Consider the following 131,198-nt stretch of genomic DNA (forward strand, 5'->3'; position numbering starts at 1 on the left):
TGCCACACAGTGGCAATGAAAGACCTTGGGTCAAAAATACCTCAGTCAGGGTGCAAGAAGGCAATAGCCCAAGGGCATGCATATCAGAAGATCCTCTTGCTTTTCTCTGCTGTTTGCAGTGTGGAGTGCAGCTGGAGATAGCTGCAGAGGTGCAATCTGGCTTTAAGCAACGATGAAAATAGTTGATACTGGCCTTTGTTACTACCAACCTGACCCATATCTTTGCTTTCGTTGATACTAGCCTGAGAGGTCTGTACCACTGGACAGCCAGCTGCACACATTCCCCAGCCACAGAGATCTTGTCTGCCCAAGGAAGGTGTGGCTGAGCACAACAAAACTCACGAGCAGGACTTGGAAGACTAAAAGCACAACTAAGTGTTTCCTGTCCAGCTACTTTCATTACAGCCCTTGCACATGCTGGAAAGAGCACATCTTTGATGCAAGGACAGAGCTGGAGGCAGCACCTTCAGGTTGTATGTTTGTCACTGGAACATCCTTGGATGTCTCACACTCTGTGTGACTTACTTATGCCAGCTTCACCTTCCTCTTCAGCTATCCCCAGCCTCCTGCACTGTTTATTTACACTATCTAAATCATACAACAGAGATGGACAGGTATGGGTCTTCACTGGTGGCTAAGAAACAATGGAAGGAGGTCACAAACATCTGGACTCACCTCCTCAGCAGATGTTGTGCCACTGCACCCTGGCCTGCAGTGCTTTGGAACAGCATTTCCTCCTAGCCCTGTTTTCTAATTATGCCGAGATTTTTTTTTCCTTTTTTCAACAAGGAGAATGAGGCTTTCACAGGGCTTATTAGACAATAGGTATGAGGAAATGCAAGTTTCCTGGGACTGGTTTACAAAAAAAAGCAGACAGTGAGGGACTAGGCAGGAGTGAGAAGGGGAAGGAAAAGCAAGACAAAAAGACTATGACTCTCCATAGCAAAATGCTTCTCAGAAAACCATGAAGGATTCGGGTCCATCTTGCACAAAATAGTTATAACAACAGCAAAACGGCAATAGAGTTGGTCTTGGACACTCCCATCCCATCCACCACAGAAAAGGAGTATGAGAAGCAGTTGCTATTCAATCTGCCTCCCGCTTCGTCCATCCAGAATCACAGAGCGCCTCTGGGGCTGGTAAAAGCAGCTGGTAGAGGTCTCCAGTCTCTGGCCATTCTTGGGGATGGTCATTTTGTTCCGCAGCGTCACCCCCTCAGGCGTTGTCCGCGAAGTCTCAGACAGATCGCCACAAATGGGGCTCGAAGAGGTGGTCTGAGTGGGGCTCCTTATGGGTGATAACAACACCCTGGAGTCTGCTGAAGAGGAGGGGTGGTCCATAATGGGGAAAGGGGGACTGAAGAGAATCAGACTCTGGGGCCTCCCGGGCCTAGATCTATAGGAAGGCTTGGAGAACCCTGATGGCCTCTCCATCTTTGAGGACTGTGGGTTTTCTCCAGCTGTCTCCCCCTCAGAGGTGCGCTTTCGGCGCAGAACAGGGGCATCCAGAGCTGGGTAGTGACTGGACTGAGATGGCTCCAGTGGAGGGCCAAGATTGCTGTGCCAAGGACAGGCTGAGTCCTTTTGAGCTGGGTCACTATTTTCTTTCTCTGCTTTGGCTTTCTTCTCTGTTAGTGGACTCTTGGGGTCCTCCAGGTGGCTCCATGCCACCCGTTGAGTCTGCCTGACAGCCTGCTTGGCTTCTCCTTCCTTCTTCTCGGCTGGTGGAGCAGCATTCTGAGCCTGTAGAGGCTGGGGGATCTGGGTGTACTGAATTTTGGGTGGTATCACGGGCACCGCTCTGGCCTGGCACATCTTAATCATGAAGGAGGTCCTGACTGCCGACACACTGACAGGGGCAGAGTTACGACGACCAGTGGTGGCATGGGCCACTGCCAGGTAATCCAAGTCTAGATCCATGTGCGCATTGAAATAAGACCCCCAGGGAAGGCCTTTACTGGCAGCAGGGCAGGCAGTTGGCAGGGATGGGACAGAATCGCTGCTTTTTACTTCCTTCTGCCCACACAGTAGGTTCCCAGGGGCAGAGGGCATGGACAGGCTCTCAAATGTGAAGAAGTCTGAGGCTGGAAGGAGTGAATCCAAATTGAGGGATGATGGCCTAGTCTTCACTTTGCGGGGTGTTTCTTCGCCTTTATTACTCATCTGTGACTCAGTGACAGAGCACAATGCTTTGGTAACAGTCTTTCCTCCCAGGGCAGTGTCCTGAGGCACAGATAACTTCTCCTTTGCATTCTTCACCTGTGAAGAATTTCCCAGGCTATTTTGGTATGGTAAAGACAGCTCAAGCTTTGAGCTCCAAGGGTTTTCTGTGCTTACATCCGCTTTCTTTTCCTTTGGCTCTGAAAGAGAGATTCTGGAGGCTCCTTCTTTCTCAGCTGGTGCTTCCTCCGTGCTGAAGGGGTATGTCAGCTCCTCAGGTTTCAAAGGTTCTTCTGGAAGACTTGTGCCATTCTTATCTTGCTTAGCTTTGCCCGAACTAGAGGCGGAAACAGGTTGTGTTTTGGGCAGCTCACAAGTCACTGGCAGAATGTCAGTGCATAGTTGCTGCTGGTCAGTGGCATCTATGAAAGAAAATGGGATAGTCCACAGACTCATCACTGTGTCTTTACTGTCCAGGGAGAGGCTGCGACTGAATCGTGGTCTAAGAGAAAGGCTTGTCTCTGCTTTCTGGCTCTGTGGCTGAAATTCCTGTATCATCTTCTCCTGAATGTCTTTAAAGATGGGGGAATGGAGTGGGCTTGTAACCCACTGATGATCCTCCCATGGCTCCACAAGTTCTAAGCTCTGCACATTATCTGTCCAGGTATCCTCATCATCCTGGTCACCAGCATCATGGGTTCTGCTAACAGCATTGCTCTCCTTCAGCTCCTGGATTCCAGCTCCACTCAGTGCCGTGGAGGAGAATGTGTCCCTTTCATCAGCAGTTGTTATCTCAGGCTTCTCCCTCTGAGTCTGGGCTCTGGCAAGACCATCCTTTTCATTCTGCAGCTGGCAAGTGCTATCTTTTTCTCTCCCTGATGCTGAACATGCTCCTTTGGAACAAGAAAATTCATCACTTGGGGTAACCTCATTAAATTCTGATTGACTATGAAGCTTCCAGTCCAGGGGAGGAGTGAGACATTCACTCCTGCTGTCCACCGTTGGGTGGTGATTCTTTGGAGCAGCTGTGCCAGTTGAATGAGTACCCTGTTTGGGTAGAGCTGAAGCACAGCTCTGCTGTGCAATCACATCAGACTGGCAGTTGTGGAGGCTGTCTTGTCGTTCCGTGCTGGTGGCACCAAATAAAGGTGCTTGAGTTGTTGTCTGTGGTGTTCTACTTGCAGATTTCTGCTCAGACAGTGTTGGACTCTGCCCTGGGCCAGAAGAAGAACTGTCTGTTTGTACTGAGGAAAAGGATTCAGAAATTAGGCCCATCCTGGGGACAGCTGCTGGCAAGAGCAAGAGCTCCTCTTCAGGTTCGATAATTTTCAGTTCCTGCTGTATCTCTGGCCACAGCGGTTCTAGAAGGGCATTCGTAGAGTCCTCCTCAGTCTGAAAAACAGAAGAAATGCCATGACCTGGCAGCTCACAACTTTTATCAGTAAATACCCCTTCATTTTCCTCAAACAGTCCTCTTAGAATAGTCAGGCTACTGGATGAGCGCATTCATGGGTACAGAAACACAGACACACGTACTGCTACCAGTTCAAGGAAGGAAGTACATCTATAAACAAGTGTGTTTATGGAGGAGAAGATCTGAGATGCAGCCAAAATGAGGTCTGGACAGATGTACTGAAAGAGTGAGGTGAATGAGTTGCTGGAATGCCTCAGCCCATTTCTCAGCTCTTCCCATTCAGGCTCACTTGGCCTTGCCAGAGGATCTGCATTCCCAAATCACACACAGACTGGAATGAATAATCTATTCAAGGAACTACGCCAACAGATCTTTAAATAGCTGTCCAAAGACGAGTATTGCTGTAAGGATCTTGGTGAAAAAACTCTGCTAGAGATACAGAGGAGGCAAAATAAGTAAATAAAAATAAAAATAATTATGATGATGGTGATGATGGTGATGATGATGATGATGATGATGATGATGATAATAATAATAATAATAATAATAATAATAATAATAATAATGATGATGATGTGTAGGGAATGGAAGAAAAAAAGGACTGTTCAGGCTGTCCAGGACAACTAGGACAGCAAAAATAGAAGGGGAATTCAGAGACCATGGGTCAAAATACTCAGACATCCAGACAGTCTCACATCTGGAGAGTCTTGGAGCAGACAGATTGCACTGACTGCAATCATATGGTTAGAGGAAAAGAAGACCAAAAGGGGATAGCAGGTAGTTGTGAAAAGGTAAATCACCACATGGCAATTGGACAGAGGTGAAATCAGTACATGGTCAATACTTGACCCTGCTTAGCCTAGGTCATAGACTGAGTTTTCACGACTACAGACACACAGTGAAACTTTAAAAATGTCACAGTCACCACCATGGCATTGTTTCCCATCTTTTTTCTCATGTCTTCTTCCTTACCACATCTCTTAAACGTGACCCTTCTTCGGTCTTGATCTCCTGCTGGCCACAGCTACCCTCTGAGGTGACATCCTTCATCTTGAGCTGTCCTTGCTCTGCCTTGTCTGCAGGGAGTGGCCCTGTATGAACCTCTGAGGCTGGTGTTTGTTCTAAGGTGGGACTCTGCTCTGAGGACTGCTGGGGGCTCCTGGGGCTGCTTGTGCAGCTGCTTTGCCCACATAACAGCTCCTGATTTTCTGGTGCTTGCTCTGTAGCTTCTAAGGACTCAGGTTTCCTGGCTGCCACCAGCTCCTCAGCATGAGAGCCTGGATCAGAAACACAAATGAATGATGTAACTACTTGTGACTGAAAACACGTGCCCTGAGACAAAATGGTGCTGTTTCAACCCAATGCCAACTAACAAAGATAAAGAGCTCCCTCCAGGCACAACAGGACATTGCTGCAAGGCCACCCACTTCCACAGTCTCCTTACTGCAACAAGCACTAACCCAACCCGCTACCGTAAACACCTATCCTGCTACAGCTTGGTCTCTTTTCTGCCACAAAAGCAGGCTGGAGCAACCTCCACGACACCGAGCTGCAGAGCACCTCCAGTAGCCTGACATGGGGCTCCACATCCCCCTCCTTAAAACACTTTTACCTCTGCGTGATGCTGCTGGCAGGGTGGGCCCTGGCTGTTTCTCCTTCTGCTCCAGCACTTGCTCTGTCCTCGTGTGGGTCCCTGCTTCCAGGGCAGAGGGACTCGTGCTCTCAGCCACCAGGGAAGACAACTCCTCCAGGCTGGAGAGGGAAAGTTTCTCCTTGGTGGGCACGCGGCACGGGGTGCTGTTGGTGCTGATGACTGCGGATACCCGCAGGGGTACAGAGACGGCAAAAGGCTCTGAGATGTTCAGGGCTTTCCTCTGGTGACGAGGGGAGGCCTCCAAGGGAAAGAGGCTGCTTGGGAAGCCTGACTTGGCAGCTGTTTCAGAGGTGTAGAACATGCGGCCGCCTTTGGGGGAAGTCTGCTCGTTTTCAGCATCCTCTGCCACTCGGAAGACCTTCAGCTGCTCAGGGGGTGACTTTGCCTGTGGTGTCCGAGGAGGACCTTTCTCTCCACTCAGCTCTGAGCTTCCTTTGGCCCCCATGACAGATCCTTCCCTCTCCCACTCATTCTCCTTGCTGAGGTCATATGAGCTGCCTGTGCCTCCTGTCCGTATCTTCATCACCGGAACAAAAAACCCTCCAGTAGTCACTGTCCGTTTGAATCTGCTCTTTTCATCCTCACCTAGAGATGAGAAGATAGGAAGAAGTCAGTGGGAAGCAAAGCACCAGCAAACAATCTTCCTCTGTGAGAAGCCCTCCTCAGTCCCTCCAGAGATGAGTTCTGCGCTGGTGAACACCCACATTTCCCCAGACAGATGGGGACAGCAGGCACCAAAGGCCTTCCAGGGTCCAGCCCTGGGGCCTCCTTCAAACTAGGCAACAGGGCTGGATAGGATGCCCACCAGTGGCAATCACTCAGGACTTTTATCAGAGGCCCCTCTCAATCAGATGCAGCCAAGTCTCGAGCTAGCGTGCATTGTCCACAAAGATCACAGCTCCAGGCTTTGTGGTCTTATTGCAAGCACTTTTCACTTATAAATGTGAATTTTGTGCTCAGAATAATCAAGAGTGAAATTGAAGCAATCTCACTGCTAATAGACATGCAGCTGTGGTAACTCTCAGGTGCATAAGCCAACATAAAAGACACAGAAAAGGGTTAAAAATGCATGCACACCGAGGTGGGGTCACATGTCAGCAATGATGGCATAAGCACACAAAGGTACACAACACAGTGAGACAGGCAAAGAAACAAATGTCTGCATCTGTGCAAGCACGGGGGAAAGCTGAGAATGCAGAGGTGAAATCCTTTACCCTTACAGTATAGGCTATTGATGTCTCACCTTCCACTGGCAAGGAACACAGTGAATCCATGCTCTTCGCAGGCCGAATAGTTGCTTTTTCTGTGGAAAATGAGTTTTAGAAGCAGGCTTCAGATCCTGTGGTTTTGCAGGTTTCAGCCCATAAAGACCAAAGGCTACATTACATATAGACAGGCATGCCAGGCAGACTTCAAAGATATTTTTCATTTCCAAGCATTCCCCTCTGCATCCACACCACACGGCTTATTGCCCGCACTTGTCCACGCAGCTGGGGATCTGCTAGCACTAAAACAGCTTTGCACCTGCCAGACATGCAGAGAACTATACTTATCCCAGCCAGTACACACCATCTCCACTGTAAAGCAGTTAGGCGTCCCCAAAGCTGTTATGCACCACTGCCCTCTCCAATCAAGTCAGGCTGTTGGTTGTGGGGACTTTTTAACTACACTGACATAAATGCCTCTCACCCCTCATTCCTGGTAGCAAATATTAGGTTATTTTTACATTGCATTCCCAGTCTCTTTTGCTGGCATGAGCATATCCTGCCTCCAGCAAGCACTGTGGGAAATTTATGAGGGCAGTAAGCAACCTATTTTCCTGGTCGTTGTCACTGGACTTGCTTGTCTAGAAGCAAGCTGCCATTTGTCACCAGTCTAAAGGTCTGTTCCTGAGAGGTTTTGGAAGTGTGTGGCTGTTACTGCTCTGAAAAGGGGAGATGGGAGGAATGTAGCCAACAAGGAAGACAAGTTAGTCTCTGGCAGTTCAAAAACGGTCCATGGAGCTCTGGAAAACATCTGGGAGCAAAGTTTGCTGTTTACAATGTTGCACAAAGTAGGTAAGGCAGAAAGAGAGCAGGCTTGTTAGACTTCACTTGTTTATATAAATAAGGCTTCTGGGACTGACTTTCACACGAGCATAGGAGAAACTCCAGATACTTTTTGCATTTATATGGAGTCCCAGCTACATTTTACGTTCATATGGCATGATGTCTTGAACACCGGCTCCACTTTCTCAGAGGAACAGAACCGAAGCTGCGGAGCTCACATTTTATGTGACTTGCAGGCTTGGGTGCATGGACACAAACTGTGTTAAAGCATGTGCTGAGTTTCAACAGCCAGTTCATCTGTTTCCTCACATTAGGCTGCAAGCAGAGAGCCCATAAAAATACAGCATGGCAGTGCTAAAGCACTTCTTCTCAAAAGCACTACTTCAGTGCCTAAATCTCTGAGCATGGTTGTGCATTTGTGTGTCCTGCTGCTGAAAATGTGCAGCCTCCTGTCACTCAGTACCAGGCTTGGAACAAGGCTCGGCCCCCCACGATTGCTGGGCTCCAGTCATTCCTGGGCATCCTTGGGTTAGCACTATTTTGGGACAGAGTATTCCTTATCAAAGTGAGCAGGTGATCCCGTGATCAAAATAGGATGGAGAGCTATTTTGAGGCCTGCCATGGGCACCCTGTGTGGGGCCATCTGTACATGCAAAACATGGGGGAAGGCAGGGGTCCAAAAAGAGCTGGATCCAGCGTTTGGCTTCAAACACGCTTCCGATCCAAATACATCCTCTCTTGTGTGTGGTGGTAGGTGATGTTGCTGACATTAACTATTTTATTCTAAGTCTCGCAATTTGGTAGTGCTCTTCCAAGCACCAGCTCCTGAAGTCACAAGATTATCTAAAAAAAATTTCACCTTCATCTTCTTTTTAAAAAGTAAACTTCTTGGCTTGGAGATATTAAAAAAAAATCTGGGACATATAAAGCCAGAACATTTCTTTACAAACTCAGATAAGAAAGAGTATGCTTTCTTTTAAAAATGGTGATTGCTTTTAAGTCAACTTCATGATTTTTAGAACTTGAGTCATCGTTTCTGAACACTGGGAATTGGCACTGTCGTATGATTTTCTAGGAAGCAGAGTATTTAAGAGATTGCAGCTCACGGGGGGGCTAGAACTTGGGATCACAGCCAGCAGAAAAGACAACTTCTGCAAAAGTAATAGCTTCCCTTGACATGCTGAGAGCCAGGAGCCATAGAAACTCCTGGAGCCTTGTTTTTCACAAAGACACTGAACACAGTTGGTTCTTTAACTTCCTTTAGTGGAAGGACAGCCATTCACCCAGTACCATGTAAGGAACATTAGGAGTGAGAGGCTGGCTGGGCTGGAGGAGTGGACTAATCCAAACCTACATAGCATTTCCTAGTCCCCAAGCTTGACAGCTGGGCAACGGGAGCCTGTTTATTCACATATCAAAACGGAATGTTTGCTGTAGCTGTCTGGCATACCCTTCTGAAAGGGTGCTTCTCGCCATCATGTGAAAATTATTCAACTATCTCAAATCTAATGGTATTAGTTATCATGTGGATACAGGTTGCCTCGTGCTATCAATGTAGCAGGAGAAAGCTGCAGAGAGAAATACTTAGCTGAAAAGTGTGTTCTTACCAGAGAGCTTCTGTGCCCTTACAAAGACACTCCCATTTCGACTCAGTTTAGACTTTGATTCTGATCCAGAACGGCCCAAGTTAAATATCGACTTCCATTTCTTGGACTTAGTAGATAATTTCCTCCTGGAAGGAAAAAGGGCCCAAGAGATTACCAAACCCTAGAGACTTTTGTCTTTTTAATATCCCATAAAAGCCTCTGAGCCCTCTCCGCTCACCACTGTCCCTCTTTTCTTCTCAGACCTCTTTTAATTCCAAGGCGTGCAAGGCTTAACTACACAATCAACTCTCACCTTTCTGTAAGTGGTTGTCTGTATTGCTGATTTAACCGTGTCATGGATGGAAAGACACCTAAGCCAGCTCTTCAGAGACTTGGCTCTGGCATCATGCTACAGCAACTGTGATTGACTAAGTCTCCAAAAAGGAGAGGTTTCCGAGGCTAGAACTATCTTGCAATGCAGTAAAGAAAAATTGTGGTTTTAACAGGTTTTAATGACAGAATGCAAGATAAATTCCAGAGAATTGATGAAACTGGTGCTTTCACTCAGTGCAGAAAGCTACCCTTTTAAGTCCACATGTCTTATAGTTTTTATGAATTTGTGAAAATAAACAGAAACCTTAATAGAAACTAGCTATTAATGCTTCTCAGGCCAACGTTAATTTATTCATAGGTATTATATGATCATATGCAATTACAATGTACTAACCAAAAAGGAGGAGACTTGAGAGAATTAAATCAATTTCTCGTAACTGTCAGGAAAAGTCAGACACCAGTTCACTGTGTCTTTTTGGAAATGCCAGCTTTAAATAGAAAGAAGCTGCTACTCTTGAAGCCGGTTTTCTTCTATACATATTACTGCATGAAGCTCTGTTTCAGTTCCTTCATGTACCCATTCTGACTCCTCCTTCAATCTCCCCTCTTCCAGAGCAAGAACCCTCTTATCTCCCTGTCTTGCTCTCCATAATGGGCTTTCTACCCTCACAGTTCTGCTTTTCTTACAGAGCACAGATCAGTCCTACAAAGGGGAATAATATCTTGGGGATAGGACTTCTCTTCAAGTGAGAAAGGAAAAGGCACTCCAGAGGGGCAATACACCCTTTTGTCTCAAGCTGGTTATCCTCTTACCAGTATTCTGTTAGATTGCTCCTTTTTGCTTTAATATATCGGGTGCAAATAAATATCTTTGCTCCAGTGCTTTATGGCTCAGTAGAATAATAAGCCTCCTGCTGCAGAGGCTATAATCTCTCAGAACCAGGGAGTAGAGTTGCCATATATTAACAGATAGATAGACCAATAGATAAATACTTATGCTGGGCAGCAGTGCCAAAACTACAGCAACCTCAGGTGAAATCAGACTCCTCTCCTGGCATAGGCATAGGTGGAATAGATGTCACTATGTAAATATGTCTCCATGCTAGCAACGAAAATTTGCCTTACTGCTTGGCTATGAGTGCAGAGGAACCTGGAGAACGATGAAGCTGAGCAGGTCAATGCCACCAGGTGCACCATGGACCAGCCACCACCAGGTGGAACTCACAGGAGAGCTGTGTCCAGACCTGCTCCATGTTCAGCCCATATTTAGCCAAATCCTGAGCTGACACAAGGACACAAAGACAATTAATACCTCCTGCAGGAGGTCTGGGAGATTCTGCCCTGGTGGAAGGATGAGGACTAGTGGAGCTATGAACCCAGCAACTGCAATGCTTCTCAGGAGCTGCTGTGTCTCTTTTGAGAAGGGCAGTTTTCTCTCAACGGTGGCTGTAGAGTCATGCGTGCAGGTTTGGGGGTATCACGCTAACAAAAGTCTCGTTCCCAATCATGCTGGGGGACCTGCACTTTTGTGTTTGCACTTTACACTCCTCTTGGAACTTACTTGCTGTCAGGGAGGTCAACAACTGTGTGGAAGAGGGACCCAGCTACAGGGACAATTTCAGGCAAGCTGTTCTCTCTCCTCTCCTTCCGAGCAGGGTGGGAGGCAGACAGGCTCCGTGCCTGCGCTTCTTCCAGGCTCACCAGTTTCATTGGCAGGGAGGCCGAGGGGAGGGTCAGACTTTTCACAACTGATGCGCTCTCTGAAAAGCAAGAAAACACATTCCAGCCTGGGGTGAGGAGAGAGGAGAGCAAGAGCTTCATGTCTTTATTTGACTAGAACATCTCCTGCGGAGGGGGGAAAGGAGCAGCACATGCAGGGAAAGGCTTTTTGTCAGATAAATCTTCCATCTCCCCAGCAACCATATTCATCTGAGTGCATTCCCAGCAGGGGCCACGCTCACCAAAGGCTGTGTTGCACAGACTTGCTGCCTCTGCTGTAGATGCTTCAGTGTGAAAGAGACGTCTCTGAAAACCATGAGGATTCACACATTTTCCTTTCTCCTTCCTCCTTCCCTCCCTCCCCAGACTTTGGAGCAGTTCAGTCCCTGATTCAAACCTGGTGCCTAATTCTTTCTCTCTCTTCCAAATCTTTCTCCTTATCTTGTTCCAGGAAGGGGGACTGTTCTAAAAACCAGCATTACTTTACCTTCCTAATGCGTTTCAGGGCTATGGAAAGCAGCGTGACCAATAGCCCTGGGAACAGAAGGTCTCCATTTACACAGGCAGTGGCAAAGCCAGCTTCCCATATGCCACTGCAATAACAGCCCTGTCCTAAACAGGCCGCCTCAAGGTGCATGAAGGAAGCGCAGGATCTGGACCCCACTCGGTACTTAGACCCACTACTGAAGCAGGTTGCAAGCTGCTGCCTGTGCAGAGGGGCTGGGTGAAGGGGCACTTTCCCACTAAGAAATCAACTGGGACCATCAGCATGTTCCTCTCTCGACTCCATATGGTTGTGGAAGGCCAGTGGGGTTCAGCACTTACCAAACCTGGGCCAGTTTTGGGCCGGTAACCTGTAGTACAAGCAGAAGTCTTGGAGTTTACTAGCCAGTGTTTCACCACAATGCTTAAGGCAGTACAGGAGCAGTTCATCACTCCATGCCTTCTGCCAGGGCATAAACAAGGATGTAGGAATGGCATCTGCACCAGCAGAGCAGGGATGTTGCAGGTTGAGCAGGGTACCACACTGGAAACGTGCTCAGGGACACACTAGCAGAAAATGCCACATGTTAAGGGAAAGGTGGGTGGGACGAGCTAACACAAGGCTGGAAAGTAGAAAGGTGGTTACTTCCTCACTTCTGAAGGTATTACAAGTCTTCCTGGTGTGTAAAACAGAAAGATGCATATTTCTGAAATTATGTGAGGTCGCTGTCCATCCAAACCCTCTCAATTCCCAGACTTAAAGCATTGTGACAACAAACTTGTCACTACATAACAAAACCGGCATATCTGAAAACTGGTGGTGTCTCACACACACACAAAAAAAATCTCATTATAAAATGTCCTCAGGTACAAGACTTAAGTTCTTTAGAACACATTGTTTTATCCTGGCAGCCTGGCCTCTGACTTGGGTGGATATGGTGGCTGCAGGTCTGCTACTGTTGGTATGAGGAATTATAACTGGGGGAGCCTGAGAGAAGATAAGACTGTGGCTGACCGGCTTAGAGAGGAAGCTTAGACGATGACTGAGAAGCAATCAAGTGGTCTTTCTTTTTTGGAAAGCATTAAGCCAGGTGACATCATGAAAAAGATGAGCCACAGGGCGATTTGGGAGCACAATGAAGGAGGCTAGTATTCAAAAAGGAAATGTTGGAGATAGGCCTGAATAGGACAAAAGTAATGAGGGATTGGGCTCAAGGTGTCTGGAGGAGCCTGTGAGGATGGTAAGGGTTGATGTGCTTGAAATATTAATTGAAGGGAACACAGTTAGAGCCGGAGTACATGGCAAGTGACACATAGAGTGGTTCAGTGAGGTTGTTACCGATGGTGTCTGCAGAGCTGGCTTTTCTGTTGTTGCTGAAGATCTGATCCACATGATTCAGGATGAACTCAATCACCAACTGCTGCACTCTCACCTCCAGGAAAGCTGCATCCCCATTGCAGCCCACTGCCTCAATCTCCTTTGATCTGCCGAGGAAAGAGGTATACTAGTAGCCAGCATTGCCACACACAGCCCCTGGGAAGGAAAGACCAGCTTTCTTCCTGCAAGACTTGAAATAGGGATGTTTCCCCACTCTTGCTGCACCTCTTGCTCTCCTTCCCTCACAGACCCTCATCCTCTCATTGCCTTTTCACTCTTTCTAAAATTATTTTCTCTTTTTTCTCCTCCACCTCTGTTATTTTCTTTCCTGCTTGTGTTATTTTCCCTACTTAGCTTTCACATCCTTCTCCCTCTTTGCTCCTCCTTTAGCTATTTCAAAGTTGGACCTGGAAGACACCACAGGAGCCTTCAAACACTGCTTCCAGATCCCTACGCAATGCTTCCATCGTCTCTCAGTGAACCCTTAGAACCCTGCTCAGGTCTTCCCCATGCCATTTCTTTCAATCCTTTGCAGTGTGCCCTAGTAGTCACTTCTCTGCCCCCCTGCACTCCTACATTCTCACTCTTGCTCTCAGCAAAGAAACATTCCTTATCTTGACATGCCAAAGTGTTGCTGAAGAAATTATCTCTGGGCAATGGATCCTTTGTAAAGTTAATGACTGGTGTGTTAGATAATAGCTTGGGGCATTGCCAAGAGGATAACTCTGTAAGGAGACTGCAGTTGCATTGCTTGCTCCTTTGTTTTCCTCCCTGGGACTTGCACTTACGAAAGATTGCAAAAGGAAACAGCACGTTTTTTGACAAGGACAGATGCTAGAATGAAAATATCTCAGTAGTAAAGGTCCACTTTGTGGTATTTAATAGAGTCAACATTTGATTAATTTTCAGAAGCTGCCCTGCCTGTTTTGTGATTTAAAAGGGTGAGGTAACTCTTTAGAGAATGGTTTTCAGGCCTGTATCTCTCTAGCCAATGTCCCTCCCTCCTACCCTCTGCCAGCCCAGGGCTCCCTCCACCAGCTCTGCCATAGCCCCTCTCCTGCCCAGCTGCAGTCCTGGACTCTCCCTGCATAGTTCATTCCTCTCAATACATGGGTATGGGAGGGACAGGGAAGGGAATTTCAACAAGATACAAAATACTTCAACTTTTTTTTCCAGATACTATTTTTCTTGTTCTGCTTAGCTCTGCAGCGTATCAGCCAAACCTCTGCCTCTGCACAGCAAACTGCCAGACATAGCAAACATGACAAACTAGCTGGTGGTCTTGAGATCTAACACTAGCTGCCATCTTAAGCCCGCCAAGCTCATCTCACTTTTGCTGAAGCAGATCTGCCACAGGCCTGTAGTATTACTGCCCTGTTGCTCTCCCTTCCAAGCCTTGCTGTCCCTCACCACCCCACTGCAGAAGCACTGGCACTCTCAGAAATGTAATTTCTGTTCCACAGTGATGAGCTAACTCCTCATTTTTAAACTGATGTGCTCAACTTGCAAATAACAGCTTTTTTTTTATATAAGAAACACACAAAACCACAAGCTTCCTTGGATGCTGGCAGTAAAACCTCAGATTATTCAACCTGGAAGAATTTTTTCTCCTTTTAAAAGCTGTTTGCTCTGTTCTACTGTTTCTTTTAGTTGTTCTGCTTTTCCCTGGTTTTGCATTTCCCTCAGAGGATGGGTCTCCAGGCTCAGGTGCTGGCACCCAGTTTGGAGCTCAGCATGGTGCTTTGGATGAGAGGACTCTCTACTGTACCTGAGGAGATTGGGAGCCCACACCAAGGCCAGGTTTCTGGTGTGCATGTTGGTCATGTTGCTGAAGGAGGCCAGGTGAGTCAGGTGCTTGATCAGGTATTCCAACGTTCTGCAGCGATTTCACATGAAGAAATAAAAACACGTCAAGTGACTGATGACTGCCCACTGGGACAGCGAGGCTCAGATCCAGCCCTGGCCTCAGAGTTGTCCCCTCCTCAAGCAAGGCAGTGTCTGCAATGGCACAACAGGCCACATAGGACAGAAGATTTACAGCACAAGCATTTGCATGGGATGACAGTGAACACCTGAACAACTGTGCCCTGGGGCATGAACCAACAATCCTTAGCTTGATGGGTGCAAAGGAAAAGGCAGAGAGATGGGTGAAGGAGTGGGATGCTGCAAAGGCTGAGGGCTTAGCTCTTGCTCAAGTACCAGAAGCACAGCATCTTCTCCTCACCACACCCAGGACGCTGGCCAAGGGTGCCACAGGGGTCATACCAGGGAAGGAGGACGATAGACTGTGGCAGGGAGAGCTTGTTCGATCTCTAGCAATCTCTAACAATGGTTTGTTCGCCAACATTTAAATGCCAGATGAATTGTTGTCAGATTTGGAAATGGTGAGTCAGCTTTTGGGAACTGGCTTCTGGAAATTAACTCCAGTGCTGTTTTAGGCAATATTCCCTGATGACGAGGGTAACCACACTGCCCCTCAGCACCTCAGTGGACACGTTCTCACCTGTAATGCGATGGTGGGAGTTCCTGGATGACATTTTGAATTCGTGCCAACTGCTCGTCCTCGGGGAAGCGTGATACTGCTTCCTGCAGAGATACAAGGAAACAATCTGCCCTGGCAATGGACTCAGGGGAAAAGGAAGAGGGATAAGGAGGGTCACTCGAGACAGCCTGTCTCAGGGCGAATGTTCTCTTGTTACCTTACAGAGCTATTGGTAGAAGAAGTTGCTTCGTGTCCCCAGCACAGCAGAGATTTGCTGTGCTGTTATTTCATGTCTCGGTACATCCTTCCCACACGTTGGGACATGGTGGTAAACATTTTGGGGAGAGGGGCATTTAAGGACTGAAACGTTCAATTAGTGGTTATGTTTCTTTTCTGTTTATTTTGTTGTTCTTTTTGCCTTTTTTAACTTGGGCAGTGATGGGTGGATAGAAAGAGAAGGAAAGAGAGAAGTGAAAATAACGGGAAAATGAAAAATAGTGACCCCCCACCTTCCCTGAAACTGTGTTAAAAATAAAGCGGGTCTTTCAAACCCTGTGTTATGAAAACAGCTTGGTTATACATGATCCATATTCTTCAAAACATGCAATACTTTGGCTGTCATATGGAGATAGCTACAGGGATTGTTCATGTGTGTTTGCATCTTTTATGATGGAAGAAGTCTTAGCAAAATCACTGGCCAGGTATATATATATTCTTGTACTCAGGGTTAGACTAAGTCAAACGGAGACAGAATCAAGGTTATACATCTTGGTCTTGAGCAAGTCTCTATGGACCAAGAGCTTAGAGAGCCACGATAAGCTTTTGTCTGCATTCCTGGGAGTTTACTGCATTGGTGTTCATCTGTTCAGCTATTCCCTTTCAATATTTGTGCTGGGGGAGGACAAACCACCAGCAAGTTCAAACAATGTATGACTGTCTGGGAACCTCCTGCCTACACTACTGCCACTGGAGTTTGGAGCAAGTTCAAAGAAAGATGCTAGGACCCACGCTGCCAGCAGAAGCTTTGCCTACAGACAGACGTCAGCACTGCTAGGAAAGGAAAGGAAGGAAATAGCCCATCCCATACCACCCGTCGCTTAAACTTTATGAATCTGAAATGACCAGCCACAACTAGAGAAACATCTTCTTGTAGCAATCACTACAACATCCACACTGATGATGTTGCCATCTCTGTTCTGGTCACTGTCCTTTTCCCAGCAGACCACTTCTCGTGTACAACCACCAGCAAACCAAACATTGCCAGTTTCAAGGCCGGAGATTAATATGAATCATGTTTTGTTCCTTAACACTGGAAATTGAGAGCTTTGCCCTCTAGTTCTAACTTCTCACTGGTGTGATGGCAAATAAAACCAAGTGAGCTCACTATTTTGGTGTGCATGAGATGGGGATGCACTTGTTTTGCCCAAATTAAAGGTAGGTTAACTCCTAGTACTTTTTACCCATAACTACAGGTCCTTTTTTTTAAAAAAAGAAAAAACGTATTACCATCAGCCCAGAAATCCTAAGTATAAGAACTCTTGTGATCTTCATACAAAGTTTCCAGCTGAATGACCTTGTCCAAAGATGGTGACTAAGAGAAATATAAACTGGTGCATCTAAAACATTAGATTTTAACTAGATTGTACATGGTATTTTCTCCCCTAGTCCTGAGTTTCATTTCCCCGTTTAACTTCCAGGTCTCAAATACCTAATGCTTCGACAGCAAGTGAATACCAGCTTCTCTGAGGTCATGACCCATTCAGTCCTCTGAGCCCATATGTGTTATGCTTTTGAAATCTGAGGCCCCCTCCAAAACTCAGGATTACAGCAGCAGAACACAGAATTCAAGGAAGAATCAATAACTGCATTTGTTACATGTCTGTTAATCATGGTATGAATTTATGTCATTGTCCTGTTTTCAGCTGGGCTAGAGTTAATTTTCTTCCTAGTAGCTGGTACAGTGCTGTGTTTTGGATTTAGTGTGACAATGATGTTGATAACATGCTGATGTTTTAATTGTTGCTAAGTAGTGCTTATCCTCAGTTGAGGATTTTTCAGTTTCACATGCTCTGCCAGCAATCAGGTGCACAAGAAGCTGGGAGGGAGCATGGCCAGGGCAGCTGACCTGACCCAAAGGGATATTCCATGCCATAGGGCATCATGCTCAGTGTATAAACTGGGGGGAGTTGGCCAGGAGGGGCAGATCACTGCTCAGCCATCGGTCAGCGGGTGGTGAGCAATTGCATTGTGCATCACTTGTCTTTTCTTGGGTTTTATTTCTCTCTCTTTTTTTTTGTTATATTCCTTTTCATTCCTATTATTGTTATATTTTATTATTGTTGCTGTCATTATTATATTTTATTTTAGCTTAGTTATTAAACCGTTCTTATCTCAACCCATGAGTTTAACTTCTTTTTTTTTTGATTCTTCTCCCTATCCCACTGGGGCAGGGGGAGGAATGAGCAAGTGGCTCTGTGGTACTTAATTGGTGGCTGGGGTTAAACCATTACAGTCATTTAGGATTTTTTTTACTCCACTGGTGATTCTGGGAGTGCACAATTCATGAGTCCTGGTTAGCAAGTGGAAGAGAGTCTGGAGAGAGAATGTAGGCTTGGCCTATAACCGATTTGCTCTCAAGGACTGCTCGGTCCCTCTATGCCCAGGCTAGAACAAGCCAAGCAGAGTCAACATCTATCCTGTGAAACAAGCATCCATCACTAGAATACAAGGTGGAAAGCTGGAGAGCGTGAGAGGGCATCATTTTGCAAAAGCTGATAGACAGTGAGGACGTGACTGGGACGTTACATCCGTGAACATGACATAGTGACGACCAAAAGGCCAACCCCTCCCTAGTCATTAAGAATTTGACTTTCCTTAGCCACAAATGTCTGAATCACTCTGGTGACTCAAAATGGAGCCTATCCCCTCTCAGAGGCAGCTCTGACTGAGTCAGGCTGGGATTAGCATGCATCCTTTACTCCTACCATCACTCTTCTGCCGAGGCACAGCTGCCACCGTTCCCTGTTCAGACACCCCACGCATACACATGCTCCTAGTGGTTTTTCTGCTCCTTGGGGAACTGGTCTTTTTTTTTTCTTTCCTCCTGGTATCTGACTGTGCTTCCTGTCAGCTGGGTTACCCATTATAAATCCCTACTGAGCAGACTTACGTGAATAATGGATTTTGTGGCTAAGCGGACAAACTAAAAAGCCGGAGATTAAAAAAAAAATCCCTTTTAGGTCAATCCAAAGTGATAACATTTTGGGGAGCTGGCACAAGATTTTAAAGAACAATTGTTCGAGGCTGACCAAAGCATCACGCTCAACCACAAACGAATGAAATTATCATTTAAATTTGGGGCTGTTTAACCCTTTTCCGAAAGACTTTTTATTTAAGAATTAGATGTGTTGATTTAACGTTGAAACATTTCCTTCACAAAGTATTTGTAAAAGAAACATTTAGACTGTTACAGAAATGTTTTCCCTTTTGTTTTTGAATAAAACTATTTACCGAATGTATCTACCGAAAATCTGCAAGTCATCATCCCAAAACTGCACTTTTCAGCAAACATTCTTTTCTAAAAAAAGTTTCCATCTAAATCTTCATGTTTCCTTTAGAGCATTTTTCTTTCATAAATCAGTAGAGATAGCCAGAAAGACACCAGCCAAATAGCTTCAACAAGAATGAGACTCATCAGTTACTGTGAATGGTTGAATAATACCCTGTATTTTCAAGATCCTGTTCATCCTGACTGTTTCTAGTTTAGAGATCCTGTCCTATATTCTCAGGATCCCTATATCCTGAGGATACAGGTCAATTTTTCAAATCCACTCAGAATTTTGACTGAAGTTTTGGCTATACATCGCCTTGAAACACAGACCAATCTTACTTAAAATTTGGCATCGAAACAGCAAGACACCTAACACTATTGCATCCCTGTCAGTCAGCACAGCAAGCCAATTCCCACCCCATGTTCCCCAGCTCAGCTGTAGTCCCCAATAGCTACCTCACTTCTCAGGTTGCTACTTGGCTGGTCCCATCCAGCTTTTCCCTACCGCAAGCCACCTTGCACAGATGTGCCTGCCTCTTCCCATAGCAGGAAACAGGGAGTTTTTGGAGAATGTCTTCTTCTTGTGCGGACCCCATGGATCTCTCTCAGTGCCTCGTGTGCCACAGCAGTGCCACTTGGAGATGCTTGATTCAGGATAGAGGCAATGCAGACAGCAACACCTGAAGCTAAGTTTGCTTGCCACTTCCCGTTTTGTTCAGACATGATTATGCAAAACTTCTCTGCAACATCTGACATTTTTGGCGATGTCTGTCGCCTCCACCTCCCAGCAAATGGGAAAGAGTAGGATAACAGAAATTCGTAACAAAGGACGGATGTTTCTAACACTGAGAAAACAATCCTTCCCATCCCCCACCCCGGTTGTTTTAAGAAGCCGGTGCATTCTTTTAGCTGAAAATTCACGCCTCTGGGACGTAAGATTTCAGCCTGAATGACTGGATTTAAATTTCTTGGTGTCATAAACTACTGAAACTGGATTCAGAGCGGTAAGAAGCAGGTAACCTTAACAACAAGCATGCTTGCTGTGTTACCTTTTAATAAAATATTATCTGTCGTCAAAATTAGCCAACTCTCTTAAAAATTCAGTCTTTGTGGTCTTATTTTTCTGCTCCCCCGCAGTCTGCTCCTAGGCTTCAACTGTATCCATGTATAATCTATGGCTGTTTTGCAGAATTGAGTAACTACTCTTTGAATTATAATCTCTTTAAACAAGGTTAGAGATTTCTGCTTGGCCAGCTTCCACTTTTCTCTGCCATTTGTATTTATGACATGATCATGGTGGACCTGATATGCCATAGCTGGCATAACCTGTGTCATCATTTGCACTCTGACAAACTGTGTGAAAAATGCTACAGATGCAGAAAAGTTGGTGTTTTACCCATGGGCTGAGCAATCAGTTTGTGCAGGTGTCAGGGACTATCAGAGGAACAGGGAGGAGGAGACTGCACCCTTGTGATTATGATCACAAGCCCCAGGTGACCCAGAAGACTCTCAGTGATGGACAGTAATGAGGAAAAGTAAGACAATTAGTAATTCTGGGAGGAGATGCACAGTGGGGAGAAAGAGTAACAGCAGAGAAGCAATGTGGTGAAAAAATGAGCAAGATGAAGGGAAGGAAACAGCAGAGAAACAAGCATGAAATGGAGAAAAGAAAAGGTTGGGGAAAGAAAGCCAGCACAAAGACAATAAGGGAAGAGCACCGAGAGGTGTTCGTATAGATAGATGCACCAGAAGCCAGGACACTGAAGTGAATCCCAAACAGCCATCATGGAGGAACCTGTAGAAGAACATCCATACTGTTCGAGAGGAACGAGAACAGCAAAGGGTCTCACCGTGAATTTCTTGTAGAGCTCATAAGTGAGGAGAGGGTTGGGCAGTTCCCTGAAGTACAGCTTGCATAGCGATCCCACGCAGTGGATGTCCTGGAGGTAAACTTCCCTTGTCAGATCCGGGCATTGGTCAGAAACAAACTCTTGTCTGAAACAATATGGAAACATAAAAGCTGCAGCATCCCAGTACTCCACCCTAAGTACTCTTTTACAGCTGGAAGAAAAAAACAAACTGGAAAGCAGAGATTTCTCTGCAGCCTGGCTCAGATCATCTTCTGGGATCAGGCCCTGAGGTTTCAACTAGTCTCTGGTTTCCCTAACATAGTACCATGAGTGGACCCCAAACTGATATAAAGAGATTGCTTTGTCTTGAAGTAAGAGGACAAGAGCATTTGTGCTGAGACCCTCCAGGCTTTTACCATTAATAGATGCAGAGGGAGATTTTTTTTTTCTTTGTCATGGCCTAATCATTGATGCGTTTTATCTCCCTGTTACCAGCTTCAGACAGTTTACCTTCTGCACCAGTGCAGAGTTCTGTTGGCTCCAGTCTATGTCTGAGGGATTAACAGCAAAAAAGTACTGAGCAATGTGACCAAATTCCTCCAGCACTCAGCCAGGTTGTCCTTACCTCAGCTTTTGTATGTTGGATGTCACTCCTGAGAGGCGGTAGATCCCATCCACAATGCCATGAGTCTCAATGAACTCCGCACAGCTCTTCAGCACGTAGGGGACTAGGAGAGGAAAACAAGGCAAGATGTCCAGTGAATACACACCTAGAACTTCCACAAGTCCCCACAGAGGAGGCAGTTTCATGGAACAACAACAGAGGCTCTCCGCAGATGCAGGGAAGGGTACAGCAGGGGGAGAAATACAGAGCAAAACAAACAAAAAAAAACCCCACAAAGTAGCCGTGGCCAATTTGCAAAGTTAAGATATGCTATGGTTGTGCCATGCCACACTCATTGACATACGACAATGACTGACCCTGAAGTCACAGAAAAATTGTGGGAAGAAAGGTAGGGTTTCTTTCTCTCCCTTTTTCTTTTCTTTCCAGAAAAAGAAGCAATTTCATTCTAATTAAAAGCATGAGGTAAAGCATGAGGTCCTGGGAACCTTCCCCCTCCCCAGGATAGAGCTCCAGCCTCGCTGAATTGTGCCAAAAGGTCTGATTGGCTTGGATAAAAATCAGAGAAGCATTCACACTTCCATATAAGCCTACGTACCCGCAGTTTAGTGCTCATAAACTCCCACAGAGGGGGTATAAAGTTCAAATATTGACTAGATCTGCACACTGACAAAATCTGACATTGGCTTCAAAAGAACTCCATCAACATAACCAGCCAAAGACTTAACTGGCCTTAAAGCTGAGAGGAGCCCGAGGCACAACATTTACATCCAGACTTGGACCCAAAGCATATGTTTATTTTTTTCCCCATTATATAGGTATAGGAAACCCTCACCCTCTTGGTCAGACCAAGCCTCCCTGTCCCCAGTACTATAACAACCCTAGTTATAACAATAACAGTAAGAAAGCCCTTCCTTATTAGGTCCTAGAAACTACTGTGTGTTTGACGCAATGCTTCACACAGCCATAAGCACGAAAGTCAGTAAAGGCAGAAGTTGAAGTTCCCTGCTGTAATGCTGACTCTGCTGCACTGCACATTCAGAAAGCTGTATGGAAGAAAATAGACTAAGCCATATATTTGACTGGAAAGCCAGGGATAGCAATTACTGCTATCTTCTTGACACCACAGAGATAATGCCTCTGGCTGGACCTTCCCTGAGTTCTTCTGCTTGACGTTCAGGACCATAATGACATATTAACATGTGCTTCATCAGGCAGCATCCAAAGATAGCACTCAAAGGACAGCCCGAACAAAAAAAAGCTGGTACATACTGTGTTTCTCATGGGTGCCACCGAGGCCAGCTCATGGGTGGACTTGCCTCTACCAAGCAGCCCAGGGCACAGGCTCTGGTGAGGAGGGCTCCCAAGCTGGAGCCTCTCAGTGACACACTGTTACTGAGCCCAGTCAGTCAGGGAAGTACTACCGTTCTGCCTCCCAACTCTTACCAAGGGAAAGGTAAAGAGATTCTTCTTTTATGTCCCTTCTCTCCTCTTTTGGCCAACCCAAATGCAAGTATACACAAAGTGCCAGTGATTACTTGGAAACCTGAATGATCCAAACAATCTAATTCTCCTCAGTTAAAGAAGTCTCTCCAAAACAACAGGGAACATTTGACTTTATGGGTTTTTGAGAAGGGACTCATAATGCAGGTACATTAGTCATGCTGTGTCACACTCAAAGCCTTTGGGCTGTTTTTTAAGATGCTCAAGTTGTTGGGCTAAGGCTAACAGTGGAGCTTCTGACAGGGGCCCTAACCTACTACAACATCAATGTTCATAGGATATCATGAAATCACCAAGAGAACAGGTGAAGTCTACAGAGTCAAAGCTTTGAGCACAGCAGTTACAGAACTATAGGATTGTCTCTTCAATGACTTCTGAGAAGGCACGTCAAGTGCCTTCCAGAAGGAACATAGGGAGCCTTCCTTTTAGTGCCTACAGCACCTACTTCCTAGAAGGACTAGATGATGTGAAAAGAAACTGAGCAAAAGAAAAATATGAAACTTCCTTAAAATCCTGACAAGAAAAGCCCAAGTGATACATCAAGAAAGAGGACCTTCCTATCTCTGAGTAAGACCTGATTATCTGTAACTGCAGTAGGGAACCCAAATCATATGATGATGAGCTGGCTAGAAATAAAAAAAAAAAAACACAAGGAAAGGCAAATGACTTCAGGCCTCTTCTTCATTTCTGGCTGGTCAGGCTGTGCCATTTTCATGGCCAGAGACACATGCATACGTGGCATATGATTTCCTTCTCGGTAGGGATCTCTGGGAATAAATCTAATGTAAACAGCAAAACCAAAAGCTAGGCAGATCCATGTTCACTTCTGATCTATTTGAGTGCAAGAATGGGTGAACCACTCTACGCTACCCGGAAAAGGAAGAATTAATTGAACAGAAAATGGGGTCCATGCCCTCAGCACCCTTTATTAGACACTTTCAAAAGCTTCAGTGTTAGAAATGAGCACACCAACTAAATATGCATGTATTGATGTTTGTTGTGACTAATTTGACCTCTTGAAAGAAAGACCTATTAAATCACGCTATTTTTTTGCTGAGTTTTACGTTTCCTTGGGATAAATTAGGTCAAGAGGCCTCAGGCAGGTAAGCAAACCTCTTATATACAAGCCAGAGAAGGCTAGATACATCTGTTGAGGACTGGTAAGCATAAAAAGGGGCCTCAGGGGACTAATCTGTAGCAAAATTATAAAATTCAACCCATTTTTAAAAGTAGGTGAACACTCCACAGTAGAGATAAACTATGGACTACAGACAGACAATATGCATGGAGCTCTGCCAGTATCTTTTACTTCAGCCGTGTAGTCTTCTCTGCTTTTCCATCCCTGGGCTTCTCACATATTGCTGCCAGTGCTCTTCACTCATCATGTACATGATTTCCTGCCGTACCAGGTCTTTGGCTCTTACGAAGAGAAACAGCCAGTTATGCCAAAATGTGTGGTGGTTTTGTGACGTCAAAAAAATCCACACAGGACACATTTCACTTTCGACCAAAACTTACAGACATTGATCTCAGATCCCTAGAGGTGAAGGGACTGCATCAGCTTCCTGCAAAGCAAGGCCCTAAATGCAGCACTTGTATGAAAATGGGGCACAATAAATGTTTTCTTTGAGCAGAATCTGCATCTCTGGAATTCCTGAGCAGCTCTGATCTCCTGCGAAGCTTCATCTTTTGCATCTGGGGGAGGTGAGGTTAGAGCAGCAGTGAGCAGCTCCCTCTCATTTCCAGATGTTTCTGAGGTGGATTGATTATTTCAGATGTGGCTCCTGATGAACCAAAACAAAGGCTGTGATCAACCCTGAATGCAGGGAGGTACGTGTGCTTTACAATGGGACTCTATCAGCATTACAGGGGACACGTAAACCACAGAGCTGGTCTCTCCTGAAGGAAGATCATACGTGGATGGGGATTTGTAGCAGGGGCTGTGCATGTGCATGCAGGCACAGAAAGGGAGTGGGGGGTCGGGGGTGTCCAATCTTGACACTTCTATAATTAAATCTGTGCTGGAGGCTTAGAAGTTGGAAGAGGCAGCTGGTGTCACAAAGACCCCGCTTGTTCTGCCAGACAGTCAAACTGTCCTCGTTTAAAACTACAATAGAAACCAGATGGAGGAGGAGAAGAGAGCGTGGAGAAAGGCATCAGTCAGAAGGGAAATTGAGTTATAAACATACTGCACACAAAAGACAATACTTCTCTTCCCCTAGACAAAAATAAACCAGAAAGGCAGTCACGGTAACTCGTTCCACTCTCACTGGATGTCATCTCTGAGCTCAGTGTATGCATGCGTTCACCTTCATCAGGGTCTTTACCATGACCACATCTCGTGCCACCTCCTCTACATGTGTGTGCTACTTCTGCTAGGTCACGAATTTTGCCTCCCTCCCCTTCTGATCCCTCCGGCTTCCAGTGCCAGTCGTGGGCACTGAGCGCCTCATCTCCCAGCATTGCTGGGATGTGGGGGGAGCTCTCCCTTCTCCCATCCCTTCCCATCCATGGTGCCAGCACCCACCAAACCTCCCCACCAGTGAGCAAGGTGCTCACCCTTTGCCTGTCTGACAAAGGTTTCATCTGGCACAAGGCTGAGCATTTTGGATCAAAGCCCGGGAGACTTTTAAGCGTGTACTTAACTAAATCACCAAGCAGCCCAAGTAGGAGGGGACATTAGGAAAAGAGGGAGTCACCCCGTCTAACAACCAGCAGAAGGACGGCCTCCTGGCCTCCCACCAAATCCAGCAAAGAGAGAGAAAGACCCTGGTCTGGCAGCAGTTGCAACCAATGCCCTGTGGCCTTCAGTGCTGCCTTCTAGAAGAAACTCTTTGTCTCCATGGGCTACAGAAGGGGCCTAGGGAGGAGGCTGTTAAGTCAGTCACCCTAACCAGTCTGTGTGGATATCGTCCAGTAAGGCTGTGCTTAAAGTTAGCTAACCTGGACTGAGTCATGTGTTCAGGGTACCCTGTATTGAGCTGGACTGAATAGCAGCAGGCTTCATTTTTGTCTTTATCCTCCTGTTGTTGTCTCAGAGGGCTGCTTCTAAGGACAAAAATTAGTGATAGAGCTACTCACGTCCTCCTTAGTGGTTGCTTTATGCTACACGGATGAGGTTTCAAGTCCTCTTTAATTTTATTACAATTTTAGTTCAAGTAATGTGAGGAAAAATGCAGACCTTTCATTTCACCTGGAACAACAACTTTTTGATGTTTAACTTGCAGGAAATAGTTTGTTGGTTTTTTTTTTAATTTCTCCCAAAAATGAATCCTGTGCCATAAAAATGTTGTGGGCATTTTTATTTCACCATTTTGGTTTTGTTACATATTAGTATTTTTTCAAATTGTCTTCCACTGCCCTCAATAACAATGCATGGTTCTTATCATGCTATGTCAATAGCATGAAAATAAAGGTCAAAATAGTCTTTTGTTTCCATTGAAATGACTAAATTAGGAAATACTGCCTCCTAAAAATTAAGTGGTTCAGTCTGTACTAAGCAAGAGCTGTTATTTTATACAAATAAAAGTAACAACACAGTACACATTTTAGAATATACTAGTATATTAACTTGGCCTCCTAATCGTAGGAAAAGAACAGCATTGTATAAACGGCAACATACTTGAGAGTCAGTATCTCTGATGTGACATTTTTCTGCATTTCCTGATACTTCCTACTTTAAATCATGTGCTTTAATGCTGATTCACTAGATTTCTTTCCTTCTTTTTTTTTTTTTTTTTTTGCTGATCTTGTCTGATTTTTACTAGGCGTAAGGTTGGCTGAGAAACAGATTTCAGAAGAGATCAAACTGTGCTCTCCTCCCTGTAGCTCATCCTAGCCCTGGTCCAGCATGGCAGTCACTACTCCAGTTTGCCTCCCAATGCATAGTCCTAACCCTGCCTTGCCACCAGTTATCATCTCCTTTGCCTTCCACCGTCTCCTTTTCAGTGGTGGCCAGGGATGGAAGGGATCACAGCATCCAAAATTGCTGCAGAGGACCTCTCCTGCTCAGAGGTGAAGTTGGCAGAGCTGGGGAAGGAGATGGTTTGCCTGCCTGGACGTAACTGCTACAAGGACAAACAGAGAGCTTCAGTCTCCAGGACATCTATGCATACTTTTCACCAGCACTAAATTCATTTTACAGAAGAAAAAAAAAAAAATAAACTGTCTCACCATCGAACTCCAGTGTTTAGTTTGGCTGTTAATACTGAGCTACCACAACCCTCCCATGTACACACGCACCTGTGTTTGAATAGCATGAGAAAGCTAAACAACACCAAATAGGCTTAAAACCAAAACTTGTTACAGTCCTCCTCGCCTCTTCCCCCTTAGCTGCCATAAACACAGTCAAAAAATGACGAATAGCTGGCGCAAAAGTGATCCTGTCTGCATGGACAGCACAACTGAATCACCATGTAAGTCAGTCACACGCTTTGTATTTTTTTCCCCTCTACTTCTGTGGGAGATGTCTCTGCAATGTCACGAAGGTTAGCACAACAGTCCCACTCCCTGTGATGAAAGCACCGTCCTGAACGCAGTTGTGATTCTGGTGGGCAAAGATGTCGGAAAAAAGGATCTTGAATCTGTCAGATGCTGTGAGCCATCACCCTCCATGGCCTGCGTGGGAAGTGGAAACGCTGAGCTCTGTTCGGGATGTGGCATGCTGATTTTAAGCAAATGCATTTCAACACAGCCTGCAGGCCCAGTGTGAGTTTGAATGAAGTCAATTACACCACTATCAAGTTTTTTTTTTCCCATTGATACTATACCCAGCTTACATCTCATGTATCTAAATAAGACATGTAGAAACACCTGATTTTCCAGAGCAGATCTGACATCTATGATGTTCCATGAAGAAATGAAAAAGCCTACAGCAGACCTGGCCACCTCATTGACAACACACATCAAAGAAAGCCTGAGAGAAAGCCCTGCATAAGCAAGCATTGAATCCTGACTCTCAACCCCAGCAGTCACTGTGCCCCTCTGAAATGTGATTAGTACCTTGACATAGCTGGCAAATTCTGTCATGCAGGCACTTTTGAAAAGAGGTTGTACTAAATACTAGAATAGTTTTGTTAGGAAAACATCCTGCTGTGAATTTCCTGCAGAAAAAGACCAGATAACCAAACAGGATATCTCCACTGCTAACTTTTATGACTCTGTGATACAGCCACCTCAGAAAACAGTGGCTTAGATTCTGCAGGGCAGGTCAATGAGCTGTGTACGTCCTCAGCTAGCCATTTGAATCCTAACAACTCTGATTCACAGCAGATTAGAGTGGGTATTGTACAGCATTTTGTTCACCACAGCACAAGCAATTGGGGTAATTAATTCTGGAGGTAGGAGTAATGGGACAATTCATGCTGTCTCAGGAAAGGGACTCAGGTACAAGTATAGAAATGATTGGAATAGTTTTGAAGCTGCATATAATGAATTGACCTCCGTCTCGGTAAATGCCTAAATACTATGAGGATAAGCAGGCTGTGAGACGGGAATCCTGCCATTAACCTTGTTTCTGATGACACATACTAAAAACACTATCAAATCCAAAGGCTGCACCAGCGCTGATGGAGCGCAGAAGTGAGCAGGGCAATGCCGATGGTGCAGCTCAAGGGAGACGGGAGAGGCAACCTGCAAGGGAAAAGTGCAGGTAAGTGTTGAGCACCGGGATGGACAGCCAGTGATTTAGGTTCTATTTGAAGTCTCTTCAGTGCCCGTGGTCTTTCATCCAGATCAATAAACAAGCCTATGGACTGCAGGTGTCACACTGTATCATGTTTTCCTTCCTTTCTCCGCTCTATTCTTAAGCATGGACAGCAATGTAAGCCGTGCTAACATACTTAACTGGTGGCAACAAAGTGAGGAAAATATATGGACTTCATAAGTTCTTTTCCTTCTCTCAACAGATTTTGACCTATATGTTTTCATTTACAAGGGCTTTAGAAACAAGTCAGAAAATAAACAATGCACAGTCTCCATCTTTTGCCTGAGCCTGCTGGCTGATGCAGACTTGCTCCGTTTCCTACAGTTCCAAAATTACTCTAGAGGTGAGTTGTAAGCTATTACACCCATTTCTTGACTGTAAAAAGAGTGTAGAAACCAACATCTCCCTTGACACGTGTGAACCCTTACACAGGATTCTTATGATCCCAGAATCTGGAGAAAGGCAATGCAAGGGGATCAATGCATACTCTCTCTACCCAGCTGTCAGTGTCATCTTGTTCCTTATTCCTTTTCAACTCAGACTTTAGTGTGCCAGGCAATAGGGATTCCAGGTTTCTTTTTATAAGGAAGCCTTTTGGGGCTGTTAGAAAGAAATTCCGGAAGCTTAAATCTTGACATGCATCTGAAAAATACCAGCTACTAGTTAAATAATTTTGAAATCCTTTGTACTGTGCCTTTCATAAGCACCACTTCCATACACTGAAATCTATAGCAATCTCTGTAGGATAGAGAATTTGTCTGTAGTTTATGTGCAGTTCTGTCACGCTACTTCGCTGTTAGACAGATCCTTAGTCCACTTTTGTCGTGATGTCATGCTGGTGACAAAGCAACTAGTTCTCAAATAAATACTCTTGGGAGGCTTCAGGAAAAGTGGTGCTGTTGTTATCCTGCTTGTGAAGAGACAGGGTGAAGCTAGGAGCTGGGCAGTTGTCTCGTGAACTCTGGTGCTGCAGCGAAGTGGGCTGCTCTGCAGTTCTCTCTGCCGTTCTTTCCCAGGAAATTTCTGTTGTCACTTTGAACGTGCAAGGATAGGCTGGAGGTCCGTCAGCACTCATGGTTCTCTTTCCATGCCTGCTGCACAGCAAATCATTTACAAGCATATATGACAACCACTCCCAAGCTTTAAAGCGCACATCCAACTGTGCCAGCTAATGCAGAATGGCAGTGCCAACGAGCTCAGGTGTGTGAAAGGGAGAGCAGGGGCCAATCACCCCACTGAGAGCCCAGGTTAACATTTGGTAGCAAGGTACGAAGTAACTAGGAAGCTGTCCTGAACCAAGCTCTCATATGGATGAAAAATGGCATGGCTGAATCTCACATTACATATTTATATCTTTTCTCTTCTCTTTATTTTGCCCCCTGTCACACTGATGGACTGATGCAGACTGACACTAGATTATGCAGCAATGTTCTTTCACTCAGGCCTCTCACTGATCTTCCCTCTAGGGCTCTCCTAGTGAAGAGCGTATACAGCAATTTCCAGAGGTTATTCCAAATGGGCTGTTTTACGGATAGTCAACAACTTCGGGCAAAGAGCAGGGAAAATTGCTGAAGATCATTATGTATCACAGACATACAGACAAGGAGCCTAAATGCAAACCCATAAAGGCTGCAAATGAGAAGTGAAAGGCAAATGAAAACAGACTTTTGAGAAAAAGTAAATAAGGCTTTATGATGTCAATCTGATTGAAAACAAACATGCGAAGGCACTAGCAATAATCAGTCATTACAGTTTGAAGCCAAGCAGCACAAAATCCATTCCATCTTTGCTCAGTTGCTGAGCATATATTTAGACTGAGTGTTTTTGCTGCAAGGCTGTCTGGGCCTGACCCAAAGAACCGCGCTTATACAAAAGATCCCATTGAATTCAGCAGTATTTTCCACAAGAGAAAAAAGAAATCTGCTTGTTCTACTCTCTCTTACCTCTTACTGTGGTATGCAAATACTAGCAAACGAGGTGTAGGAATCATAGAAGCATTTTCACCAGCTTTACGGGAGCATAAAATGATGGTGGGAGGTTCAACACAGAGTGGAGAATTAAGGCTGCTGCTGGCAGTGGAAGGTCACCTAGAAATGCTCCTCCTGGCCCTGCTCAGAGGCGGCTGAAAACAGTTCAGTCTTTATTTGAGGGTGATTAAGCTGTGGGTGACTCAGATTGCTAATGTTTGTCTGGTGAAACAAGGTGCTGTTCTACCCATCCTAAGTAATACCCAGGGCACACAATCACCACAGCCTGTGGGCTCAGTTTCTGTGTCTAAGCAGCATGGAGAAAATTCTGCCAGAAGCAGCACCTGGTCAGACACACATACCTCTGTACATAAATAAATGTATATCTGTGTATATATCAGCTTATAATGTGTGTGCATACATATACATATATGCATGTAATTTTACATACACGACTATATTCATTTATGTATGCGTATATATGTGTGTGAGCAATCTCATGTGCATTACCAGGAAAATCTTCCTAGAGAAATCGCTTTTTTTTTTAATAAGGTGTCAATCAAAGCTTCATATCCAAAGGTGGTATTTACAGAGTCAAAAGCTGTAAAAGTCTTGCTAGACCGATGTCATAGGTCTGGGGGATACATCACTACATGCTGGTGCTCTTGCTTGTTGAAGCAGCCAGAGAATAAGCCATTGCCACAGATATTTTCCATGCTCTTCTGTCCCAGGCAAAATGCTAGTGCATTGCCCTGCGTGTTGCTACTGTGCTGAAGGCCCTTCTGGGTGAAGCACTCTCAGCCAAGGAAAGCTGTTGGTTTGGGAGTGGACTCCTGAAGCATGCATGGATTTCTACATCAGCAAATCCAGAACCCATCTCAGTGGATTGGTTTCACTCAGTAGCTTAGTTAAGATGCCCATGGGTATGGGTCATTTTGGCCAGACCTTTTCATCTCCAGAGGCTGCAGCCCTCTAAAGTTTTCCTTACAGCCTTGATCGCAGGGATCGTATTTTCCTTTCCGTACACTAGGGATAGTAAAGAGATCTAAAAGAAGCTGCCAAGCGGCCTGGCTCTACATCTGGATGTGGTGTTGCACCTTCAGGGCTTCTTTCAGAAACAGCAGGGAACACAGAACTGCTCCATCTGCCAGCCTTGTGGCAGATCAGCATTTCACATATGTTGCAAGAGGGCAACCCACACTCCAAAGCCTGTGAGAATCATCAAGGACAGCAGAGGAAGCAGAACAGTATTTGCAGATGGTGTCACACAGCCTCCCAGCCTTCTAGAGGCTGATGCTGGGCTGCGATTGTCTAGAAAATATTTCCTGCCATGCTGTTTGTGTCTACCTCCACCCGAGGAAGTCGACACACAACTACCGAGATGCACTCAGAGCATACAGCATGGTTTCTCCAGGGTTGACCTGCAGGGACTGTACCTCTGCGACTGCCTGCCAGAGGGGTAAGGGTATCAGAAACAGAAATGTTCTGTCAGAAGGTCAGTGATGAAAGGAGGCACAATACGGCTGTTACAGGCCCTAACAGAAGGGGAAAGGAAACAAAGCTGAAAAAAAATATTACAGCATGATGGTATCCTATTCCCCAAACAGGCTTCTACCCCCTCACCTCACAGGGAGAAGTCAGGAGAGACATCTATCTATGTGCTACTCTTCTTTGTATTCCTAAGGCCCTTCTGTTCCCAGTGGAAGAAGTTGTCCCCATGACTTTCCTGCCCCACAGAAAATACCCCCAGTTCCACATGGATACAAGCCTCTCCCTCCCTTCATCTCTCAATAAATATGCATGCCAGGGGTTATCAAGCTGAGGGTCATTCTCAGTGCTAACAATGGGGAAAAAAGCAATATCCAGCTGTTACTAAAACAGTAAATCTTGTCACTTCGCAACTGTGCTCCTCAGTTTCCAAGCCCCCCAACGGATTCTTGATATATTCCATATTTTGCTCTTTATTTTGTTTTCCATTTGGCAAGGGACAGGCTCCAAACCAGTGTGAAGAAAAACAACCTTTTTTTTCCCCTCTCCTTTTTTTTTTTTTTTTTCATTGCGCTATCTCTGCTCCAAGTCAGGCCAGGTAGTGCTTATCATTTCCTCTGCACAGCAAACAGCAGCGTGCGTGCGTTTCCTGCCAGTGGGTCCTAAACTGCAAGCTGACATTGTTTTCAAGGCCCCTCTCGCTTGGAGGCAGGGGCAGCTCTGCCGCACAGGGCTTCCTGTTGATGTCAGGCCCCTCTTCCTCCCAAAGCAAATGGGCTTCCTGCCCGCATCTGTGTCCTTTTCCATGAGGACTAGCAGGAGCCATTTTCCTACACGGCAGCCGGGAGACAAAAAAAAAAAAAAAAAAAAGAAAAAAAGAGGTACTTGAGACAGGGATATAATAGGGAGGAGCAGGGGTGGATGGGTTTTTTTGTAGTAATGTTGAAGAACATCTGGGGGCCCTCTCAATGAGGTGAGAGAAGAGATAAGAGGTCAGTCTCAGGGATGCTCGTATTTGCAAGTACCAGAGAAATCACTTATTAGCAGAGAACATCAGAGACTAATTACAGCTGCCGATTTCCCACTGCTAAGGAATGTAAGCTCTCAAAAGAAAAGCTACAGCCACGGCCCCCATGCTCCAGTGGCGCTGTCATAAGTTGTGGAAGATGCCAAGACCTTTACACCAGACCATTGACTTCATTTTTATTCTTTCGAATGGAGGAATCTCTACCACTGCCAGCACAGTTTCATCAGTGGAGAAACTGGACAACGATTGCAGAACATGGCTTGCACCAAGCTGAAGTGCTTCAGCTCCAGACTGCCCCAGCAGAGAAGGGAAAACCTAATCAGACACCATTTCGGACCTCCCCACAGTCCATGGCATTCAAGGTTTGCATTTTGTCCCATTGGAGAAGCTGGTGGGCTTGTTCTAGCTCCCACCAGGAGGTCATCAGTTTGCTGCACAGCGTAAGAAACAGCCTGGGAACATGATGTGGTTACAGGCTCCGTCATGGTGGGGACACACAACAGGGCAGAGCGCGAGGAGCACAGCCGTGGCAGTGCCGTTGCCTGCCCTCCACAGCGTTTCAGCCACGTGGCCCCCACAGCCTCCAGCACAGGGCAAGGAGCTGGCTTGCGTTAGGACACATTCTCCTGCAAGTCAAGATTTCCCCTACCTAGGGAATGAATGGGGGAAAAAAGTCCTCCAGCATTTTCTATACTATACCTAAAACTGTGGCCAAAATGAGTGGAATGGGAAGGGGGTTTACTACGGGATCCCTAGCAACAACCAAACAGGTTATTAGGTCCCTTAGCAATAACCAAAACAGGACGTGTCCCTTAGAGTCTCAACTACTGCTCCTAATGGTCCTCTGGGGATGAGTTTCATATATGTTTCAATATGGTTATAATGTGATTTTCTTCTTCTTTTCCTGTCTGTTGGCTGGTCACCTTCCTGCGTCACTGTAGGAACTAAGCAAAGGGTTACACTTCCAATTTCTGGACGTAAGTTGCCACAGAGGCTGACAAAATTCCTCCAGATTTATGCAACCGTAGCCAGCAGCAGAGGTGGCCCCAAGTCTGGCAGAGCTGGCGGAATTGCAAGAGAGTGAACTGGGGCTTAGTTTTCCACACAAGAAGAAATTCTTATTCGAGGTACAATTGCAAAATCTTGACAGCTGGTGTAAGGGTGTAAGATGCAAAGGAAAAAAGCCCGCTTATGTTCTCACAGCAGAAGTCAGCCAGGGCCACTGAAAGTCACAGTGCCGACATTTAGGTAAGCATTCCCGGCTGCAGAAGATGCACCCTGCATGGCTCAACTCAACTCTCAGCTGGAGCTGTGCCACTGCTCACACACGGAAGAGAGATGGGGGACCGGGGAAGGAGACCTCCCTGCGCTTTTTAGGGAGGTGCCACACGGTGCCAGTGGCTTTTCGGGAAGATGCCTGTCAGCCAGCAGCGCCAGCTAAAACCTGCGAGTGCTTTGCAGGATGAGACCCCATTTCCAAATGCTCTGGGAGCAAAACTGAACGTTGACGAAGGAGCATGCAAGAGAAACAGGCTCCACCGAGCTCACATTTTTTTGTTGCACTCTCCCTCTCTTTTGGTACGGCTTGCTGTTCGTGAATGAATTACCTCAATCACTCTTAAGCAATGTACGGACCAGGAAAAGGGTGTGGGGATTATTAATGGAAAAATCCTTGAATCTTTTAGCCCTGCAGCATGGCTACAGTTACAAAGAAAACAGGATACCATGCTGCATATGGGGAGGAGGAAGAGAAAAGGAGCAGAAAGTCTAATGATCTACAGGGTCTGACTTGCAAGGAAGAACAAAGTGACGGTGGTAAATAGGCACAGCTGGCCCAAATTACCAGGGGAGAAACGAACGCGCACAACAGTGGTCTGCAGCGGGTGCAAATACCACTGAGGGAAAGGGCTTGTTCTGAATGATCAAGTGGCTGTAACTAGGAGTGACTGAATGAAATTATGAGGGGAAATTTCAGTTGAATGGTAGGAAAAACCTCTTAAGAGCGAGACATAGTATCATGTAGAATTGCCTTCTCAAGGGAGGGGGTGGGAGCCACGCTGCCTGGATATTTAAAATTAGGCAGGAGATTACTCTGAAGGGAACGGCCCTGCACTGGCCGCTGTGACAAAGACAAAACGATCTTGCTGGCCTTCCCATGTCGTTATCAGGTAATGCCTTTTAAGCCACAGTGAGATCCCCTGGAAGACCTTGCTATGTTAATTGTAAAGGAAAGCACGCGGTGCCAGCACTCACTACAACAAGGGACAACCGCAACCAGCAGCTGGAGTTTAAATTGGATGCTAAAGCATGCGGGAAGAAAGACTACTTGAAAATCTTCCAGCAGAATGATTTTCCAGTGGGAAGGAGTGCATTTCACAGAATCAAAATGTTTCACCAGAACGCAGGGATTCAGTTTGATTTTTCAACTGAAGGAACACTCATTATTGTTTCTAGAAGATGAACTATGTTCATTTCCATATCATTATTTTCAACATATTATAATCTTTCGGAGATTTTTAGTAGGGGAAGTTTCTACTTTTTTATTCCAATACCGGATGAAAGGAAGTCTTGTGGTAAGGGAAGATGGAGCACAGTGCAAAACAGGAACCGGCTCTAATGGATATCAAGTGATATCATCAATGACTGGCTAGTGTTTGCTCCTCTCTGCACACTTCTGAGGACGGCAGCACCATTCCTTGCAAGCTGAAACCCAGAATATTGTGTGTGTTTCTCATCAATGAACCAGAGAAAAAGGAACCGAGTGTCCCTAGGATTTGCTTTTCAACCCTCAGGATACAAAAGCCCCTCATTTGAAATCTTGCTTGTATCTCACGTTCCCCATTGTGAGGATAAAACCCCAGCACAGTCTCCCAGAATGTTCTTCGCTTCCATCAGCAAAAACCTAACCCCTTGGCAAGGAGTCATGAATTAACAGAGGATAAGTATCGTTCTTATCCCATAGGTGCAAAAAATGAGAAACAGAAATGAGCTGGCAGCCTGAGGTCATGCAGTGAGTTAGTGGAAGGGCTAATGTTAGAGCCCACAGCTTTGATTCCCACTCTGTAACTAAACCACAGGGCCAGTTTTCTTGTATCTGAACTCCTGGTAAATAGAAACTTACCTTCAAAAGTTCAGAAGTTGGTAAAGCACACAGAGATTGCAACTGGCTTACCAGAATCACTGACTCAGAAAGTCGAGTTGAAAATCTCACATAGATACGTTTTTCTGGGAGAAGCTCAATTCTTTCCAAGCTTCTATCAAACCAGGAAGACCCTCCCTACTCAAACTTCTAGCCAAAATCTGGACACACGGACTAAAACCTCAGGAGATTTGCGTCAGAGATTGCTGATCAGATTCTTGCAAGCAACCTTTTGGGTTGGTTGTCCTAAAAGTTAGCCTTGTACCGAAAGACCAGACTGCAGCACCCCTGTGCCTGGGAATGTTTGGAACTGGATCCACGCTTTGTGGCTTGGTCTCACTTCTAATTCTTTCCTTTTTTTCCCTCTTGAATAGTTCTCTCATAACTAAATACCACAATAATGGCAAGAAGCTACCCAGAGGCCATCTGGGGAGAAGCTGCATTATTTCTGATCATTTCAGGGAAGGGAGGTTGGTGGGGGATGGGAGGGGAGGCCTGAATTCACTGGAAAAGTTGTCCTGTCTGTTCACAGATCAGCTATACCAAACTTCTTGCATTCCCTGTCTTCCGACTTCTTCCATCTCTTCAACTATCCATTGGTTTCCTTTCTTTACCTTTCATTTTCATTTCACAGAGTACTCAGTTTTCAGCACAATTTTGAGACCAAACTCAAGCCCCACCTTTGGGACCTGGACCAAGGTTTAAAAGTCCTCTCCAGCTAATAGGCACTTGGATCTGGCATTTACAATTCAGGCCCATATCTTTCAACTGTAGTTCTAAACTGGATCAAAGACTTTTGTTCCTAGCTTTTGTTCACAGCTTTTGTTCCCTTCTCTGTTCCCTTGAAATGTCAGCAAACATGATGGCTTTGTTGATGCTGTCAGGGTGGTCTGACCGCTTCCCACGCTGGGCATGCAGATTGGGTAGCCGTGGAGCAGTCAGCAATTCACTGGGTGTCTCCTCTAGGATGTTGTTGTTCCTCACACCATGGCAGTGGCCTGAAGCAGCAACACTGCCATGAAATCAACAAAAAACAAATCCACCTCCAGCTGCCCTGGCTCACAGAGAGACATACAGACTGTTTGTTCCAAACCAGCAGCTGCCAATGCTGCCAGGAGGACAACAATCATGCTGGGAACTCAGGGTTCTCCTCAGATATTGGGACGGATATCCATCCCTTCAGACATTCCCTGCTTTGTCTGGAGAAAGGCTCAAAATATATGCATTACTGCTGCCTCCTGAACCAGCAGACTGCAGGGCTGTCAGAGCTCACAGTCCTCATGGCTGTTCTAGCTCTCTGCCGACTTCAAAGTGGAAATGGTTTCTCTCAAGTCCAAGTGGGGGGACACAGGCATGTCCTACCCCAGGCACCTCCTGTCACCTCCCCAGATGCCTCTGGGGCTGCTCTGAGACCATCCGGGACCTTCCCGGCTATTGGATGTTCCTTAGTCAGCACTGGCTGCACTGCAGGGTGGGGACAGACAGGACTGCTGGCCACCCTGTTGTTCCCTGCGAGGTTACAGTAGAGCCTGTGCACAGCCCAGCAGGCTCTGCCTGAGCCACGGGAAGTACCTGCAAAACATGTCTGCCTGCTGTCACAGCATCACAAGGCGGTTCACAGGAGGGATGGAAAAAGATAGGCTGTGAGTCAACTACCAACCACAGGCCATATTGCCCTGCCCTACCACAGGAACCAATTTTAGCCTGCACTGCCCAGTAAGGGTTGTCTTAGCATCACTCCTCCACTCACCTGAAGTGTTTGTACCAAGGAGGATCCTCAGGGCTTCCGGGACATTTGTCTTACTCTCTCTGCTTTGCCTGCCAATATGTTGCAAAATGTTGGTCGTGGCTTCTCAGCTGTTCTGAAATAACATTTTTGGCTTCAGCCTGAAAAGCCCAAGTAGCGCTGCTCTGCTGCGCTTCCCTGGTAGCCACCATGTTAAGGATGCGGTCATATTTAGGAATGAGCTGAGGCTCTTCCTCCTCTCCGCTCCACACTTCTCAGGTTCAGTCGATCTTTTCCTACCACTGTGCTTTTCCCAACTGTTTATTATTAATTCATTTACTCCAATTACAACAGAAAAGGGCCCTGGCCAAAGAGGAATTTTGCAGCATGTCTCAAAAAAGAGATCATATTTGTCTGCAGCTTGGCTTCATTTAAGGAAGGTCATTCCGTGGTCAACCACTCTCAAAACAGACAATGCCTTGTCTCCAGGTTTCCAGAACCTGCCATCCAGGCACTGCCATCAGAGCTTTCAATTGAGTGCTCCTCTGGTATATGTCCAACCCCACCAATGCTTTCTCAGCAGTCTGTCCTTCAAGATATTTAGGCCAACACAATCTACTTCTCTTGGAGTTGATGCTACCACCATCTTCAATGCCAACTGCAGTAAATTACAACAGTGCAACCTGCTGTTGACAAATTCACCTAAAGTTTTGGGGTTTTTTTCACTCAACACCAGTTGTGTTCTGGTGCATTCCTTGGACTTCCCTGGAGCTAATTCATGGCTTACTCTGGTGGTAAAAGGGAAAGCATGGATGTTGCAGAAGCACTTTGTCACACGGGAGATTCACAAGTACCCATGTCACGTAGACGTTGCTTTTGTTCTGCTGTTTGACCAACCCGAATCATAAGCTCCTTTATGACTGGGAACACTTGCTGTATATGCAGATTTTAAGTACTTCCACACCAGTTGGCTGCATCATCCCAGATTTATACTAGTGTCACTGAGGTCAGAAGCTGGCCCAATGCCATGCAGCCTGTGCTTCTGGAGGAACTCAATGGTAAAAGGCAGTATGCTGAAATGGAGGCAAGGTGTCAGGATGCTGCAGGGTGCTGGAAAAACTTTTCAGAGCCACAGTAACAAAATGAAGACACCCTTTCTCTGTCAGCATGTGAACCCCTTATACTTCTTGTGTCCCACTGTGAGAGACCTTGTGTGTTGGAGCACTTGAAAGGACACATGGGGTGCCAAGAGCCACATGCGAGGGAAGGCCTGTGGTGAAACCTGCAGCCAAGGAGTATGTTCCTAACTGGTTCCTTTGGTTTGTACAGCCCTGCTCCATCCAACTTTGCCACACAGCCCTGCACGTTCCTTTCCACTCCATGGCTTCCTACACCAGAGGACAGCTGGGCAGGGGACATTCAGTGAGGCCTGCTGTGCCTCTGGCCCACCTGAGCACAGTAGGAAAGATCTGAAATCCTGGGCATAATGGCATGATTTAGCAGCATAGCCCCCCTGGTCTTGCAGTATGCAAGCAGACATTTGGATGGATGATGTCTTGTGGACTCATGCTGGAAGTGGAGATGGCAAAGTGGGTGGGAGTCACAGTCAGGTGTACATCAGCAAACTTGTCCTGCTCAAAAGAAACAAAGGAAACTTTGCAAAAGATAGCAGCATTCCCAGGGAATCCACTTTTGAATCTGACTTGCCTGGCCACGACCTGAGATTCCTTTATAAATCGCATCAAGAAGGCAGCATTGGCCAGCAGAACACAACAGCTAATCATAAAATCTGAAGAATATCCATTATGCGCTCAGCTAGTGACATTTTAAAGCCTGTAATTTTTTGCATCTGTAGTTTCCTGGCCTGTAGTATTTACTCTCCCTTCGCCTGGAGCCAAGCTAGAGACAGGCTCAGATAAAAACCCTGCAGCTCAACACCCCAGATTTCAGAGAAATTGAGCTCAGGCATATGTACTTCAAATTCAGCCGTGATCAGAGCAATCTGAGGAGAACCAATTCAAAATGAGTTGGGCTCCAGACAGGCATCTTCATCTCCCACTTTGGCCAGGCTCTTGAGATAAGAAAAACTCAGGAGCATCTCAAGTCAGCTTTGTAGACTTGTAGACAACAGACACAAGGTCTTTTTCTTCTGATTTCAGGTTTTGTTGGGGAAATTTCTTAACTTTGATTTGGTAGCGCTTGGATAACCTCAGTTCTCTTTTACACAACAGCCTTGGTGCTCCTGACAGGAACCTTCATAGAGGGTTTGAAAAACAGAATTGGAAAAACACGAATTCGGGAAACAGGAATGTTAAAAGCTTACTAGTGCAAAGGAAAAAGTCATTGAGCGCACACAAATTTAGAAGCAGCAACAGCAAAATCCTTTGAAGGAAAACAGCAGTGATTTTTATTATTGCCTTATATGAGTTCAGAATGTTGCAAAGTTAAACAAAGCAATTATAAATCTGGGTATTTAAAAATACTTAGTGTTTCACAGTCTCCTTTGAGATGAATCAGGTATCCAAACATCTGGGGACTGTAAAATCCATCAGGAAGCTCAGACAGATGAGACACATCAAGACAGGAAGGTTCAGGGCTGCCATTGGAGAGACAAGGAACAGCAGGAGATTCCCACAGTCTCTTTTGGGTAAGAAAAGTTAGTACTACATGGTTGTGTACACTAAACAAAAAAAGGAAGAAAAAAAGAGGGCTAAAAAAGGTTTTTGCAAGTCTCCTGCTGTTCTGTGTCTTTCTCACTTTGCTCTGATCTCTCTGTACATGTCACTGGCTGCCAGGATGACTGCTTCCTGATTCATGATTTCATATTTAATTCTTTCTATATAAAAGAAATTTAAAGGAAATTATTACAAATGTTTTGGCCACACTGCATCAAGTCATTGGAAACTATTTCGTTACCCCTGACGTTTTCTTTTTTTTCCCCTCCTTTTTTTTTCTCCTTTAAGAGAAAAATTAGATGCTTTCCTAAACACTTTCCAGACTTGAACTATTCAGAGATCGCATGTGGAAGGCAAACACAGCCCAGGCCTGGAAGAAAGAGGCTCTCATACTGGACACCCCAGTAGCTCGGGGCGTTGCAGGCGGTGTCCTCAGCAGAGTTTCCTTTCAGAGAGCTGTTGCTGCATGAAAATGCTTTGGGTGTAGCAATCCTGTGCTCATCCCACAGGCGCTTCATGAAAGAGGCAACTGTTCCATGTTGGGAATTCAGAGAAACCTCTGGCCAGCAGTGGCTGCTGGAGGCGCCCTGATTAAAGCCCCATTGTTTTGCCCACTCCAACAGTCCTGCTAAACTTCTCCCTCACGAAGCCTCTGTCTGTCCAGTGGTTTGAGAAGAGGCAAATAAGTAAATACAGTTGTTGCTGGGAATAACAAATAATGGGGGAAGCAAGGAAAAAGGAAGCAACAAAAAAAATCCTTTAATGCACAACGTTTCTTCAAAGGCAAACACCAAAGAATTGGGTTTCTGGGCTGTGTTTCTTTTGTCTTTTGGAGTCCTGGATCTTGCTGTACTAAGGGCTTTTAGACACTAACAAACACATTGCAAACACAAGAAGGGGTGTTGCAGGAAAAGGGCGTTGAGATCATACTTAATCAAACTTCCTTACATTTTGAAAGCTACAGTACTGCCGTGTAAGTCAATCATCTCTTTGCCTTTGCAGTTCTCTGCAGCCAACACAGTCGAACCACGCACTTCAGGTCAAGACCTGTATCATGATGTTAGTACGTGGCTGATGGGTTTCAGAGGAAAAAAATGCCAGGCTGAGTTCATCTCCTTGCACAGGACTATCTCAAAGGGGGACAAATGGCATGATCTAAAATCAGTAACTTATTTGAGACTGTAAAATCAGAGAAGTTTTGATTCAAAGCACAGGCTTCCAAAGCAAAGGAAGCTGAGGCACTGCAAGCCCTCAGCAGGCAATGAAGCAGAGCACATTTAAATGTTAAGTATTGAAAGCTTATCCAAGCAAGACAAAGCTGCTCTTGCTCACACCCATAGACTCTGGAACTGATCAGAGACTGAAGCTCATTTTAACATCAGTTAGGCACCAAAGGGGGAATGAAAAAACGTAGTTAGCTGATGAAAAAACGCATCACTCGCAACGCTGCAACTCAGTGGCATCTCCTTGCACTTTTCAAAACCAAGGTTGTTTCAAGGGCTGAAAGGAGCCAGAGGTAATTCCCCCACCTCTCACCCTGGCTCAGTTTTCGGCAATAGTCTGTAAGAGGAGTTTTGGATAACAAGAGTTGTTGGCACTGTGAGCATCTTCTTTTACTCTCCACTGTTGCTGATGAACACTATTCCTGTGTATCCTCTGGCTATCTGTACCCAGAAAAGCCTCTCTTCATGTGCTCTACCCCTACTACCAAAACTCACAGGATTATGAATTTTGCTCCGACTTAGAACCCTCTCTCTTCTACTATTCATTGTCAGTCTGCAGTCGTTCCAATATGGTCAGTTTTGCTCTCAGACTAGTTTTTCCAACCTCCCCCTCCTCTGTTTCAAGCATATTGGAATTTCCTCACATGCTTTCTCCACTCCACCTTTGCCCCTATTCCCTTTCCCCACTCATTCCCTCTGGTCTCCTTTTTCATTTCTCTGCCTCACTTCTTCCCTCACCAGCTGTTTCTTTGGATGCATTATCACTAGCTTCTATCAGTAACCTAAGGTTGGGTCTGATCCCAAAATCAGAATCAAATGAAATTGCTGCCAGTGACTTTTAAGGGGCAGTCCTTTCCATGAGCCAGTAATGAACCTTGTCCCATGGTGTGCAAAGAGAAAGCTGTGTTACTGCATATTCTCACTTCTAAATCAAAGACTATAAAATGAAGATTGCAGTCTTGCAGAAAGTCTTTGTAGGCACTTTTTTTTTTTCTTGGGGTTTTTTTTTTGCAAGAATAGCAGAACTAAAGACAGCATCCTGGCTAAATTCCAGTTTAGGGTAATCTCTTCTGCTACTTCAGATAGATCCTGCATTGTTTTTCCATTTCCTAGACCCAGAGGTTAGGTGGTAAATGGCTGTCACGTTCTCTTCAAAGCTAAAACATCACATATCAGGGAAGAGGCCTCACTAACCCAGAAGGAAGAGCTAGCAACGGTCCTCTCTAGGTATGTAATGCCACCCTGGTGTTCCTCACACCTCCCTCTGAGGCTCTTGGTGTGGTGCCTGCCTGAATCAGGCAAGCTGGGCGAGTGTCACCCTTTTCTGCCCTCACTGTCATCAGTGTGACACTCCCCACAGCCGCAAGAGCCTCCTTTTCAGTGCTGGGTGACCAAAACAGCTAACGCCCTCTGCATTTAATAATCATCATCATCCTCCTCAATAATACTGAGAACATTGTACCAAAAAGAAGATGATACCAGCATCATTTAACCACTGAAGGAAGTAGGATGCAGAAAAAGGAGTGGCCTAAGGTCTCTCTCACTGAGTCAAGCAGTGGCAGGAGCAGAGCTTGCCATAGCCTGTGTCACACCACTAGCGTGACTCGTACCACCTCCTTTGCTCTATGCAATTCAAACTCCAATCTGAGCAACTCATCCTTCATTTGTGTACAAACACCGAAATGAAAAGACAAAAGCAAAAGGTGTGCTTTTAAGCTGCTTACATATCTGCCAAGTCACCAAACTGGATGCAGGACAAAGGAAGCCAAGCTGAAGGTCTAAAATCTCATTTCACACACGAACGTCCACACTCCCTATTAGCCACCGGTACTGCCTCACCATGGGGTGTGGAGTGGACAGTGTTGCCCAGGGGGTGCGTGGACCTCTTCTGAATATTTCACACAACTGCGCTGCTGGTAGCTTGCAAAAGCATTCAGCCAAAACCGCTGACACGTGTCAAATCCCCCCAGCAGTGCTACTGGCCTAGTCAAGCAAGTTCGAGGAGCCATCTGGCCAGGGATGTGAGGCCCATGTGCCAGGGGCCAGCCTCTTGCTCCCCAGGCCAGGATAATTGGACATTGTTCGGCCACTGAATCACCGCTCTGTCAGGCTGCAGGCTTGTCTCGTAGGGACAAGCTAATTAACATGCAGACTGTCAAGGGAAAGAGAGGGTCAGAGATGGCCCTCACCCCTTCCTCTCCCCCATAATAAACAGGAGGTTTATGTGAAACCACAATGCCCCAATGCAGGGAGGGTAGAATGGGTGGGGAAGGGGAGGGGAAGGGAAGGGAGAAGCCCCTTGAGCACTTCCCATTCAAACCCTAATATGGGAGCCCTCATCAAACATGGGAGAGGATTTTCCTGCCATACCCAGGTTTTTGTTTGAGTGAACTTGCGAGCAGCTCCTGAAGCTACCCGGAGATCTCAGCAGCGTGCAGTGCCGTGCTTGCTGCCTTCTCGCCTTTGTCCTGCGTGGCCAAGGTCCCACTTTTCACCACCACAGCCCAACCAAAGACCTGAAAGCGCTGCAGAGAAAGGACTGCACTGCATGTCCCAACCTCCACTCTAGCATCACTGTGAGGTAAAGCAAGTAGCACTATTGTTATCAGCCTCTTTTCAAGGAGGCAGAAGTGGGGAAAGGAATAGAAATAAGGCAGTTTACAAGATAAAATATCTTTCCTTAAGCCCAAGGACAGATGTCAGATGCACCTGCACTGTCCCCTGAATCACAACTACACAAAATGTTTTCATATCCTGCAAACACTCTCTGTCAAGGGTCAGGAACATATTTTTCTGATTTTTCCTCTCCTCCCAAAGAAAACATGCATGTCTCTTTCCCTTTTTTTTACAAATGCTCAATTACATTTGCTTCACGGGTATATAAAGTTACAAAGAAAAGCTCTGCTGTCACCCTTTGTCCATCTGCTAAATCCTTCTACCATCCTGAAGTGAGTCCAAACCTGTAGTAAGAGATGCACAAAAAATCCAAAGTAGGGAACCATTATTCAGGCAGCAATAAGCCTCCAAAGCCCTTAGGATCCAGAGCTGCAGTTCACGTCTGTCTTTAATGCCCAAGAGCTAACATCAATAATTTAACAAGCGCCTTACATCCTGAAATATTTCACAAACTGCAAAAACAAGACTCACTCCACCCACCTCTAGGCTGGGAGGTGGCAGCTGTTGAGCTGGGCAGAGCAACGCTACGTGACAGTTTAGGACACTGAGTAAAAAAAACCCAAACAAATCATGGCTCCAGCTGAAATTGCTTCTGGAAAGGGAAAGATGCAGCACAGCATGTACATGTGTAAAAAAAGTCCCTATCCCCTAGAAACAAAAGATAAACCAGAGCTTTTTTTAAGGGATTGTGGCCCTTGTTCTGCCCTGTGCTTGAATGGCAACATTTCCCTAAATGATGCCACGGCAGCAACTTGACTGAACTGATGCTACACTTGCCATCTTCTGACTCACTCATCCCATTCATACAGAAGATTTTTTAGGGGAACTCCCATGCAAGCGCTGACCAGACGTAAACCTGCTTAGGGTGTAATTGCTGCAAGCATGGCTTAAGGCTGAACAGCAGCATACTTATTGAGCTGCCATGTTTAGGAGACTAAGTAGTATCGAGTTAATCTTCTCAAATCTCATTATTGCAGCAAAGTGACAGATGGGTGTTTTAGCAGGCTAGAAAAGAGGACTAATTAGGACTCCTAGCCCTGCTTCGTGTTTATTACATTGGTTCCTTCTCCGCCTCCGAAGCACGTTTGTGAGCAGTGCCTGGGGACTGCCTCCACCGCTGCGCTCTACCTGCCACCCCAAGGACAGTGAGTACTGGGTCTCCTTCACTTGGCTGATCTAGAGACAAGGCTGCAGGAGGATGTCACCCCTCATCCAGGTTCTGGAAAGTCTAGAGGGGGAACCCAGATTGAAGCTATTGAGATCCAGAACCGAATTTCCTGACTCAGACCCTGTTTGCGGCTTTATACAGCAAACCTTGGGCAGCAGTATGTGACTGGCGCTCGCTGTTGAGCCAGGAAGGAAGAATAATGGACTCAATAGATCAAAACCAGCTCTTCCCATTTACTGCTCCTAAGCCTGCCTTAAGCGCAGATGCTTGATGTATTGACCTTGGCAACATGTGCATACTGCTATCCTGGCAATAAAGTTATTGAAATGGAGGCAGGGGGGGAAACACAAAAAAACCCCAACTAAGTAAGAGGAACTGAAAACACTTGAGAGAAGGGAGAATCCCCCTCATGCCCTCTGTAACCCTGAGCCATCGCCTCAGGCCAAACCCCACGCTCCTTTTAGAGATTCCAAGACATTTGTTTTAACTTTTTTTTTGCTGCATTCCTCTACCTTGTTGCACTTCTGGTTTCCAGCCGGGACTGGAAGGGAGAGAACAGGATTATAGAAGAAGGCTGTTGCTCTACTTTTCTGGCTTGATTAGAAGCAGAAGATGCAATAAATCTCACAAGAGAGTTTGTTCTCATTTAGCCTCTCATGTATCTGAAACTACCTGACCAAAGCAAGGGTAAGGAAAATGCAGTACCAAGTGGAGAACACTGGGAAGATAAAAAGAGAAAGAGCAAAATGGCGAAGGTGTTCCCCTCTCTGATTTTACATAAAGAAAGCAAGAAATTCAGTCCCGCTGACAGCTTATTTATTTCACACAAGTCACAGTACAGACACAAGGGATCCAGAAGGAGGCTCACCCTGCCTGATCACACCCCTGAACCTCCTCAAGTGTGACTGCCATCGCTACCAGCAACACCATAATGAGAGATGAATAGATAAACAAGCACTAGTTGCACACAGAGCAAAGGGGTTTCCACATGCTGGCTGGCCATGTTGTGCTGCCAAGCTGCCTGTCTGCAACAGGACTGACAGTCACGTTCACTGCTGAGATGGCGAACACAATGCAAACAGTATCAAAAATGTCTCAACTGAAACATTCAGATCCAGATAAACAAACCCTCCCTTTTCTCCCAGTGTTCTGCATTTGCTAAATCAGCATTTTTTGATAAGCCAGTGAATATAGACAGTGAGATCAGACACAGATCTAGCCTGGATTCTCAGCCTTACATCCCACATGTAGAGAAAGCTTGCAAGCATGTCAACGCCTTTCAGACAAAAAAAGGCGATGCTGCTGTGTTTGGTGAAAACCAGCAGTGGCATCCTTTAAACAAAATTTGTACTGGAGAATCTGACCTGGTCTTCTGTCTAAGGGTCTTTAGGAAACAAGTTACACAACCTAGTTACAGCAGGAATGTCTCCTGATGCTTTGGATATTCAATCCCTATTTTAGAGATGCTGGTGTATCTCCTTTCACCATTTCATCATGTGACAGTATTTAATGACATTACAAAACCAAATGCACACATGTTCCCAGATGGTAGAGAGCAAAGAAAGGACATGAGATGTAAAGAGAGCTTTGCGTTTGGTTTGGAGTTTAGTTTCTGTTCTTTCTTTAACTGTTCTGTGCTTTACAGAACTAAACAAAGCCTTCTGTTCCAGATGATAAATCTTCAAGCTGCTCCTGGCCCCAGAGAGCACAGGAGATAATAGCATTTCCAAAGGCATTTAGTTAGCTGAGCCTTGAGCGTAGAAGAGGGCAGAGAGGAGCTTGAGATAAATGGCTATGAACTCAACTCAGCTGCTCAGAGCATATTCCTGAGAGCAGAAGCCACAATCCTGCATGGGGATGCACGTTTCGCCTCCCCTTGCCCAGTCTGCATGCTGGAGAAGGGCATGTGACGCAGCCACCAAGAAAGAAACAAGTCTGGCCACAAGCCCCGAGTTGGGTGCACAGTGCCTCTGGGAGGGCTGTGCAACCACCACCTGAGAAAAGTGTGCTGCTTCACAGCATTATTTGTAGGCTTTTTATTAAGCCGAGGCTCTGCACTGCTTTCATAAGATGCAGCACATCAGCACATTATATAAAGAATACATTAATTCATTTGAGCTGGCCAGCAGCAAGACTGCAGAAACCATCAAAGAACAGGAGCCCTTTATGAAAAGACAATTCATTTCCAGCATTAACCAGGGCAGAAAGGATCCTTTACACTGTCCCAATCACATGTTAGTTATTGACTGAAATTGCCAGCCTAGGCTGGAAGACCATGGCCAATTTCTGGCAGAAACTGTGAAAACTAGTAGGAGCCTCAGAAGAACTAGGAAGAGCATTGCCAGCAGGTTGAAGGAGGTGATCCTTCCCCTCTGCTTAGCACTTGTGAGGCCACACATGGAGTCCTGTGTCCAGCTCTGGGCTCCCCTGTACAAGACAGACTTACTGGAGGAAGCCTAGCTCAGGGCCACGAAGATGATTAAGGAACTGAAGCATCTCTCACACGGGAAGAGGCTGGGATTGTTCAGCCTGGATAAGAGAAGGATCAGGAGAGGGGGAAGGAATGAAGAAAAGGGAGCCAGGCTCTTCTCTGCCTACTGACAGGACAAGACACACAAAACCCATGAGATTCCATTTGAACACAATTCTTCTTTACTGTGACAGTAGTCAAAGGCTGTATCAGGTTGCTCACAGAGGTTGTGGAGTCTCCATCTGTGGAGAAAATCAAAACTCAGATGGATACAGTCCTGGGCAACTGTCTGAAGCTGACCCTGCTTGAGCAGAGGGTTTGGTCCATATAATCTCAAGAAGTCCCTGCTCATCTTAGTAATTCTGTGATTTTGTAACCTTTTCTACTGCTGTTAAGGTAACTCCTCCTATAGGGACATTAAATCGCCCAAGTCAAAGCAATTATCCAGCCAACCTGGCATCGCTTGGAACTGCGGCTGTCACACACAGCATCAGCTGCTGGCACCAGGATGGAGGTAGGATGGTTTGAGCCTAGGCCAGGCTGCTGCTGCTCCCAAATGGGAGGACAACAACTGAGGTAGAGGAACCAAAGGCAAGTGCAAAAAGTGTGGGTTTTGCTCTGTCTCTTTTGGTGCAGTGTTAAGATCAAAAGTGTCTCCACTGGGCTGAAAATAGGGGAATCTAACCCAGCTACAGGGTCATGTTCAAGGCAGGAGGGTGAGACAGAAGAGGACTGGGACTTCTCTGTCTACTTATGTGGTGTGTGCCAAAGGACTTGTAGCATTAGGGACTGAACTCCTCGCTCTCACACACAATGATAGCATTGATCTGGCACTTGAGTGAGGCTGAAGTTCAGTATTGGTGTCTATAACTCCATTATAGGCAACGGCCTAAACATTTGACAACGTGCTACATCTTAAGCCCATGGTAAGTACTTTCGTATCTGCAATGACACTGGTGCAGAAGACCAGAAATTCTGCTTGTGGTTTCAGATAAACATACAAAACAGAGGGTTACATTATTGAATTATGAAAGTTAATAATACAGTCAGCACATTATTTAATTTAACACTAAATTCAATTTATGTTACACTGTTCTCTGTCTGTGTCCATTGTAAACATGCTGCAGATTATTTTTTTTGTTGACAATGCAAAACACATTCATTGAAATCATCAGCAGAGGAGCTGAAGGCTCTGGCATACAAACAAAGGACAGCTGGGGCTTGAGGCTCTGGGAACGTATAGGAAGTAGACACTAGTAGGCAACTAGCAAAACTAGTTGCCCTTTAAACAATCAGCAGTGGCGATAATTAGCAGCCTTTGTATAGTAGTAAGTGTCTGTAGGTTTCCAAGTCAAAGCTCTAAGTGTGTCTGGCACCCTGTTGCTGATTCAGGACAGGAGGCGGATGCTGGTAGCTCTCCGTCCTTTGATCACCCTCCGTTTCTATTTCACACTTAGGAAGACTGCATCCAGTGTGGATCAGAGATCCAGTCCAAGCTGTCAGTCAGTCTGACTGGCACCCCACCCCAGGCCCTTCAGAGCAGGAGTGGGTATACCCTTACTGACAGGCTGTTTTCGTTTCCCCTGTTACTGTTAAAGGAGAAACACTGAGACATAAATCTTTGGCACAACCCTGACTGCCAGCAAATACTGCTGCTGTAGAACTGCATCATATGCGCAAAGCCCAAGTTGCAGATGCAAGTTTTCTAGTATTTTGTTTGTGTCATGAGCTCTCCAAACTAGAACCAGGCCTACACCAAAACTTCGGATCCAAGTTCTGCAGACAATTGGGGAACTCCCAGACTACAGACTACTTGTTCACCATGTCTGCATCCGCCTATGCTGTACATCTACCCTGTGCAGTGCCAGCACTTCATCCACTGCAGTTATTTCCTTGCACCTTTGAGAGCTGTGATACCACAAGCAGTGAAGTCCCTACTCCTTGGCTTCCCAAGTTCAGATGAAATCAGCTGTTACCAACAAAGAGAAAACATTTGCTAAATCAAAATACATTTTCTAATCTAGAATCTGCAGGCAAAACGTGATTCGTGCTGTTCGCAGGGGGTGGGGGAGAAGGCAGGATCAAAGTGGGGCTTAGTGCATGCAAATGACATGTGTGCCTCCTGCAGTGCTTGGTAAGGGAAATGTGAAGCAGGAGGCAGCATCGAAGAGCTCTCTGCTAATCACACAGCGCTAGAAATGGAAAGTCGATGCAGAACAAGGAGCTGGGCTCACAACATGAACGTTTAACTGCAGTAACACTGCGCCACAGAGACACAAAAATCCAGCTCCAAGGAACCAGAAACAGATTGAGGAAGTAACACAAACATAATCCAAAACAAGGAGGAACAGTGGTGTAACAGAAGCAGACAGATGGCTTCTGCTCCCGTTATTCCCAGTGTCTTTTTGCTCTCACTTTGTTGCCATAGAGGCTGTTATCTGGGACTCGTAATGTGATGCTCCACTTGTGAGAGCGGGTGGAGAAAAAGCAACCTTCATGTTAGTAACAATTTCCCCCACACTATCCATATTGGCAGCAGTTTCTCAATCTCCTGTCCACTGGACATGCCTTGGCAGATTCTGAAAGGTCAAGGAGCTGTTTTCCCCCCAACCCCAGCCCAGCTTCTCCACCTGCCAATTCACATACTCAGCCCTCAGGGCCCCTCTGCCACAGCTCTCCACCACTGTACGATAATAGTCCCCCTTTTTTGCCCCCAGACTTCAGAGCCCGACTGTCCCTTTTGCTCCTGTCACAAAGATGAGGGGATGCAGCCTTCAGTATCCGCACAGGCTGCATGACTACAGCCAAGGATAGACCCCAAAGAGCACAGGTCATGGGGCTTTTTGGTATATCAGCAGTGTGAAAATGCACAGCAGGCTGCAGCAGCATATCAGACAAAAAAAAAAAAAAAAAAAAGAGGACCAATGCATTTCAAGCCAGCCCAAGAGGCTGTTCTTGTCCTGTTCTTTTCCTAGTCCCTGATGCTTCCTTCCTTGCAAGGAGACAAGCGTTTGCATAGCCTCAGGGTGAGGTGGGTCAGGGAAGAGCTCAGGACTGAAAGTGATTTGGCTACAGAAAGAGAGAAAGGTTTCTTTTCAGCTCGATCAGTTCTTGAGACAGAAATCCCCAGTGCCAGTTTCTAATTTTGAGAGCGGGATGAATGCAGCTCTTCATTCTTCTGCAGCAGATTAAACGAGCATGTGGCATTTTTATTTTTCCAAGGGGACTTGGGAAAAAAAAAAAAAAAAACGGCCTTGTCTTTTTCCTCTACATTGCCATTAATGAACCTTCAGCAGTTTCCTCAGGACTTTCTGCATGCATCACTAACCAACAGCATCTAGCCAAAAGTATGGGCATACTTTCATTTCGAAACATCAACACAGGAAAAGCAGCTTAAAAAAAAAAAAAACTAAGTGGACATAAATGCATCTTTGTGTGGAACACACTTACATGCGCTGTGGACTTGCATGGACCCTCACGCCCAACCCTGCATGTTTTTGTCCCACAAACGCAGCTGCACATGCAAGTGTGAGGAAGGAAAGACACATGACCCAGAAAAGCTGCTTCACATCTGGGTAGCAGGTTTAACAATTGGCTCCGAAGGGAGTCTATTCTTGAAGCAAACTACTTTCTTCCTGAGTGACAGATTTCCTCATTCATCTGAGTATGGACAAGGCAGCTTCAAAACGAAACACATAGCATCAAAATAAGACAAAAGACGGCATGCTGAGGGGCTGTACCAAAACAGCCGAAGAGTATCCAAGACCACCTTTCCTTTGTACAAAGCATATTACTGATGAATTTTTGTCAGCGTTTTCCCTCAGAAACACTTGCCTATCCTACAGCAAAGTCTTGGCCTACTGGAGCTCTCAAAAGTGGTTAACATCCTGCTTGGGGAGGCAGTGCAAGCCAGAGCTACCATGTTTTTATGAGCCCACTAACACTAAATGCAAGCTTTCCTTACTTTTTCATTCAAATGCAGTTGTGACAAGGCAGAGGCAGTCATTACACAGCCACACCTCATGGAAGAATATCATATGGGCTACCCGTATTGTTGTCTGCTTCCCCATATTACAGTCCAGGCGCTTGTGGGGGTTTCCTCACCCACCTCCCTGTGCAATGTTTGCGGGCAACAGCTCCCTTTCCCTCCCTGGCCCAGCACTCAGGGAGTGCTGCTGGCCCACCCTGCTCTCTGCCGTGCAAGAAGGAGCCTCAAGTAGAGAGCACGAAGAAGCTGATGGCTTCAAAGGTCCTCAAACGAAGCAGCCCTATTTCTATGTCAAATAACAACAAAGCCAATAAACAGCATTAGACAAAGAGACAGAAAATGCTTTGGGTGCTAGAGGCTCAGGATGAGAGCCATTGAGGGAGCTGTGGGGAGTGTGGGAGGGGGTTAAGGGGAAAAGCTGAGCTCATTGCATCCCAACCAGACAACACTGGGCAGGAAACAGATGTGCAAGAAACCACAGAGGGGTACAGCAACAGCAGATTTAACTCTCCAGCAAATAGGGGAAGCTCGGACACATAGAGCTGACCTGCACCCTGAGAAGAAGACATCTAATCTGAGATTTGGCTTTTTGCGGTCCTGGTAGCACCTGCTATCCCGACACCTAGACATCATTGTTCTAAAAAAGAAGGAAAAGGTTCATCCTTTTTCCAAGTCCTACCTGGCTCTAAGCAAATGAAGCAAAGGTAGGTCTGAATCAGTAGCGGTTCCTGCGCAAAAGACTGGATTATCTTTTACCAGCACAATCCAATTTCTGTAGATGCTGTGTGCACTTCCATTTTAAAAAGTGGAAGCGGCACCTGGTTGTGCACCTGAAATCCTAGTCTGAATTTCCCACGGTTAGAAGTACTGGGAATATTAAACTCCATTTTGACTTAGTCCCTCTCACTTCAACAGCTTTGGCTCTTACAGCGCCCTCTTACAACTCTTCTGTGGTATGGCCAGAAGCAAGAGTACTCTTTGTTTTCTTAAGCAGTTCAGACTGTCCCGCTCCAACTAAGGTTTGCACCCAAACTTGCATCTTGTCTTCTTTGCTGGCCCATCTGACACTAGAAAATTATGCTGTTGTTATTCAGGAACTGGGGGTCTGAATGGCAGCTCCCACTGACTTCAGCAAAGGCCCTATGTGCTTTTCTCCTCTGGAAACCAGGCTGGTTATCAAGAGGCCAAAACATGGCTCTAATGTTAATCCATCAAGGCTAATATCTGTTAGCTCCATTGTGCCCTTGTAACACTTTAATAAAGTTTGACAGAGGAAAATGTTTTAGGAGAGGTCATTAACACTAACTTCCTCCTGCATGAGTGCCTATCCATGCCCAAATCCTGACACTGCTTTCTAGTGAAGATCTGACGCTCCAAAAGATCCCTTGCCTCCATGTGTGGATTCAATGCTGGCAGCAACAGAAGGCGGACTATGTGAAAACAGACAAATTTTACTCATTGGTATTGCCAGCCACCATTCTTTTATGTCTTATGTGAGCTTTTCCTCACATCCATTGCTATTCAAGTCATTGTTTCAGAATTTTAGTGGGAAGGAAGAAAAGCTCATTTTCCCCAAGTTTCTAGCCCTCTTGCCAAGAGAAAGACTTGAAAACGTAACTGAGATGCACACCGAAATTTCAGAAAACAGAATGAAGAAAAAGAACCCAGCACTGATTTTTATTTTATCTCATGATTTTTGTTGTCTGAGTCATGATTTTAAATGCTTGGGAGCACTGATAGCAGTCTGTCCCCATAAGGAGCATGACCAGTTTCTGTGTAGAGGCTGCCAGCAGGAAAAGGCCAAGCAGGGTCAAATGTGGCAGCGACAGGAACTGACTTGAAATACAGTAAATTCAACTCATCTGAGCTTTGAAACAGCCACCAGACAGCAACATCTGTCCAGCACTACTGACTTGGGTCAGACCTGAAGAATCAACTTAGGGCTAAAGGCTTTGTATCACATATTTAGTCTTCTGAGCTACCCCACTGTACCTGCTAAAGTTTTCCATATACACTGCTCTTAAATACTTTGTAGTTTTGCTGCAGCTTTTCTTCTATTATCATAAAGCTCTTTATAGCAGAGCCTTAGGTACAGCTGTCTGGTAAGGGAGAGAGTGGGATCTTTTACCCTGTTACTGAAATGTAGCCATCTCTGAAGCAGACCATAGCACATCACTAAGCAGCTAAATGACAGAAGAGGAAATGCTGATACCTTTAAGAAGAATATAATTCTCTCCACTGGAATTTGGCATCGACACAGGGACTAAGGTCCTTGTAGAAAGCACAAGCTGCTCTTCAACAACCTCAAGCATGTAAGAACTCAAGTTGTGCATCTCCTCCACCAGTAGTGCAGCACCCCCTAACTGTAACGGCCGTGCACTAATCCGGAGGGAAAAAAGGCAAACTGAATTGTCTACAATAGCCCTGCCCCCCTGCCCTGTGATCCCTTTGCCATCCCCAGCAGCAGCAAAGCAGGTCTCCACTTCTCTTCGCCTGTTCCAATATGCAGGATGAGTCACACAAAGCAGCACTACAGGGTGGCCAAACCTGAGCATGAAAGTATGACCAACCTGACTTGTGTCCTGCCTGTCCTACAGCCTCTTCTTTCCCAGTTAACCCTTCTGGGTGCATTTTAAAACCTGTTTTCACAAAGGTCCACAGCAAAATGTTTTGTGGACAGCAGCCAAAGTACTCTCCCCTTCCTCATCACTCCCAGATGCCATGAACAGTCTCACATCTTCATTGCTTCCAAGTAGGGAACAACCAGAGCCTGCATCCCATCAGTTGAACACATAGTACTGTCTAAATCAGAAAGAAAGTTACTGGTTTAGGTCTCTAGCAAAGCTCCTGCTTGCAGGAGCACTGGTTTGTCACTGGAAATAATACTTAGTAGGACAATTCAACTAACCTCACATCAACCATCTCTCATACCCCAAGTGCTCTTCTGATTTTGTTTCATAGTTACAAGTTTGTGATGTCCTGGTGACATCTGAACCTTCATTTCTTCCCAAGACGTCACTTTGGCATACTTTGTCACATTCTTATTTATCCTGAGAGCTCTAAGCAACGAAATCCTAACATCAATGAAATATCCTAATAGCAAATAAACGAGTATCTCTAATACCCTAATTTCTTCTCTCCCTGTCCTAACAAACTGAAATATGCCAATTTAACTTACACACTTCCCAATAAACCTATAACAATTGAGTCTTTCATTTCTGGATCCCACGGCACTGGGCAATGGGATGTGCTATTCAACAAATAGCAGTACTGCATAAAGGGAAAGGAACTTCATATTCTCCCCCACTGCTCCTCAGCATGGAGAGATAAGTAGGTTGGAACTGTGAACCATCCCACAAATGAGACTTGAGACAATGCCCTTCTTTCTTGTGCCCAGAAATATATTTTAAAAAAAAAAAAAAAAAAAAAAAAAAAAAAAAGGATGGGATTTCTGGTAATAAATTTTGCTGTTCTGGCCTAATTTCAACAGCAGTAACTACATTTCTTCGTTTAAAATCCTCCTTGCTGCTTCAACTGAAACACTGCCTGTGCCTGCATTCCCTGCGTTGTTTTTCAGGGTTCCTGTAAACAGCTGTAAATTGCTCCTCCACCGCGGCAGCTCATGTTAACACTGGATGGAATTTATCTATCTGTACCTTGCGCTGGCGAAGTGCTATCAGTTCATTAAGTCTGTTATTTTTGCTATTTCAATTCAACTGCTGTTAAGGGCTACATAAGTTAAAAGGTACAGTAATTGTTACAGATGACTCACAATTAAATTGAATTACTGGTTTTCCCCCATACCTAAGTAAATGCACATATATAACATTTTATCTTAGTGATATATGTACTGCCCTCTGCACTATGCGATGGAAAGGACTACTGTTATGTAGTCCATCCCTCTGCCAGTGCAGTTCCACACTGTGCTTCATCAGCCATGCTTATAAGCAAATGAAAGACCTGATTGTACAGCCCTCCCTGTACAAAGCTGATATTGCTGCTAAAAGCCTTTTTTTTTGCTCAGAGTAGCCTGACATTGGTAAAAGTTAGTTAATTCAAACTGGAAAATAATTCTAAACCTGGAACATAATGCTAACATCAGGGATGGTAACAGGCATATATTTACTCTTCCTCTTGCTAAACTGCAGGTCTTTCTGTATGCCAAACTCACAACTGCTTCTTTCGTCATCCAACCCTCTTTAAGAGCAATCATTCTGCTCCTTCCCTCATCCAGGACAGACCATTTCAAGCTCAGGACCCTCTGATCTTATTGGAGTTACCCCTTGTCTGAGCTATCGCATTCTGATCCAATACCTTGGGGCATGGAGGTCAGGGGGAGGAGAAGAGGAGAGAAAGATAACAGGCAGTGGAGTGAAAATATTAGCTCAGCTGCCCCCTACACCTCACACCCATCCCTACTCCACCCCCCGCACCCCCCCACCCCAGTCTCTGTCCTGTCTCCATCCAGCAGTGAAAGGACAGTATGAGAAAGGTACTGGAGTCCAGGAGGGGCAGATGGAATGTTCCCAGTTCCTCCCTACTGCCCTGCAACACTCTAGTCTCATGGACTTGGGGAGGATTTCAAAGTCTTGGAGGAGGCAATGCTAAGCGCAGTTCTGATTTCCAAACCTAGCTCCCTAAAAGCCTGCTACTCCCTTCCACGGCCAGGTGAATGGGAGAGGGCATCACAACATACATCTGTCCGCCTCTGTCCACACTTAGGCAGCCTGAGAGCCCCAGCCCTTTCCACACACAAAGCACTACGCATGCAAGGGTCATGCAGATGCATCACCAAAGCAATCCTCTGATTGTTCATTCATTGTGAATAACTGGGAAGTGACTCCACTTCCCAGGGACAAACCAGCTCCAGGTTGTCTAGCCCTCAGCCTTGGGAAAAGTCTGGTTTGCAGTCCTACCAGTAAAAAAGGGGGGCACAAGCTCTGCTCCTCCGCAACCAGAGTGAGAATAAAGAGGAATTTACCATCCTGCCCAGAGCTCTCCAGATACTCCGTCAGGTCACAGCCGAACGCGCTTGCGGCTCCCTTCCTCTTGAGTTTCTGTTTGGCTCCCTTGTTCTTCATGAGGTTAGTCCCAAAAGAGGTTCGCCCCCCTCCTGCCTTGCCCCCCTCCCCCCGGCCTCACGCTGGGCAACAAAAATCTTGCTCTTCTCCTCAGACCACCGCCCGTGTCCCGCTCCCAGGGAGCAACATCGGGGGTCCCGTACAGCGTCCAGCCAGAGAAGTAAACATTAATCCCCACCAGATGTTGGGCTGCTCCTGTAGCAGAGGAAGGTCAGGGCGAGAGGAGGCTCCCCAGCCGGCAGCAGCAGCGATCATAGCCCGAGCCCGGAAGGGTTCTCATCAGAGGGAAGTGGGTGGTGGACGGGTGCCCACATCGGAGCTGGCAAGTTGGGGGCAGGCGATCGTGGGGCAGACGTCTTTCCCTCAATGTGGTCCCAGGACCCTCCACAGCCACCTTCTGGGTTTTGTCAGCCACGCTGTCGCCCCTTCCAGCAGAAAGCGTCCCAGTCTGGTCACCCTTCTCTCGGCTTTTGGAGGAGACTTGAAGTTCAAACGGACTAATGAAAAGGGACTGGGGAAGAGTCTGCACAAGGCTCCTCTTTGGCTCCCCCCCTTCCCCTCCTCCTGCCTTCGGACAGTTAGAGGAATGAGAAACCAGCTTCCTGTCCTAACCCGCTCGCGCTCTCTTTTCCCCCGTTTTACAAATCCTAGGATTATCCAGCTCAAAAAAATGCTGAAAGGAAGTTAGCTGAGGAGGGGGGCGGAGGACGGTTTTTGGCAGTAAAGTGCGTGTGTGTGTGTGTGAGAGAGAAGCTGAGGGAAGGCGGGGAGAGGAGTTGGGGGACGGAGCGTGGGGGTTGGGGAGGGGGAAGAAGAGGGAAAGCCTGTCCTGACGGTCGGTCGACAGATAACGGACTGCCTGAGAGGAAATCACTGCGAGCAGAGCCACAGCCTGCGGTGCGATCAGATGCTTCCTGCGCTACCGACACTCAGCTCTGCAAAGGCCCGAGGAGGGGCCGGTGAGGAGGAGAGAGACCAGGAGCCACTCCAGTAAACCTCTGCCTCTGTTCATCGAGTCCTTCCTTGCAAAGCGCCTTCCTGCCCTCAAACGTGACTGTCACTTCAGGATTTGCCACCTTCTACAGAGGCGCAGGCTGGAGCTACCGAAGCACAAGAAGAGGCAGAAAGTTGGCAAACTAAAGAGAGGGGGGGAGGAGGGAAACTTTCAGCTCCCTCCTCCTCAGCAAGCAGAAACAGATGCCGTCCGGGCATCTAAGTTCATGTACTTTCGAGTGAGCACCCAAAAAAGGCTCCCCTTGACCAATGAAGAGATAAGGTTTAGAGATAAGAAACAGAAATCACCCAGTAGCAGCAAGAAGGGAAATGGGATGGGTCTACCCTTGGGCCTGAGTCTTCCTCCCCCCTCAATACCTTTCTAGTCTTTCAGTACGCGCATAACTCTGCTCGTAAGAGCAGTCACTTGAGCTTGCTCCACATTTTTTATCGCAGAAATTCAGACCTCTTTACAGGGCTGGGTATGTTGGTGGGCTACACGCTTCATCTAGGGAGGCAAACTTAACTCTGCTAAGGCTTCACTGCCCCCTCTTGCTCCATGCCAAATATAACTGTATGCGTCTGAGTGAAAAATAAACAAGCAAATGAAAAACAGGAAATTGCAGCTTTTCACCAAAAATCAGACCAAAGACAAGGAGAGCAGTTTCAGTTTGGAGGAAAACTGACCAGGAAAGGTGGCAAAGGACTCTCTTAACCCACCTCCCTCCTCTGCCCTGGGCTCCGCACCCTCACATGGCAGAGAAACCACATCTACTCCCACAGGCCTCTGCAAGTTCACCACCTGACCCCTTTATTTTGACAGAGTCATTTTTCAGAGAAATCAAGCCTCCGACTGTGATCTGACTGCTGCCAAAAGCAAATCAGGTTCTATCTGCAGGTATGGTGACTTCTTTTTTTTTTTTTTCCCTCAAAAGTGTTGGATGTTACCACTTCACATAGAAGAAAAAACACCAAGAGCCCTAGTGAAGGACCTTGAGCAATTGTAATTCCTATTGTGCAGTTTATCACCATAATTATCATCATTATCCCCATTTTGCATCTTGCTGGCTGACAAGTTGAGGGGAAAATGATTTGCAGAAGGGTGTCAGAGATGTCTGGCCTGTTGGCTCCTAGACTCCTGCTCGTGTTCCCAGGCTAAGGGGGGAAACTGAGCTCTCACCACCAGACCAATGGTTGTTCATAGGGACCCTGAGTGCTCATGAAACACATATAACTTCCTTGAATTTACTCTGCGCCTCTCGTAGCATCTTGATGTCAAGTCGGTGCACGGGATCCTTCCCTGTACCGGCGTGCTGCCAAACCCATCGCGTGCCGCAGCGCATCCTGCCTGCCTGCCAAGGGGCAGACTTCAAATGAGTCGGACAGACAACAGGACGCTCAGACCTGGATGTCTCACCAGGCCGTCCGCCCGCTGCCTGGGCAGCTGGCTGCCTTCTGTAGGAAGAGAAAGCCCTCTCCTTGCCCCCTTGGGGACGAGGCACATCCTCCTGCACACACCAGCCCTCTCCCGCAGTGCTGAGCCGCAGCACTGGACCAGTGGCGGGGAACAGCTTTGCCATGGCGAGTAACCGCACCGTCTTCTTCGAAGTCCTGAACTCCCCTCTGCAGACACCTCCCTACCTCCACGAACCAAACCGGACATTTAAACTCCCTGTGCCCATCTTCTCCATCGCCCTGCGTCAGACAGCCTCACTACCATCATCTGTGTCCACAGCCCTTACCTGTCTCCTCTGCCTGGTGACCCACTGTACCACACTCCTGCCCTCACCGCCATGCCATCCCTCATCTTAGATATGGTTTCCCCGCTCCTCACTTGCAAGCTTACCCATACAGGATGTCTTCAGAAGAGGATAGCTTCATTTAAAAACAAAAAACCTAGAAGTTCAATAGATAAAATCAGCCCCTGAATGTGTAGACCTTCCTCATGTCACCAGCGAGGGAGCTACGGCCCCAGGTGCAGCGGGGAGAACCCTGGCATGGCTGTTGTGCAGCATGGGCCCCCTCCCCTGCACAGCCCCGCTCCAAGGGCCCTTGACAGCCGACAGGCTGTCCTGGGTTACAGTGTAAAATGTGCCAAAAGAAAAAAAAAATATTCTATTACCATCTTCAGGAGCTGTTGAGACCAGGTGGGGCGGTGCTCCCTGCCTCCCCCCTCTGGACTATCTCCTGTTACTGGGCACAACAATGCCTTATCGCCTGACCCATCGATAACTCGCTCCTGGGCTATCTCCTGTTAATGGCCCATCAAGGAACTGCCTCACGACTCCCCATCCCATTGTGAGATGCTCCGCCCGGGGAGGGGGGGGGGGGGGGGGAAGGAGCCAAGCAGTCCATGCCAAATAAAAACGGAGATTTTGAACACCCTAGCAGCCTTTCTTCCACTGGATTCCCAGAGGAGCTTTTCCCCCCACTGGAGTTCCAGAGGACAAGAGCTACCTACCTACCACCGGACCTTCGGAGGAAGACCAGACTCTTTTACCTGATTGCTGCTTCCACAGAACTACATCCATCACTTCAGGAGGACTGCAGCCAGCATCTTATCGGACTGCTACTGCCACCCTAACAGGGTGTCAGGTTGTATTCCTGACTCTGTCAGTGTAAACCAGTGGGTTGTTTGTTTTTCCCTGCCTTGTGTTATATATATATATGTTAGTAAAGAACTGTTATTCCTATTCCCCATATCTTTGCCTGAAGGCCCGTTAATTTCAAAATTATAATAATTTGGAGGGAAGGGGGTTGCACTTTCCATTTCAAGGGAGGCTCCTGCCTTCCTCCACAGACACCTGTCTTTCAAACCAAGACACAGGCCCAGAGCACAGGCACTCAGCAGTGCTGCTGGGTCAGCCCGTCACCCACGCCCCTTGCTGTTTCTCACAGGCTGGTAGGCATTTTCAACTGAAAGCACCATTTCTTGGAGTCCGCTCTGTGGCAGTTCCCTGCAGCCGCTGAGGGAGGCGCCATCTTTGGGAGCCATCGTGACGCGTCCCACTGGCCGATGAATGCTGCAGAAATCGAGCGCTGCATCCAATTTTGGTTATCTGGGGGCTGTGCTGTGCTGCCCTGACCCCAGCCAGGCTATGGGTTGGTAATGCCTGTCCGGGGCTGGGCCACAGGACCACCTTCAGCCGTTGCCACCAGGGTGCTGTGGTGGGGGACAGGAAAAGACTGCCACCCCTGTACCAAGAAAAAGCAATATTTGAAGCACAAGTACAGGGAAGAGGAACTAGAAAAAAACAGGGAGGATTGTCACTTTATTCATAGAGGTTCTTTCAGGTATTGCAGTTTGCTGCCCTGCTGCCCCATGCCAAGTACCCTGCGGAGGGAAGAGGAAGCGGGAGAAAGGACATGGCATGGCAGGTGGGGTGAAAGAGGCCTGTGCCGCAGCAAGGAAAAGAAGGCACGAGGAGCTCCAGGAGAGCTCTTGCCAGGCAGGCTGGGTTATGGGGGTGGCTTTTCCCATGCCAGGACAAGGTTCAGTGAGAGGACAGAGGGGAGGTTGCTGCAGGATTGCCCAGGGAGCCCGGGCCCAGGAGGAAGAGGTCAGGCAAGGTGAGCAGGAACCAAACAAGGGAGGCTTTACAAACAAAGCACTTCGTATTGGAGCCTGAAATCAGTGCTGAGCCAAGGGATTTTTCCGAGGGAAAGCGGCAATGTTCTCCACATAGGAAAAAATAAGAAGTCTGTATTTGCACAGCCCAGGAGACAGGGCAGGTCTCTCCAATAGTTAGGGTGAGCAGCAGGGCTAAGGAATAAGTCAGTGCCCCTCCCGGAAAGGTTTTCACAGATGAGAACAGGCAAAGCCAGAGAGGAAAAGAGCTCAGGCCAGAAGTATAGAAAGCAAAAAGGAGTTCAAACCTGAAACAGCTGGAAAAGAAGTGGGGATTTCTCTCCCTACTAAAAAAGAAATAGAGAAAGAAAAAAGTGATTCTGCAGAACAAGAGCAATACTAAGCCAAGACAGAGCTCTCACAGAAGCAATCTCTCTGTAGAGATTACTTCCTAGTCCCTGCCATCATACAAACAGTGTGATGGCCAACTGCCCCACGGTACCACAGCCCAAATCAGGAAGTCATGGCCCACGACACTTTTTTAATTCCTTCCCTTTGAACCTGAAAAAATAGGTCAGGACTTGAAGTTAGTCACAAAGGTCTGCCTGTCAGACAGAGCCACAGGTTCGTTCGTGCAGGAAGGTGGGGCACCCTCCCATCCCACTTCACTGCTGATCTGTGATGCCTCGCCCTTCGGCTTGAAAGCGGATGTGGCAAGCCAGCGTTTGTGTGTGAATGAACGTGGGACAGATAATGACTTTACAGTTCTCTCCGTTCTCACAGACAAAGTATTGGTGACCCCAGAAGCAGCCAGAGAGCCTGGGGAACAACTCTGGACATTAGGCCTAAGTATTTCTTCTAAGAGCTCGGGGCCGCAGCAGGGGTGTCACACAGGCTATTTCTGGGCACCCATCTCTCCCCTCCCTGCTGCATTTCCTTTATTGTGTTTGAGCTCTTTCCTATCCCTGGCTTTAAAATCTCCACCAATCTGCCAGGCGCCACTCAGCACAAAAGAGCAGGGGCGGGCAGGGAGTGGAAGACTCAGGGAGGGGGGGATCTGAAACCCTAAAAATAGCTGTCGAGTACGACTGTTTTCCTGACACAGACAGTTCATTGTTAGACCCTGACACGCCAGTTCACCCTTGCTCTCCACCCCTCGACATACTCTCTTATTTGTCTCCTGCCCCTCTCCAGCCCAGTTTCCTGTCTACTCCCATCCCTATGGCCAAAGCCAGAGAGTATTGTGAAGCCTAGAGCTTGGCATGCAGGCTTTTGTTTCTCTGAGTACACGTCAGATGGCAGACTATGGGGCTACCCTTCAGCTTCCCTTGTCACAGGGCACCCACCACTCTTGGTTCCTAATTTCACCCATTCCCAGCCACAAGCCCTGTCTCCCCCAGCTCTCAACTTCCTTCCTTCCTTCCTCTTGCCTCACATCATGACACACTTTCTTCTGTGGGTCTGTCTGCACCATGCAACCTTTTTGTTAGCTACTTCACAGAACCCAGCACTTCGACTACAAATGAAGGGCGCACCTCACGCTCACACGCTACTGAGCTTTTTTACTGCTGACTGTATACCCACAACACAACAGTGTAATCAAGAGGTACAACAGACCTATGCCCACAAGGCTCTAGTTATGAGCCTGCATGATAGTGTGGTGTCAATCAGAAGAGTCAATTAGAATGGAACATGTCTTGTACCAGGAAGGTACTTTTCTCCCAGTTTACTGGTTAGAGCATAGGGCAAGGATCTATGGCTGAAGGACCAGGTGTAGTCACTGACATAATAGGAGAGTAGACATATACTCCTGCCTATTCCACCTCCTTGAGTATCATCCCAGATGCAGTGAAGTACATAAGTAGCCTAATATAGCATGATACTCAGTCATTGACTATACACACCAGAGCTACAAAACATGCAACTGCATTTTTAGCCAGACTCCTTTTTCCCACTGTTCACAGTCATTTCAGAAGTGTCTTGTGTGCAGAAAAACAGATGAGGAACATACCTTCCTTCCCTTTCTTAGAGCATAAACTTACCTGAACAGTGGTAGTTGCTTACTCCTGTGTTTGTACAGCATCTAGCACAGAGAAACTGTAATTCTTGACTGGGGACTCCAGCTGTTCTTTAAACAACATAAAGACAATTATAGGGAGCCTTTATGTCTCCCAGTGTAAAACTCCATCGATAGCTCAATAACATACGATATGTTATGAAACAAACATTTAGAGAAAAACTCTACCAGACAAGCTACACAGCTAGCAAAAGCTTCCTTCATCTCAGAGGCATGTTCTGAACCTTCTCCAACCATCTTACCAATGACATAACCCATTTGGTGAGGCAGGAAGGCCACAAACCTCACACCATGGAGCCATTCCAAACTCACACAGGCCTTTTCAAGAGCATCCTGCCAGCAGCTTTTTGGATAACGTGGAAGAGGCAGCTGGCAGCCCTTGTGCTAAGTACAAGCAAGTTAGCATGTCATAGAGAGGTGATTTCCTCAACACATTGCCTTACTGCAAATAGTAACAACAAGGATTCCCACCAAACCAGGAAATGATTTTGCCTCCTCTCCTCCCCCGATCAGGTAACCAAAGAGACCTACAGAGATTAAACTTGCTTAAATCTACATTGTGACTCTATGGCAAAGCAAAAAGCCAAATCAACAGCACCTATGGACTTGGGAAGTGCCTTAACCATAAGCCCATTCTTGTGTCTCACTAGCCTGTGAACACAAGCAATAACAAGATTCTCAAGCATGGATTCTCAAGGATCTCTAGGAGCTGAGAAAACTTAATTGGGGAAGAAAATCCTGAAAAGATCTATCACTTCAGACACCCATTGTTTAGTCACTTAGTCACTAGTCCAGTCACTTAGTTCAGCAGCTATACTACCACAGCCTAAAGGAGAGCAGAAGATGTTCAGTATCTGTTCCTCCACATTTGCACCCCACCGATTTTGTAGGAGTTTTCCCCCACTCCATAAATGCTGTTCTAGCAGAAATGAGAAACCTATTGGTCCAGAGGCCTATAACAGTAAAAGAGAAACTATTTAGTATCTTCTGCTTTCAATTCTGACAAACAACAGCTTTGCTAGTATACTATAAAGGACCTCAAGCGTATAATTTCTGATTAACCCAGCTCACCATCGCTCAGAGGACACTGACACCAACATCCACTTCACTGCCTGTATTTCCACCTTTGGATGTCTCTCTCTTATTATCCATTCTGCTAATCATGTTGCCATGGGAGAAGGAAGTTGTGGGTTAACCTGTCTGCATAAAAACAGCAGTCCATTGCACTTGCATTATTTTAATGGTAATGCAAGGCTAAGGACTGAGAAAGAATCTCTATTATAAGGACTAAGCTGGAAGAGAGGAAAGAAATGAGTTTAGGTGTTCTCTCAGGCAATAATCTATTTTGATCACTTTCTGTAGAAGATAAGAGCTGCTTTGTAATAATCTGATTTGTTGGAAAAAAATCCCAACAAATAGCTCAGGGGATGCCCACTATTTTAGGGATAAAATCTAGCCTGATATGTCCTATTTTTAGAAGTCATTTAAAACCTGACTTCTTTTATTCTGGGGTCTTCTCTTGATCACTTGTGAGAATCATCTTTTCTATGAGAGAGTTATGTCTTGTTTTAGCACAAGCTTTCAAGTAAGACTCCTTTTATTGTGTCTGAACATCTAGCATCACAAGGAAGAGTTCCTACGAAGAATTGCCAGCTATGATGACGGTCTCCAGCTAAGACAGGCTGCTACTTCACCCCATCTCTAGCAAGACAAAATATGATTTGGTAGCAGCAAGGGGGAAGAAAGGAAATAGAAGTTTGCAAAATCCACATCCCCCTTGCAAACACCACACGAGAGTGCTAGCAGCTGTGGCAAGCAAGGCCAGGTGTTCTTGCCAGTGGCGGGCTCCAGCACATTTGTTGTTTCTTATTTCTACTCACTGAGCTAAGTCCCTATAGGGAAAGCACTGGTGGGTCTGCACAAATGATCTACTATTGTCCTCTCTGTAAGGCTGACCGTATCCTCCCTCCCTTTTAGGCTTTCTCTTCCTGCCTTGCATCACATCCCTCTTCACGGTCAGGCGTGTGCCTAGGTTAAGTGGAAAAACAACTGCCTTTCTACTGTGCTCTCAAATGCTGAAGGTACTGAGCAGGGAAATCAGCTATGTGGGGAGATTCCTTCTGCCTGAGATTTGAGTCCCCACCCTCTCAGGATGTATAACATTAAAGCTCTCCGTACACTCCCTTAGGGAAAGCCACATTTCTCCTTTAGCATTTCCTTACCTGCACCCTGACTGTTCTAGCGGGAGGTGGGGATGTGCCAGGTTATGGAGGATTTTTTAAATTCTTTGCCACATTTGCTTTGTCTTTTCCTCTGCTTTCAGAAATGTCACCAGCCTTGCAGTGCTGTCAGCAACATTATTTAGTTTGAATCCTACTGAGTCTCAACACCTCCAGGCAAAGGTGGCATGAAATTATCTTCTTTCCATCACAGGCCGAAAGGGCTTGGCTTGCCTTCAGTCTGACACCTCATTGTCTAAATCTATAGTTCAGATTATTTCCTGACTCATGCTGAAGTTGTATTGGGTGTGAATTATATCAGAAAGCACTCAGAAGACTTCAGGCTGGAACCAATAATATTCTTTCTGTGCTTTGCAATTACTTACACAGCTTAACAGGCTGCTTTCAGCTTTTATGGCTAGTATACCATCATTGTAGCTGGCCAATGAGATTGGGACATCTAGGGAGCCCTCACCCATGTAACTGGGGTGCCTATAGCTGAACCGGTGTCTTTTCTGTAGACTAGCAGAGGGGTTTTGTTATCTTCAGCGTAAGCTTTGGCTAAGAAGCCTGTCTCCCTAATGCTGCCCTGCTATATTTAGACCCTCTTCTGGTGTGCCCACCCAGTGCTGTTCCCCTTGTTTGTTTCCTACCAAACAATGAGACCTGAAAGAATTGCTTGGAAAGGGGCCAATGCTCTTGTAAACGCAACTGTCAGGCGGCCAAGCTTTGCAACAGCCCTTTGTAACATACTGTACTGGGAAATGGGAAGCAATTGTCCCTCTTGCTTCAACCTCCAGCACGGGCTTTTTCCCCATGCTACGAGACCAGTGGTGTCGCCCTGCCCCAGGGGCTGTCTTTGAGGAGGTGTCAGAAGAGATGGGGGGAATGCCAAGGGGCAACAAATCAGGGTGGCAAGGAGCAATGTAAGATCTGCTCTCTGTTCTCCCTCACCTCTAATCCTGTATTCATTCCAGAGCGTGTTTTAGCAGCAGGTTGTTCCTGGAAAGCCGTTGCTATCTGCCCTGATTGTAGGAGAAGCTGATCATGTACATATAGGGTTACAGGTGCAGTCAGATGCCCTTCTCACTCACCTCGTGTTTCTTTTCTGTGCTCTTGTGGCACTTGGCTACTGTTTTCTGCAACCTCAATACTGCAGGGGGAGGAAAAAAAGCAGGCCCAGCCCTACTGTGGGCACAAGAAGAATGTCGTTAAGATTACTTTTGCTTGGAAAAGGAAAATAAGCCAGACAGGAAGAAGAGAGATTTCTTTAAGATAGAGGGGTCTGCCTGATCCACAGTGGCCTAAATGATGAGATCCTGGAAATCGCAGATTTGCATCCAAAATGGATTTTGTTCCATTACCTTAGGTTCCAACTTTGTTACTTCTTTTGGCCTTCTGAGCCAAACCCTCTCTAGCCAGAAAAGGGTATGTGTCTCCCTGAGGGAGAGTCCAGGAACATCCTTCAGTTGGGTCTGGTCTGGGTTTTCCTTTAGGCCCATAAAGAAGTCAGAGCTCTCCCCCCCCAAAAAAATGGATGCCAACATTTCCAGCAGGGGAAGAAAGGTGCTGAGTATCAGAATGATAGCAAAATTTAGGGCAAGAGAAAGGTCAGCTAAAAAGGTATTTGCCCAAACCATGCAAGCACCTGCTGGTCCTGCCTCAGAAGAGGGGTGTAAATCTCCTGTGAGGAACAGGGGGAATGTATGTGCCCCCAGTGCCAGAATGTCATACTCTCACTCCACTGATCACCACGTACACACTGTTCCCTGGCAAATTTAAGAGATGCTGGGACGAATCCAATGGTTTGAGTTAGAGTTACATAGCATCTTTTTTATAACAATACCAAGTATTTGCAACTTGAAAATGGAACCAGCTTTTAAGAACGGCTTAGGAGAATGCATGCTGGCAGGAAAAATGCAGCTGGGGGAGAAATAAGTAGATAATATTTTGACACCACGGGCACACAGCACGAACTGACAGGCATTGTAGGACAGCAGTCTTAGGCAAAAATTGTGTAGATGAGTGAAGAGTACAGGGAGCAGTTCCAGCATTACAGCAGGTAAATCAGGTAAAAGGGAGAAATTAATGCAGCAAGGCTGCATTTCAGACTGATCCCTAGCAGACGGTGTCCATAGGATACAGTAAGCATGACCCTGCTCTCCTGCACTTCAACATATCACAAAAGACAACTTGAATCAAATGTCACTAAAAAAACTTGGAGAGTCAGTTGGTGATGGCCCCTGTCATAGGAAATAAGGCAGTTTCATATGCATCGGGTTTTCTGGGTTATAATATTATTGTCATGCATAGCAACTGTCTTAAAGTCCCAGCTCCTGGAGTTAGGGGATTTCTTGTAAGAATCTCAGCTTTCAGTAGAAATCAATACCAAAAATGCTACATCCTTCATTAGTGTACAGGGAAATCTTAAAGATGCAAACCCTCAAAGCTCAGAAAATTTTGGATGGCAGCCTAAAAAACAAAGGCTTTTCTCTATACCAGCTCCTAATTTGCTGCGGACAGGCTGGACAAGAAATCCGGGATACTTTTGGTTCATGTTGCAGTAATAAAGGGGGTTATTTCATACTTGCTGTTTATTGCAGAACACAGATCCACTGTGCTCAGTGACTAAAGATCATTTGTGGAGCCTTAATAGTCAACAGGAAATTATATTCTTATTTTGCCAAATCACTTTATCACGATGCCATTATGAAAAGACTGTTCATCTATTTTAGTGGTTGCTTAGGAGACGCGAGAGGGATTGGCCTACAGCCACTTCTCTCTGCTGACTCTCCCCAAGATGGTGCTGCAGCCCCTTACCTATAAGAAAGCCACTGGGCAACTGATTGAATGACCAAGATTTTACACTTGGGCTCCTTTTGTGACCTATTGTGGCAGCAAGGCCAGTCAGAGGAAGCCCTGAACTCCAGCTGAACAGAAAAGCTTACCAGCAAGGAGGATCAGGGAAAGAAGGTGGATTAAGGACACTCCGAGAAGCTCAGGGATGGCAAGAAAATGTCTGCTGAAATGGTGCTAATTCTCTGAGGAATGAGTTGCAAAAACGTCCATTTGGTGGTTGCATGGTGGATCCTGTTCTGGTGAGGACCCTCTTGCAGAATGTTTTGTTTAGATATTAAATGGATTAGGAGGACTGCTGGGGGAGGAATCATAGTTGCCTTTTTTTAAGAATTATGTTTTTAGCCTATAAAGAAATAGATCTTCCTTTTAGAAAGTGAAGCTGTTTGAACAATGAATGTGAAATTTTGACGCAGTGTGTTAAAGGCCTAATCTCACACCAGCAAAGTGAGGCAAGTCACCAGTACAAAGTTTAAGAGAAGTTTGCTGAAGTCAAAGAGCTCCTTTCCCTACAATTTGTAGCCTTTTCTGGAAGTTCTAGGAGGTTTTCTGAAGTTTATTAATTTTTTTTTTTTTTTTTTTTTTGATTCAATAACTAATGCTCTGATCAGCACTAAGAAATTCACAGCAAGTTGGAAAACCAAGGAAGACTAGATTTTATTTTTTGGTCTCAGTATAAATGAGATTTGAAAGGTTGAGATCTATTAGCCCTAAAACCCTGTAAGAGATATTGACCAAAAAGAAACAATTCCATTCACTGCCTACAGATAATATATCCTTTCCTTGCTTAACAGTTTTGATCAACTTGTCTTGTATATCCTGCACAGCTACTATGCAGCTTCATTATCTAACAAAAAGTAGAATTAAAATGCTGGCTTTCTGCATCTTAATTGAATTCCCATTCTCATCCCAAAATAGCTTGACATAAATCAAAGTAAAAAAAAATAATTATCAAGCAAATAAGCAAAGCCATTCACTATTTTCTAACATAACTAAATGCAAATTATGGATCTGAATTAATGTGAGCTATTAGATTGTTCTATTTACATGTGCAGAGAGCCCAGGCTAGCAAAAAGTTACCAAATTTAGTGGAAGGGTTATATTTAGTTTCAAATCAGGATGCTTTAATTACCAGCTAACAGGAAGCAACCTTTTTAGTTTAGTTTAGTTTTGTTTTCTGGTAATTTTTATGAGGTTTTGGAAATAACTACAAATGCGAGGCATGATTAAAATAGATTGCTCCAATCATCCCTTTTTGCTTTCCGATATTTTTAAATCACACCATCTTGAGCAGACATTATCACGCACCAGTCTTGTGGAAACTTTACAAATGCTTCTCTAAGATACTGCAGTTCCTGCCAACTCACAGTTGTCTCCCTTTTAAACTATCTGGGCTACCCACAAAAGAGTTTGAGTTGGATCATCTCCTCTTTTCAAGTTAACTTTTACAAAAACTAACCAAGCTCCTCATGTGTTTGCTGGCTTCGCTGGCTCTATATGGCCAGAGCAGAAGTGGATAGCAGTGGAGACCCCCGACACTTAGCATGTGCTTAGCAGCCTCCAAACAAAAGAAAAAAAATTGCAAAACAACAGCTTTTCTGTTCAGTACAGTCTAACACTACCTACTGCTTATTACAGGCATGTGAAACCACAGCCACTCGATACCTGAGAGTTATAAAAATTTTATCTTCCTGCCTGAGCTCTGAAGTGCCACTGCATCTGAGTACAGCTCTTGAGTCAGGGGTAGTCAGGCGCCGCGTTTCCAGAAGACCTTGGAGTCTCTGTCACCCCTATCAGTCCTCTCACTCTGCCCTTTCCTGGTACAGTGCTTCCCGTACTTCAGCTTTTCATGCCGTCCTTGGGTTCCCAGTGCCTGTTTATAGGCTGCAGAACAATAGTAATTGCTGAAAACATGAAATGGGAGAAAAGAAAACATCTTGGTAAAACACTCACACACTGGGAGTAGGATATAAAAATAAGAAGTGACAGCTCAACTCTGGGGCCCCAGGATCTATGGGTTGTGAATATAAGCTGCTTCTACTTTTCTTCCAGAGTCTTACCTCTTGTTCTGCTTCTGAAATATGCCTATAAGGAGACAGATCCTCTTTGTCATCACTCCTAGGAAGTACATTCCTCCTGTGCCAATACCGTCATACCTTCTATTATCATAACATATTCTGGATCCTTCCCTCTCCTTTTATTTGACTCCTAGATCTCAGTGAATAATTTTGCAATGAATTGTTTATTCAGCAAATCTCACTTCTTTTTCCATTTTTGGAGTATCGCAGAGCAGATTGCAATTTCCTCAGGTTCTTTATTATCTTCTGTTATCTGGCAAGTTTTCTGCAGTTTCTTCCTTTCATCCATGGACTGACGGTGAACTTTGAGGGAGGTATTTGGCTAGTCCTGGTTTCAGGCATATGGGCCAGTTGTGACAAGTGAGACTGCCTAGCTTGAGAAAAATCAAGAGCATAGTCACATGCCAATGTTTGACTGCAGAAAGATCATCGTTATTACTTTAAGTTGCTATTAACTTTTACAGCTATATCTTTCACTTATGGCAAGTGAACATGAAAGAAGGATGCTGAAGGAAGAATTATTTAAAATAGGACTGCATGTTATCGAAGGGAATAACTTTTTAGTTATATTCAGAACAGGATATACTCTTAGATATAAAATTCAGAGAGAGAAATGACGACTGAAAAATCATATTCTTAAGCTGCCAACAGTCGCTTCATTTCATTGCTATCCTGGGGCACCCTAGTGTTTTCCACATCCCCATGCCAGCCCCTGCCAATTTGTTACTCAGTTGCAAGAGGTGACTGCAGGCGAGCAGAGCAGGTAGTCACACAGCAAAAAACCAAAACCATCCTTCCTCTGAACACTGTGTTGGTGGGGTTACCATGAAAGGGTGTCCCAACGTTGGTATAGTATGAGGGAGGGCCCTTGAAGGGAAGTGCTTGTCTTGGCTGACCTCCTGGGTTGTGTGCTGCCCCACCTTGCTGTAATGAGAGGGTTGGTGGAAAGCACAGGTTTGCTGCAGGCTCCCGTCATCCCTGAACTCCTTCATTTACCTTCCCAGTGAGGGAAGGAGAGGCAGGGAGTGGAGAGGAATAGCAATGGTTCCTTTGAACAGGCACTGTCTGAGAGCCTGAGTATGTCGGGGGAATAGAAGAAAACAAGGGAACTCCACCCTTTTACCACAGAAACGTCTCAACCACATCCCAAATCCTGGCTAGCTACAGAGTCCTTCCTCACATTGAGAAGCAGGCCGGAAAGAGAGCAAGGAGAAATGGGATGTACAGGGACCCAGAGATATTTTTAAACATGCTGGAGGTCTGGTTGCATAGTTTTGGCCTGGTTTTGTTGGCACAAGGCCCTTTCTTCCCTGGTTTTGATAGATCACTCTTGCTGAGGAGGCCCTCCTCGTGTGTCAACATGAAATTTTCTGGCTGATGAGACAGCTCTGGGGATGAGTAACCAAACCCAGCAGCTTTTCTAACCATGCTTGTTCTGCAGCCTGTTTAGTTAAGGACACCCTCCTCTCAGACCTGCTGCTCTGTGCACAAAAGCAGGACTGCCAAAGAGGACCTGCTGTGGGCCTCCAGATAATGTCACAGGTTTGACCAAAGGATTTCAGGCCAAGACAGCCTTTCCTTCCCACACAGCTTTTCAGCCAGAGCCTCTGTTCCCCATGCAGGAGGTAGACCACCTCCATGCCTTGTTTAACAGACCCTCTGTCCTTACAGAGCTGTGCCTCAGGGCCTCTTACTGGCTTGCTGTCACAGAAGAGAACCACAGGAGGTACTGAGGAGCACCAATCCAATAATGGACATGAGCTGTGACTAAATGTTGTTTGCACACTGAGCATATGTGGACGATGAACAGGGAAAGGATTGCGGCTGTATGCAGGGTGGGAGCTTGGGTCTCTAAATCATTGCTAAACAAGAAAGAAAAAAAAAAAAAAAGTGATTAAATCCTCCTGATTAGGCTGTGAAGGGAGCACACGCCTGTCCTGGCTCTGCACCCTGTGTACCTGGTCACCCTTGATCCACTGGGAGATGATGAGGTGGAACTGCGGGGAGGAGAGGCCCAGCCACTTCCTCACACAAGAGACGGCTGATCTCAGCCCATGTCATGCTGCAGTGATGTGGTATGTTGTGGTGATGTGGGACATCCTGTGACACAACTTGTGACAAAGCCAAGAAAGGTTAAAACTGCTAGAGAAGAAAAGCTTTGGTGTGTTTATTTTTGGTAGAAACGGGAAGGATGCTGGTGAGGCTAAAAAGAGCCCAAGCGGTGTCCTTTCAGAATCCTGCACCTAACAAACTATGTGTTTTCCTACCCATGGTAAAGGCAGGATCTCATCCTTTATGTAATAGCTTTCATGAAAGAATCATTTAGTTAGATGGGAATTTCTTCACCTCCTGCTGTGAAGAAGCCCCATCTGGGTGGGAACAGAGCTCTCATTTAACCATGAAGGTGATGAAAAGAAGCACACATCTGAGAAATCAAACACATGGAAGGCAGGGAGTTCAAACCTGGCCAGAGTAGCAGTGCCATAGACTTTCCTGAGGAAGGAAACACAGGACTTCTAATAAACATCCTTCATTAGGGGCTTCAGCGTTCAGCTCTTCTGAAAGGGAGCACCTCCACCACTTCCAAAGTAAGCCACTCAAATGAATCATCTGCTCTTGTGGGTTTCGTTGTGTGCAGGGGGATCCTTAATTCAAATGCTGATCATGAGCTTTGTGCTTCACATACGAGTGCTGCTAGAGCTGCAGTCCTAAGCTAAAGGCTCCTCAGCTTTTTCTTTTACTGATTTTGGTTTTAAAGCAACTCAAACTGGCCAAGAGGGAACAAAGAAATAATATAGCCTCTGTTGCTGATAAGTTAACGTCTTCTCTATGGGTCTGTGTTAATTGCTTCTTTCATTCATGGTGTGAGCAAGTAGATTTAATTTTTGAACAAAATCACAGTTAGTAGCTGTTAGTAACACCCGAGCCTGCCTCTCTGGGCAAAGCACCGCTTTAGAAAGCCACACTGTGTCTACCGCAGCTAACGCCCTTGAAACATGTCAATGGTTTTCCTCTGAGGAAAAACTAAAATCTACCCTGACACTGTTGCCGAGCTGGCTGCAGCAGGAGCAGCATGTAAGGACCTCCACACTTGACACTGGAGGCATTTGTGGGATTTGGGACACAGTTTGACATCTAGTGGTAACGTGTGGTATCATCCCAGAGCTCACGCTAGGAAGTGCAAGGGTCACAGTCCCCGATCAGGCAAGCTGAGGGAGGTTCCCTCCATCAGCCAAGTACACATTTGTTTGCTGCATGTGCAGCCACGCACCTTGGTATTATGCATCTTCTTATCCTGCAGTGACATTTGATTAAGGGAGAAAAACAGCTAAGAGGTAGGCCTAGGTCATATTCCATCCAGAAAAGCAACATCTTTTAAGATTTGTGTTTTGATCTCTTTGCTTATGATCTCTTAGATCATTATGCATGCTTTTACCACGCTAATGAAGCAATAGCAGGAGGGTCTTAACTCAAGTAAAGAGACAGAAGATGTCCAAATAGCTAATTCTGAAGTTTTCTGGGAGGCTGAGTTTAAATAAATTTGGGATATTTCAGATTCAGGTTTCATTGGTGTCATTTATGATTGCAACCAGGAGAGTCTTGTGGAGCAGATCTGCTAGAAACTGAATAATGAATGCACAGATAGAGCTGTCTTTATTAAAAGAAAATGCAGGGAAGAGCAAAATTATTCAAGTGATATGAGCAGCAGCCAACCTAATACTTGTGGAGGGTTACAAAGAGATTGAAATCTTCCTCATTTTTTTACTTCTCCACATTTCACACAATCAGAATGGGAAAGTATCATTATCCCTTCAGAAACATGATTTTAGCCCAGCCTACACTCAAAATCTCATAGGGAAATCATGTGTTCTTAAAAAGTTTGGCCAATTTCTACCTCTAAGAAACTCGGCTTGGACTGCAAGGGTGAGCAGCTCCTCTGAACTGGCAAGATCTTCTTCTTACCACTAAAATCAAACTGTGCAGATAGATAGTGTTCAGGCAGTTGCTCTCTCTGCCTGGAAACATTAGGTTAGATAGCATAATGGGTTTGCGTGGCAAGGTTTTGGTAGCAGGGGCGTTGCAGGGGTGGCTTCTGTGAGAAGCTGCTGGAAGTTTCCCCTATGTCCGACACAGCCAAGGCCAGCCAGCTCCAAGATGGACCTGCCGCTGGCCAAGGCTCAGCCCATCAGCGATGGTGGTAGCGCCTCTGTGATAACGTGTTTAAGAATGGAAAAAAAAAGTTATTGCGCAGCAGTAATTGCAGCGAGACAGGAGTGAGAATATGGGAGAGAGATATTTCTGCAGACACCAGGGTCAGTGAAGAAGGAAGGGGAGGAGATGCTCCAGGCGCTTGGAGCAGCGACTCCCCTGCAGCCTGTGGTGAAGACCATGGTGAGGCAGGCTGTCCCCCTGCAGCCCATGGGCGGTGGAGCAGATGACTGCCTACACCCCGTGGAGGACCCCACGCCAGAGTAGGTGGATGCCTGAAGGAAGCTGTGACCACATGGGAAGCCTGCACCGGAGCAGGCTCCTGGCAGGACCTGTGGAGAGAGAGAAGCCCACGCTGGAGCAGGTTTGCTGTTGTGACCCCCCGGAGGGGACCCATGCTGGAGCAGTTCATGAAGAACTGTGGCCCACAGGAAAGAGTCACACTGGAGAAGTCATGGAGGACTGTCTGCAGTTAGAGGGACCCCACACTGGTGCAGGGGCAGCATGTGAGTAGTCCTCCCCCTGAGGAGGAAGGAGCGGCAGAAACAACAGTGTGACGGACTGACCGCAACCCTCATTTCCTGGGCCCCCGTGCCGCTTGCGGGGAGGAGGGAGAGAAATCGAGAATAAAGCTAAGCCTGGGAAAGAAGGGAGGGGTGGGCGGAAGGTGTTTTAAGATTTGGGTTTATTTCTCATTACTCCTCTCTGAGCTAATTGATAATAAATCACATTTTTCCCAAATCGAGTCTGCTTTGCCCATGACCGTAAATGCTGAGAGATCTCCCCGTCCTTATCTCTACCCACAAGCCTGGTGTTACATTTTTCTCTGCCCTGTCCAGTTGAGGAGGGGAGTGATAGAGTGGCTTTGGTGGGTACTTGGTGTTCAGCCAGGGTCAAACCACCACAGGTAGGTATAGAGGGATTAGTAACACTTTACCAGGGATTAATTTGGCCCACTGTGTACAGCTGCAGAAAGGAAAAGAATAAATGTTAATTAGAAATTAAATTAAAAGTTTTGGAGCATTTAAGGCAATTATTTTCTTTCTTATTTTTAGAGAGGGAAAATTAAAAAAAATACTCAGATCATGATAGCAATCATGGGTTAGAGCTGATGAAATCACATACCCTGTTCTCCAGATATAGCAGCGTAGACACTCTGTTCGCCCTTTTTCTATGTGCATTAAGGCAAGGGGTAGTCTGTGCAGTATCATTACGTTGAACCCTATGTGCTACAGTACGAACCACATCTGAAGTCCTCTCTGGTGCAGTAAAATGTTGTTTGCTCCCTTGGGAACAATTTTTCAGCCTCTAGAGTATGTTGAAGTGTGCAGTTTTAACTCCCCCCAGGATGTAGCTGAGCTTGCCACCTGAAAATTGCGTTTTCCTGGCAGAAACAAACCCAAGATTTGTGAGTGTCCACAGATATATGTGAGGATGTTCAACTGAAAGGCCAAAAGCTTTGGCCTGCTTTATTGGCCTGTCTGCTTGGAAGTATTCCTCTGTTTAGTAAGTCAGGCAAAGGGCCTGGCTGGCTGAAGAGGCAGGGTGGGGTGGTTTCTCCCGGCAGGCGGATGGGAACCAGGCTTCTCCTCTGAGTAAGTCTCCAGGTTGCAGAAGTCTGCAGGTGCAAGAGGAGGACAGGAGTAAGAAGTGTCAGTGAGTGCTTGTTTGTGGTAAAGGAAATCTCCTGTTTGCCCTATTCTTGTTCTGTCCTGTGGCTCATTCACACACCATAGACAGCCACAAGGTCTGAGTGTATCTCAGTCAGGGCTTCAGACTGTTCACAGCCCTGTTATGCACTTCACAGCTGCTTGCTTCCTCAGGCACTCAAATGAGCTGGTGCAGTTTCCCTAGTGAGATCCTTAATTCTGAGGAGAGATACAGAGCACCCCCTCCCAGCTTGGAGCAAAGAAAGTCTGCACAAACAGTTCCCTAAAAGCCTTGCATTTCACTCTCTTCTCCCTATCATCTTGTTCGTATCTTGGTTTGGTTGGTTGGTTTTTTTAACCTAGCGGCAGTCTATTCATGCTCCTCAGGGCAGGAACTATGTCTGTCTATCTGCCAGGAGATCCAGGGCAAAAGCATCAGCATCCTGGCCAGCAGTTCTTGCATTTTCTAGCTGGTGGGGATCTTGAAAGAAAATTTTGTAGTAGATATGCGTATGCATGTGTTACGTGATAGAGGTTTAAAGGAAGAATATCAGACAAGAACAGTGAAAGGTTATTCGGAATCAAGTTGTGACTACTAGGATGAAAGTGTATAGGGTTCTTTTGGGGGTGGCGCAGGGGAACAGAAAAATGGCCAGTACTTTGTAAAAAAACTTGTAGCTTTCTCCTACATGTCCCATCTCTTTGCAATCAGCCACTGTTGCTGCATGTTCATCTCCAAGCGTGGGGACAGCCAGTGAAATCCCCACTGGGGACTACTGCACAGGAGCGCAAACACAGAACAACTCTAAAATGTTTAGAAAGTGTATAAATCTGTGGGAACTCATTATGAGTACTCCTAACAAGTTTGCATGGGTATATTTTTTTTAAGTAACACTTTAATATTTTGGAGAGTGGCAACTCAGGTGAACTCAAAAGACTGCGTAGGAGAAACTTGTAAAGGTTAGTCCTTTACAAGATAATAGCCATGTCTTCTGTCTTCCAGCATATAAAAACAAAATGTTCTTGTCTTGTTAGTATTGTCTTGATAATGATAACCAGCGCTGTTCTTGCTTTGTACAATATTGTTCCCTTAAACACCTCATGCATCGTGCTGCAACTGCACATTGCACTAAAATAAAATGACAAAGATTTTTAGGAAATTTATAAAAAAATTGGTGGGGCTGGATGCAGCTGTCCCCAAGTTAAGAACTGTCCTGGTCTCGGCTTTCATAACAGGAGGAAGAAACAGGATTTTCATCCCTGCTTATAGAAGTTCTCTCTTCCCCTTTCTCCTCCCATCATGTCTCCTTTAAAGCCACATCCTACAGTCCTCTCCAGCTGGGAAGGTGAAATCCTGAATAATCAGGTGAGTGCTGGCTTCCGCTGTCCAGAGAGGGTGTCCTGGTCCTGGTGCTTTACACAGCAAGTCTCTCAGCCTTAAGGGCACGCTGTATTGCCTCCACAACATCAGCTCTCTACGCTCTTGTTCCTCAGCTGACCTTTTGTGTCCTAAAAAGAACAATAAAACAAACACCAGTTTATTTGCTATGGAGAAATGGCTGAAAGAAGCCACGAATCACAGTGTATCAGCAGCTCTGGTGCCTTTTGCAAGAATAACAGAGCAGGGGCTATTGCAGTGCATTTCCGGATACTGTTCCTATTTGTCAGTAATGCCCCTTCAGCTTACAGCAGTGCTGGCTTCCTTTCACTGCCTCAGCCCCACAGCCGAGCCCCCACAGCCAGTGCAAAGCACGGAGCCGCGGTGGCAGGTACACAGCAGCTGGTGACCACTGCCCATTGTGCTTCCAACATCCCCCGCCGCGATCCCGGCAAGAGCCCCAGCATCACCGCAATTTAAACACGAACCGAACAGCCAGGTTAAACCTTCCCGTGTGTTTCTGAGCAACAGTTTCCTTCATAACCTGGACCTCGGAGTCTTATTCTCTGCAGCAGTGCAGCTCCCAGGCAGAGCCCGCGCTGAGGTACTGGAGGAGCAGAGCTCTCCGTGCCCTCTGGCGGGTGCTCTCCTTATGCAACGCCTTCACAGAGGAAGTGCCATTACTGCTGGCCAGGACCCGTGCCTGCCATGTGCCCACCGGACCTTCCCCTCAGGTCCCGTCTCGCCTCATCTTTAAAGAACTAAACCGCAGCAGCTCCAGGGCTGGAGCTTGAAACGTTTTTCCCAACAGAATTTCAAAAGAGCTGTCATGGGAGGATTCTTCTCCCCCAGCTGTGTGATGCCTACATCAGAGCTTGTAATGTACAGTATCTCTTTTCATGATCAACCAAAAGGAACAGGCACTTGAAGGGCATGGTTCATTTCTTTTTGCTGACTATAAAGTGAGTCCACGATGATGAGCCTAGCTGCAGACGTCTGCATTCAATCAAGCTGAGGGAGATGAATTCCATCCCGGTGCCCAAAATATTTGGAGGCTCTAAACATTTAACCCCATTGCTTAACATTCAGAAATTATTCCACATTTTTTAGGTTGGAAGCATTTCTCTTTTTTTCTGGCAAGCTCAGTCTCTCCCTTCTTGCATGCTTTAAAAAAAAACAAACAACTTCATCTTGGCATCATCTCAGACTAAAACGGTGGATGCAAGTTAATTGCCTAACAAAATTGATTGATTAATTTTTTATCTATCTATTTATAAAACTCTAAACACTATGAAGTGCTATAGAAATGCCATGTTGTTGTCAATAATTAATGAAGTAACATCTGGTGGGTGCAAAGATGGATCACTGTCCCACAAATTAAGGTACACTGTGTTAACTTGAACACTATTTTTAGGTGAGTGCAGCTCATTACAAGCCTTCACAGAACAGTTTTGCTGAAAGAACGATCCTTGCCTCTGACAGCTTTTATTGTTGTTCTTGCTGCGGCTAAAATAAAACAGTAGCCCAACACTTTGTTTTCATCAGGATTATAATAGATATTCTTTCCTCTCACTCCATTCTGTTCAGCTTCTGGAGCCACATCAGCAACTGGGATACCTGGTCTCCTGCCAGTGCTCCACCAAGCATCTGTCCTGTGTGCCTCTCCAGTATCCTCCCCAAGAGGTAACTTCTGTGAGCGGTGTGTGTGTGATGGTAATGAGAGGCATGTGGCTTCGTTTGATAAGTCCAGAGAAATGTGTTGTGCATTTGGGTTCCAACCGATCCCTCCTTTTCAAGGCTGCAGGAAGTAAATCAGTCATGTTTTAAACGATCCCACGCTCCAGCTGCTGCAGATTTGGAAATTGTTAATGAATGCTGCTCACAGCGTTATCTGCTTGGGGCCATACGGCTCTGTGGGGAGAGACTTCCATCCTGAAGTATTCTGCGCACCTTTCTGCTGTATTTGCAGCGCTGCTGGAAGGCAAACATCACCGGGCTGGAGGGTGACAAACAAATTGTGTTCAGTAGCCAGCGCACTGCAGCTGGGCACAAGGGATAATTTTATTTTTATTTTCGTTACACAGGCTACTGGGGCAAATTTTGTTTTCTGTGCCAGTGTAGAGCTGACTTTAAAGGCCTTGATACCTAATGATGTATGGACAGCATTCTGCTTGGCATACTAATGCATGAAATGAATCCTTTCTGATCTCATATTCTGACTTGGAAACTCTCTGATTCCCTTCTCAAGACTCAGTGACCTTCGGAATGAATGTCCATTCCTTCTCCCCATATTCCAGTGCCAAAATCTGATTCCCTGTGTGTGGCTAGTGTGAGGCTTTGTCATATTAATAATAAAAAACTATGGGTTAAAAGGGACCTCAAACATTAATTTTATCCATCTCATGCCCAGAAGAGACATCCTGACAGATATTGATCTAAGTTTACCATGACAGCGACTCACCCACCCCAGACAATCTAATTCAGTGCGCCTGTAGCCTTACCCATAAAACTTGAACGTCCAGCTTGAATTCCTCTTGCTGCAGTTCATTACGTGTTTTTTCCCCAGCACAGGTACGAAAAAAGGACTATTCCCATATGTTTTGCAATGGCCTTTTATGTGTTGAAGACTGTGCATCACATCCTCCTCCTCAACCAATGTCATTTTCTCTAGATGAAGCTAGCCCAGTACTTTCAATCTTTTCTCACAGATCTTGTTTTCTTGACCGTTGACATTTGTTGGCACACTCCTCGTAGACTCTGCCCCGTTGATCCACAAATGTTTTGAAGTGCGATGCCAGTTGTCAAGCTGAGTTCATACCAACACTAGCGCTGAAGGATTACTTCCCAAGTCTTAACAGGAGTCTAGCCATACTTCTTAGTATGGCCTTACACATTTTCACAACAGCGTGACATTGATGATTCACAGTCTTATTTTGATCTGGTGGAAACCCTTCCCACCCACCCTTTTCTCAAGTACCTCTATACAGGTCTGTTACATAGATGGCAACAAACAGTTGCTTTTCAGTATCTAAGGGACTTGCTTCTCTTTGAATATTACTGACTTTCCCCCTGGGAGAGATGAAAAATCCGCTGTGGCTCCCGGATATACCTTAGAAGAGAAATCTCCAGTATCCTTAAAATGATGATACCAATTTGCACAGCTGTTCAAAAATAGGCTTCTCCATGTGAAGTCCTTTTAACCCCTATATGAAGATTTCACCCTGTTTTGGCTGGCACAAGCTGGGTCTTGGCCCTCCCTGGCAGCAGAACGGAGCTCGCTCCAGCAATGGGCGGGTCAGCAAGGGCTTCACTTGAGCTGCGGCATCCTGTGAGTATGAAAGAGAGTGTTGTCACCTGTCCTGCTGGAAGGAAGTACTTGTCATAGTTTAGAGGGAGAACACTTATGAGAGCCCTTTGTTAGAAAACCAGTGGCACAGTTAGCGTATTATCTTCTCTCGTTGCTTCGTCGTGCAATGGAGAGCTGCAATGGTCCCTTTAACATTTCACTGCAGCTTCAAGGAAAGGCCCCTTTGAGCATTGTTCCAAGGGCTTCAGAGCAGGCCAACAAAAACAGGCAGGGATGATTAAGCTACAGACCAGCTGAGGTGAGCTTGACACAACCGCTGATGTTCGGGTCAGCCAGTGCTTGTCTTCTGTCCAAAGGATTTTCCCTTTGACAGAGAAGGGTCCTGCCTCCAGTCACACAGCTTGCTAGGCTGAAACAGGGAGACAGTGCTCGGAGCTGAACTCCTCAGCGGCCCAGGGGAGGCAGATAACTTCCAAAGGGGCTGCTCCACCATTTTCATGGCTGTTAGTATGTGTACGTGGCTGGAGGTGAGCACTCAAGGGAAGGTCCATAATAAATGCTGGCTCGACAGCTGTGTGAGGAGGACACGGAAACACTCTGCACAAAGCAATAGCTGAGTTACTCCTTATCTCCACAGTATCACGACACAACCAAGAGCTCCCTAGCTGCCTGTGGCCCCTTTTGCCTCCTCAGCCAAGTTCTTTGTCCTCTGCACTCCCTGCTCAGCTGAGAAGAAAATAGCCCTGTAGGAAGATCGAGGACAACACAGAATTGTCAGCCTCCACTGCTGGTGTCATGGTCAGGCCAGCTGTCAGATGAGGAATCATCTGAGCTCAACTCTGGCAAGCTAAATGAGTAGTGCTGGGATCGATCACACATGGAGGTATTCATCATGAGCTAGATGCACTGTTCCCAGATGACGCTGCTTCACATGAAGGGCATCCTTGTCTCAGCTTCTGTAAAAGAGCTGGAGTTGGGGAGAAGACCTGAACTGTATGGAGAGACTTTCAGGAAAGTTAACGCCCTAGTATGTTTCAAAAAAAAAAAAAAACAAATTTTTTTTCTCAACAGAAAATCTCTAACTCTTTTAAAATGAAGCTAGTTGCTGATCTAATTCCAAATGCTCTCTGCTTAACTTGAAAGTGATTTCAGCAAAGCTTTGATCTACACCCAAAAGCCACTGGGAATAGCACCAACTGCTCAAACCGGCCAAAGCCAGGAAAGAAACGGATCCCTACACTAAAAAAAAAAAATCATCCTGGTTCCTAGGCCTGCACCAGATCCACCCTGCACCCAGGCAAATTCACAGGCTCTTGAGAACGCTTTTGTTCAAAAACAATACCTTCTGGAAGGTCATGTGCTGCTGGGAATGTTTCCCTTCTCTTTCTAGATCACCCTACCCAGCCTTCTAATTACAGCTGGCTAGACTATTTTTACAAATAAATTATCCGACTAATTCAACCCTTTATCCAGCTCATGAATTATTAGCAAACAGACTTTGCTTTTTGTTGCTCTTGGTAATTATTTCATGAATAGTTCATGCAAATAAACTTCAGTCTGTGGGAGGTGTCTGCAGCTTGCTCCCCTCTCCTGTTCAGGCCTTGTAAGTGGCTCCCTTGCTGATGTGCTGTGCTTTACTGCTCTTGAACTGCATGCCAGAATGCTTTTAATTACAGGATTTCTCCTTCCTCATGCAGAAAATACCCCTGCCACAGCTGTGTCCCAAACGTTACATGCCAGGCAGAACCCCATTCACACCAGTCCTCATGAATAAGAAACAAAAGAGAGTGGGGGAGGAGTGGAGATGAGCAGCTGTGCAGAATCTGAATAAATATTCACTGATTCCCTTTTGTGCAGCATCTGCTGTCTAAGTCTCCTTCTCATGTGCAAATAACACATGAAGTGTGTGCAGGGAGTGCTAGGAGACAATGGTATGCCACATTTTTCTAGGGGCTGGCCCACAGAAGTTATCAAGTCCTAATAATTCTTCCAGACAGAAATAAAGATCCTTCTGATTATTATAATCCCTGTTGCTGCCTCATCTTCGCACCTTATTGTTTAGGCTCCACCAGCCCCATCTCCCTGGGGCATGCAGCTTGGCATATCCAAAGGAGCCAGAGAAATAGCAGGTTTCATGCTAGAGCAGCTCTGTTCATCATCTATCACAGTATCCTCTCCTGAAAAGTGATAGGATAGATGTGTTCTAATATGTAGTGAAATAGCTGATGATACATCTCATGTTTTCCTGTACACTTTGGAAAGAAATGCCTTCCTGACAGTGATCCACTTAGACCTTGACACATGACAATTGGCAGCCATGGTTGTTTTCACCTACTGCGTAGCCCTGCAAATTCTGCTTTTTTTAGCAGGTTACTCTTCCTCTCCCCCCCGCCTTAATTTCTCCCTAATATACCTTGCTGTTCTGTGTTGAATACGCAGCTGTTCTGCTGAGTGACACGCAGCCTTTGTGCCTGTGTGTTACTGCCTGTAGCCTAATGCAAAAAGGAAATGCTTTCTGCACTCTGAAAAACAAACACAAAACCCCCACAAATTAATCAATTCACACTTAGCCCTAAGGCAGTTGTTCACAAGACTCTATGATCCAGCTCCCTGTGATTCTGTGTTCACATTCGCTGTTTAATGGTGCTCCCCCTTATTTACAAATTTATCTGCCATGCCTTGAAGGCACTAACACACTTTAACTGCCCTGGCTGGGCTTACCTGGGGCCTCCATCCATGCACCCTCTGCCCATTAGCCCAGACCTGAGTTTAAATAAAGCTCCTGGGCTATGTTGCTGGTGTACCTGTCCTCAGCTCTGTCCTGGCTGAATTAATTGTTTTTCCAGAGACATACTGGATCCACCTTGTAGGAAGATTTGTCTTGTTCCTGGGAGGGACACCTTGCCTTGCCTGGGGCTGTCAGCAGACCCTGTCTCTACCATCACCCTGCCTGGTGCAGTGGGACTGTATCTGGTTGGTGAGCGTACCACCGGTACGGTGATCACCCTTGTCTACCCTCTTGACCGCCCTTATGTTATCCTCCTGGTTGCTTTATGCCATGAACAGCATACCCCAAGGCGTTGTCATTTGCTCTCGGTGTTGCACCAGGATTTCACAAAGCTGAAAAGATACAGAAACCCACATATACACCAAAATGTGTGAAGCCTCTCACTTCAAAATAATGTCACTACGTCAAATCTCTTCCACTCAAAAGTAACCATAAGTGGCTACCACCTAATAATGGCTATCCCTTGTGGATGATCCTGTCCTGCTGCTCTTGAGGAACTGTCCAGATCACAAAACTGTCACCACAATTGTCACCCTTATACTCAGTCTCATCAGAAGGAAGGAAAAGTTGCTGGAGCCTGTCCTACATTTGGAGTCATTCTTCTGTGGAAGATGGGGGTTTTCAGGCTCAGCAGTTGTGAGGCTGACATCTTTCAGCAACGATAAACTTGACAAAGAGAGTGAAGGGCACTATTACAGACAATTAACCTGTTTTCAGACTATATATAGCCCCTATATGCATTGCAGCCATTCACGGATTCCTGCCACAGCATAGGGAGTTTTATTGCACAGTAGTCCTAAGCCAGAGGTGGGAGAGTGTCTTGTGGAAGCAGTGTAGGAGCTTGCAGTGCCAAGTTCATCAGTCCATAAAATGCCATCACAGGCAGCTATCTGTTTTCAGAGGCTATTTGGCTCTTTTTGCTTCCAGAGGGTTTCATTTATTAGAGTGGTTAGAGTGAGCTGCTAATATGCTCATCAAAGGCTTGCTTTGCTTTTTTTTTTTTCTGGACAAAAACTGAGTTTTCAAAGAAATGGATGCTCATGAGAAATGTTTGTTCCCTTAGAGATTTTAATCCTTCAGAATAAAAAAAGCACTTGATTCTTCTCCAGTTTTTTGTTTGTTTATGCTGAGGAAGGGATATTAAAACAAACAAACATTTTTCTATTAGAACTGAAATAGGATGAAATTGTTTGATATGACTAAAGAAAGATGGTCCATGTGAAATGAAATTGTGATTCAGTGTGCATTCCTAAATGAAATAAAGTTGGGGGTGGGGAAACTTTGGAAAAAAATGAAAGCTGTATATACGGAGAGGGACATCGTCTGTGGAAAACAGCCACCATATTTCGCTACTCCTAATGAAAGGTAAAATGGTGGGAGTATATAGTTACTGTTCATCAATTTTAGCCTGACCTCTGGCTGTGAATTTCACAGCCACAGGCTCCCTGTTGATACTCTTTTTCTAGACCTTTGGCTTCATTGAATGCAGAATGCTTTCAAAATGTACATTGCAAGGAGTGAAACTCTAGCAAGATTGCAGTTAGCTAAGAGAGTATGCCAGAGTCTGAAGATGTTCTGGCATTAGAGCACTGATTTGGGACGCTGGCAAGAGGATCTGTCAGATAGGACTTACTGAGTTGTAGGCTCTTAGACAACGCAGATTATCCATGTTCAAAAAAAAAAAAAAAAAAAAGAAGGTTTATAAGGTAATTTAATTTAATTTGGGTTGAAAGGGACCTCAGGAGGTCATCTGGTCCAGTCCCCTGCTCAAACTCAAAGTAGGGTCAACTATGAGATCAGCCCAATTTGCTCAGGGCTTTGTCCAGTCTCATCTTGAAAACATCCAAGGATGGAGACTGCACTTGACCCATCAAACTAATGGTTAATGACATGAAACATATCATCCTGAACAATGTCATCCATTTTATGTATCTGTTTATCTACTCATCTTCCTATCACAGCAATATATCTGATCATAGCAGGAGAATGAGACACTAAAAGAGCTGTTCAGAGAGGAGCTGTCTCTAGCAGATAACTACCCTGCTGACTGACCACGACTTCCCTGCTGTCTCACTGCAGGATTTGCATGCATTCACTGTTAAATATTTAGATTCTTTGGTGATAAATATGAGCAAGAGCAAATAACACACTGAGCAGCTCTCCGTGTCACTAAAATGCACCATGTCTAGCAAACTCTCTAAGATGCTGTTTAATCCACAGGTATTTGCACGGAGTCCTAACTTCCTCAGACATTGCTTTTTTAGATCCATGTCTGTTAATCACCTGTGCTGCTTGCTGATAAGTAGGCTGACATCAAATATGTGCTGTGTAAAATTCAGACACAACTGTTCTTAATCCCAAAGATACACTCAATGTTAAAGATTCATTTTTCATACTTGTAAGTCCATTAAAATAGCACCCAGGGAAGATCTTTGTGTATAGGAGACCTGTCTAACACATGTGGTGTCACAAGTGAATGGTAAAGTTCTGCAGATTCCTAATGTTCATTTCTGTAGTCATGGCTAAAATAGAGGCTGGGCTTACTCTCCACAGGACTGGATTGGTTCTCCACCAATACTGATAACTTCAAGTGGCTTTCAATAGCCAAAAAAAAAATAGATTAGGTGTGTCATTATTAACACAGCTGCCCGTTTTTGTTAGGACTACCTACTGAACCAATTAGTGGACCATGCAGTATGGCTGTACACTAAGAAACTGTAGTATTGGACATTGGAGAGGACAATAGATGGGAAGGTAGATGGAAAGGTGGATGCAAAGTCATCTTACTGCCTGTTTCATTACACACTCTCTGAGACTGGTCTCGCAGTCAGTAAGGGTGATCCTTGTTGTCTAGAAGACACTTGGTGATAATGACAACAGTTATATTTTTCATTTCTTTCTTGTCAATTGGCTCTAGCAGACAGCTTCAGCACATAGCCATATACTCTTTTATCTACACTGGCATATGCCAAGATAGATAGAGTCTAAGTGCCTGTATGTCTAGAAACTTCATCCTTAAATCCTTACAGGAGCAGAAGAATCTCAGAGTCAGCAGGAAGGCTGCCAGCACTCAGTCCAAAGCTGCCTGTGAGGGTGTCTGCACTGCTGCTTTAGGGACACAAGAAGCCTGCTCCCCCTACTCTTGAGGTCCAACTGCACCTTTTAGGGTTTCAGGAGATGGTGGAGAAGAGCAGGCCAAGAGGTGGCCAGAAGGAATCAGTGACTCTTGACTTCCTAAAAGTTCTTGGGTTTTATTTTTCACAAGATACAGAAGAGGGTTTTCTTCCTCCCCTAAAATGATTTTTTTAGAGCATAATAAAATTTTAGTCTGCTAATGTGTTTTGTTCTAAGGCCTGGTGTATTCACAAGGGTGATCCTTACACAGACAGAAATTTCAAAACAGACCCTAAAGAAAGAGAAGTTTCTAACACTTAATCTGAGTGCCTCTGTACATATTCTGGGCCTGATTTCAGGAATTCAGTTTTGGTATACATTTTTACACAACTATATTTATGAGACAATATGTTATGCATGAACCATACATTTTATATGAAAAAATGAATCCTTTGTTAAAACTGTTCCAGATGCCTAATGCTAAAAAACACCTACAGAAATGGTTACTGGTAAAGAAAAGATCTTTAGCATCCCCTTCTTTAACACGTCTGAGCCCAATAAAAGATATTCTCATTTTCAGCTAACTGAATCCCACCTCTATAAATAACAGACAGGTACTTGGAAAATGTGCAGTAACACAATAAATGCCAACTTTCTTGAAAGTTGCACTGAAAGTCAAAAGTTCACCTCTCTGAAAAGCCAAGATGGATGTGCATTTTCTGCAGCACAGAGGGTGTCAGATGCGCTACTTTTCCAGGGGGAAGGAAGAGATTGTACTTGAGATTTTCCATTTTAGTGCATTTCAGAGACATTTTTTATCCATTTACTCTTCTAGCATCAGTAGCAAGAAAGTGTGCGTGAAAGAGATTACTGAAAATATGAAGCCATTCAACAAATCAATAGTGTGCTTTCACTTCGAATATTGTGTTCAGTCCTAGTCACCAGCCACCAAGCAGTTGCAGTAGAAATGGAGGAAGTTCAAAGATCGGTGACATGAATGATTATCTGCTTGGGAGGTTGCTGTTAAAGAAAGATTGAGAAGGATGCGATCCTTTAGTTTAAAGAAGAGACAAATAAGAATATTTAGGTTAGAGGAATAGAAAACAGCAAATGGAACAGGAAAAGTAGAGTTAGCATTTCTTGGGACTCCTTCCATTAAGAAAAACACTGTGAAAATTCCCAGCCTGGATCATTTTTGCAAGTGACTTATTCTGTATTGTTATAATAACTACTATTTAATACAGCAACATTTAAAACTGTGTGCTTTATAGACAGACTTTAAGACTAGAAGCACCCACCCAGCATTCAGACTCGCCATCCTGCAGGGCAGTTGTAACCACTCTCAGTCAGCACAAGCCACCACAGAATGAAAATTCTGCAATATCACAAACATAAATGTTTCTACCAATATGTATAGAAGCGCTGTACCCTTCTTCCTTCCTCTGTCTGTTTTTGACTAATACTGCAAGTTTTCAATAACCTGATCGTCAGGAACAGCTAATTTAGGTCCTGCAACGTTTAGGCCTCGGTGAGATGATTCCTTTGAATGCGTCACTGTTCAGCAGATGAACCTTCTCTGCCACTATGGCAGTTTTTTGCCTCTGTTTAGATGCTTCAAAGTCGTTGGTCTTATATTACGTGGGGTCCAAGGGAGAGAGGGGTCAAGCCACATAGCTACTTGGGACTTGATCAGTTTATAAGAAGCATTGTGGTACAGTTGCTTTTGTCAGCAGGGGCTAAATTAAGTCACCTTGGAGAACTCTTGCATTCATGTGTTCCTAAATACCTGCACATCTAGCTGCAGAATTTTCTAGCTGTCTAATCAGTGAAGTGTGTCCAATACGAAAGTGGGCAGCATTTTGCCCCATTGTAAGCTAAACTTCTGGTCATACTCCTGGTTCTTCCTGTTGCAGGCTGAACATCTGACCCATAGAACAGTTTACTCATCTTAGTTTCCTTAAGTGTTATCTGCTATTTCTTTTATTCACCATGAATAATCTTATTCCCTCAGCTTTCTTGCTGAAATAGAGAGCCACTAGTGAAGGAGCAAAGTACAGCTACATGCTGGGGGAAGTGGTGGAATTCGTGAGACCTAGTTGAAAATGCGAATTTGTCGTATTATCTCAGTCTGGTAGAATAAATCCTGACACTTCAGTCCTGAAGGCATGGAGCACATTTGCACAGGGAGGCTTGGGGTGTAAATCATGCTTTGCTCAGAGCTTTGGCAGTATGAACTGTGGTGCCCATGTCCTGAGGTGGCTCCCTGCAAGGGTGGGTGCTCTTTAAGCACCACCAAGGCATGTTGCAATGCAATGACATGGGGGTTTTTTGTCTTAGTCTTCACTGGGCCATCAGGACCCCACAACTCTAAGGGCCAGGAAAGGTAACAGCCATCTGACACCATATCCCCATCCAGAACCCCCTGCCACCACTGGAGAGCCTGAAGATTTTGTGACAAATATGTTTCTCTACAGGCACACTACTGTTAAACTTTTTTGCCTGTAGCACTGCTGACAATCCAGCCATGATTAACACTGTTCAGATGGAGCTGAGCTCTTCTTCCATTTTATCATGCAGGCAGCAGTATGAAAGGCTGAGGAAACAGCTGATGTGTCCTTTCCTCTGATATATTCTCTTTTAAATGCTTGACTCAGCTGAAAGATGACCAAGCGTCTCCGGAATGATTTGCATTGGAGCAGGCACCTGAGTTTTTCCTCAGCCCAGAGTGACACAAGTGCTGGTTCTTGGTGACTTGATGCTCACAATGCATTGAACGTAACGAGAGAAGAGATGCATCATAGGCAGGCAGAGAAAGCAGCTGCAATCTGGGGCAAAGGAATAAGGTACCTATCCTGACCCATGTTCAATGACAATGGAAACTATGGCTTGCAGCAAGCTGGACAACAATATCCCACATGTTTTTGCATAGAGACTGTGTTATGAACATACACTGGAATCAGATTTTAGACTAATTGCCATTTTACACACCACATTTCCCAGATAAACCTCTCATTGGCCTCTTGGGTGTTTACTGTCTGTTTATGCTGTACAAGAGCAAGCTGAGGCATATGAGCAAATAAGATCTCTGTCTGGTTTTGCGTTTAGTGATAAAAGTGTCAGAGATTGTGGCTGAGGGTGTAAACTGATGACAAGCATGGACCAAGAGCAAGTTTCTGATAAAGGTGTATATGGTGCTAGGGAGATTTGGATTTTTCTTGTTTTGGTTTGTTCCCTATTAGCCACTGCTGGAGGAACACCAAGCAGTGTAACCAGTGAGTCTTTCCCTTACACAGGAGGTGAGAACATTGGCTGGATAGAAGCCTGCCTTGCTCCAGGAAGAACCAACACTGGCTCTCTCCCCACAGCCTGCTCCAGAAGAACCCAACAAGCCTGCTATGGGTTGAGAAACTACTTGTCAATCAAGTCATCTCCTCTTTCCCAATGATCCCAAGGGTTTGAAACTGATTAGTGAGATTACAACATCTATGGAATGGCTCTTTATAAAACCAAGAAATTTTGCAAGGGATTATACTGTAATTTTAATCTATATTATCCTCATATCTATATGTGTATGATTATCAGTATTGCAAGATCTCATGTCTCCAATTTGTTATTCAATATTTGATGTCCTCTGCTGCAAAGATTTTCCTCCCATCTAACTGTCTGACCCCTGCTTAGCGAACAGTCCTTGTAACCCAGGCCGCAGGGTGGCTACAGGGGAGACATCCTGTTATGATGGACAGTTGCTCATCTGCCTCAGAAGCTCCTGCCTGCACAACTTAAAGCACTACCCTCTGAAAAGCCTTGGGAAGATGGAGAGATGTCACTGATTCCCAGTCTATTGCTAAACAACTAAGCATGTCACATGGCCAGCACCACTGGCCAATTTCAATGAACCCTGTGATATTTAACTGGAGGGAGAGCAACTCAGGCAAGACAGACATTTAGCTGAAGCATAGAGGGAAATGTTCTGACTTGCCTCGTGGCTACTAGCTAAGAGACTCCCCACCCTCCAGAGCAGTTGCACGTATTCGGCTGTGTCCTGGACTCTTTATCTCATCGTCTTTGGACCAAAGTACAAGAGGTACCTTTTCCACTAACTCCCCACAAAACTCCCTGCAGCTGTAAATATAAGAAGCAAAGACGTTTTTGCCTTACTGTATTTAGTATGCCTTGGCATTAGAAATTGTATCATGAGCTTACTAAAGACAGACAGACTTGACAGGTGCCAAGTTCCAATGCAGTAGTTTTCATGGTTCTTGTAGGCAAAAGAGCAAGCCATGTCCAAAGCTAGCCTCTAGCGCTGTTATAAAACAAGGATGCTGATACCACCCTGACACCAGATCACACACTCCACACCCTGAGAGTCAAGACACAGAGCGCAGGAGTGTAAAACTGACATTGAACTCAGCTCATCACAGATAAACTGCACTGATGTGGAAGCATATATGGCAAGAAATGTTTCAGCTGCTCATCTTGCAGTGCAAAGAAACGCTGTAACAAGCAAAAGAAATTAGAAATTCTCATTGATGTAACTGGCATTGCTGAAACCTGCTGGGACAGCTCACATGACTTGAATGTTAAAATCCATGGGTTTAATCAGTTTAGGAATAAGTAAGCAGATAAAAGAAGTGGAGGTGGCAGTCTGCATTAAAGACATCATTACTTGATTTAGAGTTATTGATAATCCAGAACCAAAGGATGTTGAATGCATATGGATTAATGTGTTACCTAATAAAATCCAGGAGGCATGCTGGTACAGGGGTGTTGCAGACTGCTAAATCAAACCAGAAAACAAGGTGAGTTATTCTTTAAGCACCTGTCTCTTCTTCATACATACTGCAGAAGGAAAAATTGCCAGCACTGTTTTAAGGAGCTTTGATTGTAAGGATATATGTTGGAGCTGATAGAGTTTAAAGGTTTCTAAAATTACAGATGATAATGACTGTGAGATGATTACATTAAATGTGGGCAAACAGAGAGCAGTTGTAAAGAGCTAATTTCTCAACAGTAGAAGAAAAATACAAGCAAATTTGATTGAGGGAAAATCAGGCATGAAAGATGAATGAAAATTGGCAGGTCTTATAGAAGGGTTTGTTAGAAAAAGAAGTATGGCTTTGCAATCAACAAAAGGCATGCTTTGGCTGAGAGCTCATCATCCTTATTCAGCTGCAAAGTCAAAGCAGCAATCAGAAACTGGAAAGACATGTATGGGTTATACTGTGTCAAGAAACAGATGACAGTCAATATAAATTAGAAGTTGCGAATACAGAAAATTGATAAAGGAAGCTAAAGACAAGTTGAAAACAAGTGGCTGGAAGATCTAAGGACAAAAAAGAGAAGTTTAATTGTGTTAGGAACTAAATAAATTCTATCAGTTTCATGGGCTCATGACTAATGGAGATCATATTTGATTATATACTGGAAAAAGGGAGACTGACTTAAGTACTGTTCTGGTCAGTATTAAAAAAAAAAAAAAAACAGCACATCGTAAGAGGATGAAGAAGTACTGTCCAGTCCAATAGCGTCTGAAGATATTAAACATCACCTGCTAAGGTTAGATATTTTAATGTTTCTGGATCTGAATGACCTCTATCCAAGAGTCCTAAAGGGTTTGCTGTGTTACCTACTGATTAGAGAAAGTAATCTACAGTAAACAAATCTTGGCATGGAGGGAAAATCTCAGAAGACTGGGAGAACGCTAATGCCACGTTAATGTAGCAAAAGATGCAAGCAGCTTGTTGCCAGTAATGGTAGGTCAGGTAGCCAGACGTCAGCTGTTGACAAAGTAATGAGCAGAAATATAATTAATGCCAATCGACATGTTCTTACTGAAAGAGAACATGTCAAACCTGTTGTGATTTTCTCGGATTCGCAAGTTTAGCTCATGAAGATAACCACACAGATTTCTCTTCACTCAGTAGTGCATGATATTCTGAATAAAAAATAAACCTGTGATGATTTTACAACATCCATAAAGCACATCCTAAATAGATTGAGAATAAACAGCTGTAAGACCTCTAAAAAGAGTTGTCAGGAAAAACAACTCTTCAAACAGGGATGGTGTCTCACATAGCTCCACAATCAGAACTGGGCCTGATGCCTAATGATCTGGAAGTAAATAAAAAATTGCAGCCAGTAAAGTTTATAGAGACATAAAGTTTGTCAGAGCAGTAAATACAAGAAAAAAGGCAGTCATGGATCCTGAATTGCATTCAATAGCAAGTAGGTACTTCCAGACAAAATGTATTTTGTCGTGGTTCAATGCAAAGCCAAGAAGAAAGAGTTCAAGCCATTCCTTACCAGAAGTGCCTCAGTACACATCGACTCTGAAGAGGATGTAGTGACTGTGCCAGACAAGCAATGATTGTTTTGTACCATCACGTGATAAATGGGGCTAATAAGAGCCTTCAATGCAGAAGGAAAAAAGTTTCTTACTTCTCTGGTCTAGAGAGGTTATTTTATGTTTGTATAACAGTATTAGCGAGAATAAGTCTAGAATAATATGCTCAGTTCTGGTGTCCATCCCTTAACATATGCTGAAAAATCAAAGAGAAAAGAAAATAGCCACTAAAATGTTTAGAGGGCTGGAGAAAGCGCCTTACAATGGGAATCTTAGTGTTTGGTTTGTTTGGCTTATCAAAAAGAAGACTGGGAAGCGACTTGGTTGCAATGTACAGGTACCTTCCTGGGGAGGAAATGCCAGCTACTAAAGGAGTCTGTAACGTAGCAGAAAAAAACAGAGCAGGAGTCACTGACTGGGAGATGAAGCTGGACACATTTGTGCTGGAGACAGAGCATGAATTTCAACAGGGAGGGCAGTTAACCAGGAAACAGGCATAAGATACAGACATCCCATCCCCTGCTGTCCTTAAATCAAGACTAAACACCCATCTGAAAAAAAGATGCTTTCATCAAACACATGTTCTTCTTGTCATTACAGTGGCAATGGAATAAGACTACGAAAGACCCGTGGTGCACAAAAGGTCAGACTGCTTGATCAAACTGTGATTCCTTTTAGCACGAAACTTGGCAGACCCAGGAATTGCATTTGCGTTCACTTGGTCAAATGAGCCATGCTGTAAAATCTGATCTCCAAGAAATAAAGAGAGGGTCTGTTCCTGACACCTGCAGAGGTGTTATTCCCCTTTACTGACCATCCACTGAGGAAGCAGATCGGGAGCTCGGAGAATCAAAACTAACACTGTGCTGCTCCTTCATCTGTCTTCCCTTTTGTTGCCTTTAGAGGTTTGGGTAGCAAGCCCTAAAAGTCAGAAAACACGAGCACAATATCATCTGTGGCGTAGCATTGTGAAGACTGTCAAACGCTTTTCTCTCAGCTGGAAGATTGTCTTTAACCAAAACCCTTTGGTATTACTGGTAATACTCTGTTGTGCTGTAGTGTAGCAGGGAAAGAATTTGTACAATGCTGGACCCGCTAAAGGCAGCCACAGAGCCATGAAAGAACTTTAATTCCCAGGACAAAACAGCACTTCAGTCCAAGATAATACTTCCAAAACGATTCCGGGCTGTTTTAGTCATCAAGTCAGACTGGCTGCATAGCACAGACCATAAGAAGGTAAGAACTGCCTAGATTTATGGGGGATCTCCACCACTGACAGACTATGTACTAGTGCCCACTAGCCAGAGGACACTGCACCTCACCTCGTTTTTTGAGGTATGAATGCTTATGTACTGTTTCTCTGCCTGCCAGCCCAGGGGCTGGCTCCTGCAGGTCGAATTGGCTAACTTCTCCCTGCAATCTGAGCAAAGGTAAAAGAATGGAAAAAGCCAAAGGGAAAAAACCCTCAACTCCATCTTGCAGCTAATTATTAATCACAGTTTCCTAGCATTTCCAGAGTAGATCCTTTGTCCCCTCAGGACTATGCCTTAGCCTTATGAATCAGAAACAAGGTCTTCTCTTTGTCTTTCGCCACACCTTTTTCCATTCTTTTACCTCTTTTCCCCTCTCCATCATCATACCCTCCATCTCCATCACCTTCATCCCTTTCTCTGATCCTTCTTTCCCTGGCTCCTACTTCCAGTTTCTGTTCCCTGTATCCCCTTCTCTTCCATCATCTCTTTTGCTCCATACTGTTTTCTCTCATATTCCCTCTCTCTCAGAGCTCTACAACAGCAGTGCCCTGACACAGAAAAAGTGATCTGTTCCTATAAGAATAATACAGCTGCAGCCCCGGCCTATTTAATGAAAGCCTTCAGTATATGGCAAGAACGGCTTGTGGGTCCCTGAGGTAGAGGTAATATTTTGTATTAATATTTGATATCTTATTTAGGATGCTAAATCAGATGCATCAAATCTCCCGGGAAGAATTGAAGGCAGAGTTCTGTTTAAATGATATAGTGCTAAGCCAGGATGCTGGGCCACCCCCTCTTGTCTTCCAGCCAGACTTCTCTGAGCTGCCCTGGTTTTAGGTGGAACACAACCTGCTGTCAATCTGAAAACCAGGGGAATAGTATTTATGAAGACCCTATATTGCTTGGGTTAAAATTCCTTGCAACTGTGTCATCCTCTAACTTTTGTCTCGAGTTATTTCTTTCTCTGGTGGAGTGCCTAACCGTAAATGCTGAGTCAGAGCCCTTCCCACATACCTTAGATCAAGCAAATAAGATGATTGTGCATTTTTTACTCTCTCTTTCTCTCACACATGCACACATGGAGAAGGACTTTGCCCCCTCTCTGCATCCACATATATGTGGCAGGGGAAATTAATAAACCCCGTATCACTCACTGTCTTAAAATGCATAAAGCCAAAGTGATTTGGCCTCTGTTGAAGATGAAGAGTTCCCAGCTTTCCCCTCAAAGCTCCATCTAATTAATGCTTGTACCTTCCCTTATGTTAGCCCAAAACATGTATGTGCAGCCTTGTCTTTCCTGCAGATGATTTGGAGACCCTCAGCTCCAGAGCAACCTCATTCTTCCAGATGTGTTCCTGCAGCTCCTGGCTGAGCTCTTCTCTGCCCTTTCTGAAACCCTGCATCCCAAGGTGGCATTAACAATAGCTTCTTTCACGTCCCAAGCCCAAAAGGGAGGTAGCTCTGGGCACATTTTGTTCTCATTGCATTGTTCTGCGCTTGGAGGGGTGGGAAGGAAGGTGGATGCATTCTCTATTTGTCTCTATTCTATCCCTCCCTTGAAAAATATCTCCTCTCCTGAGAGAAGACGATGGAATGGGATGGGAGAGAGTAAGGAGCAGGGGGCAGAGGCAGAACCTGCATCTCGCTGGAGCCTTCGTTGCCTTTTTCTATCCCAGGAGGCAGGTGAGATTGGGGAAGATCAGTCCTCCATGCCATAGGCATGTCTTGTGTTCAGACAGGCATCAGTGCTGCAGGACTTGTAATCAGACAGACTTGGGAAAAAGTTATTTCTCTGGCCTGGAGTTTTGGTTTCAAAAGGTCAGAAATATAAGAAGCTATGATCTTTATGTCCTGCTTCTTGAAGTTAACATTCCCATCTACTCTGCCCCAGAGAAGCCCTAGCACAACGGTTCCTCACTGTGTGTCTACTACCCTTCATCTAGGCACTTTCCAAAAACACCATACCTGACTGGGTTCCTTTCTTGAGGATGCCATGTCTCAGCATGAGAGCCATCTCAGCAAACGGGGCAGCAGGAGAAGGGAGGTTACCTGCCCCACAAACACCCAGAAGGGCAGTAACAGGAGTAGCAAGGAAAAAAAACATGGGTTTTTTTTTTCCTTCTGGGCTTGGGCAGACTGACAGGCACAATGAAATGTGTGGGTGTCACTTGGCAGGTGTGAATCGTTCAGGCAAGCTACAGTACACATATTTAGTTGTTTTAAACTGTCTTCATACATCAGACCTCGCCGCCCCTTATGCGGATTTATTGCTGCAATTTTTCATTGAAAGGATTAATGTCATCTGGACCTGGCTGCTTTGGACATTTGCATCAAGGCTGCCAGCCTGGTAGTCGACATTTCCTCCATGGCCATTTCTTTCCTGAGCCATTTAGAAGATCAATGCAGGGAAGGGGAAACTCTGGCATCCCTCAGGTGAAACAGTGTCCTGCCAGTAAAATGACTGCCTCTCTGTGGCCCCTCTTTGCTAACACACAGACAGTGCACTTCCTGGGCTGAGCAGAGAAATCCCACTCAGGGCCTGGGGGCAGGTTTGGGGAGGAGATACAGCCAGAGATCTGGGCACCATTCGGAAAGTCACACGTTCTCTTGTTAAACTCTGAGGCTGACTCACTGCGTGACCCTTGCAGGCAAACCACTTCCCTTTGCTAAGCTTGTTTTCCTGCGTGTGAGTCAGCGCTGATGGCAGTAACAGAGCTAGGTGCAAAATTGGGGGTCTAAACCTACTACTGCGAGAAAAACATCATTGTTAATGTTGAGCAATGATGTGTGTTTGTGCATAGTGTTTGGCAGAGTCCGATGTTAGATTTGGCTTCATATAATCAGAGGGTTCTTTTTTCCTAAGGAAGAGTGATGAGCTTTGTCTCAAGAATACATCAGAATAACTTTCTAGTTCTTCTAATTTCCTGATGGAAACAACACAAATATTTTCCCACCCCAGAGCTAGGACTTCCTTCTCTCTCTCATTCACGGCTGGCTACACAGGAGCCAGTGGGCAATTAGCTTTCTTTTATCAGGCTGTCTGCCAGCACAGTTAACCTACCAGCTCCTCAGCAGAACCATTATGATTTTGGGGAAGCAAAAAACCACTGCCACCACAGATAGTCAACCCTGCCTCCCTCACTCTGCACAGCGCACATGCACGGTTGCTCCCTGTATGCACAGATTATGTCCTCCCCATGAGTAACCATTTTTTCCATGGGTTCTTGTTTGTTTTTTTCACCTCAGGACTGTGAAACCGAGTGGCGCCTTGTTATATGCACATCCTTGTCTCTCTGTGTATTTAAGCAAGCTGGAGGATGCTGGCCTCTCACTACAAGCACAGACCTGAAGGCTCTGCAGAATTGTGTTACTGCCAGACAGCCTCTCTACAGTACTGTACCGCGGCTCCCAAGGGCACATTTTCTTCCTGATATAAAATACGCTGTTCGTCATGTCCTTCTCTTGGCTACTGCTCCCAGTCCTATTTTGGTCATATACATTTGTGCTATAAATGGTCTCCTAAAATCAGGGCTTATCAACATTGGCTCCAGGCTCAGGGCTTCTTTTATTGCATCAAAGGTGCATTGACATTCTTCCATCTCATTTACTTATCTTCTTTTTGGCTTTTTTTCCAGCAAATTGGTCAGAGGGACATGGTAATAAGCAAAAATTCAAAAATAGATCTTGGATAATAACCTTCTACCCCTAACATTCTCTTGCTAAAAAGCAAGCTTCAAAAGAAGCTAGGAATTCAGCACTTCCCCTACAACTCCAACTTTAGAAACTACTTGGTTTTGATTTTCCTAATGTCCATCAGATACTTAAATATTGGATCTCTGAACCAGCCACTTTATATTTAGCAGGGACGGTAAAGAAGAAGAAGGATGATAGTCATCCCCACTTTGGCTATTTTGTTTTTGAACTGATTTCACCAGGGTTGAACATGGCTTCAATCACTTCTGTAACAGATCATGGCCCCTAACTAGACTGACGTATCCTCCACTTGGAGCTTTAGAAATAAATCCATGAGATGCTGGAAGGCCGTCTGTGGCCCCCAGAGCCCAGAGAGCAGCATAGCCTTTTAGAGGTGGCAAAGCAGATTTGCATTTACAACCCTACCCCAGGGCAACCAGCCATACACACTGGCAAGGTCTAGTATGGTAATGCATCTGGCTCTATTTCGCAGATCGAGCAGATCATCTAGGTGAAGCAGAGGGTAACTGCTGCTTCAAAGCAGAAGTTGGGAAGCACCGGGTGCTATGAAGAGACAGCAAAGGCAGTGATTCTGTTAGCTGCGGACACCAACACTTGTGCTGCTTCCTTTCTTCACCCAATGTTTGGAGGACTGTGCTATTCAATATATTCACCAACGACCTAGATGAAAGGACAGAGTGTACCCTCAGCAAGTTTGCTAATGACAAAACTGGGAGGAGTGGCTGGCACACCAGAAGGCTGTGATGTCATTCAGCAAGACCTGGACAGGCTGGAGAGCTGGGCAGAGAGGAACCTAATGAGGTTTAACAGGGACAAGTGTAGGATCCTGCACCTGGGGTGGAATAACCCCATGCACCAGCACAGGTTGGGGGTCGATCTGCTGGAATACAGCTCTGCAGAGAAGGACCTGGTTGTTTCGGTGGATAATGGGATGACCATGAGCCAGCAATGTGCCCTTGTGGCCAAGAAGGCCAACGGTACCCTGGGGTGCATTAAGAAGAGTGTGGCCAGCAGGTTGAGGGAGGTCATCCTCCCCCTCTACTCTGCCCTGGTGAGGCCACACCTGGAGTACTGTGTTCAGTTTCTGGGCTCCCCAGTTCAAGAGGGACATGGAGCTACTGGAGAGAGTCCAGCAGAGGGCTACTAAGGTGATGAGGGGACTGGAGAATCTCTCCTATGAGGAAAGGCTGAGAGACCTGGGGTTCTTAAGCCTGGAGAACAGAAGACTGACAGGGGACCTTGTCAACACTTACAAATACCTAAAGGGCAGGTGTCAAGAGGATGGGGCCAGGCTCTTTTCAGTGGTGCCCAGTGACAGGACAAGGGGCAACAGGCACAAACTGGAGCACAGAAAGTTCTGCCTCAACATGAGGAGGAACTTCTTTACTCTGAGGGTGGCAGGACACTGGAACAGGCTGCCCAGGGAGGTTGTGGAGTCTCCTTCTCTGGAGATACTCAAAACCCATCTGGACACGTTCTGTGTGACCTGCTCTAGGCTAACCTGCTTTGGCGGGGGAATGGGACTAGATGATCTCTGGAGGTCCCTTCCAACTCCTACCTGTGATTCTGTGATTTGTGACTGTTCGTTGTAAGAAGCGTGTCCTTTTGATATCATGCATTGCCCTGAATTGGTCTGCCTTAGCCTATGTACGAACACTTTGACAAACTTGTTAAAGCTGTGTGTCTTCCCACTAGCTGTCCCTTTGGCTACATACCCCTGTTCCCCCAATGACTGTGTGTTTCCACCTACAAAAATTAAAAAAAGGAGGGTCTTTTTTTTTTTTTTTTTTTGCACCTTTGAAGTACAGTTCAGAGCTTCCTGGGATTTCATTCAGGCCAGAGTCACAGCAAATCAACTTCAAAGATTCTCCTTGGACTGCTCCATCCCATAATCTTCACATCCCCCTTCCCTGCTTAACCCAAACAGCTCTTGCCATTTTGCCAGTAGCTGATCTTCAGTTGCAGGTATTAACAACAAAGCTCTTCCTCATTGCCAGCCTGATTAATTTTATCAGCCAGCCTGCCTTGCTGCTTTTGTCTGAGATTTTTCACCTACAATCTTCTCCCTCTTATCTCTAACCTGTGGTGGAAGTGTTTGGGGTTTAGTTTTTGGACTGAAGTCCAGGAGGTTTTAGGCTGTCAGCCATTCAATACCTCAAATGTAGAAGATCCTGCTGAATTCTGCACAATGTCCCACTGGACAAACAAAGTGTAGGACAAAAATAACCTGAGCTCCATTCACCTGCTTCAGTTTCTTCTTAGGGCCTGATTCATCCTCTCTACTAGTTTGTCCATCCAGTGATGATCAAAAGACTTTCAAATGGATTTTCTTGGGTGAGGAAAGCCTGGAAGTAGCTCTCTACTCCATCAGAGTTTCTCAGCCTACTCAGAAATGCTTAACCAGGTCTTGCAGAGCTCTTTCTGCTGTAGTGCTGTGTAATGGAGGTCCTTCTGGCCATCAGGTCATATTATCACAGATAATCAGAGCATATCAGTTTCACACAAAGCTCAGCCAGACAAGCAAGACAAGACAGTCTCCAATGCACCATGAATCTCTCACTCACATCACATATCATTTTGCTTTTAGCAAGACCACCCTGTCACAGCATATAATGTATAGTACCCATCTTACAGGGCAGCAGTGAAAAACAGGTTATAGCTGTAAAATATTTTATTGCTAAGGCCTATTTATTCTTTTTATCCTTATTCTGAATCTGAATATATCAATATCTATGTTTTTATGTTTGTTTTAGGGTTTTTTCACCACCATGCCTGAGAAAATGCTTCCTTCTGCTCAGTAATGCCAGATAATAGAGATTTTCAGACTGCAGCAGGGAAGGAAACAGTGTGCCACAATACTGACGATCACAAGGTAAGGAAACATGGTCAGAAACCAACAGAGTGCAAGAGGTTTCTTGCCCAAAGGGAAGTCACATGGAGGAACACGGTGAACCTGCATCCAGCTTCCTCTCCATCTTTCAGACTGCAGCGAACAAGCATGGATCATGTGGGATCACAGAGACGTGGTGGGATGTTACTCACAACTGGAGCCATGGTCATGGATGAGTTACAGGTTGTTTAGGAAGCACAGGCGGGGAGAAGAGGATCGATTGGGAGTTCAGTCCTATATAAAGGGGCTCATTAACTGCACAGAACTGCAATGAAATGGTCAGTCTCTGAATCAAGGTGCAGAGAAAGAAGGAACACGAGGATGTTGTATTGGGGTTTCATCACAAACCACCTGACCAAGAGGAGGAAGTGAACGAAGCTTTCTAAAAGTAGATAACAGGAGTCTCCTTGCTGCAGGCCCTGATCCTCACAGGGGATATCAACCATCCAGACATCCGCTGGGAGGGCAACAGGAAACCCGGGAATTTCCTACAAAGCTCAAAATGCTACAGGGACAAAGCAATGCTCTTCTCCCTGCTCACAAACAGTGAAAAATGGTGGTGAATGTGGCCACAGAGCATAGTTTGGACCACAATAGCCACACAATAATTGAGTTTAAGGTCTAGAGTTTGGCTGGGAAGGTAAAAAGCAGTTAATACTCTGGACTTTCACAGAGCAAAATTTGCCTCTTTTAGAGACTTTCTAGGCAGAATCACTTGAGAAGCTGCCATGAGGGGTTAAGATACCCAGTGAGGGCTGACTGATTCTTAAAGGAAAATTATTGAGAGCTTAGGAACAAGCAATCTTATTGGGCAGGAAGACTGGGTATTTCAGCATAAGGCCCATTTGGATAAGCAAGGAACTTCTCAATGAATTAAAATGCAAAAGGAGAGCACAGAAGCAGTGGAGACAAGGATAGACATCAAAGGAGGAGTATAGAACCATTTCTTGGATCCTTGGGGATGAAATAATGAAGACCAAAGCAAACAAGGAGCAGAGCGAGAGAGATTGGAAACCTCAGCAAGAAATGTCCAGATGGGATTCATTTTAAAAAGTCAAGGCTAAAATATTGCTAGCACATACTCAGCAAATAGAAGATATGTGAAATGTTTCTGGTAACAGCATAGGTCCTAGGGAGAGGAAGCACCAACTAAACAGAAGGTTTTAATATAAAAATGTTCTGGAAATGGTCCTTGTTGCTTTAGGTGCCTAACAAAGATGGGGAAAAATCTGACTCTGGCAAGTTTACATCGGCTGTTTACTTGTAGCACTTCTGGCAATTTCTGGAACTGAAGATCAGAGAAAAATGATGAGACCAGTCAGAGGGCTAGAAGGTCAAATTTACAGCAAGTATTACAGAAGTTAAATCTATATCTGTGGGATAATAGATGACCAGAAGCAAACACAGCTATTCATCAATAGCTAAAGGGCAAGGCTGCTAAGGAGGCAGGGAGACAAGCTGGCAGAAGGAGCAAAAGAGGATATTTCCAACTTGGTGCCAGGAAAGTTAGGTGGCTGAAGTTGCACTGGGTCATGGAAAAGTTTCCTGTGGGCAGAGATGGAATCTCTCACTACTTTGTGTCTCTCGTATGGTGGCCTCTGTACCGGGTAACACAGAGTGATCTGTCCCAGCAGTGGGTGGGAGCTTTTGGAGTCAGGACATGAGAGGGGCAAGGAGAAAGTGGTGGCAGGTCCTAAGAAGGGAACAGTGCCACTACATTTGATTGCCCTGGGATTCTGCCTGCCATATGCTCTTCCACTTTCACCTGAGCCAAAACATCCACCAGGGATTGCTGCAAGAGATCAGGATTTGGCTCAGAACACAAACCTGATTTCTTGTAACCCATATTTTTGGGTCTCATTGTAACAGGTCTGACTTATCTCTACCTAGAATGACACAGCACACCAGGAGCTACAAGCATCTCCCATGGACCCATTTTCTTTCTCCAATCAAGAGTGTTAGTCAAGTCGCTCAGTTCCTTTGCAGTAAAGTCCCATTCAGTCAGATGAAAGGGACACAAACAGGATTTGCATTAAGAAGCAATTGGAAAGGAGTGGAGGAGGGGTGCTGGATGTCTGGGAGAAGTGAATCCTTCCTCACTGGGGACTATTGGGGATGAGAAATCGAAGTGGGGCCATATAGACATAGACCACGGAAGCAGAGACCTGCACATCTGGAGTAAACTGAGTGCTATGTAGGGTAGGGAGAGGCTGCATCCTGGTCCCCCAAACCTGCCCCCTCTCCCCACCCCACACACCTCCTTCCAAGGGGCTGCCTACTAACTTTTTGCATCCTGTCTCCTGGCTCTTCTACACTGGGCCATGCAGATTTAACTCTTAACAGACGCTTCAGAGAGAAGTGGCAGCTTTGGGTAGATGCAGCCTGGTCAACTGGAAAGCTGCCCTGTCTGTGCAGATGGCAAAAAGCAGGCGATGCCCCCATCTCCCCCAGCTGGCTCACACCTTGTGGTGCCCCGACCGAGCATCGAGCTGCCAAGAGAGGAATCCCTCACTCACCTCTGACAGCTGCTGAGCCGTTAGAGAGAAGAGCACTTGGTAATGATGCGTACGCTTTGCTCTGTCAACATGAAGATTTGTCCCCCTGCTACCCTCCCCAACCTCACCCTGTGGCTGGATTTCAGCCAGCGGAAGCCCTTTAGAAAATGGAAATGGATGCATCTTTCACAGTCATTAGTGTGGATTGTGCTAATGGGTTGTCATGATAAATACTGACAGTTAGCTGAGGGCAGCAGCGTTCACTGTGAGACTCCAAATGAGAGGGCAGCAGATGCTACAAGCAGCTCAAAGTGTGCCTGTGGAGGGGGAGGATGCAGTGGGAAGGCAAAGGCAAGCTGGCGGGCAGGCAGGCGGGCTGGTGACGAGATAACAGAGCTTGCTGCTTCAAGGTCACCAGCCTGAGAGCAGGCCTGGGTGCTGGCAATGCTGCAAACCAAGAGCAGGAGAGGTGAGGCCCTGGAATGGGTGGGGATTTTGCATATCAGAAAGGCGAGGTGCCGCCAAAACCTCAGGAGGACCCCACATTACCACAGATGTTAGCATATGTGTGGGGAGCCCAGGAAGGGCAGGGCAGCCGGTTGCAGGGCAGGAGGGGACAGGAGCAGGATCATGTAGGTGCTACTGAGCACCACTAGCAAGGGTAGTTTCAGGGAAGAGATGAGATGCTGTCGTTCAGGGGAGAGGATTACTTGACTTGCATTATCATTTGAGCTCACACGCACATGAAAAAACGAGCTTGGAGCTTTGGTACCTCAGGGAACTGACCAGCATAACTATAGTTAGATAATTATACCATTAAATCTATGCTAATACGACTAAGGCTGGTCATGAATTTTTTAACAAACCAGTGTTTCATTGGAAAATACCAACTGATTTTATCCAAGATGAAAGTTTTCTCAAGGTCAAGCATTCAACTAAAAAAAGAGACAATAGGAGTCAGAACACACACTTATTATAGTGAAGGACATTTCTCTCTAAGCAGGATTTCCAAGTAAATGTCCATCCATGAATCAGACAGCCAAGGGACCTGAAATAGTGGATACTCCATCCGTAGCAAACACTGATCAGTAGGCTGCTAAGGAGCTCTTCCTGACCTCTCTGATTTATTTTCCCTGAAAAATATCAGAAGAATCTGATTTTCATTCTGGTGTAGATCAGAAAACAATTTTTGCATCCTGAAGTTTGGTAAGGCAGGAAAAACTAGTTCATTCTCTGCTCTTTTAGTGTAATTCACCCTCAAGGAAATGCTGTTCTAGAATAAAAGCATTTTCTTACTTTGGAGTAATTACTCTTATTCCAGAACAGATTATGCACATGAGGGAGTTAAAATAACATAGCTAGAGCAATAATTGTTATTCTATTGCCACACTACTCAACTTCCCAGTATATTCAACTTTTAAAGGATACAAAAGTACACGTGTAGTCTTTTTCTTATTGTCCTTAGGTCAACATTGCATATAGATGCTCTATTGACAAAATTAGTCTTGCCTGACAAAATTAGAACTGCACAGACAGGTGAAGGATGAACCATGACTTGCTCAAGGGGTTAACATCCACTTTACCTCTTGAGCAGCACTGGGGTGCAGTTTGGTGTACACTCATGTCCACGTACGAACCCACGTGTGTGCACACATACATGGAGCCTTTGTACCTTCATGCTTATTTCACATTCCTGGCCCAATCCTTGGCTGATTCTGAGATGGGAAGTGGAGAAATAACAAGGGTGTCTTTCATCATAGATGAGACGTAAATAAGGAGGGGATAGATACAAGGGGGATACAAGGTGCATGTGGTGTCAGCACATTACGTTATATTCACCCGTCATTTTTCTCCCAGTATTTCTCACTGGAAGTAGCTCTGAAGATATCACAATAATGACTATTGGCAGGATTTGCGTGGGCGAGGTGCTGAGAGCCAAACAAGCCCAAAGTCTGAATTGCCGTTTGAGTCTCCCACACAGAGTGGCCTCTTCAGCACTGAGATGAGGTCAACAGATGGAGGAGGATGGAGAGGAAGGGAATTCCATATCAGTGCTCATGAGCTCATCCCATTTCTTTGCGCAGAGAGTATTGCCACCTGTTTCAAGTTGGATGGGACTGCCTCTTGTTCTTAAAGGCAGCCCATCGGCATGAGTATAACCTAGGGGTCTGAAGGCTCTCTGAGCCCTGTTATAGCATTGCCTCATGATATTGTCCCAGCATCACTTTGTGATGCTCTAGTTCAGGCTGGAAAGAGAGTTTCATGTTGCAAAAACTACTTAACTGGCCATGAATTACAAGTACTCAAAAGTGACAGCTTAAAGGTTGAGATGCCTTGAACAAAAAGCCCAGAACAGCGGCCCTTCCATTTGCTAGTATACCACAATACAGCAATCACAGAGAGTCCTTAGTTCTTCTACAGACCCTTACATTTGCAGCCTGTTGTCTTGTTTCAGGCCCTGATTCTGCCCATGGACACATGCTTCTTCACTGCTGATTGACATGGAAACAGCATGTCTTGGCACTTTTTTTTTTGCCATGCCCCTCAGCACAGCTGTAATCACCTTGGCCTGAACAGGGCTCGGAAGATTTCCAGAAAGCAAGTGAGGAATATTAAATGCACTGAATCAGTAATGTCCAAGCTATCTCCCAAGCAGAAACCTAAGCAGGACTACATTGGAGTGGTGGAGGCTGTCCATGTCGAGAGAGAGATTGCAGGCTTAGAGGAAACCACATTACGAAGAAAACTGCACCATGTACTTCTCTGCCTTGACAAATTCTGCTTTCTCATCAGCAGATTCAGGCCTCCCATGAGGGAAGGCTCTGGCCAGACTCATCTACCCAGCCTCACAAGGCTGCTGTCAGTAGCTGACATAGTCAGAGGGACCCACACACATAAGAAGACTGGATGAACAAACATCTAAGTGCATACCAGCAAAGACCAGCATGCACCTTTCCGTGTGTCCATAACCCACAGCAGGAGGCAGATTCTGTTCTAGCAAAAGGTGATCAAAATCTTCTGTCGCATTCATCTCTTCGCACGCTTGTGTTGGAGGATGTGTGTGGCTGACTCGGAGAATCCATAGGGATTCACGGCTGTCTCTCATTTAAAGACCAAAAATTGCAACTAGAGCCGTTACCCAGGTCAGAACACCACCACCACATCAAGAGAAATTTCCCATCTGACCTTCAAGCGTTGGTCTTTCATACAGAACTTTCAGCTGCAACTCCACCAAACTGCCTGCATGCTCAGATTCACATCCAAGCACTAAGCCAGCGGGGGATCAAGTGCAGCAAAGCCCTGCTCAGCCACCAGATGTTGCACAGATGCAGCACTGGATGATGCAGAGGGCAGCACTGCCCTGGCATTTGCCGCCTTCCCTGCCTGGATGTATGGGCTCTGCCCCCATGTGTCCAGTGCCAGGAGGGGAGCCAGCTTGGGGCACATACAACTGACAGGGATTGTGTGTCTCCAGGACAAGCCCATACTGTGTGAGGCAGGTTCCAGCCTGTGCAGGCAGTGCTATTTGACCCTTACATGGACCATTCATTCCCCTCGTACAAAAGAAAGTCTTGTTTAATTCGATGTCGATGAAAGACGTGGAGCAGAGAGAAGCTCGGAAACAGAAGCCACTTTCTCATATAGCTGAGGAGCTGGGTGACAACTGCCCTCTGTTCTCCACCCCCAGCCTCCCTCTGCCTCCCAAAGGGAACAGACAAAGGACGTGTCATGATCTGCTTTTGGAAAAAGGAGGACTTGACATTGCTGTCAGTAGAACGGTTGTGGAAAGCAGGGCCCTTCGCATCCTTCTGGATGTGAGATTAATAGTGGCTGTTAGGAATAGCAGTACGGAGAGATCTGCTGTGGTCGGCGTGTGTTGAGCGGCAGCGTCTCCTTGGTGAGACTGGGGTCTCTACAACAGTGCTTTCAAAAGCTACTCCTACCAATTCAATCTAATGGCATGGAGGATCAGGCCCGTGCTTTCAACAGATAGATCATTTAAGATGTAGTTTCTTATAAAAACAATTGCTTACCTTTATGGAAAAGCCTTATTGAATTTAATAGAGATGAGACTGACAGAATGGCATAGAAATGATTCTTAAAGCTGACATTTTAATAGAGAATGACTTTCTTTCTTTAAGCCATCCTATAGAGATCAACCCTCAGGATATAACTCTCTGCTCGATATTAAAGGATGGCTCACAAATCAATAGAAAGGTAAATAACTATTTACCCTCTGCAAAACTTTTCCAGAAGGGTGGGAAGCTGAAGTGCCATCCCCCGGGTGCGCATGGAGCCCCTGCCCAAAGAGCTCAATAGAATAGTTCAGGAAAACCAGAAGGGCTGGCTGCCTTCAGGTGATGGCTATGTATCTTCAAGTTTCACACCTGCTACTAGGGCTAGGGAAAATTCGATCTGAGTTTGGGTTTCTTCAAACTTCTCCATCAGTACAATTTTCCTTCTCACCTCCCCGATCCTGTTCTCCCCCCATCACGTGGGAATATTCCCTGCTGCTGGGGTGAGACTGAACCTTGAGACTTTCTTTTGTTCTGCATTTCTTTGGCTGGTGGGCAGGAGTGACTTAGTTTTGTAGGATCTGGGGAAAGGCAGTCACTCAGGCTCTCTCTAGCCTTTCACGGATAGACCCCATCCCCAGAGCGCAAGGTACAGGCAGAGACAGGCAATTGCTTAGCCCACCCAGAAGGTGCGTGAAGCCTCTGGCACGCACGCAGCAACCCTTACACGTGCTGCATAAGCCGATTCCCAGCAGTTTTTTTGCAAGCTCGGAGCCTCTCTGCAGTAACAGTGCCTCACGGATGGCTACAAAGGAGGCAGGCAGCCCTGGGAGCACCGAGCCGAAGCCTTGTCGGAGGCTGCAAGCCCAGACCTCACAGCAGCTCCTTGCCGCACCTTTGCAGTTGCGCTGCCAAAGGAGCCGCCTCCCAATTGAAGAATAACAGATGCGTTTACCACACATCAATCTGTCTCTGTCTGGGTCCCTACACGGCCCCCATCATCATCCTATTCAAGAGTCTGCAAAGTATTTAAAAATAGCATTAACACTAACAATCTCTCTTTCTTTCCTCCCCAGCTTGTAGCAGAAATAGCTTGATTAGTGTACAGTTCTGGTGCTTCAAGGGGGAGAGAAATGAAACTGCAGAGCTTGCAGAGTGGCTTTTCAGCTTTCTTCAGGCAGCAACTGCCGGCTGCTTCACTGAAGCACAGGCTCTTCAAAGGATGGCAGGTTTTAGATCAAGGACTGCTTGTTCTGTCACACATCTTCTGAGACAGATTTACAATGAGGAGAGAGGCACTGCCGCAGCTTTGGACCTTGGGAGAGATGCACCTGACACACACACACCCCCCACCTCCTGCCGACACTCCTTCACCATGTCCAGAAGGCTGGGCAGAAAAGGAATTGGGAAAGGGGATCTGTCCTGGGGGCAGAGGAGTGGCTAGGCAGAAGATGGTTCAGCAAGCTCTCTGAAAATACAATCAGGCTGTAGCCTGACCAGGGGCTTGGCAGGGAAGACCACCAGCATCATATCGCATCGCTCAGAAACAGATTTCAGGGGTGACTTTGAGGCAACCGCTTGTCTTCTCCAAGGCTCATCCTCACTCTCAGAAGAAAGGGGGTGCCACCTCCTCAGCTCACAGGGAAGGTTTCACTCACTTTAGCAAGTGTGGTGTTTTGAGATTTGTATTTACAGAGGCAGTGTGATGCCACTCCCTAGCAATTCTTTACAGGCCGTGTCAGCTGTGGGCATGACTCTTGACTGACCTTTTCCGTAGGTTTCCCTTCCACCTCCACACCCCCTCTCTTCCCTTCCTCCAGGGCTGCTGGTGGCCCTCGCTAACCTTTTGTTTGCGAAATACTTCACACCAGCCAGGAACCAGCAATGGCTCTGCTTGCTTATCCCCTGCCTTGAGTGCAATGAACAGCAAGTCCTCAGCACAGCATCACACATCCACCCGCAGCAGAGAACACCGTCAGGGTCCCTGCTGCCCTGTAGCCAAATCCCTTGGCAAAGGGGAGGGTGGGAAGCATGAACAACTCAGTCCCCCAGTCATATGAGGTACCTCAGACACTCACAGTGCCATGCATTGCTTGTAGGAGCAGCAGCAGGAGGGGTGAGCCAGGAGAGTGAGGAGCAGCTGCAGCCACTCAGCCCAGATGGAGTAAGACCTCGGGAGGCTCGCAGCACCGAGGCACAGCTTATTCCTTTGCAGTAAGAGCCAGAGAATGTTTTCCCCAGCATTTCCTCTCCTACGACTTACTGCTGCAAGACTCAGGGATGTGGTCTGCGGGTCTGCCTCAAGGCTGACACAGCATCAAGGCCCCTAGGGCATGGCAGTGAAAAAGCAAGAAAAGCAAATTGCAGGAATAAATTGCATACAGATTGCAACAGTAAGCTACCCTCTCCAGCAGCATCTCTTCCAGGATCTCAAAGCCCTTACTGCTTGGGAAGAAGCTTCATGGTGACCTCAGGATGGAGATTTCAAGGAGCTTTTCCCCTCATGTTGTACTTTCAGTGGAGGAAGTGTGGGCAGAGAGAGGGGCAGACGGCCTAGGAAAGCACAGCGTGCTGGCAGAGAGCTGCCACCTGGAGCACTGGAGTGTGGATTGCTGTATTTGTCTGGGCTGGACACAGCTTCCGTGGCAGTGGAAGGAGGAAAGTCTTATCAGTGCAACAACTCCACTGCGATGTGGCTGGGAACACAGACTGCCCCAGGCAGTGCTTTCAGGAGGGATAAGGAAGGTCTCACTGTCCACTCCAATAAATCTACTCTGGCTGCTCTAGCCAAGAGAAATGGCTCTGCACAGACCCACCTTCCCCAGATCTAAGTCTCAGTTCAGAAGTGTACAGCTTTTGCCAGGAGCCAGCTCTGACCTGGTGAGGTGAGCATATTCCTGAAGTGCTGACCCTCAGCCCCTCCAGTCCAACCATGGGATGCACTGACTAAATTGTGGTTCTGTGTGTAGCAGTGAAACAGTCATATCAAAGGTGCTGGACATAAAAAGGAAGAGCCTGGAGCATGAGTAAGCAGAGCCTGAGTGGTTCGGGCTTCCAGGATTGCCAGTAGCCTTGGATCTGATCTCTTTCTCCTGCCCTCACAATCAGGGGGGATCCCCAGGAGTCAAAATCCTTCTTAACCAACCTCTCCTAGAGAGGTCCCAGGGTTAGGGCATTCACCCAAGGATTGTCTCCAACTCACTGACCACACAAGATGCCTGTGGCTAATAATCAGTCAATTATCTCCTCCGCAAGTCCTTTCCCTAGCCACAAAATGAAGATAAAGTCCCTGTCCTGTCCCAGGGGATGCTGAGAGACCCAATGCCTTACAGGGGTAGGCAATCAATTTCTTTGCTGCAGATTTGCCTAAAATCAAGGTGCTGCAGAGCTGGAGCACCCCAGCTAGCTAATTCTTGGAACAGGGTAATGCTTCTGTCAGTAGCGCAGGAGTAATTCAGACTTCTGCTGAGCCATCTGCAGGGAAGCGTCTCGCCATTTCCTCACACCCACACGCTGGCTTTCAGCCCTGTGCGCACAGGACTCTTCTGGGCCAACCGTACAACCTGGGGACTTTATGCCTCCAACACTGAGGACGGATGGGTGGGTGGATGGATAGATGGGTGGGTGGATGGATGGATGGATGGATAGCTTCCTCCCAGTGAGGGCAGCCTGGGATGCCAGGGCAGGATAGCGTCAGCCCTCAACACACTTTGAGAAGGAAAGCAGAGATTCATGCCCCGCTCTGGCCAAGGGAGAGGTACACAAGGACAAGCCAGGGGGTCTGCACAGCCATGAGCACGGCAGCAGCGAGCGTGGCAGTAGGTCCTGCCAGGTCCTGAACATGTCCAGCTCACAGCACCCCTTTGGCAAGGGGATAAGCAGGGGAGCAAAGGCACTGGCAAGCACATGCCTGCTGCTTTGCCTATGTTGGGTTCACTTCTGTCTTGCACTTTGTAAATGTCATTTGGGCTGTAAAACGTCACTTGATGTCTTTCTTTCCAAGGTGTTTTCAGCAACATCTGCTCCAGAAATGTGCCCGAGACCTGCCAGCTAACCCGAGAAGACAGACTTCTCTTGTTCTTCTCCAAGAGCACTTTCCAGCCAAGGATCTCAAAACATTTTGCCCTGCTTAGTGCATCCCACTGCAGGAGCTTTGTTACCTGAACCCAAACTTGATCAACAAGCCTGGAATTGTGTTGCCTTCTTTGCCTCATGGTTTGATGAAAGCTGTGGCAATCCCTCCAGGAGAAACTCCTGGGATGTGCCAGTCACAACCCTCAGCAGAGTAAGCAGGGGACAGATGTGTGCTGCCCAGCTCTATGTGAGGAGAAGGCTGGAAAGAAGTCCCTAAGAGGAGGGCTGAGGTGTGACAACCCTCACTTCTTCTTCTGCCCTCTGTGCATCAGCCCCAATTGAGAGCTGAGGAGTTGCTTCACACACACACAGCCCTTCAAGCAGCATGGTGGCTTTATGGCCGGGAGACACAGCTCGTGAGGGAGGCAGGCAGGCAGGGGAAAACAGAAGCGGGCCTGTCTTCTTGCTCCCACACAACCTGCTCCTGGGCAGAGGCTGCCGGACAAAGCAGTGGCGGTGGCTGCTCATACGGCCAAAGCAAGCAATCCCGCTGTAGTGGCAAGTGGTTGCACTGGCTCAGGGCTGGAAGGGAAACTGAGGCACCCAGCAAGCGACGTGAGCCCCCAAGCAGCGAGCAGGGAGACCAAAGCCCAGAAGCATTGTGGCCCTCGGCTTCGGGCTGTGCCCCCCTAGGTTGTCTTATCGTTAGCGAGCCCTCACGGTCAGTGGCGATGGCAGGTGGCTCCTCCTTGAAGCAGCCGGAGCCTTGGTGGCGAGCGAGAAATCGAACCGGCACCCGCTTAGCAACAAAACGAGACCCCCGGGACGGACAAAAAAATAAATCCCACCCCCTCGCCTTCAGCGGGAAAAGCACCGGCCGGGCCCGGGGAAGGGAAACCTCCCCCTTCGAGGGAAGGGGCCTCGCTCCCGGCCCCTGCCCGGCCGCCGACCCCGGCCCCGCGCTGGGCGGCGCGGCGCTCCGGGCGGCAGCGCTGCGGCGGCGGCAGCGGCGCCGGCCCCGCTGGCCTCCCCCCGCCCCCCCGCCGCCCCTTCCCCGGCTCGGGTCGCCTTCTCGCCGCTCCTTCCCCCCTCGCCGGCTCCGCTCTCGCCCCTTCCCCGCTTAAGGTGGCCCCGCGGGATGCGCGGCGCGCAGGAGCCGGCTGCGGGCGGCCCTCGGCGCTCCCCCCACCCCCGGCACAGGGTGGCCTTAAATCGGCTCCGCGCCGCGCGTAGCCGCATCGCCGGCGCCGTCTGAAGGCGGTCGCCGCCATCCACCGGCAGTGCCGACGGGCCGGTCCCGGCGCCGGTCCCGCGGCGGCGGGAGGACACAGCTCCGCCCGGCGGCGGGCGATGCTCCCCCGGCAGCCCCCGGCGCGGTGCCGCCCCGCGCTCGGCGCCCCGGCATCTCCGCCGTGACCGGCGCATCTCGCCAGGTAAGCGGGAGCACCCCTACGCTCGGGCATCGGGGTTTTAGGGGTGGCGGGGAGCGCCGAGGATGCAGGGGTGACCTTGCGGTCCCCCGGGTGCCCAGCGCTTGGTGCTGGGAGGGGTAACCCTGCCCCGCCACCAGCAGTCGGGTCCCCAAACTTCATCCGTGCTCAGCGCCCGAACCGGCTCCGCGCTTCACAGGGAGCCCCTGTCCTCGCACACACACACACACAGAGACCCGGCCCGGGCACCTTCCAGAGGAGCAACATCCCAGCCCCAGACTGGAATTTTCCAGCTGTGCGGAGATGCCCCCAGTCCTGGTACCTGTCCACCCCGTGGCTGCAGCAGCCGCCGAGTCAGCGCCGCCGGGATCTCCCACCACGTCCCCCAGACGTGGGTCCCGGGTACGCCGCTGCCCCCCGAGACGTTTTATTGCACCTCTTTGTGACAGCTACCGGGGAAGCCGAAGCACGGAGGGGCGAAGGGGTTTGTGTGCAGGCACACGCAGCCCCGGTGGGAACCGACCCCCGGGCACCCGCGGGAGGAGCTCCGGAGAGGTGGACTGGGAGAGGGCAAGAACAGGAGGGCTGGGGAAGGTCTGTGCCCATCTCGCCCCTGCCTGGCACACGGGTGTCTGCCGAGGGATGCACTTGCTGGTTTCCTGAAGCAGAGTTCGGGATGGATGTTCCTAGGTGAGTTGGAAAGTACTTTTTTTTTTTTTTTTTTACCACTCTGCTCCTGCCACTCGCCCTTCCAGCCCGAAGCCAGGGGAGAGGGAGGCGTAGGCTCCGCAGCTAGTGCGTGAGAGGGAGAAACTCCCCAGGTGCTGCAAATCTGGAGAGAGGCGGCTGGTTCCTCAGTAACTCCTTAGTAACTCCTTGCCAAGGGGTAATTTCTGCTCATACTTGGGAGAAGGGGTGCTCGGATCAGCGGGGCAGCACCAAGCACTTCTGTAGCAGAGCAGCAATTATGACAAGCAGTAAATACCCATTCGGCAACTTAAAGCCCGCACAGCTTAGCGAGGGAGTCGGGGAGCATGAACGATGCAGCCCCTGCAGGTGCTTTCAACTCCTTTCCTGGACCCAGAGGAGGCCTCCCTGTGCAAAGCACGTAGGCAGAGAGCACAGCAGGGTACAGTGGCTTCACGCACGAGCCTCTGCTCGGGCTCAAATTCTCATCTGGTCCAAAAAGGGAAAAATGGGTGATGAGGTTCATGCCCTGTACCCTTGGAACACTAAACAGCCATCTGTCCCTGCAGGAGAGCCTCAGACAGGACTAGGAATGGGGGTCATGTAGCAAGTTGGGAGACGAGTGCGCAGAGGCAGCAGGACAGGATCCTCACATAAGGCAGACCGTCATTACTCCAAAATGAGATACCTTGGTAGGAGATTATGGGGTCGTCAGTCTCAGGAACAGAGAGGGTTACAGGGCACGACGGGGCCACTGGCAGAGCTGCATGTGACAGCCTGTGTCACATCTGTTTGCAGCCGCTCGTGCTGCCAATCCCCTTCTCTCTGTGCCTTGAAGCAGGATGCAGGGGCCAGGATTGCTTTCGGTCAGTGCCTGCTCTATGGTTTCCTGGAAGCTACCTTGTTAGCGGGCACAGACCATACATGAGCACCGGCGGGTGAACACACACTGTTCTGGCCTGGCACGAGGCCAGGAGCCCTGTGGCTGTGATTTCTCCCTTCCTTCCCTCCCGGGAACAACTTCAGTCTTGCTTGCAGGGCACTTCAGTTATCGCTTTCAGGGCACTTCAGTCTGCACTGAATGAAGGCTCCGCAGGGCAATTAATGTACAGAGGTAGATGTGCTGAGCAGCTAACGCGTAGCATTGGGTATTTCAGGAATCAGATGAGGTCAAATCAAAGCTCTTGGTTTCTTTGACATTTTCAGTAGTAATAATAATTACAATAATTGATAAACCATTTAGGCAACCTTGCAGTCCCAAAGCAATTCAACCAGCTGACACAGAGCACAGCTGAGATGCAGCCACCTTTACAGCGAAGGGCCTCTCAGCCTGACTCACAAGACACTTAGCAGCCACAGGATAGAAAGTAAAGCAGTTGGGCTGAGGACGCTTGCTTCTGTGGCAAGGATTTTCAATGAGCGAGGCTCCCGCACCTTTGGGCTTTGTTACAGTGTCGTTTGGGAAGACTGTTGCCTAGGGAGCTGTACAGAGCTATAGAGCAGCTAAACGTATGCAAGAGAGAATATACTTCCACAATGCACAGCCCTTAAATTCACATTCTTTCCATGGTTTGGGAACATCTTTGTACTTGTGCTTGTGTCCTATAATGGCATCTTCCCTGCAGAGTGTCCGAAGTGGTAGTGGACAGCTCAAGGCTGCATCTCCTGAGTACCCAGCATCCTTTCTTCTTGCCTGCGAAGCATCGGTGGAGGTCCTTTCTGGCAGAGAACTTCCCTCTGCTTCACTGGCAGGCTAGGAGATGCCTAGCAGTGGCTGAGAGCAAAGTCGTACCTAGCAGGCAGCTTGCTGGCAGGAGCCTGGAGTGGTTTCACTCCATGACCCTGGATGGCTTTCCTCCCCTCTTCACCACAGTAATCACCTGCCAACGGCTCTGTCCTGCACACCCCCCTGTTTCTCAGTGCCTTTGTAGCTCTAGCCCTTGCTGCCCCTCTCCCTTGGGGTGCTGGTGTTGCAGGCACAGTCACCTCCAGCTTTCCTCCAATGCCTCCCGGGGCAATGTTGCTGTCCCAGCTGTAAGGAGCCACTCCACAACACTATCCACCTCCCATACCTTCTTCCAAGGCCTCTTCTTCCTCCTCTTCAGCACTCTCAGTTGTCTTTCCTGTTCCCAATATTTGGGAGCAATAAAGATATCTCCTGACATATGCTGCAAGCCCTCATATGTATGCCTACAAGGGATGAGATATTTGATAGCCTTCAAAGATGCCCTTTACCGAGCATGCAAAATTGCTCTGAGAAAGCTCTGCAATTATTCTGCAGGATGTACACAGAAAAGATGATATCTGTCCCCTTCCTCCTTGTATTTAATTGTTCCTAATAAAAGAAGAAGCCTAAAAAGGTGGTAATAAGCCAGACTGGAAGCTGGGTCCTAAATACCTGCAGGGCCCTGGAGAAGTCTAGAATTATTCTGCCCTTTTTGCTCCTGGCCTTTCTGTCTAATAATAAAGCATTATGCTCTTCTGTACCGCTTCCCATCCCAAGATCTCAAAGTACTCCGCATACGTGATTAAGAGCACTCCCTGCCCACATACAGAGCTGTTTGTCAGTATGACTACCCCTACTTTACAAGGGAGACACTGCAGCTGATAGCGTCAGAGCTGAGACAGCCCCAGATCGACTGTCTCCCAGGCAAGGCCCCTGCATTTCTGAGAAGCACTTGCTGGGAAGCAGCTCAGCCTAACAGGACTGCGATTTAAAGCCTGTCAGTACCATAAAAGACCAATAAATGCAGTGCACAGACGAGACCTGTGGCTATCGGCACCCTCCCCTCGGGTGCAGGCACAACTGCCTGAAGCCTGCTCTTTGAAAGGGACACTGGTCAGACCCCACAGCATCCTCCAGGTTGGGGTGTGTCTCCAAACTGCACCCCGACCTGTGGTCAGCACACTTATAAAAACTTGGTCCTTTAGCCTTTCATGCTGTTTTAAGCTGTGCAGGCTCATAATTAAGAGCTTGGAGTTTCTTCTGGCTCACTCTCATGTGACATTAGTGCTCCCAAAGGTCTTTCCTTAAGAGCTCGAATTTATCTACTTTGCCAATGTTCCCAAGTGTTCAATCAACTGCCTTGTTGGCTTCCTCCGCTGCGCAGTGCGGGCGGGTGCCTGAGATCCTCTCCCCGAGATAAAAAGATTGCACTCCGCAAATTCCTCAAATTTATAAAATGTGAGGTAAGTTTCCTCAGGAGACATGGCTTCCCAGGGCTGTGACACAGAACTGGGATCCACAGCTCTGGCACAGGGACCTTTAGATTTTGTTTGCCATTCACCCCTCTTCTGAGGAGGTAATCCCACTAATGCCTGATGCATAGAGATGCTCGTTAAGATGGGGCTAGTTATCTCAGGGAGACCAACGAGGAGGGACATCGGGGTGAAAAAGCAATCAGCAGTGTGGAAGAGGGAGAATGAATGCTGTTCTACATCGTTTTTCTTAGTAAAGGAACTGAATTGCATTCAGGAAAATGTGAAAGGTAGCAACCTGATGATAAAACTAAGTATTTTCCCATGCCGCGCATAGTGGCATATGGAACTCACTGCTACAAGATGCTGCTGATGCTGAGTGTAGGATTCAGGAAAAGAGGAGACATTTTGATGGATAGTAGATCATTCATCACTGGACAGCACAGTCCATTTGAAATAGATCTAAATCTTGAGGCTTCAACCTCTCACAATTGTCTAGCACAGGATTTCTTGTACCTTCCGAAACCCACAACATTGATCAATGTAAGAGACAAAGGACAAAAAGGAGATGGACGTATTGGGGTGAAGATCACTGGGGCATATTTTCATTTCCATGCAGAAGCAAAAAGGATGTGTTTTGCAGCCTGTGTGCTGACACTCAGCTCTTGTAGGTTTGGTTTTTTGTCAGCTGGAGCGGATTCAGGTTAAGTTCTGATGAGATTTGAGCTGGTCCAGCGGTGCTTATGCTGCCACTTCCCCTGCCTGTGCTGTTGATTTCAATAGACTGCCAGCATCCTGGCAACCTTGTGTGGTGCTGGTTTATGAAAAATGCTGCTTTACATAAGAAAATGGTATTGTCCTATTCTTTGGATGTTACCCCTCGGCAATGAGAGCAAGGGCATTTATTCCCAGTACAGCCAAACTCTAGCCAAGCAAAGTGCTGGGATTACTTGAAGGTGAACAGGGTTAGCAGTTAGACAATCTCAGCTCTGCATAAAAGATTTTAGAGCAGCAGTGTTGTCTCGTTCTGTAAGTTCACGGTGGGTTTGTGTGTGGGAGTATGGGGCACATGGGAACTGCGTTTTGCTAGCAAAGCAGGATCGCTCCTCGGCAGTCCTTGTGTGGGAGAACTTGGAGGAAAAGCCAAGGACCAAGCAGGCAGCAGTAGCTTGCAGACTCTGAGGTGACGCCTCCTATGCAGTGCTGCAGGGCAGCCTGGCTCCTAAAGGCACTGTTTCTAAGGACAGGGGTAGAGATGTGGTTTTAGCAAGGTCCTCTGTGTCAGACAAAAATCTCCTGGTAGCTCTTGCTAGAAGCAGCATAGTTGATCCTTGCCTGGCAGGAGTAGAGGTTGCTGGCTCCTCTCCCTCTTCATGCCCCAGTCGTTACAGTAGGATAGTTAATACTCATCTCACCCTGACCCTCCCTCATTCAGGGAAACAGCTGTAAGGGGCTATTTCTCCTATGACTGGCACATTTAATTTATTATTATGGTTATGTCCATAGCTATGGGTCAGGAAACAGTGCTGGGCTCCATGAAAGCCCTGGCAGTGACTGCAGCAATAGGAATGCCGTTCATCCAGGCAAAACTGCGCATAGTGCCACCTTGGAGATGAGGGCTGGGCGGGCCTGGGTGGCAGCAAGGGGTCGTGCCCTCTCACGTACCCAGTGCTGGGGTGCCTTCCTCACTGGAGGTGGTCCAGCCTAGTGCGTTTGTTGGGTCCTCCCCTCCACTTTCTCCAGCACAGGTCGCCAGGGTGATCTTAGCTTTCTCCCTCCTGATACCCCATCCCTTGGATCCTTCCCTCCCGTGGCCCTTCCCCCAGCCAAGATCCACACAAAGGTGAAAAGGAAGGAGGTGCCGATGGCTTTCCTGTATCTGCCAGCTTTCCTCTCCACCTCTGACGTGAATGAGGCCCTTCATGTGCTCCTTTGAGCAAACACAGATGCTTTTGTTTTATGGGCTGGTGGGACGGGATGGAATTAATAAATCAGAGCGCCAATGCTGTGCTGCCACATTCCTGCAATTTTAAGGCAAGATCACACATAAAAAAAAGGCAGAAGCAAAATAGGCAATCTCTTCAGAGAGAGCTCAAATGCTTTGACTGTGCCTCCTGCTTGCTGTCCCACTTGGTTTCCTGCTCCCTCACCCTTGTTCATTCCTCCTTCTCCTTTCTCCTGCTCTGTCATTCCCATTAACCTCATCTCTTCTCCTGTTCCCTCTCCTTCCCTCAGGAAACACTTTCAGTCACACCTTAGTACCTCACCTACACCGATTTTAATTCCCTCACCTTCCTTTAATCTACTGTTCCCTTACCCCCACCCCACAGTAAGGTCCATCCAAGGCTTCTGCATTCAAGTATGAAGTTCAACATCCTGCATGAAAGCCCAAGAGCCAGGAACGCCTAGCTTTTATACCATGGACCAAAATGTCTCCTTTTATACCTGCTTCCTCCACCCCACTTCATTTTCTGCTCATAAGGAGAATGGTGCTTCCTGAGAGATTCAATGAATGACTCTGGGAATAAAACAAAGTATTACTGTTCCCCTCTCAGACGCGGCATTTAACAGTGTTCCTGTAAGCAAAATTAGATCCTGTCCCAGAACTTGCAGGCCCTCTTTCTTCTTGAAGTGTAACCAGCAACATCTTACCAGGTTTTGCCTAAAATTAATTCTTTGGAGCCAGATAACAAGATTTTAACATCTCTATTTGGCTACCATCAGGTGGTAAAGGGCTAGGAGAAGATCTTTTTTCTCCTCCATAATTAGCTAACTGTATGTCATTGAATCATAGAATGGTTTGAGTTGGAAGGGACCTTAAAGATCACCTAGTTCCAACCCCCCTGCCATGGGCAGGGACACCTTCCACTAGACCAGGCTGCTCAAAGCCCCATCCAACCTGGCCTTGGACACTGCCAGGGAGGGGGCACCCACAGCTTCTCTGAGCGACCTGTTCCAGTGTCTCATCACCCTCACAGGAAAGAACTTCTTCCTAAGATCTAACCTAAATCTCCCCTCTTTCAGTTTGAAACTGTTACCCGTCCTCCTATCACCACACTCCCTGATCAAGAGTCCCTCCCCACATTTTCTGTAGGCCCCCTTTAAGCACTGGAAGGCCGCTGTAAGGTCTCCCTCAGAGTCTTCTTTTCTCCAGGCTGAACAACCCCAACTCTCTCAGGTGGTTGTCCTCACAGGGGAGGTGCTCCAGCCCCCTCCTCATCTTTGTCACCCTCCTCTGGACCCACTCAAGCAGGTTCGTGTCTTTCTTATGTCAGGCTTCAGGAGGGTGATGCAAACCATGTGGTTAGTATCAGCTACTGTCAAGGGGCTGAGACACTTTTTATTCACTGCAAGGGTTGTTTTCTCTCTAATGAGCTTAGGCACTTGAAAGTCATTTCCCCAGAGTGCTTATACATTGTTGTGCTTATCTTACCTGTGGGGGAACTGAGGCACTGAAGCAGGTGAAACGATTTGCCCAGATCCACATACTTATGCATAGTTAAAGCCAGAAAAAGAACCAAGAAATCTTGTTTCACAGTTGAGAGCTTTATCCTCTGGCTTTGGAGGAGGCCAGCAAAGACCTTTATCTTGTTTAGATGAGTGGTTAGTTGTTCCAAGAGGACGCTGGGCAAGGTATCTTTCTGAACTAATATGTGTCTTAATGAGTCCTCTTGCTAAGTGGCTTCAACGATAGACGATGCATCTTCTTCACTAAGCATTGAAATAATTTTTTAATTATTAAAGCTAATATAGAATCCTCAGAAACATCCAAATCTCACAGCAGGGGCACAAATTAGCAGGCAAACAGAAACCAAATCCTGATTATCCCTGTGCACCTCTACAAAGCCCACAGGCTGCATACGCTGAAGTCAAACATGAGCCCGGCTGAGCTGTATCTCAGGGCTGGGCTGGGCAGTCAGAGGCAAGCTGGCAAATCCTACTGCTCCAAGGTCCACAGCAAATTTCTTTCCTCCCTCAGACACGCATACCATCTCCTCACCTCTGTGAGGCAATAGGAAAGGAGGTAGGGGCATTAAGCACTGACTCTAGGTAGCTGAGGGGTCTCCTGGCAGATCTTTTGAAAGGAGAAATTATTTGCATTTTGGCAAGTGCTATCAAGTGGCAGATCTCAGCCTGGCCAGCATGTCTCCCCACCCCGTTCCTCCCTCTACACACACCCCTTGGAACCACCTCCTCCATCCTACTCCCATCAACCTCTTGAAGCCTCTGTTTTGTCGACAACTAGATATTTCAGGTGTCCTCTCCAATCCAGACCCCTGCTCTGCCTTCACTCACACATCTCCCCTCCATCATGGGATACCAGCCCCTCTTGCACTGTAGCAGCCCATAGGCTTCTCCATAACTCCTCCAGTAATCCCAGTGTGTTTCCCATTCTGGTTAGCAACTCTCGTGCTGTTCCCTGTTTTCCTCAAACCTACTGTGCTCGGCAGCTTGTTATCAAAGGATAACAGGAGCTTTCTTTACAGAAGAAGTGATGTTTCTAACTTCCATGTTAGAACAGGACTCTTGGAGCATTAAGGAAAACACCACAAATCTCTTATTACTCAATATGCATCAGCAGCTCCATTACAAGGGAAGGCACGGGACACTGCTAAGCACTTTGCTAAGATCCAGTCATCACTGCTGACCTCTATGCCAAGAAGACTTTTGTGGGTGAATATAGTTTACCCCAAAGGATTCTTTGGGAGACGATAATTAAAAATTTCTCTTACTACCTCCAAGCGCCTTCGTGCCTTGCACAGCCTCTCTTGTTGCTCTCTTGAGAACAAACCCAGTACTGTTCGTGTATCATGACCAGTCTCCCCACTCACACTCCCAATCACATTAATCTGCTAGACAAACTCCGCACACTTCATCCCACCTAGTAGCCTCTTCTGGAGGTGTTGCAGAGGACCCTTGTGGCTCTCCTGTCAACACCTCCTGCCATTCAGTGGTAGGTAAGCTGCCATCAGCAAGTCTCGTTCACAGTCCAGCAAGCCAAGCCAGACTTGGATTGTAGCTCCCTAGAAGTCAAACCAAGTCCCGTAGCTCTTAAACACTGGTGCAATACAGTCACCAGGCACGGTTTCTGCTCTTTCATACTGCTTTCTGCATCGCACTTACCAGACAGATAAAATCTGATACTAGGTATTTCTTTCCTAACCCCAGCATGGATCCTGCCCTGACAAACACAAACAGCCTAGAAATCAGTTACAGCAGCAGAACCAGGAAGCCAGTTTCTTCCTTCTTCCTCCCCAAGAGGTTTTGGGATGTTTCCCCTGCCTAGGAACTGTTGCTGGCCCTTCAGGGATGCTTTTTGCAGAGCTTGTAAGGGACGGAAGTAGTTCAGATGTGCATGTGGGAAGCTGGGAATGCCTGACCTGGCTTGTTGACCTCCACAAACATCCTCACAGAGAGGCTTTTGGCCTTGACCTGTTGTTGCTCAGAAACACCACGGTGTCTGTCATGCTGAGAACACACTTCCAAGACAACCGTTGACAGAAGACGGGTATGCCAGGCACCAGCCAGAGATGCAGGGTGTGTGCATGCTTGTGGGAGTTTGGGGAGGAAGTGGGTGGGAGCAACCTTAGTAACATCATCCTAAGGTTAGCCCAATTTGGGTAACACCCAGCATCCCTCTGCTGGGAGAGAGATAGTAAGCTGAAGAAGGAGACTTTACTGCAGAAAGAAAGAAAAGACTATTCAGCAGTCACACAATGTACAGAATCTGGTTAAGGACAAAGACTGTGAAAAGCAACCAGAAGTGTGCCCTGGGGCCAGGAGTTCATTGTCCAGCAAGAACAAATCAGGCCCCTGTTAAAACAGGCATTCCTGAGTTTCTAGAGCTGCCACTTTTACCAGCATTGCTGTGGGCAGACTTCGAACTGACCAATTCTCAGAAAGCTTTTCGATAACTTCCTCCCCGCAACACAAGGAGAGAGACAGATTCACCCCTGGAAGCAGGAGAGATTCAGATCCACCTCCAAGATTTACAGCAGCAGCTCTTTTTTTTTTTTTCAACGAGAGACTGCTCTTTGTCTGCCCTGATATTTCAGGCCAACCTGATCTGCCTTTGAAGTGAGCTCAAAGGGCTCTCAAAGTGCAAAGAAGGGTTAAAAAAAAGCTTAGTTCTTCTTTCCCCTCCAACCAGAAGTATCTGTTCCTCAGTTATGCTGTCCAAGGCCAACTGGCAGCCTGTGCATGTGGAAGGGAGGTAGGAAGGACAGCACTCACCAGCAGCCCTGAGTGCAGAGATGTAGGACCTGGGGAGAGGCATCTCCCAGCATTTTCTTGTTGGTATTTGTGCAAAGATCACACTCCAAGCTCAATGAACAGAGCAAGCAGACAACTTACCAGCTTGGAGCATAGCATCAACCCCTTATTGTATCCAGATCTTGAGCAGATGAGCCCTCGTGTACAATTCAGCATAGGCTGAATTCACAGAGAAGCCCACAAATATTGAAGCCCCAAAATTCATCATAGGCTGACCTCCCTCCCAGGAGAAGGTTTATAGACACTTTCAAGGTGCAAGGACCATTTTCAGCCCAGGCTACTTTCATGTGTGGTTGAGGAGCACAGCAGAGAGCAATCCTTATACAAGCAAAGCCCTGTGTACTCTGAGAGAGCAGTTTGTGCCTCATGCTGTGAGCTCGCCTGCCCTCAGTTCTCTCACAGCCTTCCTTGCCTTCCCAACAGACAAGCCTCTTCCATTTTAACAGTGCAAGACACGGAAAAACAGAAACCAAAACAGACACCTTTCCTTTCTGGTAGGACTGGACTGTTGTCAGAAAGGGGCATTTGGCTTTTGCTACTCCTCAGCTCCATCTGTTCACCCAAACGGATCCACTATGTACGTTTTCTACAAAGAAAAACTTATTTCTATCATGATGCAGTGTTACCTTCTGCAGCTGCTGCCAGTACCTAAGTTAGATATTTCAACTATTGCACTGACTGTTCTCCTGGCATTCTCAGAAGGTGGGAATCGCATCTCTTGATCTCAGATGTCCTGGCACCTAATTTGGATGTGGCCTGCCTGTGGTCCAGAGTCAACAGCTTCCCTGTTAGGACAGGGAAGGACAGCAGGACAGCCTCAGCAGAACACAGGCCATCGCCTTCCTGCCCCTTCTTTCCTTCGCTCCCTTCCTCCCTTTTCATTTCACATGCAGAGGGCAGGAGAATAAACACTGTCGTCTTCTGACTCTCTAATTTTCATTCTGGTGTTTCTTTTAATCGAGCCCAAGCTATACAGATCAGCTGTGGCATTTAAAGTACAAATCAAGTAGTGGACCATAATGTGTACCTATTGCAAAAGACAATTCTCTAGGTACCACTTTATTTCTCCATTCTGTGTTTATTTGTAAAAGTGTCTGCACAACACTTGGGTGCCACACAGCAAGTGGCAAATCTAAGGAGTGTTGATGATTTATTTCGAGGAAGAAATCAGAATTAGCATTTTGGACCATCTCAGCTAGTTATGGAGCGAGCGTATTTCACACAGTTCAGAGAGCTGCAACAGCAAAATTGTCCATCAAGGAGACCAAAGTGGTGTTTCTTCTCTTTCTGCTTCCTACTTAACCGAGGCCTGCACAATGTGGTGGCAGCTCATCAGTGCTGGCCAGCGTCCGCTCTGTGTTAATCTACGGAGCAGCCACCCACGAAAACATTCTGCCCAAATTTGCTGTTTTCATGATGCTTTTATTGATCACATAATTCAGCCAGCATTCCCAAATAAAAACTCCGTGGGATTGTTGCCCATACACCACACGCATCCTCTGCCTACAGTTGCTTCCGTGCGATAAGGGGTCTGGACTCTGATTCTTCAGCGTGCCAGCACACACACGTAGCCATTAAAATGTCAGTCTTTCCACAGGTTTTGGGAAGACAGTAGGCATCTTTAGCTACGTCTGTGTTTTAAATGGCATAACTGCTGTTACACGCATTTGCGGTGTGATTTCAGTCAGAACAGCTTCTCCTTTGGTTTCTTTTGCCCTCCCTAGGAGTAACCGGGAAGTCCAGCAGGGAAGAGCATTTCGACATTGCCTTTGAAAGTAGGAGGAAAACAAGCTGTCTAAATCAATCAAGAGTGGTGCATTAGTGATAGTATGTTCCTCTGGAGGTCTGCATTTGATGTCATATTGACACGTAGCTAAGATCAAAGTCTGTCTCTGCATCCTGGCTCCTACCAGAGGAAAAGCATTGGCCTTTGGCCCCTGTATCTTTACAAGGAGCTTGTGATCAACGTGATTTGTTTTTTTTCCCCAAACAAGTACCTGTGAAATATAATTATCCATCAAATAACGCCTAATGCCTTTTTCTCTGAAAAAGTAATTCCTCTCCATCTTTGAAAATGTTCTGGAAGCAAATACTATGGGTTTTTCCTTTCTGCTTTTGAAAGAAACCTGTAAAATGACAGCTCCCACTCCTGCTGAACAGGCATCAGCTGTTAACTCAGTAGGGAAAGCTCTGGATGAAATGTACAGATACTTTGGAACAATCCGGTATTGGTTTTGCTTCCTTAGAATTATTTTGCCTCCTTGGAAAAAGGAAAGCTTTTTTTTTTTTTTTTTTTTTGGATAATGCAGATATTGGGCTGATTCACGCTGATATGTTTGGAATGATTATTCTGTAATAGTCACCAGCATCTAAAAAGGACCTCAGTCAGTTCTGCCAGAGCTCGGCAGCAGGGGAGAGAAGCTGACGTTTGAATAAACCCCCAGCTTCCCTTTCAAGAGAGGATAACTCCAAGCAGAGAGGTCTCTCAGGAGACATCTGGCACCTCCTGCTTCTGTTTGGGCCTAAGCTGCCAATCCTTCTCCGGGTATTTCCGGACCTCTGGATTATGGCTCTGCAGCACAGGGAAGCTGGGACAGGGCAGAGGGCTGTGTCCCTCTGAATCACTGCCCACCCTCACCAAAGCTCAGGGGGATGGAAGGCGGTGACAGGTCGCCTGGGTCAATCGTGAAGGACGTTTGGGTCCAGGCTGATTAAAAATAGCCTGGTTTAGACCTCCTTTTGCAGGCTCCGGAAGGCTCCCTGCATAGCTGGGCTTTGCAGCCAAGTTCAAGGTCTAGTCTATATCCAAACTGGGTTATCTCCGTTCCTGCTGATAGCCCAGATAGTGCCTGGATACCCTTGATCTAACTGGAGATAGCAGGCTGAGCCACGCGCTGTCTCAAAAGTATTGGCTCCCGCAGGATCTAGCCAGCAGATTTAATTATCTTCGTCAACATTTCTTTTTTGTTTTCTGTTGGGGTTTTTTTACCTTTTTTTTTTTGGCTTGGGAACAAAGCCCTGTATAAAGCATGACCCTCCCCCACTCCATGCTGCTCAGACATGAGCCACACGACTGGGACAGGGATGCTCTCGGGAAAGACGCCATGCCAAGCTGTTTACGGACCAAGGTTGGAGGAAGACGCTTGACTTGGGTTCACACGGGCAGTGGAGGGATAGGGGGGTGCACAGCACATTCTCCGAGGATCAGCCTGGTTTCTGGGCTGAAGTAACTGCAGTCCCATATGGCAAAGGGATCAGAGCTGGCAGGGAGAGGATGAAGCCTTTCTTTACACCCGAGGAAGAAGCGCGGGGGCTTGGGAAGGACTGATGTTTCACTGGGAGTGACTCACTTCCTGGGGAAGTTTTCCCCGCAGGAGCCTGCACACCGAGTGACAGAGCGTAGATGGGGCTGAGCCTTGAAACCCCACAGCTGCTGGTAGCTCCGCTCTTCCTGCCCTGGGGAAGGACATGGCCATCCTTCCCCGTATTGTTTTATTATTGGTAGTTCTCTGGTTTTCATCTCTCCAGGGGGCTCAGTTAATTTTGCCTTGTCCTTTGTCCCCATGAGTGAGCGGTAGGGAAGTGCTCACCTCATTCAGATGGCAGGCGTTGCTTGCCTGGAGCCATTCATGAGGTGTGCAGCAGAGGAACAATTAAAACCAGCAGCAGAAGAGCACCCTTCCACCTTCAGACAGGACCGCAGTGTCCTGCATTGCCTGTGCTACTGGGAGGTCAAGTTGTAGGTTTCAGAAAGAGCCTTCCCCTTCCATGATCCATCATTAAAATTTCCCTTCCTAGAAAAAAAACACTCTTCCTTCTTTTTTTCTCCTTCGCTTTTCAGCCGTCTTAGTTCCAGCAGAGTTTAGGGGAGAAATTGCTACTTATTGAGCAGAAAACCAAATCTCCCTTTTCCCCTTCTGTTTCCCACCCCCACAAGAAATACAGCTGGATGTGAACTCTCAAGCGATGTCCTTTAGAACTAGCCTGTCCTTTCTGTCCTACATCGATGCCATTCCTGCAGACCTGTCTTGGGGTCAGAGGAGTCCCGCTGCTGAGAAATGTCCTGTGGTGGCTGTGTTTGCACAGTAATCACCTCTGCTTATCCCAGAGCAATAACCCATCCCACCCACTTCTGTCGTTCCTTGAATCCATCCTCCCACTTTATTGTGCACATCTCGAACAGACTGCCCGGTGAGGGGAAGCGCTGCAGCATCTTGGCGTGTCTCAACTTTAAACAGTATTGAAGTTTCGGATGAAGGCTCTGATGGGCCCGAGGGAATGGGGGGAGAAGGGACAGCAGTTTCCTGTGGATTTCAGCAAAGCAGAGTCAGAGCCGTTGCTGATCACCACAAATACCGGCACTGCCATGAATTATGCATTCCTTGTTTAAAGAGAGGTCGCTCTCATCAATAATTGAAAGCTCCCTGCTCTGCCTTCAGCATCACATCTCCCACACCGGGAGTTAGGGAACTCATGAAATCTTCATGGACTTCCTCAAGGTGGCTAGGGGCTGATGAAGGGAGGCAGCAAAACGGAGGCAAAACAAACCAAAAACCCTGCTGACTGTTCTGGTGTGTGAAATTAAGAGTCATCTGCACCCGCCGGCAGCTCTGCTCCAGTTCTGCCCTTCACACCCCTCTCTCCTCCCCTCTCCATGCCTCTCTCCTCCCAGGGTACGCACAGAACGGTAGTCTTGCAAACATGGTGCAAACAGAGATTAGGGGGTGTTTCTTGAAGCTTTTGGCTCCGTTAGCTGAGACTAGATTCCTTTGGGTGCTTACCTAGAAAATCTCTACACTGGATGGCGGGATGTTCCCAGGGGACAGTTTGAACTGTGAAATTTGTCCCTCTGGGAAGATAATGATCTTTAGAGTCTGTGTCTCAGACTACAGACATAGAGTCCTGCATGGACTATATGGCCTGTTGGTCCAACATTCAGTGTCTTGTAAGCCTGGCCCAGGCAGGCTGGCTGCCCTGAAGCAGAGGCTGCAAAATCATCTTTCTTGCAGAGCAAACTTTTTGGAAGCTGTGGTTCTTATGCTGAATCAGGCAGGTGGAGAGCAGAATTGAAACCTCAGAACAGGGATACCAAAGCCTGTGTGATCCTAACCGTTTCTGAGTTACCAAAGAGGATGTGAATCGAGCAGCTTTTCAACAGGGCACCTGAAACCACTTCAGCCGTGTAATCCCCAGTCAGCTGGGCCTCTCCCTAACTTTGACCTTTCTCTACCATTCACCCAACGTGTCCTTTCAAACTACTCTGCAGCTCACGGAGAAAGTCACATATGTGACCTCTTAAAGTTGTACCTGAATGGTGAGACTGCCTGGGTTGTTCTCCAGCCTCGGAATCCTTATCCCTCTCCCAACATCTGAGCTGTCCTGCCTGTAACAAATTGTACCCTGTTGGCAATTAGTCAGCAGCAGATGAAGCAATCGGTCACCTGTGATGCTCTGAGCCTCAGCCAGATCATGCTTGTCTTCAGCACCAGTCTGGGGCATCCAAGCTGGGGTTGGGCTTTTCCCTGCTATGTGCTTCTCTTGTTCTCGTCTCCTGAGTCTTTTCAGATTAATGCCCCCTGCATCAGCACATGAGCTTAAATGGAGACTGGATGGTGCTGTGTCCTGGGAATTGAGAAGTCTGACAAAGCAGCGTGAAGCAAAAGTAGTACGAGAAACATTTTGTCCCCATCATACTCAGCTTTGTGCTCTGTGTGTGTGTGTTTGTTTATTTTTTAATGGAGAACAGAAGATTGATGGATGAAATTAAGAAGAGGGATGTATAATTGGAAAACAGCTCAAGAAGGCTACAGGCAGCATATTGAAGGCATCCATCAAGCACACAGCTAATGCTGTTAAGGGTGTGTAACACAAACAAGGGCTGCAGGAGACACTACAAAAAAAGAAAAGGGAAGAAAAAAAGGAACAGGCGGGACAGGGGAAATAGCAAGGGAGGAGAAGAGCCAGCAAGAGGATACAATCAATAATATTTGTATTGCAATCGCATCCAAAGGCTCCTGTTGAGATCAGTGCAGGACTGTACAAGCACATTAAGAGACAGTCCCTGCCCTCTACAGCTTAAACCCAGGAATTACGGGACGATCACTGGAAAACGGTGTAGATGATCACAAATTTTCTTCTGATCTTGAATCTCATTTAATAGGATCTACTCTGAATGGGTTTAAAGGCAGGAGGACGGTAGCTGGTTGTGCCAAGAATACATAAAGTAATGCCTGCCAGCCAGGCACGCAATTAATCTGAGCCACTTACGGGACTTTGTTTTTAATTATAAAAAGTAGGTAAAAATATGTGCAGTAAACCTCTGCAAGCCCCACTGGGGCCATCATCAGGCTACCCAGAGGCATTGACATGTGACTGGGTTTTGATGCTGTGTTTTCAAAAGGATGGGCTGATGCTTTAATGGACCACTTTGTGGGAAATATTCCATGCAGGATTGACATTCAGAAAATGCAAAGGGCCTTTGCGTAGGGAAGGAAAGAAGACAAAGACTAAAATTATTAGTAGACCAGGGGATTCCTCTTGTGCTGGAAACAAGGACTGAGAAAAGGCAGGTGAAAAATGTAAAGGAACAGAGAAGAGCACAAACATGATGGATGCAGGGGGTTGCAGTGGGGGAGAGAAGGTAACATTTTAAAGAGAAATTTTAAAGAGAAAATAAAGTATTCCAAGACAGATTTTCTGAAAACAGGACTAAAGTCAGCTCCTCTGTGAGGTTCACAAGTGACCTGGTGCTTTAGGTGGGGTTTAACTTCTTCAGCATTGCATGATTTGGAAAAGCAATAGAGAGAAGGTGCACATAGAAATCAACGAGCGAGCACATAGAAATAAATGAGCGAGGAGCACCAGGGGAGTTGCACACACAGACAGCATCTCCACTTGTTTGCGGTGTTCAGGAAGCATGAACAGGGCTGGCTGTGAGGAGGAGGCGAAAGAACTAGAAAGGGAATTCATTAAAGCTCTTCTAACTCTGATCCACTCTACCCTGTGCTCTCTTGGTAACACAGCTGCCACCACCACCTCCTCCTCTCCTTCCCTCCAGAAGCGACCTGAGTTTGCAGCAGTGGCAGACCCACTGCATAGAAACTGTGCCTGTATAATTAAGGCCTTTTATTAAAGGGAAGAAAAGCTGGCTGCCTGACTCTATTGCAGGGACCTAGGTATCTGTTGCCATTACGAGGCAGTGCAGAGCCCTCCTTGGATTTCTTTGGTGGCTCTGTCTGTTCACATGGCACCGAGTGATGGGAAGCTTTGCTCTGTGCTGCTACGCTGGTAAAGGAAGGGATTTCCTGGAGGGAAAGCAGCCCCTGGTGTGGGTAACACCATCCTGCCCTGGGTCCAGTCTAGATCTGTAGCTTACCAAACACCTATGCCTTCATCACTAAGGCTTGAAGGAGACTCTTGGACCTGCCCTGAACCAGAAAGCAATGAAGTTATGCAGAGCCAGCAAGTTTGCTGTAC

General features: G+C 46.5%; 1 protein-coding gene across 1 annotated transcript; it reads right to left on the minus strand.

Annotated features, from left to right (window-relative positions):
* Nucleotides 1-1,082: 1,082 nt before the first annotated feature.
* On the minus strand, nt 1,083-57,113 carry ARHGAP31 (Rho GTPase activating protein 31). The gene is made up of 12 exons (XM_009946771.2): nt 57,014-57,113; nt 21,282-21,384; nt 20,657-20,801; nt 15,278-15,360; nt 14,543-14,650; nt 12,736-12,881; nt 10,756-10,954; nt 8,883-9,007; nt 6,471-6,530; nt 5,186-5,812; nt 4,546-4,850; nt 1,083-3,551 (listed from the first exon to the last, which is right to left on the minus strand). The coding sequence occupies exons 1-12, from the start codon at nt 57,111-57,113 to the stop codon at nt 1,083-1,085; spliced, it is 4,470 nt and encodes a 1,489-aa protein (XP_009945073.2).
* Nucleotides 57,114-131,198: the final 74,085 nt, after the last annotated feature.

The sequence above is a fragment of the Leptosomus discolor genome, chromosome 1 (assembly GCF_034619465.1).
Source record: "Leptosomus discolor isolate bLepDis1 chromosome 1, bLepDis1.hap2, whole genome shotgun sequence".
In the NCBI taxonomy this organism is placed as follows: Eukaryota; Metazoa; Chordata; class Aves; order Leptosomiformes; family Leptosomidae; genus Leptosomus; species Leptosomus discolor.

What these genes read in the sequence shown, in the direction of transcription:
- ARHGAP31 (XM_009946771.2), bottom strand. Translation starts at nt 57,113, where the DNA reads ATGAAGAACAAGGGAGCCAAACAGAAACTCAAGAGGAAGGGAGCCGCA. An exon ending in GTTGACCTCCCTGACAGCAA is followed by an intron (nt 9,008 to 10,755) that starts GTAAGTTCCAAG and finishes TTTTCCTTCCAG; the next exon opens with GAGGAAATTATCTACTAAGT. An exon ending in GTGTTCCTTGCCAGTGGAAG is followed by an intron (nt 5,813 to 6,470) that starts GTGAGACATCAA and finishes TCTCATCTCTAG; the next exon opens with GTGAGGATGAAAAGAGCAGA.